General features: G+C 40.0%; 1 protein-coding gene across 1 annotated transcript; it reads left to right on the top strand.

The window, feature by feature from the left end:
• The first annotated feature begins 43,995 nt into the window (after positions 1–43,995).
• On the top strand, positions 43,996–120,565 carry LOC126179226 (phosphatidylinositol 4,5-bisphosphate 5-phosphatase A-like). The gene is made up of 9 exons (XM_049924592.1): positions 43,996–44,152; positions 44,693–44,806; positions 49,896–49,973; positions 52,630–52,777; positions 70,819–70,994; positions 81,901–82,131; positions 82,215–82,368; positions 104,949–105,086; positions 116,965–120,565. Exons 1-9 carry the CDS (start codon positions 44,139–44,141, stop codon positions 117,217–117,219), a joined length of 1,308 nt encoding a protein of 435 aa, XP_049780549.1. The 5' UTR covers positions 43,996–44,138; the 3' UTR covers positions 117,220–120,565.
• The last annotated feature ends 23,614 nt before the right edge of the window (positions 120,566–144,179 follow it).

The raw sequence follows: 144,179 nt of genomic DNA, 5'->3' as shown, positions 1-144,179 counted from the left end.
TGCAGATTGAATAACATCAGGGATAGCCTACATCCTTTCTCGCTCCCTTCTCAACGACTGCTTAATATTCAAGCTCCTCGACACTTGTAACTACTATATGGTTTCTGTACAAATTGCAAATAGCCTTACGCTCTCTATATTTTACCCCTGCCACCTTTAGAATATAAAAGAGAGTATTCCAGTCAACATTGTCAAAAGCTTTCTCTAAGTCTACAAATGCTAGAAACGTAGTTTGCCTTTCCTTAACCCATCTTCTATGAGAAGTCATAGCGTTAGTACTGCCTCGCATGTTCCTACATTTCCCCAGAATCCAAACTGATCTTCCCCAAGGTCGGCTTCTACCAGTTTTTCCATTCTTCTGTAAGGAATTTGTGTTAGTATTTTGCAACTGTAACTTATTCAACTGATAGTTCGGAAATTTTCACATCTGTCAGCAATTCTTTGGAATTGGAATTATTATATTCTTATAAAGTATGAGGGTATTTCGCCTGTTTTATACATTTTACTCACCAGTTGGAAGAGTTTTATCGTGGCTGACTCTCCCAAGGCCAGCAGTAGTTCTCACAGAACGATGTCTACTCCCAGGGCCTTGTCTTGACTTAGGTCTTTCAGTGCTCTGTCAAATTTTTTTGCGAAGTGTCATATATTCCATCTCGTCTTCATCTATGTCCTCTTCCATTATATTGCTATGAAGTACATCTCCCTTGTACAGACCCTCTATATTCTCCTCCCATCTTTCTGCTTTCCCTTCTTTGCATAGGACTGGTTTTCCATTTGAGTTCTTGATATTCGTACAGGTGTTCTCTTTCCTCCAAAGGTCTCTTTAAGTTCTGTAGGCGGCATCTATATTTTCCCCAGTGATATATTATTCTAAATCCCCTTTATTAGATACACTTAATAAATTTATCACAAAACGATGAACCAGGCTTTAGCGAGATATGTTAAACTTCCGCTATTATGCTTTCCATAATGTAGCTGCTCTCTATGTGCTTTCAACCGATTTGACAATGCAGCATTCTCTGTGAGCTGTACGACCAGAGGCTATTAGTAACTATAGTTTATTAGTAATGACTGGAGCTTTTGACATGTAATCTTTCTTCCTTATGAGCTACATATTGTGCACAAGTACTAAATTCTCGAATACTGTGGCTATAGAAAAGTTAATTTTATTTTACATTTTTCAGCATACAGGTAATTTATTTTATTCATTTTCTCAAGAATAATATCGTATTTAAGGTTTTATTTATTTTTTTACATGTTTGTGTTTAAAGTCCATTTATGACATAACAGTTCGTTCTTTTAATGTATTTCTTGAAATCCTTCCAGTGTAAAGAGTATTTCTTGAAGTTTTTTAATTGCAGCTGGATGACAACTTCTTGCCACAATATTTCGGCTGACTATCATTCATGTGAGTGTTTTGCACTGGGACTGCTAGTTCATGTCGCTAACTTGATAAAAAAATGAGTCTGCAGATGCGTACACAAAGGCAGGCGCAACATGAGCCACCTCTGTCGAGTTTCGCACCCACTTCAAAATATTGCTTCATCTAAGGCTCTGTCGGAATGTGGGCAATGGTGTTAAAATTCAGTTGTCAAAATAATAAAATTAGCTGTCGGTAGACATGTCATTAAACACAAAATGTTTTCTTTCTGAAGAAATTAAAGATATCCTACAGTGATATGATTCTGTTTGTACATTCAGGGACATATATGGATACTGTACTTTCTGCAAAGTGTGTTGCGAATAGAATTAATAACAAAGAAGTAATAAATTTAAAATTCATGCACAATGCAGCACCTTTTCACGCATCTCAGTGTTTATTACTTCATATCTCCTGAACTCTATATGGTACCAAGATATTATTCTGTAGGTGCATTTAGTGCCACATGCGGATGCTGTCTGCGAAATTTATTATGAATAAAGTTAATGGCACAGAAGTAATAAATTTAAATGTCATGTACAAAGTGGTAGTTTTTTACACATCTCATTGTTTATGACATCATATCTCCTGAAGTATGGTAAGTAGATGGTTGCCTGACAGTAAGGGATATGTGCACCAAACCTGGTTGAAACTGGTATGGTACTTCAGCAGTAGATGTGGAACACACACATACACACAAATATACATACATCCTTGTTTACAATACGTGTGGATAAAAAGGATTCAAGTCCTGCACCTTAGGCAATCCTTATGTGATTTGTGAACAGTCTAATTTTTGATTATCTTCACACACAACCTGCTTTCTGTCACTTAGATAGAACTGCAGTACATCAAGAGCATTCTCTCTTTTTCCATAGTGGAGCAATTTTTAACTAGTTTGTTGTGGAAGATTGTGTCAAGTCTTTACTCATTGTAAATAATGTTACAGAAATGTCTTACTGTCAAAGCAGTTATACAGGATTGCTTGCAGTTGCTTTAAAGTAGACAGGCCATACTGTGCATAATTAAATAAGTTATTGTCCTCCAAATGCTGAATAACTTGATTTGCATATAGTATTCGATTGCCTTAGACATTACAGGGATGTATGGGATGGTTGGTAATTGTCTGGTGATGTTGTGTTGGCCTTTTTACAAAAAGGTTTATATACAGAGATTTTGAAGCATTCTGGGTAGACACCTTCATCTAATACCTTATTTACGATATTTGTTAATGGCATCAAAACTTCTTTTCTTATTTGTTTAACTACAAAGTTTGATGTACCATAGTAATCTTGAGATCTCAAGTTTTTGAGTTTATCTATGGAATCACTGACTTATCTACTAGTTAAATTAGCCCAGCTAAAAGAATCATTTGCTTTATTGTCTATAGTTTGTAGTCTTGCATCAGATTTTCTCATATCTAACTCTAAGCCGATGGTTGAGAGGGGGTTGGCATAATGTGTGTTTCATATCTCTGGTGGGATCAGGACATCACTGGCTTTCTTTTGGCGGTGTGCCTTGTTTTAATGACCACCCATGCTGCTGCACATAATTAAGAATGCATTCAATATTTGCTTTACATTTAACTAACTTGATTTATGATCTATAATACCTTTTTATTGCTGTGCATTTTTACTTCTAAGCTGTACTGTTACATAACGTGTCAACACAGGAGCATCAGGATTCTTACATTATTTAGTTAAGATGTCTTTTAGGTTCATTAGGAGGTTTCTGCTTGCAGTGATTCTAGTAATACACAGGAAACAAAGGGTGTTATTAGGAAAGAGACATGTATTAAGCTATCAGGCAGCATCCAACTGGGAACTAGTTACATGTGGGGTTCCACAAGGTTCTATTTTAGGGCCCTTACTTTTTCTTGTGTATATCAATGAACTTTCATCAGTAACATTATCAGATGCCAAGTTCGTTTTTTTATGCTGATGATACAAACATTGCAATAAATATCAAATCAAGTGCAGTCCTAGAAAGATCAGCTAATAAAATATTTGTGGACATTAATCAATGGTTCCTAGCCAATTCTTCATTACTAAACTTTGAAAAAACACACTACAGTAGAACCCTCTAATCCGTCACCTTTGGGACCGGGACCATGGTCGGAACGAGAAAAAGGTCGGATTATCCGAAAAATCCAATATTTATTGCAAAAAATATAAAAAGACATTTAGTACAAAATTTAAACTACACTCCTGGAAATTGAAATAAGAACACCGTGAATTCATTGTCCCAGGAAGGGGACACTTTATTGACACATTCCTGGGGTCAGATACATCACATGATCACACTGACAGAACCACAGGCACATAGACACAGGCAACAGAGCATGCACAATGTCGGCACTAGTACAGTGTATATCCACCTTTCGCAGCAATGCAGGCTGCTATTCTCCCATGGAGACGATCGTAGAGATGCTGGATGTAGTCCTGTGGAACGGCTTGCCATGCCATTTCCACCTGGCGCCTCAGTTGGACCAGCGTTCGTGCTGGACGTGCAGACCGCGTGAGGCGACGCTTCATCCAGTCCCAAACATGCTCAATGGGGGACAGATCCGGAGATCTTGCTGGCCAGGGTAGTTGACTTACACCTTCTAGAGCACGTTGGGTGGCACGGGATACATGCGGACGTGCATTGTCCTGTTGGAACAGCAAGTTCCCTTGCCGGTCTAGGAATGGTAGAACGATGGGTTCGATGACGGTTTGGATGTACCGTGCACTATTCAGTGTCCCCTCGACGATCACCAGTGGTGTACGGCCAGTGTAGGAGATCGCTCCCCACACCATGATGCCGGGTGTTGGCCCTGTGTGCCTCGGTCGTATGCAGTCCTGATTGTGGCGCTCACCTGCACGGCGCCAAACACGCATACGACCATCATTGGCACCAAGGCAGAAGCGACTCTCATCGCTGAAGACGACACGTCTCCATTCGTCCCTCCATTCACGCCTGTCGCGACACCACTGGAGGCGGGCTGCACGATGTTGGGGCGTGAGCGGAAGACGGCCTAACGGTGTGCGGGACCGTAGCCCAGCTTCATGGAGACGGTTGCGAATGGTCCTCGCCGATACCCCAGGAGCAACAGTGTTCCTAATTTGCTGGGAAGTGGCGGTGCGGTCCCCTACGGCACTGCGTAGGATCCTACGGTCTTGGCGTGCATCCGTGCATCGCTGCGGTCCGGTCCCAGGTCGACGGGCATGTGCACCTTCCGCCGACCACTGGCGACAACATCGATGTACTGTGGAGACCTCACGCCCCACGTGTTGAGCAATTCGGCGGTACGTCCACCCGGCCTCCCGCATGCCCACTATACGCCCTCGCTCAAAGTCCGTCAACTGCACATACGGTTCACGTCCACGCTGTCGCGGCATGCTACCAGTGTTAAAGACTGCGATGGAGCTCCATATGCCACGGCAAACTGGCTGACACTGACGGCGGCGGTGCACAAATGCTGCGCAGCTAGCGCCATTCGACGGCCAACACCGCGGTTCCTGGTGTGTCCGCTGTGCCGTGCGTGTGATCATTGCTTGTACAGCCCTCTCGCAGTGTCCGGAGCAAGTATGGTGGGTCTGACACACCGGTGTCAATGTGTTCTTTTTTCCATTTCCAGGAGTGTATTTCAGAACTAAAAGATGTCTAAAGTAATATAAAAAGATGCTTTTTACTCAGTGTTAAACAGTATATTAACTAAAAAACGTCTACACACACTACAATATGTATTGGTTTTAAAAGGAAAAACGACAAACAAATTACAGTACTGTACTGTACATAATAACGTACAAACGATATATACTGTAAACTAAGAAATGTTTATAGCACTAAATATAAAAAAGAAATTTTTTGCAAAGAAATAAACTACTGTATGGATAAACTAAGAAATGATTATGCATTTTTTTTACAGTAAAAACGAAAACAAATTACTTGGAAAAAAAGTCAGGGATACATTTTTGACGAGTTTTTCAAGGATCAATCCAGCCTTCACTGGCAGCAAATTTACTTTCGGCTTCCAGTTTTTTGTGCAAAACTATTGCTTTTTCTTTGAGAATTGGCCCGGATATTGGAGTTCCTTTCCTTCTTTCTTGACAAAACCACATCCACAATGGGTTATCAAGCAGTTCAAGTTTAGGCTTTTTTAATGTTTTGCGATTCTTCAGAGTGTTATCACATCAACCGTAACTGTATAGGAGTCGATGTCTTTCCGATTCTTCCTCCAATCCTTAATTGTCGTAACGTCTACATTCAGTTTCTTTGCAATTTTTTTGGAGCGAATCTCCTTTGTCCAGTCTTCGTAGCACTGCTGATTTTTCATTTAGTGAAAGAGTTACGTGTTTACGTTCGAATCCAGACATGTTGAAAAACAGACAACTGTACACGCAGTGAATCTACAGTAATAAGTACGGTAGAGAACACGGAATAAATCAAACATCGAAGTTTTTTAATCCCAACAAAGGATAAAACTGCACAATAACGTACAGTATAACAATATGCACAACGATAGACACCGCAACAATGGCCTGACAGGCGTCCAGTAAGTGACAAGTCGGCACAGGCTCGCGAGCCTGAGCATGGTCGGACTAACCGAAGTGACGGACCATCCAAGGTTGGATTAGAGGGGTTCTACTGTACATGCAGTTCAGAACTTGTAAGGCGTGTTCCACGAGTATATGCCTAACATACGACAACAAGCAGATAAAAGAAGTGGACAGTGTTAAATTCTTGGGATTATGGCTTGATAATAAATTCAAATGGGAGAAGCACACCACAGAACTGCTGAAGTGTCTTAACAAATCTCTATTTACAATGCGAATTGTGTTAGACATAGGGGATATAAAAATGAAAAACCTGGCATACTATGCTTACTTTCATTCCATAATGTAATACGGGATTATTTTTGGGGGTAATTCATTAACCCAAACTATAGTTTTCCAGGCACAAAAATGTGCAGTAAGAGTTGTATGTGGTGTGAACTCAAGAACATCCTGCAGAAGCCTGCTTAGGGAACTAGGAATACTAACTACTGCTTCCCAATATATTTATTCCTTAATGAAATTTGTCATTAAAAATATATCACTTTTTCAAACCAACAACTCAATTCATAGAATCAATACTAGAAGTAAGAATAATCTTCACAGGGATTTAAAATCACTTACTCTCGTACAAAAGGGTGTGCATTATTCAGGAACACACATTTTCAATAACTTGCCAGCAGCCATAAAAAGCTTAACAACCAATGAAATTCAGTTTAAGAGAAGCCTAAAGGATTTATTGGTGGCCAACTCCATCTACTCCATTGATGAATTTCTCAGTAGAACTAACTGATTTGTGTGTATATATATATATATATATATATATATATATATATATATATATATATATATATATATATATATTGTTGTGTACATAGTTCCGCATAGTCAGCACGTACACAACTTTCCCACTAGAGCGCGCCCCGCTAAGCACAACAGCGCAGGCGCAGCACTCGTCCATCTCCGCACTACGAGATAGCGCTGCGTTAGAGATGGACCAAATTCTGCTTCCGCCGATCCGCATATTAATATGTAACGCAACCAATGAGATTGTTGCTAATGTAGAACCTTTTCTTCTCGCGGATCACACTCATGCAGTGATACATGAACGTGCAAGGTATTATAACGAGTGTACAGACCTCCAATTAGGCAGTCTGCATTAGTCTGCATTTGTCTGCACCAGTCTGTACCTGTCTGCATTAGTCTGTACCAGTCTATAGTCAAGTTTCAGTCTGTACCTAAGAAGATTATCATATTCCTATACATAGCCATGAAGAGAAATGTATAGATACTTTGTCAATTATCAGAGATATGTGAGAATAAGATTAACGTACCAAGACCAAAGGAACTTCAGATTGTCAATTGTAAACAGCATCCAGAATCAAGTTACGTAATGTCTATGCTTTTTGTTATTTCAATAAATGTGTGCGAAAATTAATCAAGTTCTGTTTAAAGTTGGTCACCGTCAATCTGCTACTCTAAGCGTGCAAGTGGCATTTCTATCGTCTGACCTAACGGCAGAAGATAAACACGCCACGATAAGACCATGAGACATATTGCTGACACTCGCCTACTGCATTAGAGCGACAAGTCAAATAATCTGATGGTGTGTGTACCAAAGGTCTTACAGTACGCACACCACACACACACACACACACACACACACACACACACATATATATATATATATATATATATATATATATATATATATATATATATATATAAGTACAATATAACTTATGCACCATTTCAGCACAGTAATGTGTTCATTGTAAATAAGTATTGTAGTAATATTGCATGTTTATTGCCTTATAAATAAAAAACTTCTTTATTTTAAATTCAGTGCATTATTGTTTGTAAAATGATTCTTTCATATAGTGTTCATTTAAAAAATGAGGATCATTCCACTTGGGAGCTTTTGAAGGTACATTAGCTTATTTGTTTCAGTTGTGAATGTTTGTCATGTATTATTGTTTTCTGACATGTTCTACATCCTGGAGAACCTTCTCACTATGGATCAATTGGAATGAAAATAAATCTAATCTAATCTAAAGGACAGATTTCGTAGGCGATTTCCATTGGCAAGACTTGGATATAGAAACTGAAGTATTAATTTAATACTAATACAGTGCAGGCAATGTATACACTATAAATGTTCATATCTGTATTTCTTAGATGAAAGTAATCTCTATGTTGAAGTGGTACATGTTGCTATAAAATGTAGCAACATGTCTCACTTTCTGATAAGAGATGTGCATGTGAAAAACGTGACTTTAATTACTAGTAGCATAAAAATATCTACTGTGCTCGTGTTTTTTGGAATTTATGTGCAGATATGAGAAAGAAAAAATGCTGGCATGGTGCAGAAAGCAACGGCATATATGTAATCAGGACTGGGCAGTGAGGGGTCACTTGCACTTTGCAGTCATACTTTTGGGGTGCTGTGGGTTCCAAAGAAGGATGGGGTCTGACGAGAATGGTCAAGCAGTAAAGGAAATGAATCTTGTTATATGGACTCTATGCCATGCTATCTTGAATGAAGTATGAACTAGTGGTTTTGTTCAAGCACTGAAGCATCATTTATGAACATGTTGTCTGGAAAGCTTTGTGTATTATCAGTTGCTGTGAGTTGAGAACTTATTTGAATATAGAATAATTATGGACATTGTGTTTTGTGATTTTGTAGCATGTTGCTTAAATGTAGAAGCTTTCTTATAGCCCACCATGGTTAATGTTCCATCATTCATCAAGACTCGCCTGCGTTTTTTCATTGGGGGTTTTCAACCTCTCACCATACATTGCCATTTTACTCACAACAGAGAAAAATAGTATGAATGGGCTCCAAATGTACACACCTATCATTTTTCAGACATCATGTGGAAGTGGACTATGTGAACTACAAGTTTTTGTGGTCTCCATTACTTATATCTATTAACTGTTTGACTGCATCATGTTGCTCCATCTTGAGCCAGCAGATTCTATTCTCATAGATACAAAGTCCATGCCAGCTGGAGATCTTCAACACCAGTCACTACATAATAATTTGACGTGCTGCTTCTTTATCGTGCATCTATTTTACCTCTGTTATCACATTCCGTGTTAGATTTTATTAAAACAAAGCTTTAACGAAGCTCACAATACACATATGCCTTTGTCATTTAGCTCTGTCTGTTTTGTGAGTCTCCGTTGACAAGTATCTCCATGCCCATTGTCTTGCATGGCGAGATTCTGTGGTTTGCAGCGACTATCTGAAGTGGAATGACGTTTTCATGGAAAAACTCTCCCGACGAGCAATTACTTCCACGCACAGGAATCCAAGTACCCATCGCCCATACCTTGCAGATACTCTACATCCACTTTTCCTCTCATTACATGCACAAAAGAAACAAAATTTCCCACACAATATGTGGCCTAGAACAAACGTAAATAGGAGGGTTGGAACTTCAATAGTGGCAACTATTTATTTACAGCTTGTACAAAATAGATACGTGTTTCAAAGTTTTACTGACTTTCAAAGTGTCACCAGCATTCTGTATCACCCGTTGCCAGCGATGTGGTTGTCTTAGGGTACCCTTAGCAGTGCCAGTTGTGTTGACAGTTCAAGCACCACAGTCTATTGCCAGACTAAGTTGTAGGAGTTCTGGAGCGAATGCCGTGAAGTGTTTCTTTCATTTCTGGAACACAACCTATGACCAGCTCAGAGACAGAAGTAATGACACTTTCTGCAGGACCTCACCATCATTTTACAGGACAATTCTCAAGCATGTACAGTGCAAACTGTTACTGATTTGTTTGACTGGTGGGACTGCTAAGTGATATACCACCTACTGCGCTCCCCTGACTTAAGCCGTCGTGAGATCAACTCGATTTCTAAACTTAAGGAAACACTTGACAGCATTCGCTTCAGAACTGCTACAAATTCGTCAGGCAATAGACCGCGCTGCTCGAACTGTCAACACAACTGGCACTGCTAAGAGTATCCTATGACTTCCACATCGTTGGCAACTGGTTATACACAATGCTGGTGACTGCTCTGGAGGTCAATAAAACTCTGAAACACGTATCTATTTTGTACGAGCTGTAAATAAATAGTTGCCACTATTGAAGTTCCAACTGTCGTATTTGCTCAAGGTCATGACTATCCTTGGTCTGGTGGGGAATAACACATCACTTTCTCCAAAGTGATGTGTTACCCTTCACGCTGAACATAACAGTTACACCTGTCTTGAGCAGTCAAAGTACAAGAACAAAGAAATTAGTCTCACAAACCAACCACAACCAGCTCCACACCTGGCTCCTATGATAGATATCATGTGATTGACGATTTATGCTTTAGCCGTGGAACCCACGAGTACTTGCCTCACCAAACTGCAAAAAACTCAGTATGATTGTAAACATACTAACGTCCATTTAATCATCACAGATGTGCAAAGATTTATCTCAGCAGTCTCTGATGATTCTCTGGAATGTGTAGTGGCTAATCTTGGCCCTTAGGCGCAGGTGGTCACTGTCTGCGTGAAACCACCGCAATATGTGGCTCCTTGAATCGCTCAGAAACCTGGAGATGTGGTTCAGTCAAAAAGGCAAAACTGCACTGAGGGAGGCTACGAGCGAGGTCGTCGACCATCACAGCACTTCATCTTCCTTCATGGGTCTTGTAAACATGATTGGCTGACATGACTGACAGTCTACTGCATTAAAGCCTGCCTGGCACTGAAAATTAAGCCAATGCGGGTTCAAATCAACCAGTTTCTCACTAATGGGGAACAGTGCCAGGTGGTGGTGGTGGTGCGTGGGGAGGGGGGGGGGGTTGCGTGCCTCAGAGTATCCCAAAACTTATGGAAGTGAGGACTGTATTTCTCCCAGAAAGCTCCACCAACAGTGGTTGAGTATGAATATGGGGATCTCAGGTTTCCTGAGTTGGGGACTATCATAAACTCTGGGCATACTTCAGCGACCATCACGAGGCTTGGTGGTGGAACGTTGTGCGTTTCAGAGAATGGGGGCCTTGGCTTTACTGCCTGGACCTCAAGGAAGGTACGCACCCTTATATAAAAAAAGTCAACTTTAAGCTTTGCTACGTTCTTATTAGGTAAATGACTGTTTAGGTGAAACAGTCTCTATCAGGCAACACTGGGGGACCTGCAGAGTCGAATCGATATGTTTCCTTAGCAGGTGTGTTATGTGCTGATGACGTGAATAGCTGTTGACTCTAAACAGTCTGTAGTGAGCAACCTCTGGGCCACCTGCCACTCCCCAGTTGTGTAAGGTTAGCTCAGGCATGCTGAGCACTGTCTGGGTTGACATATGTTTCCCTAGTAGCTTGTATGATCCTTATGAAGTGACTTCACTTCACATCTACTTCCAATGGAACAGGTGTTCCGTCAGGCAGCGAATAAATCAACACAACAAAGAGAACTTGGTTGATCAGTCTAATCAAGAAGAAGTTTCAGAGTTATAGATACAGGGCACTAGGCTGCTGTAACACTTTCATTGTGATCAAAAGAGCAGAGGGAACCTTTGAGAAATTTTCCCCTTTCTATATTCACAAGGCGTTGGAGGGTATTACTGGGTCCTTAAACAGTGTTAAACGACTTCATAATGGAACACCTATAGGTGAAACTGCGAAATCAAACAAAGTATCTTAGCTTCTGGGACTTAATGCCGTAGAAGACTACTCTGTTGTGTCTGGATGGAATGACACCCTTAACTTCTGTAAAGGCAGATTAACTGCTCCAATATAATGTAGATGGACCCTGACGAGTTACGTGAAGAATGGAAAAAATATGGATGTTAGAAAAATACAGAGCTTTATGAGGAGAGTCAACGGCACAATTGAAAAAACTGCAACATTTATTCTAACACTCACCTCTCTGGAATTATTTGAACATATTCTTTCAGGCTGTATCTGTGTGAACTTTCTGCCACTTGCTCCCAGCTCAGTGCAATGCTTCAAATGTCAAAGAATTGGTCATATCACTATGGCCTGTAATGGGAGGACTGTGTGTGGAAATTTTGGAGGTTCAACTCACAAATCAGGTGACCCTTTGTCACGTAACTAAACGTATTTAGTGTTGTATAAGTCTACAATTGCTGTGCAGTTTTGTTGTTAAATCATTCGCGATTGCTGTCATAGGATTTGTCCTTAAAATGAGTAGCCAGAAGCTGCTTTTTAAGTTCCAAATTGTCAGTTCTGAAATGTTTAATCCTATCCTTCAGATCCTACTGATGATAACCAGGTTTCTTACAGTCTCTAATACTGTTTACGAACAGGTAGTTAGTATGGACATACGCTAAACTTAATAGTTCTTACCTCTTCAGAAAGCAAAAGCACCCATAGTATAAATGAAGTGATCATAAGTTGATTCACACACAGTTAGAAAAGGTCGCAGAACTGTCACTGTAGTCACAAATATCATTCAACTGAGCCAAAAGACGCACTTTTGGTGTCTACTCCTCATATTTAAAAATGTGTTCTCTCAACCCAAATTAAATGAAGAGAGAGGCAACATAAACAGCTCCCAAACTAGACTAAAGCTATACTAAACAAAGATTAAGAAAAGAATTAATGAAAAAGTGGACTGACTGAAATGGTGCGAGAGTTGGTCTTATAAAGACTTATTTCGGAATATTATGCAATTATGGTTAGTTTATAATAGTTTATAAGTTCTATCGGCCTGAAAGTACATATTATATTAGCTATTGAGTCTGCAGTCTCTTTATCATGAGCAGCATCTATTAAAATATGCAATACTAAAAATTTATTAATTTCTTATAAGGGACTCTTGCTCATCAATATGGATGTCACTGGATTCATAAAAACCAGACTATAAAATGTATATTAACATATCTGGTCGTTTGTCTATAACTGGCATTGAAAGTTTTCTTTTGAACTAATTAAGTTTGGGTTAATGTAAACACGTTGCTGTAGAGGAGAAAGAGCTCTTTAATTTGAAACTGGCCTTTTCTTATAAATTTACCAATTAGCACACAAGATTTTCCCTATGGCTAGATAGCCAAAATTTTGTAATTGCAACAGCTTTTGACTCACATTATTTCTAATGAAAACCAATTACCACACTGCAACCAGAACAACAAACTGAATGATGTGAATAATAGTTTCGTGGGAAGGAATTTGTTTCTATAACTGATATAATCTATATAACAAGTGTTTCATACAGGAACTATAACTCTGGAATTTTGAAAAGAAAATTAGTGAAAATTTTACCTGAACCTTAATAAGTGATACAGTACTGTGCTCAGACCAGAATGGTGGGAGTCAATCTGTTTCATGGCCACCCCTTCTAGTAATTATACAGTCAAATAGCAGGCTGGATATTTCCAAGGTAAAAAGTTATAGGTAATTAAACATAGAAATTTTTGGATACCAAACAAACATTTATACTTTCTCATTCTTACTAAAATATTCACTGGAAAGCGAAAGAAACTAGCACACCTGCCTAATATCGTGTAGCCTCCCCCCCCGCCCCCCCCCCCCCCCCCACGAGCACGCACAAGCGCCGCAACATGACATAGCATGAACTCAACTAATGCCTGTAGTAGTGCTTGGAGGGAACTGACACCATGAATCCTGCAGGGCTGTCCATAAATGCGTAAGATTACGAGGGTATGGAGATCTCTTCTGCACAGCAACGCATCCCAGATATGCTCAATAATGTTCATATCTGGGGAGTTTGGTGGCCAGCGGAAGTTTTTAAACTCAGAAGAGTGTTCCTGGAGCCGCTCTCTATCAATTCTGGATGTGTAAGGTGTCGCATTGTCTTGCTGGAATTACCGAAGTCCGTCGGAATGCACAATGGACATGAATGGATGCAGGTTATCAGACAGGATGCTTATGTATGTGTCACCTGTCAGAGTCGCATCTAGATACATCAGGCATCCCATGTCACTCCAACTGCACAGGCCGGCCGGTGTGGCCGTGCAGCTCTAGGTGCTTCAGTCTGGAACTGCATGACCGCTTTGGTCACAGGTTCGAATCCTGCCTCAGGCATGGATGTGTGTGATGTCCTTAGGTTAGTTAGGTTTAAGTAGTTCTAAGTTCTAGGGGACTGATGACCACAGATGTTAAGTCCCGTAGTGCTCAGAGCCATCTGAACCATTTAGAGCCATCTGCACATGCCCCACATCATTACAGAGCCTCCACCAGCTTGAACAGTCCCATATTGTTATGGAGGGTCCATAGATTCCTGAGGTTATCTTCATAACCATACACGCCCATCCACTTGATACAAATTGAAAGGAGACTCGCCTAACCAGGCAACATGTTTCCAGTCATCAACAGTCCAATGTCAGTGTTGACGGACCCAGCTGAGACGTAAAGGTTTGTGTCGCACAGTCATCAAGGGTACACGAGTGGGCTTTAGGCTCCAAAAGTCCATACTGATGATGTTTCATTGAACGGTTCGCACACTGTCACTTGTTTATGGCCCAGCATTTATATCTGCAGCAATTTGCGGGAGGGTTCGACTTTGGTCACGTTGAACGATTCTCTTCAGTCGTCATTGATCCCGTTTTTGCAGGATCTTGTTCTGGCTCGAGCAATGTCAGAGATCTGATGTTTTACCGGATTCCTGATATTCATGGTACACTTGTGAAATGGTCGTATGGGAAAATCTCCACTTCATCACTACCTCAGATATGCTCTGTCCCATCGCTCATGTGCCAAGTTCAGACTCACTTAAATCTTGATAACCGGCCATTGTATCAGCAGTAAGCGATAAACACAGCGACATACGTTTACTGTCTTATGTAGGTGTTGCCAACCACAGTGCTGTATTCTGCCTGTTTATGTGGCTCTGTATTTGAATACACATGCCTATACCAGTTTCTTTGGCGCTTCAGTGTATTTTGTCTATTTTCTAAGAGTCCAGAGACCATGGTCATCTTATTTCAAAAAAACATCACAATCATGACTTCATTTTACAAAATTCAATGTAGCTTTAGTTTCCACATTTAAGTAATGCTTGTCTCTAATACAAAGGTTACACAATTACACTTTTTTCCTTACACCACCATTACATTTAGCATAATGCTTTTAGTCCAGTATTTACTGTGTGCACTTTGCTGCATTCACAACACTTCAAAACTCCATTCCATAGCAACAGTATCATCTCATGGCCACATGAAAAACATACAGATATCCCACATCAGTATCTTAATCTAAACTTATTAACCGTATTAATGAAATCCTGTATTAAAGGTACACATATACATATACAAATATCAAAATTACAGTTACATAATTTCTTTTGATATTAACTAGAAAGGGTGGAAACTGATTCTCTCTTTCATATTGGAATTTCAGGTTTAAGTATTATACTCACACACCATTATTCTACATCTACATCTACATTTATACTCCGCAAGCCACCCAACGGTGTGTGGCGGACGGCACTTTACGTGCCACTGTCATTACCTCCCTTTTCTGTTCCAGTCGCGTATGGTTCGCGGGAAGAACGACTGTCTGAAAGCCTTCGTGCGCGCTCGAATCTCTCTAATTTTACCTCCTCGGGAGGTATAAGTAGGGGGAAGCAATATATTCGATACCTCATCCAGAAACGCACCCTCTCGAAACCTGGCGAGCAAGCTACACTGCGATGCAGAGCGCCTCTCTTGCAGAGTCTGCCACTCGAGTTTGCTAAACATCTCCGTAACGCTATCACTGTTACCAAATAACCCTGTGACGAAACACGCCGCTCTTCTTTGGATCTTCTCTATCTCTTCCGTCAACCCGATCTGGTACGGATCCCACACTGATGAGTAATACTCAAGTATAGGTCGAACGAGTGTTTTGTAAGCCACCTCCTTTGTTGATGGACTACATTTTCTAAGGACTCTCCCAATGAATCTCAACCTGGTACCCGCCTTACCAACAATTAATTTTATATGATCATTCCACTTCAAATCGTTCCGCACGCATACTCCCAGATATTTTACAGAAGTAACTGCTACCAGTGTTTGTTCCGCTATCATGTAATCATACAATAAAGGATCCTTCTTTCTATGTATTCGCAATTCATTACATTTGTCTATGTTAAGGGTCAGTTGTCACTCCCTGCACCAAGTGCCTATCAGCTGCAGATCTTCCTGCATTTCGCTAAAATTTTCTAATGCTATAACTTCTCTGTGTACTACAGCATCATCCGCGAAAAGCCACATGGAACTTCCGACACTATCTACTAGGTCATTTATATATATTGTGAAAGGTAATGGTCCCATAACACTCCCCTGTGGCACGCCAGAGGTTACTTTAACGTCTGTAGACGTCTCTCCATTGATAACAACATTCTGTGTTCTGTTTGCTAAAAATTTTTCAATCCAGCCACACAGTTGGTCTGATATTCCGTAGGCTCTTACTTTGTTTATCAGGCGACAGTGCGGAACTGTATCGAACGCCTTCCGGAAGTCAAGGAAAATAGCATCTACCTGGGAGCCTGTATCTAATATTTTCTGGGTCTCATGAACAAATAAAGCGAGTTGGGGTCTCACACGTACGCTGTTTCCGGAATCCATGTTGATTCCTACAGAGTAAATTCTGGGTTTCCAAAAACGACATGATACTCGAGCAAAAAACATGTTCCAAAATTCTCTTTTCCAATCATTTGGAACCTTCCGCTCCTCTAGAGACTTGCGGTACACGGCTGTTAGAAGGGGGGCAAGTTCTTTCGCGTACTCTGTGAAGAATCGAATTGTTATCCCGTCAGGTCCAGTGGACTTTCCTCTGTTGAGTGATTCCAGTTGCTTTTCTATTCCTTGGACACTTATTTCGATGTCAGCCATTTTTTTCGTTTGTGCGAGGATTTAGAGAAGGAACTGCAGTGCGGTCTTCCTCTGTGAAACAGCTTTGGAAAAAGGTGTTTAGTATTTCAGTTTTACGCGTGTCATCCTCTGTTTCAATGCCATCATCAGCCCGGAGTGTCTGGATATGCTGTTTCGAGCCACTTACTGATTTAACGTAAGACCAGAACTTCCTAGGATTTTCTGTCAAGTCGGTACATAGAATTTTACTTTCGAATTCACTGAACGCTTCACGCATAGCCCACCTTACGCTAACTTTGAGTCGTTTAGCTTCTGTTTGTCTGAGAGGTTTTGGCTGCGTTTGAACTTGCAGTGAAGCTCTCTTTGCTTTCGCAGTGGTTTCCTAACTTTGTTGTTGATCCACGGTGGGTTTTTCTCGTCCCTCACAGTTTTACTCCGCACGTACCTGTCTAAAACGCATTTTATGATTGCCTTGAACTTTTTCCATAAACACTCAACATCGCCAGTGTCGGAACAGAAATTTTCTTTTTGATCTGTTAGGTAGTCTGAAATCTGCCTTCTATTACTCTTGCTAAACAGATAATCTTTCCTCCCTTTTTTATATTCCTATTAACTTCCATATTCAGAGATGCTGCAACGGCCTTATGATCACTGATTCCCTGTTCTGCACTTACGGAGTCGAAAAGTTCGGGTCTGTTTGTTATCAGTAGGTCCAAGATGTTATCTCCACGAGTCGATTCTCTGTTTAATTGCTCGAGGTAATTTTCAGATAGTGCACTCAGTATAATGTCACTCGATGCTCTGTCCCTACCACCCGTCCTAAACATCTGAGTGTCCCAGTCTATATCTGGCAAATTGAAATCTCCACCTAAGACTATAACATGCTGAGAAAATTTCTGTGAAATGTATTCCAAATTTTCTCTCAGTTGTTCTGCCACTAATGCTGCTGAGTCGGGAGGTCGGTAAAAGGAGCCAATTATTAACCTAGCTCGGTTGTTGAGTGTAACCTCCACCCATAATAATTCACAGGAACTATCCACTTCTACTTCACTACAGGATAAACTACTACTACTAACAGCGACAAACACGCCACCACCGGTCGCATGCAATCTATCCTTTCCAAACACCGCCTGTGCCTTTGTAAAAATTTCGGCAGAGTTTATCTCTGGCTTCAGCCAGCTTTCTCCACCTATAACGATTTCAGCTTCGGTGCTTTCTATCAGCGCTTGAAGTTCCGGTACTTTACCAATCCAGCTTCGACAGTTTACAATTACAATACCGATTGCTGCTTGGTCCCCGCATTTCCTGACATTGCTCCGCACCCTTTGAAGCTGTTGCCCTTTCTGTACTTGCCCGAGGCCATCTAACCTAAAAAACCGCCCAGTCCACGCCACACAACCCCTGCTACCCGTGTAGCCACTTGCTGCGTGTAGTGGACTCCTGACCTATCCAGCGGAACCCGAAACGCCACCCCCCTATGGCGCAAGTCGAGGAATCTGCAGCCCACACGGTCGCAGAACCGTCTCAGTCTCTGATTCAGATCCTCCACTCGGCTCTGTACCAAAGGTCCGCAGTCAGTCCTGTCGACGATGCTGCAGATGGTGAGCTCTGCTTTCATCCCGCTAGGAAGACTGAATAAATATCATATATTATTAACTTTCAATGAGCCCTCATATTTCATTATATTCATTCAGAGTTTTAAAGGACCTGCATTCATCCTGCTAACTTTAATTTCAAAACTTCTTTCTTTAGTACTGCGAGCTAACAGCCGAAAGATGTTTGGGCTCTCATGCTGTCCCTCTTCTTCAAAATGTCTTGACTCTAGCTCGTGCATGTGTCGCATTACATGCCCTAAATTTGACACCTGTGAACCTTTGGTTAAATTGTCTGGCTGATGGCAAGTTAGCGAAATTGTATGAAACATACAACGTTAATATAACATATAACAACAGTAGTAATAATATTGGGAGCTAAATTAACGACCCATACATAATGTAGGCCACACAGTCGCGATTTGGTCAGAATAATGTTTATTCATAGAGCAAACTAATAACGAAAGTGGTCATTTTTAGAAGTACTATTACACTCGAGCGCATATCCATTTGACACAGTTCGATGATTCACAATCTCATCGCAAATTACATGTCCGATACTCCACGTCGTTAACTACACGAAAAGTTTGAGTTCACACCAGGTGCATGGCTGCTCACTGCTCAGAGATTAAGTCCCAAGATTCCACACAGTGCGAAATGTTCTAAGTCGTTTCATTTTTTGCTATCTAAAGACAGACCGTCCACTTTCGCGTCTTCACCAGCACTGTTCCTCTGGCTGTACCCGGCGGGGTTTCCCACTTGCTGAACATCCTCACTCAACTGACTTGTGCAGTTCCCTTTCCTGAAGCCGTCCATCTGATTGGCTACAGGTTATTCTTAATTATTTTACATGTTAACTTATTTAAATAATCAAAGCTTGACTATGTTCACATTCTAAATAAAGTAACAGTAATATCCATTATATAAGGGATGTGCTGCAACTAACGAATCATCCTCAAATTGTGGGTGTATCTGATTTTCAAAATTATTTTTTTCTCACTATGTGACATTACCATAAAACGAAAAGGTTTAGAATTTTACTGTATAGATACATTTCATTTCCCATTGAGATTCTAATTCTCTGACTGGTTTATTAGTTTTGTGACAAAATTTAGTAAATCCATTTGCTTTCATCACAGTCAAAATTTTCCTGGGTGGAGTATAGCAGATGTAGTTTTAACTCTCTTGAATTTTCTTTCTACCCCCTCTAGTGGCAGGACCTCAACTTCCATGGGTAGTGATTTGAACATTCACAGAGCTATCTTCAGAAAGTAGTCTCTTGTTTTGGAAAGACGATAAGTTGGTACATTTATCTTTGTTGCATGTGTTGTGGTCATGTATCTCATGTATCATGCTGAAGGAATCTATTTTTTATTTAATATGAAGGCGGCACAAAAATATATAATGGATGTAAACAGACATTATTCCTAATTTTGTTCGTAATGGTCTGCAATGCTCCTGTCATCTCCTCGATGTAATAATTGTTATTACCTACTTTTGCAATGATAGTAAATTCTTGCAGCCTGATGAATGACTCCAAAGCTGTAGTCTACAGGTAATACAACTATGGAATAGGGCATCATGTACATTTACCAAACATTAGCCTGTAATAATGCTTTTTAATGTTCTCAGGAGGTACCACACGTGTGATGGTCTATAGCATATATGCTCAGGGAGACTGTTCTATGTGAGTTTGTGGTCTATTACAAAATCTAGCAGTTTCACAATTTCTACATTTTCCAGATATATATTTTTGCTGAATCATCATTCCATATGCTGCATTCTGTCTGCATTTACTCTCGTCTTATTTGAGGTGAATCATTCCTTCCTCTTTTTGTTACCACATCTGATTCCAGAACTGCTTGGGCTGGATCTTTCCCCTCTGTAATGAGAGTAGTGTCATCAAAAAACTGTCTTGTGTTACTATCTGTCTTTCTTTAGATCCATAGAGTAGAAATATCTCTGGAGGGAGCACTGCATACTGTTCAGATGGTTCAAATGGCTCTCAGCACTATGGGACTTAACATCTGAGGTCCTCAGTCACCTAGAACTCAGAACTACTTAGACCTAACTAACCTAAGGATATCACACACATCCATGCCCGTGGCAGGAGTCGAACCTGCGGCCATAGCAGTCGCGCGGTTCCAGAATGAAGCTCCTAGAAACGCTCAGCCAACCTGGCCAGCCACTGCATTCTGTGTATGTTGTCAACATTAAACGGCGAGTGTCACGTGATCTGTAAACGACACTGTATGTTTGTGCTGGCGTCGAGTATTACATATATTTGTTACATTTTTACCATTTGTTCATTTGTAACAGTGATGGAGAAAAGGGTATATCATTGAAATTTGTCTTAAATGATTAAATATGTCATTTTATGCTGCTAACATGATTTTCCACTTAAATTACAATATTCGTTTATAAAAACAGAAATGAATTTGAAATAATTTGAAAGCCACTAAAACGTTCCATTCAAGTCAAGTGATGCCTGTACATATCTGGCTACCTCGCTGCTCCTACTATCGTAATGCTAATTCATAGTGATGTCATGTTTTGGAATTTATGTTTCGGAAAATGGGTTACAGGTAGTGTGTAGTACCATACTGTAAAATTCCATCTATAAATACTGCTGAAAAGCTGTTTTTTAGTGTTCAAGAGAAGAAGAGGATGCTTAAAATATGGTTGCATTGTATTGGCAAATTGTCACTATGTCAACAAAAAAGTACACTAATATAATTAAAAAATGTGTTGCACTTTCAAGTTAACATTAACTTACCTCCGAGGTATGCTCCTGACTGCTACAACGAAGGATAGCATCATTCAAAGAAATTAAACTCGTAGTGAAAATCGTCGTCCTACCCAACTACACATGAGCTCAGTTGTTAGAGCTTTAGATCCTTGAATTTTAGAAGATGATGTCCATCAATAGCTGGTTTGAATCCAACCTGAAAGAAAATTTTTGCTTATATGGAAAACAAACCCACTTCCAATCGCTGTTAACGCATGTCACAATCAAAAAGATATTTTCTACTTAATGTGACTACCGACTTTTTACTCAAGTATGAACAATGTTTTTATTTTTCGTACCACCCACCTAGGATCCCTATTGTTTAAACTTTTGGAGTTTCATCATCTTGCACAAAGTCTGCTTCACATGCTAACGTTAGTTTACACTTTGCAAATATCAAAAACCTTTACATTTGAGTCACCTGCATGTTCTACATGTTTGATATCTCTCCATATAACCTCTTTGTATGAGGGCGTTTGGTGATATCTTCACTACCAGCAATGCTTTCCAAAAAGAGAATTGTCTGTTCACAAAGTAAATGCACTTATCCTCTGTTGTCCATTTCTCAAACTAAAACTAATGTGAAGCTATATATAATACATCCTACAATCGAAACAACTGCCACAATCAGTTCTTGCTATTTTCGTATTTAATGTAAAACTTTTAAAAGTATATGACCCTTCCAGGATTCGACATGTGACCTCTTTCACTGCAGTCAGATGTGCTGTCCATGGCACCACTGAATGACTGCTAGATTCCATATTTCCGCGGAGTATCTTCTACAAAGGAAATCAGCACTATGTTTTTCCAAGAATAATTTTATTGTGCTTTCGATCATAGTTCATGACAGTCGACAATCTAGTTATAATATATAGACTCATTTGAAAAAGTTCTACAATTCCTTAGTTTTGAGTGATTTTAATGATGTTTGCAGGGTCCAGGGGAAAGAATGTCTGTCGTTACACATATCACTGCTCTAAATGGGTGGAGCATATATTAATCAACTTTAGCAAGGCTTCCACTATCAGTATTCACAATTTTTTCTATTGTTACTTAAAATTTGAAATTGCGTTTTCCATCACTAAATAGGTAACTGTTTGCAGAAAAAGTACATAAAAACCTCGTAACATCTGCTGACACTCCTAGTCAGTGATGTCATCAGAGCATCAGCCAGTAACAGAGCATTTTCAATCATGTGACCAGATCTTGATATTTCATGATACTTAAGCTTTGATTACATAAAAATAACAGATATTTAGTGAGAATATTGACCATAAATGCCGTTTAAAAGTCATAATCACTCAGAATAACAACAGTCCAAACATATTTTAACATAGGAAATTAGCCCATTAGTGTAAATACTACAGGTACAAAGAGAAATACAGGACATAAGGAAAAACTGGTATTGTATGATACTTCGACATACTGATACTGTACTATCCTGTTTTGGCTGCACTTTGAATAAATGTTTTAAATCTATTTTATATATCTAAAATGTGTAGGATGACTCAGCAGCCTTTGGTCATCAGCAGCAGTCATTTCTGAGTATTCCTACACATAATGGCAGGAAACCCGCAGCTCAAAAAATGGCCTTTTCTTTTGACAGTGATGAATCTCAAAGAAAGACTGGTAAAAGTTAGGCTATTTTTGCTTTTCATACATTTCTGATATCTCAAACCTGTATAATTTATGGTCAGTTTGCTTGTTTTAAACTGATATATATACTTTTCTTAGGGTGCAATGTAACATGAAGAAACGTTTCATCAGTATATATATATATATATATATATATATATATATATATATACTGGATAGGATTTTTTACAGAATAGAGAAGAAAAACTATATATATACAATGTAACATGAAGAAACATTTCACCCATATATATATATATATGGGTGAAATGTTTCTTCATGTTACATTGTACACTAAGAAAAGTATATATATCAGATTAAAACAAGCAAACAATATATATATATATATGTGTGTGTGTGTGTGTGTGTGTGTGTGTGTGTGTGTGTGTGTTTATGTATAAGAGAGAGAGAGAGAGAGAGAATTGAAAGTAAATGGGAAGTTAAATATATACTAATAGCAATGTAATATAAATATTTATGAAGTATATGAAAGCTGGAAAGTATGATGTGCTATTCTGAGTGAAGTGTCAGCATTTATCTTGAATATATTTTGTGCACAGTCTGATACAGAACTGTTATTTTTATCACAGCACTGGCATCCTCACACCTGGGATGATTGTTGTATATTCTGCTTTGCAAGTAAGTTAATAAGAAATCAAAATACTGAATGTGAACTGTAATAATGGGAACTAATATTGCACACACACATACAATGTAATCAAAGTAAAAATTCAGCTACATTTACACATATCACTGCTCTAAATGGGTGGAGCATATATTAATCAACTTTAGCAAGGCTTCCACTATCAGTATTCACAATTTTTTCTATTGTTACTTAAAATTTGAAATTGCGTTTTCCATCACTAAATAGGTAACTGTTTGCAGAAAAAGTACATAAAAACCTCGTAACATCTGCTGACACTCCTAGTCAGTGATGTCATCAGAGCATCAGCCAGTAACAGAGCATTTTCAATCATGTGACCAGATCTTGATATTTCATGATACTTAAGCTTTGATTACATAAAAATAACAGATATTTAGTGAGAATATTGACCATAAATGCCGTTTAAAAGTCATAATCACTCAGAATAACAACAGTCCAAACATATTTTAACATAGGAAATTAGCCCATTAGTGTAAATACTACAGGTACAAAGAGAAATACAGGACATAAGGAAAAACTGGTATTGTATGATACTTCGACATACTGATACTGTACTATCCTGTTTTGGCTGCACTTTGAATAAATGTTTTAAATCTATTTTATATATCTAAAATGTGTAGGATGACTCAGCAGCCTTTGGTCATCAGCAGCAGTCATTTCTGAGTATTCCTACACATAATGGCAGGAAACCCGCAGCTCAAAAAATGGCCTTTTCTTTTGACAGTGATGAATCTCAAAGAAAGACTGGTAAAAGTTAGGCTATTTTTGCTTTTCATACATTTCTGATATCTCAAACCTGTATAATTTATGGTCAGTTTGCTTGTTTTAAACTGATATATATACTTTTCTTAGGGTGCAATGTAACATGAAGAAACGTTTCATCAGTATATATATATATATATATATATATATATATATATATATATATATATACTGGATAGGATTTTTTACAGAATAGAGAAGAAAAACTATATATATACAATGTAACATGAAGAAACATTTCACCCATATATATATATATATGGGTGAAATGTTTCTTCATGTTACATTGTACACTAAGAAAAGTATATATATCAGATTAAAACAAGCAAACAATATATATATATATATGTGTGTGTGTGTGTGTGTGTGTGTGTGTGTGTGTTTATGTGTAAGAGAGAGAGAGAGAGAGAATTGAAAGTAAATGGGAAGTTAAATATATACTAATAGCAATGTAATATAAATATTTATGAAGTATATGAAAGCTGGAAAGTATGATGTGCTATTCTGAGTGAAGTGTCAGCATTTATCTTGAATATATTTTGTGCACAGTCTGATACAGAACTGTTATTTTTATCACAGCACTGGCATCCTCACACCTGGGATGATTGTTGTATATTCTGCTTTGCAAGTAAGTTAATAAGAAATCAAAATACTGAATGTGAACTGTAATAATGGGAACTAATATTGCACACACACATACAATGTAATCAAAGTAAAAATTCAGCTACATTTTTGGAAATAACTTCGTGTTACAGCCTTTACCATTTGATTAACAGGCATAAAATATTAGTACATAAGATACCATCACACTCCCACATGTGTGTCATCGTCCACTTCCCTTCTTGCTGTTACATGTTCTACACTGCAACACATGACACAGAAGAGCTAAAATAAATGTTATGGAGGCAGCTGTATTGTATGTTCATGCAATCTTCAGTATGCTGGAGGGGTGGGGGTAAAGGGGGATGTGGGCGAGAGTAGAGTATATTATCTCATGTATGTTTTTAATATTTGGGATACATTTGGCTTTGTAGTACATTTACCCAGCGATCAGCTTTTTCTTCATTTCTGCTTGGTCTGTATTATTGTGGTACTATATGCAATAAATGTGCCACATAAAAACATCAAAGTGTTACCAGTACCCAAAATAGTACTCTAGCCTACTGAAAGAGGAAAATAAATACACCAAACCTGGAGAAAAAACGACGAAGCGGCAGGTACTAATGTACGGCAAATTCAGCTCTTTTTGGAGCACTTTCAAAGTCACTGGCTTCCTATTAAGCAGTTATGCAATACTATCAAGGCAGAACTTTATCACAATGGACTCGGCGATATGATAAAGTTCCTTATACATTAAAGAGATAAAGAAACTGGTACACCTGCCTAATACTATATAGGGCCCCCCAAGCACACAAAAGTGTCGCAACATGATGTGGCATGGACTCGACTTGTGTCTGAAGAAGCGCTGGAGGGAAATGACACCATGAATCCTGTAGGGCTGTCCATAAATCGGTAAGAGTATGAGGGGGTGGTGATCTCTTCTGAACAGCATGTTGCAAGGCATCCCAGATATGCTCAATAATGTTCATATCTGCGGATTTTGGTGGCCAGTGGAAGTGTTTCAAACAGAAGAGTGTTCCTGTAGCCACTCTGTAACAATTCTGGACTTGTGGCGTGTCGTATTGTCCTGCTGGAGTTGCCCAAGTCCGTCGGAATGCACAATGGACATGAATGGATGCAGGAGATCAGACAGGATGCTTACATATGTGTCACCTGTCACAGTCGTATTTAGACATATCAGGGGTCCCATATCACTCCTGCACACGTCCCACACCGTTACAGAGCCTCCACCAGCTTGAACAGTCACCGGCTGACATGTAGGGTCCATGGATTCACGAGGTTGTCTCCATACCACCAAACATCTATCCACTCGATACAATTTGAAACGAGTCCCGTTCGACCAGGCAACATGTTTCCAGTCATCAGTAGTCAAATGTCAGTGTTGAGAGGCCCATGTGAGACATAGAGCTTTGTGTCATGCAGTCATCAACGGTACACGCATGGGCCTTTGGCTCCCAAAGCCCATATCGATGATGTTTCATTGAATGGTTCACATGTTGACACTTTTTGAAGGTTCAGCATTGAAATTTGGAGCAAACTGTAGAAGGATTGCACTTCTGTCATGTTGAACGATTCTCTTCAGTCGTCATTCTCCCTGTTCTTGCAGGATCTTCTTCCAGCCACAACAACATCGGAGATTTGATGTTTTACCAGATTCCTGATATGCTTAGTACACTTGTGAAATGATTGTATGGGAAAATCCCCATTTCATCACTACCTCGGAGATGCTGTGTCCCATAGCTCGTGCCTTGACTGTAACACCACATTCAAACTCATTTAAATCTTGATGACCTTCCATTGTACCAGCCGTAACCAATCTAGCAACTGCACCAGTTACTTGTCATCTTATATAAGTGTTGTCGATCGCATTGTCGTATTCTGCCTGTTTACATATATCTGTATTTGAATACACATGTGTATACCCGTGTTTTTGGCACTTCAGTGTAAAACCCAAAGGTAGTGGTGGCTTTCCCAGATATCAAAAAATTAGTGCAACTGGACTGTGACACTTATTGCAAAGAAGCAAAATTGCTTCTTAATTTCTCTCTTCAAGGTTAGAGTCCAGTTTATTCCCAGTATGCAAATTGTTATGAGGTTTACGAAGAGTCTCTACCAAATCTGCAGCACCTACGAAAATAATCTGTTTGTAATAGAGATGTAATGACATTCTAAGTGTACAAGTCGCCTTACATACAAACCTACTGCTTCCAGAGATCACTTAACTACTGTGACTGTGTATGTTAGCAACACAAAATCTATTCTCCACATCCAAATGCTCACTCCAGAGATATTTCTACTCTATGGTATGTCTGTGACTTAGATCAGTAGAGGATAAATATCTCTGGAGTAAGCATTCAGATGCACACAATAGATTTTGTCTTGGAGGTAAAAAAGGAAGGGAGATGACCCCAACAGACTTATGCTGTATATTGTGTTGAAGCCAGAGTAGTGCCTCCCGCCATCTTAGATAGCCCACAACATAAGCAGACTACTGTTTACGTTACAGAGTATCAGGTCACAAGTATTCTAGAGGCAGATGCTAGCCTGAGCCAGGTGACAGAGGACACAGGGAATTTGTGAAAAGGTTTTGGGAAAGAGGGTGGGTTATTATAGTTAGTGGTGCAAGGGACAACCTATCTAAGAAAAGTAATTACAGCATTACGGGTTACCTGAATAAAATAGGAGAAGCAATCTCATATGAGTGCAGTGCCAGTTGCTACAGTTGGGAGATGGGAATATACTAGACATGGCCTACATCTGAATAAGAGAGGTAAAGATAGGGTTTCTGAGGTTTTTGCAGATAATATACTGAGGGAGGAGAGGGAGGGGGGAGGTGGGCTAATCGCCCATAGCAGGATCCCTCATACCAGAGGGACACCTTTTTTAGTTTATAATCATGCTTCAGGCGCCCTGTTTTGAAAGAAGTGAAAATAACTGAAGAGCCCCACAAGATACTTCATCATGCACAGAAAAGTAAGGTTAGCTCGTTTCATCAATATATTAGGGGATTGAGTAGTAAGGTATAAGAACTTCTTTTTTGTTTGGAAAATTTAGAGAACTCTTGAATCATTAATTACACATTCCATGTTTAGGACACAAGTAAGCCACTCAGCAAGTTGTGGGACGTTTCAAAAATTTACATAATGGTAATACATCTCTATTTAAGCAAGATTTACTCCTAGTTTAGGCTCATTTCTCAAATTAAGATCAGTGAAACTTATGAAAAGGGAACTATGATTGAAAATAGTAAATGGTCGACATATTGGAGTACATGTATGTGATACTGATACCGCACCCCTTGGAGAGTAGTGTACATGACAATATTTCTGAATGCTAAATCTATAACTGTAGGCACGTAGTGTGTTAAAAAACAATGGATCCAGTACTTCCGAGCAGTCTTTTTATCAGCGAAGCAGCATTACTGACATTGAATTGTTTGGGATACACTCTATATTCTTCCACCATTTTCATATATTCAGTAGAAACTTCTATATTTTCAACCCTCTTTACCAGCATACCATATTTTCCAAAATTTCAGTCACATTGGTTGTAGGAGTGACCCCTAACAGGGAATACATGTTCAATTTCAGTATTAAGATGTTTGGCCAGCCATGATGAAAACATAATGACAGTAATATTTTTGTTCTGTCCCCTACAAAAATCAGAAGAAAACAGTTTTCTTCACATTCACATATATTACCAACATTTTCTGGATAAAATCATACAAACATGAACACACAGACAGTGGATTTTTTCTTGCTTCAATGTCCAAGAAATAGTACCATCATTGTGGCAATGAATATTAGAAGCTGTTTGTAAAATTGTGACATTACGTTTAATTTAGGTATAGGCAAGTTCTGGGCATAATCAAATTCTAGAAAAATAATCCTATCTTCAGAGACAAATTTAATTTCTTTCATTAAATCTCCCTCTAAAAATTGATATGCTTTGGCACATACCTTATGTATATTACAGTTAACTTTACATTGGTATTCAGGACTTTTTGCCAAAAGCACATCACATTCAACACAAAAAACACACCTATCTGATGTCGGTTGCCGAAAAGAATATTGACTATGTTCCCTCCAATAACTGTGGTAAGTGCTGTACTTTATTTTAAGTGGCTTTCCTCCTAACTCATAAAAATGTTGCTTAAAGCACGTATAAAGATTATGAACAGTTAATTCAGGTTTATCAAAATACATCCTTTTGGTTCTGGCACTGCTGCAGCCAGACTCCTTATGTGGGAACTACGACCAAGGTTCTAACGTTCTTAAACAAGATGCCAAACTTTTTTCTATCTTATTGGGCCGATTATGGTGTTTACCACTTTTGTCTTCAGAAATAGCACCTAGAACATGACAGAACTACCCCAGATAATTATAACTGAATACGATTCTTGAAGTTAATATAACAGACCTTACAACAATATTTGTGAAATGGATAAGTCAGTGTTAACATAACATACCTATCTTTATTGTGTTTTGTATTGATTTCAGCCTTATTTCAGAAATCTGCAGCACAGATCCTTAAAATTTCTCGTAAACTATTTTTACAAATCTTTTTGTTTTATGGTATATGTCCAATAATAGCTCCTTTTTTGTACTTCATGATTGAGAGATGTAATTTGTTTTTCTTTTTTATATGTATCCCATCAAGATTGCATCCTGAAGTACTTTGTCACTATTATCCCAAAATACAACAAACAGTTGCTTCTGTTGATTGATTTGTAAACTCTGACAGCACCTAGAATAGATTGCAACAAATGTAGACTGTGATATAAAAATAAGCAGAACTGTATAATACTAAACTTTGTCCACTTGAAGATATGGCAGACAAAAATGAACAAATAAAACACAGACCTCTTCTTGCAACAGGATTCAACTGGCTTGAACTTCTTGGCTTGGCTGGTATTTTCTTTCCTGTATATACAGATATTTATATTTCGCCTGAATTTCGGAGCTTCTTAGCAACATTTCTTCTCAACCCTTCCGAATTGCATTGTCGTTTTAACCTTACACTGTTACTGTCATTGTCATCAACGATAATTTCTTCTTCCATAGTAACATATTCATCACTAGTGTCCATCTTCACCATGTGGCTGCAGCACGTGTGTGAACAATGAACTGAAGTCGTGGGTGCAACAAAAGCGTTGCATGCAATCTTCTTTCCAAAGAGCGTCTGCCATCTAGCGACGTCATATGGAATTAATTTCTTTAAAAATGATAGTCGAATGTTTGAAGAATGCAATATGCACTCTTACACAACATCAGCGTTAACTGTTTAACCTCTTATTGCACCCAGGTACTCAATTAATAACCCCAGTAGATGTGTCTTTAAGAATAGGTTACAGGAGATGACATTGGACATAATTTATAATGAACTAAATACTAATATAAAATGTAATATTTTCCATGATATATTCGTATCATTACTTGAAAACATCTCTCTGTGTAAGTTAATCAGAAAGGACTCTAAACAGCCATGTAAAAAACCATGACCACTAGAGCAAGTAAAATATCTTGTGAAAGGAAAAGGTAAATGTATCTTTTGGTAAGAACAAGTAGAGATTCTACAGTAGCTGCACATTACAAAAAGTACTCAAAATTACTAAGAAAGGTTATTCAAACAATCAAGGAACACGCACCTAATGTCAGAAATGAGTACTTCCACCAAGAGACCTAAGACTGTATAGAATGTAATAAAACAAGAGACAGAACAACCAGATATACAACAAGACAACATCCCTACTGAACTGAATCGAAAAGCTATAAATGATGAGTCACAGATACCAAATGCATATAATAAACAATTATTAACTATAGTAGAAAGCATAAGGACAAGTAGTTTAAGAGAAAAATCAAGGTAGTAAGTTGAAAATGTTACTTTCACAAGATTCAATCATAAGAATATATCACCAACTTCTTCTGAAATTAAGAAAATCATACATTCTCTCAGAAATAAAAGGTTATTTGGTTTTGATGGTGTTTTCAATGAAGTACTATAAATTTGTTCCTATGTAGTAAGCCTAGTCTCATCTGAGATATGTAATGCTTCTCTAGCTCAAGGAATTTTTTCAGAGAGACTGAAATATACCATTCTTAAACCCCTCTTTAAGAAAGGTGATAATAGGGGTGACAATAATTACTGACCTGTTTCACAGCTGACGTAATTTTCCAAAATTTTTGAGAATGTGATGTAGTCTAAAATAGTATCTCACTTTAGCAACAATAGTATCGTTAGCAAATCACAGTTTGGGTTTCAGAAGGGTTGCTCTACTGAGAATACCATTTACATGTACACTCACCAGATTTTACAAACATTAAATAATAAAACAGGGCCTGTTGGTATTTTCTGCAACCTCTCTAAGGCATTTGGCTGTGTGAATCACAATAAACCCCAAGATAAATTGACGTTTTATGGGATTGATGGTTTATCCAACCAATTGATAATGTTGTATCTAACCAAAATAATGCAGAAAGTTGTGCTCAGTAATTCAAGAATATGGCCCAGGTACATAATTCTGACTGGGGAGAAATCATATATGGGGTTCCTCAAGGTTCAATCTTAGGTTCGCTACTATTCTTCAAATATGTAAATAATCTTCTGTCTAGCATACAAAAAGCAAAATTAGTTCCTTTTACAGATGACACTAGTGTTGAAATCAATCCAAGCATGTGTACAGAAACAGAAGAAATGGTAAACAAAATAAAGGTATCATTGACTAGTTTTCTATGAATAGTCTCACTCTCAATTTTAAAAAGATGCAGCGTATTCGGTTCTGCACATCTAGTGGTACAACATCAAATATAAGTGTAACATATGGTGAGGAACTAATAAACAGAATGGAAACTTCAAAAGTCTTAGGGGTCCATACTGATGAGAATTTAAATTGGAAAAAAACACATTTTGGGACTCCTAAAACAGCTTAGTAAGCCACACTTCTGCTTAGCATCATTGCAAATCTTGGAGATAGGCAAATCAGTAAGTTGGTGGAGTTTGCGTATTTTCATTAAATAATGTCATATGGGATAATGCTCTACAGTAAATCATTTTTAAGAAAGAAAGTCTTTCTTGTGCAAAAACGTGATGTAAGAATAATATGTGGTGCTCATCCATGGTCATTTTGTAGACATCCGTTTGAGGAGTTGGGCATTCTGACTAATAGTTCGTAGTCTATTTATTCCCTCATTACGTTTGTTGTAAATAATCCACTATGGTTCAAAAGGAACAAGGAAGTATATAATTATCGTACCAGAAGGAAAAAGACAATCGTTACTTTAGCACAAAAAGAGGTGCATGGTCCTTCAACAAAAATTTTTGATCACTCACCCAGTGATATAAAATGTCTGACAGACAGAGAAGTAAAATTTGATCAGAAGCTGCGAAAGTTTCTCCTTGACAACTCCTTCTATTCCTTAGAAGAGTTCCTATTACAGTATTACACTAACAGGTAAAAAGTGTTGAGTAGGAATAACTAACTCACAACTGTACATATTTTTGGTAAAAAAAGAGAAAAACTATAGAAATGTTCAGAATGTAACTATATGGACAAATTAATTTGTGATGTGTGAGTGCAGAAAGACTCATTCCACATCATTACTATCTATCATGCAAAATCATCCATGGAACATGTAACTAATTGACTTGTTCGTTATTTCTGTCATGTGCACACAACAAAAATGGTTCAAATTGCTCTGAGCACTATGGGACTCAACTGCTGAGGTCATTAGTCCCCTAGAACTTAGAACTAGTTAAACCTAAGTAACCTAAGGACATCACAAACATCCATGCCTGAGGCAGGATTCGAACCTGCGACCGTATGCACACAGCAGCTGTTTTGAATAGTAAACATTACCATACTTACCTGATTAACATAGGGTCAGGAAGGCAACTTCGGACGTTTTTCTGTACTTAAATGCATATTTGTTCCAGTAATAAGACATATTTTGTCTTGTTAATGCAACTTTTTTGTTGACATTTTAAAAATAACGAAGAAAAGAAGGAAGAGATGTGCAAAGGATGTTTTCATAATCCACTTCATGCCACTATTACTGTATTTGTATCGATATCAGATGAAGCTGAACCTCCGAAACTGATGACTTTTGTTTACTGGTACTGTTTCTTGTTCATTACATTTTCAGCTTTCAATACATATGCACAACATTTCTGATGTTCATTTGCAAAAAATTACCTATGTGTTCTGTATTAGCCAATAAATGTGTGCAATGAAGAAAGAAGAAAGGCTTGCTGTCATATCTTATGCATATGAAGAAACAGAGCAGCATAGAATTGTACCTCCGTGCAGACTAGAGTTCCTGTTTTATTAGATTGTTTGTGTATTAGCTTCACAGTAGTTTACACGGCTTCTCGCTTAGATATCTTACCTATTACGTGTTGTTCAGTGTGTGATCAATAGTAGCAATTTACAGGATTAAAAAAGATACAATTTTTTAAGCATGTTCCAGCATTGTGCTATACTATATGTGATTAAGGGAATTGCCTCAAACGCTTAGACCCCGTAAAATGGATATTTTCCTTTAACATGCAAGTAAGTCATTTGTTTATTAATGATAGCCTAAACTGTGTAACTATTACTACCTTTCGAAAAGTAGTATATTTGCTTATGTTCCTAGAAAATTTCTCGCCACAAACTGTGTTAGTTTGGCAGGAATAACGAAACGTAGCACAATTGGAATGTACATCCACTTTGATCATCTGCTTGATTTTATTTCTGAATTTCATTTTGAGGTGTTCAAAGTGTATTAGACTATATCATGCATTGTGATATACCAAGTGTTACTTCTTTAGTTATCATCTGCATGATACATCATAATGATGTGGAATGAATCATCATGTACTGATATCAATTTGTTTTATAAGTATACTTCCATGCTGATCATTTATTAGTTGTTTTGTACTTTAATCAGAGATGTACATACATTAGTTATAAGTCCTATGCATCATTATTTGCATATTACAATAATAGACAGTCTTCTGCAGAATAGAAGGAGTTTTCAAAGAGAAAAGTTTTCCATTTAGTTTCAAATTTTACATTGCTACATGTCGGGTGTTTTATATCAACGGGTAAGTGCTCAAGACTTTTGGTTGCAGCATTGTGAACCACTGTTTGTGTTATAGACAACCTTATTGTGGTGTAATGAATGTCATTCTTTCCCTCTGAGATTGTAATTATATACATCTTTGTCCTGCTGATGGGCAGTAGATTCTTTAAAATAGACTTCCATGAAGAAATAATTTTACTCTGAAATGGATAGATTGCTACTCACGCCGAGCAACAGGGAAACAAGACAAAAACAATGTCCACATAACTTTTCAGCCAAAGCCTTCTTCGGAAAGGAAGTAAAGCACACATGCACATCCATACAATCATACACACAAACTCACACACACATGACCACCATCCCTGGCTGTTCGAGCTAGAATCTTTCTTAAAGAGGGTGGAAATGTGAACAATGAATAATTATTGCCAGGCGGAATTTAGAGCATGACAAGCTGCCACAACAATCAGTGGGGTTATGTAGTTGTGTGTTGCGCGGGGAAAAGAGCATTGATATAGTGTGTCTTGAATATCTGACCATTTGTGATTTGGAAGGGAATGAAAAACACAGGAAAGGGGAGAAAGAGTGGACATTGAGTAAAATAAACCAAATCTAAAGTCAAATGAAAGAAATAAAACTAATACAATAAAGATAAGCAATGCAACCATATTATTCATATATACAAAAAAGGCTCCACTTTTATTTTATTTTATTTATTTGTTTATTGTTCCATGGGACCAAATTAAGGAGAAGTCTCCATGGTCATGGAACGAATCAATACATGAAATTATAACACGATATTAGAAACAGATAGAATGAAATATAAAAAAAAACATATTCAGGTGACAAGTCGTAAATTTAAATAAAGAAAATCAACAATGTAACACTGGAATTTGCTTAATTTTTTAGCTCTTCCAGGAGCTCCTCGACAGAATAGAAGGAGTGAGCTATGAGGAAACTCTTCAGTTTAGACTTAAAAGTGTTTGGGGTACTGCTAAGATTTTTGAGTTCTTGTGGTAGCTTATTGAAAATGGATGCAGCAGAATACTGCACTCCTTTCTGCACAAGAGTCAAGGAAGTGCTTTCCACATGCAGATTGGATTTCTGCCTAGTATTAACCGAGTGAAAGCTGCTAACTTTTGGGAATAGGCTAATATTGCTAACAACAAACGACATTAAAGAAAATATATACTGTGAGGGCAATGTCAGAATTCCCAGACTATTGAATAGTGGTCGACAAGAGGTTCTCGAACTTAGACCACATATAGCTCGAACAGCCCGTTTTTAGCCAAAAATACCCTTTTTGAATTAGAAGAATTACCCCAAAAAATAATACCATACGACATAAGCGTATGGAAATATGTGAAGTAGACTACTTTTCGTGTTGAAGTGTCACTTATTTCAGATACTGTTCTAATGGTAAATAAAGCAGCATTTAGTTTCTGAACAAGATCCTGAACATGGGCTTTCCACAACAGCTTACTATCTATCCGAACTCCTAGGAACTTGAACTGTTCTGTCTCGCTTATAATATGCCCATTCTGTCTGATCAAAATATCGGTTCTTGTTGAATTGTGTGTTAGAAACTGTAAAAACTGAGTCTTACTGTGATTTAGCATCAAATTATTTTCCACAAGCCACGAACTTATTTCATGAACTACGTTATTTGATACTGTTTCAATATTACACACAAGATCCTTCACTATCAAGCTGGTGTCATCAGCAAACAGAAATATTTTTGAATCACCTGTAATACTAGAAGGCATATCATTTATATAAATAAGAAACAGCACTGGCCCCAGCACCGACCCTTGGGGAACGCCCCACTTAATAGTGCCCCATTGGGACTGAACATCACTACCACTCTCAATATTGCGGAGAATTACCTTCTGATTTCTGTTCTTAAGGTAAGAGGCGAACCAATTGTAAGCTACTCCCCTTACTCCATAATGGTCCAACTTCTGCAGTAACATTTTGTGGTCAACACAGTCAAAAGCCTTCGTTAAATCAAAGAAAACACCTAGCGTTCGCAACCTTTTATTTAATCCGTCCAAAACCTCACAGAGAAAAGAGAATATAGCATTTTCAGTTGTTAAACCATTTCTAAAACCAAAGTGAACATTTGACAGCAAATGACTTACAAATGAAATGTGATTCCTTTAAATTTTAGATAATGTTCAGATCCATTAGTACACCCATAAATAAACCTAGTTGGCGTCTTTGATGAAACAACTACATCTTCACACAATCTAAGCACCCAACAATGCCGAGACTGGGCATTGAGAGGTATGGATGCGGTAAACGTAATGCTTTGGGCTACTTAAGATTGCAGATGCCACCTTCAAATCTGTGATGTATTGATGACTCCCTTCTTTTTTTACCTCCATGGATTTGTGTTGTCAGTACTTTAGTCATGTGATCTCGGGATGCAGTACGTTTCTCCGTAAAGTGCCTTGTACATTTAGAATGTCATTATGTCTCTATTATAAACAGATTCTTTTCATAGAGCCGACTGGCGTGGCCGTGCGATTCTGGGCGCTACAGTCTGGAGCCGAGCGACCGCTACAATCGCAGGTTCGAATCCTGCCTCGGACATGGATGTGTGTGATGTCCTTAGGTTAGTTAGGTTTAATTAGTTCTAAGTTCTAGGCGACTGATGACCTCAGAAGTTAAGTTGCATAGTGCTCAGAGCCATTTGAACCATTTTTCATAGGTGCTGCGTATTTGTTATAGAAACTTTGCATTTGGTACCTGGACTAAACCGGACTCTTTATCTTTGAAGAAGACATGAAGAGGCAATTTTGCTTCTTTGCAACAAGTCTCACAGTCCAGATGCACTCATTTTTTGATATCTATGACAGCCAGCACTAGCTTTTGGATTTTATATGGAACATTATCATGTTACTACGTCCATTGTGGTAAAGTTTTGCTATGATAGCGTTGGAAAACTGCTTAATAACAAGCCAGTAATTTTGGAAGTGCTTCAAAAAGTGCTGAATTTGCCGTACTATTTATTTTCCTCTTTTCTGTAGGCTAAAGCACAATTTTTCTTCATGGTAACACTTTGATCTGTTTATATGACACATTTATTGCATATACTCCCACAATATTACAGACCAAGTAGAAATGGAGAAAAACGATCGCTGGTTAAATCTAGTAGAGAGCCAAATATATTCCAAATATTGAAAATATATATGACATATTGCACTCTACGCTTGCTCCCTGCCACCACCCCACTTCCCTCCAGCATACTGAAGATTGCATGAACGTACAATACAGTTCCCTCCATAACATTCATTTAAGCTCCTCAGTCCCATCTGTCGAGGTGTAGAAGATATAACAGCATGAAAGAAGTGGACAACGACACACATGTAGGAGTCTGAGGATATCTTTGGTACTAATATTTTATGCCTGTTAATCGGATGGTAAGGACTGTAACTTGAATGTATTTCCAAAAAGGCAGCTGAATTTTAGTTTGATTACAGTATATGTGTGTGTTTGATTTTTGTTCCCCATTATTGTGGTTCACATTCAGTATGTTGATTTCTTATTGACTTACTTGTAAAACAGAATATACAACCATCAACCATGATGTGGAGATGCCATTGTGGTGATAAAAATAACTAATGCATACTGTACCAGACCTGCATAGAAAGTATATTTAAGATAAATGCTGAAATTTCACTCAGTACTGCATGTCATATTTCAAAGCTTTCACATATTTCATAAATTTTCATTTCACATTTAACCTTTTGGTTACTCTTTCAAGTCTCTGTCTCTCTGTCTCTCTCTCTCTCTCTCTCTCTCTCTCTCTCTCTCTCTCTCTCTCTCTCACACACACACACACACACACACACACACACATATAGGGTGGTCCATTGATAGCGACTGGGCCAAATATCTCACCAAATAAGCATCAAACGAAAAAACTATACAGAACGAAACTCGTCTGGCTTGAGGGGGGAAACCAGATGGCGCTATGGTTGACCCACTAGATGGCGCTGCCATACGTCAAACGGATATCAACCGCGTTTTTTTTAAATAGGAAACCCCATTTTTATTACATATTCGTGTAGTACATGAAGAAATATGAATGTTTTATTTGGACCACTTTTTTCGCTTTGTGATAGATGGCGCTGTTATAGTCACAAACGTATAAGTATGTGGTATCACGTAACAGTCCGCCAATGCTGACGGTATTTGCTTCTTGATACATTACCCATGTTAAAATGGACCGTTTACCAATTGCAGAAAAGGTCGATATCATGTTGATGTACGGCTATTGTGATCAAAATGCCCAACGTGCACGTGCTATGTATGCTGCTCGGTATCCTGGACGACATCATCCAAGTGTCCGGACCGTTCGCCGGATAGATACGTTATTTAAGGAAACAGGAAGTGTTTAGCCACATGTGAAACGCCAACCACGACCTGCAACAAATGATGGTGCCCAGATAGGTGTTTTAACTGGTGTCGCGGCTAATCCACACATCAGTAGCAGACAAACTGCGCGAGAATCGGGAATCTCAAAAGCGTCGGTATTGAGAATGCTACATCAACATCGATTACACCCATACCATATTTATATGCACCAGGAATTGCATGGCGACGACTTTGAACGTCGTGTACAGTTCTGCCACTGGGCACAAGAGAAATTATGGGATGATAATAGATGTTTTGCACGTGTTCTATTTAGCGATGAAGCGTCATTCACCAACAGTGAATAATATGCACTATTGGGCAATGAAAAATCCGCAATGGCTGCGACAAGTGGAACTTCAGCGACCTTGGCGGGTTAATGTATGGTGCGGCATTATAGGAGGAAGGATTATTGGCCCCCATTTTAACGATGGCAATCTAAATGGTGCAATGTATGCTGATATCCTACACAATGTTCTACTGATGTTACTACAAGATGTTTGACTGCATGACAGAATGGCGATGTACTTCCAACATGATGGATGTCCGGCACATAGCGGTATTGAATAGCATATTTCATGACAGGTGGATTGGTTGTCGAAGCACCATACCATGGCCCGCACGTTCACTGGATCTGACGTCCCCGGATTTCTTTCTGTGGGGAAAGTTGAAGGATAATTGCCACTGTGATCCACCGACAACGCCTAACAACATGTGACAGCGCATTGTCAATGCATGTGCGAACATTATAGAAGGCGAACTACACGCTGTTGAGAGGAATGTCATTACACATATTGCAAATGCATTGAGGTTGACGGACATCATTTTGAGCATTTATTGCATTGATGTGGTATTTACAGGTAACCACGCTGTAATAGCATGCGTTCTCAGAAATGAGAAGTTCACAAAGGTACATGTATCACATTGGAACAACCGAAACAAAAAGTTCAAACATACTTACGTTCTGTATTTTAATTTAAAAAAAACCTACCTGTACCAACTGTTCGTCTAAAATTGTTAGCCATATTTTTGTGACTATTACAGCGTGATCTATCACAAAGCGAAAAAAGTCGTCCAGCTAAAACATTCATATTTCTTTATGTACTACACGAATATGTAATAAAAAAATAGGGGCTCCTATTTAAAAAAACGCAGCTGATATCCGTTTGACATGTAGCAGCGCCATCTAGCAGGCCAACCATAGCTCCATCTGGTTTCCCCCATCAAGCTAGGCAGGTTTCGTTCTTTGTAGTTTTTTCGTTTGACGCTTATTTCGTGAGATATTTGGCCCAGTCACGATCAATGGACCACCCTGTATATATATATACCCTTCTGAATCTGCTTAGTGTATTCATCTCTTGGTCTCCCCCTACGATTTTTACCCTCCACGCTGCCCTCCAATACTAAATTGGTGATCCCTTGATGCCTCAGAACATGTCCTACCACCCAATCCCTTCTTCTGGTCAAGTTGTGCCACAAACTTCTCTTCTCCCCAATCCTATTCAATACTCATTAGTTATGTGATCTACCCATCTAATCTTCAGCATTCTTCTGTAGCACCACATTTCGAAAGCTTCTATTCTCTTCTTGTCCAAACTATTTACTGTCCATGTTTCACTTCCATACGTGGCTACACTCCATACAAATACTTTCAGAAATGACTTCCTGACACTTAAATCTATACTCGATGTTAACAAATTTCTCTTCTTCAGAAACGCTTTCCTTGCCATTGCCACTCTACATTTTATATCCTCTCTACTTCGACCATCATCAGTTATTTTGCTCCCCAAATAGCAAAACTCCTTCACTACTTTAAGTGTCTCATTTCTTAATCTAATTCCCTCAGCATCACCCGACTTAATTCGACTACATTCCATTATCCTCGTTTTGCTTTTGTTGATGTTCATCTTATATACTCCCTTCAAGACACCATCCATTCCGTTCAACTGCTCTTCCAAGTCCTTTGCTGTCTCTGACAGAATTACAATGTCATCGGCGAAATTCAACGTTTTTATTTCTTCTGTGAATTTTTGTTTTGTTTCCTTTACTGCTTGCTCAATATACAGATTGAATAATATCGGGGAGAGGCTACAACCCTGTCTTACTCCCTTCCCAACCGCTGCTTCCCTTTCATGTCCCTCGACTCTTATAACTGCCATCTGGTTTCTGTACAAATTGTAAATAGCCTTTCGCTCCCTGTATTTTACCCCTGCCACCTTTAGAATTTGAAACAGAGTATTCCAGTCAACATTGTCAAAAGCTTTCTCTAAGTCTACAAATGCTAGAAACGTAGGTTTGCCTTTCCTTAATCTTTCTTCTAAGATAAGTCGTAAGGTCAGTATTGCCTCACGTGTTCCAGTATTTCTATGGAATCCAAACTGATCTTCCCCGAGGTCGGCTTCTACTAGTTTTTCCATTCGTCTGTAAAGAATTCGTGTTAGTATTTTGCAACTGTGGCTTATTAAACTGATTGTTCGGTAATTTTCACATCTGTCAACACCTGCTTTCTTTGGGATTGGAATTATTATATTCTTCTTGAAGTCTGAGGGTATTTCACCTGTTTCATACATCTTGCTCACCAGATGGTAGAGTTTTGTCAGGACTGGCTCTCCCAAGGCCGTCAGTAGTTCCAATGGAATGTTGTCTACTCCGGGGGCCTTGTTTCGACTCAGGTCTTTCAGTGCTCTGTCAAACTCTTCACGCAGTATCGTATCTCCCATTTCATCTTCATTTACATCCTCTTCCATTTCCATAATATTGTCCTCAAGTACATCGCCCTTGTATAGACCCTCTATATACTCCTTCCACCTTTCTACTTTCCCTTCTTTGCTTAGAACTGGGTTTCCATCTGAGCTCTTGATATTCATACAAATGGTTCTCTTATCTCCAAAGGTCTCTTTAATTTTCCTGTAGGCAGTACCTATCTTACCCCTAGTGAGATAAGCCTCTACATCCTTACATTTGTCTTCTAGCCAACTCTGCTTAGACATTTTGCACTTCCTGTCGATCTCATTTTTGAGACGTTTGTATTCCTTTTTGCCTGCTTCATTTACTGCATTTTTATATTTTCTCCTTTCATCAATTAAATTCAATATTTCTTCTGTTACCCAAGGATTTCTACTAGCCCTCGTCTTTTTACCTACTTGATCCTCTGCTGCCTTCACTACTTCATCCCTCAAAGCTACCCATTCCTCTTCTACTGCATTTCTTTCCCCCATTCTTGTCAATTGTTCCCTTATGCTCTCCCTGAAACTCTGTACAACCTCTGGTTCTTTCAGTTTATCCAGGTCCCATCTCCTTAAAATTCCCACTTTTTTGCAGTTTCTTCAGTTTTAATCTACAGGTCATAACCAATAGATTGTGGTCACAGTCCACATCTGCCCCTGGAAATGTCTTACAATTTAAAATCTGGTTCCTCGGTCTTACCATTATATAATTTATCTGAAACCTTTTAGTATCTCCAGGGTTCTTCCATGTATACAACCTTCTTTCATGATTCTTGAACCAAGTGTTAGCTATGATTAAGTTATGCTCTGTGCAAAATTCTACCAGGCGGCTTCCTCTTTCATTTCTTAGCCCCAATCCATATTCACCTACTACATTTCCTTCTCTCCCTTTTCCTACACTCGAATTCCAGTCACCCATGACTATTAAATTTTCGTCTCCATTCACTATCTGAATAATTTCTTTTATTTCATCATACATTTCTTCAATTTCTTCGTCATCTGCAGAGCTAGTTGGCATATAAACTTGTACTACTGTAGTAGGTGTGGGCTTCGTATCTATCTTGGCTACAATAATGCATTCACTATGCTGTTTGTAGTAGCTTACCCGCATTCCTATTTTCCTATTCATTATTAAACCTACTCCTGCATTACCCCTATTTGACTTTGTGTTATAACCCTGTATTCACCTGAGCAGCAGTCTTGTTCCTCCTGCCACCGAACTTCACTAATTCCCACTATATCTAACATTAACCTATCCATTTCCCTTTTTAAATTTTCTAACCGACCGGCCCGATTAAGGGATCTGACATTCCACGCTCCGATCCGTAGAACGCCAGTTTTCTTTCTTCTGATAACGACATCCTCTCGGGTAGTCCCCGCCCGGAGATCCGAATGGGGGACTATTTTACCTCTGGAATATTTTACCCAAGAGGACGCCATCATCATTTAACCATACAGTAAAGCTGCATGCCCTCGGGAAAAATTACGGCCGTAGTTTCCCCTTGCTTTCAGCCGTTCGCAGTACCAGCACAGCAAGGCTGTTTTGGTTATTGTTACAAGGCCAGATCAGTCAATCATCCAGACTGTTGCCCTTGCAACTACTGAAAAGGCTGCTGCCCCTCTTCAGGAACCACACGTTTGTCTGGCCTCTCAACAGATACCCCTCCATTGTGGTTGTACCTACGGTACGGCTATCTGTATCGCTGAGGCACGCAAGGCTCCCCACCAACGGCAAGGTCGATGGTTCATGGGGATATATATATATATATATATATATATATATATATATATATATATATATAAAAGTTTAAAACAGACAAACTTTCCCTAAATTATGCAGTTGTGAGCTATCAAAAATGTATGATAAGGAAAAAGCCTAACATTTAAGAGTCTTTCTTAAATTCACCACTGTCAAAAGAAAGGCCTTTTTTGAGCTGGTGGTGTAAGAATACCAAGAAATGACTTCTGCAGATGACCAAAAACTTCGCTCAGTAATCCTACACATTTTGCAAACATAACAATAGACTTCAAACATTTATTCAAAACGCAACCAAAACATCACAGCGCGGTATCAGTTCATCAAAGTATTCATATAACACCAACTCTTTCTCGTTTCATGAATTACTCTCTGTACCTGTAGCATGTGCAGTAATTCTCCATTGCTGTTACGAATAAACAGATGGTAAAAACGCAGCAAATACGCGTAATATTAGGTGTTTCGAACGCAGACGCAAGCACAAACAGCGTCGTCCCGAAATCACGTGACTCTTTCCATTTGATGTTGACAACATGTCCAGAGATACTTCAACTCTATGCTTAGATCACTTACAGAAATGAAAAAATGAATAGTGGCTATGTCGATACCTTGTGGTATCGCTTCCTATGATGTTTCTCCTTGAACTGAAACAGTCTGCCATCTGCTTTCTAAAAAGCACTGAAAAGTAACTGTAACAGCGCCTTCCACACCATAGTATTTTAATTTTTTGAGTAAGGTCGTATGGGGAATGCCGTGAAATGCTCTCTCTTTTCAGTGCTACCTTTATATTTTTTAGTAAGTCCAGTGCTGCAGTAGTTGTGAATTCTCGCTTTCAAAAACTAATTTGTGCACCATGGAAGAGATTGCTTCCCTCGAACCCATGCAAAAGCCGATTTTTCACATTATATTTCATCGCTTTAGTTAAGACCGATATGACTGAGTGAGGGCTGCGAAAATAGGCTAACTACCGATGCTAACAGACGACGACACAGTTTTGCCCATCTTTCCGAGAAACCTTGACGGTGACGTCCCGCTCCGATCCCTCGCTTTCCGCGCCGTTGACGGATTGTGTGGATGCCGCCATTCCGTCAAGTGTGAATCGGCTTTCACATCGACAAACTGAAAAATATCGATAGCTACTTCGACTACGCTGAATCATACGATAGTTTTGGCGAGTTCTTAGATCGATTTTCAAGTGTTGGACTTGTTTAATGCTTTTTTCGCGGAGAAACCCGTGTGCGGGTATGTGGAGGGGCAGGGATTGCAGACGTAAAGGAAGCTGAGGGGAATCTGTCAGTGAACAACATTCCGTCAGTTGTGAGTAAGGCACGTAATGTGGTGGTATTCCGATTTTAGGTGAAAGAACCCAAATAAATATGGATAAATTGAGGTAAATATGATTCAGAAAGTTCGGTTAGCAAGCCTTATTGCTTTTAAGTGCGAATGATCTCCAGACAGTACTACATTATGCACAATAATAATTCACATCGAATACTAAAAAAAATCAATAAAGTAATCATAGATTGGGTGTCATTTTTTGCCTTGTCAAATGAAAATTACTGGACGTAAGTTCGACTGTTGCTTCGTTTGTTTATCTGGAGTGGTCACGTCAAGTTTGAACACATCTAACGCATGTGTGTAAGACAGATACGGACCAATTGGAGCCCAATCCAACAAGCAAAAGCATGTCATATTGTATTTTTCCGTCGCTTAGGTCCTATGAAAAACTATTGAAATGCGAACCCTTCCTTTCGGCTGCTAAGCTGGCTTTATTATTGGGTAAAAGTTAATTATTGGCGAAATACAATCATCACAAGTTTTATTTTAATGTGTTCATATATCCCATGGTGTTCTGCTCCGGATTTGAATTTTGGGATGATGGTTAGTGAGCATTTTCTCCTGAGGTTTTTACTCCTGTCATGTGTTTCAGGTTATACATGGTAACATGGAATGTGGCCACCCGACAACCAGAAGAAGATGTGGAAGAGATGTTGGGAATCGATAAAATGACTGATGACTTGTTGCCAGATTTGTATGCTATAGGGTATGTTGCCTTCAGTTCTCCCATAATTCATTACTTTTGCATATAATATCCAAATACACAGTTGTTTTTCTTGTCTTGTCAGTATGCAACCTAGGTTTGTAAAGAGCCTAGCATTTGTGTGTTTATCTGTTGTTGTTGACTCAAGACTATTTGGACTCTCAGTTATTCAGAAAATTTTGCAGAGACATGACGTATTGACACTTTCCTTGCTTTCAGCTATCATTATTATTATTCTCTAAAAATGATTAGGCCTATCAAGTTTTGTTGTGACCATACACGCCAATGAATCTGTTAGCCCATGAATATATGAAGTAAAAGGACAATATGGAAACATTATAGAAGTTCTTCTGCCATAGAATTGAGAGTATTTGAGCTGGGATTGCAGGTGACCAAATTTTGGTCATAAGTCTCTTCCTCAATAGTTGTCTGTCACATCGTATGCCTGTTGCTCCAGAGCACATAAATCAGGAAATTCTGGGTCCAGATTGTTTGCTGTGAATTTTCAAGATAAAAAAATAATAATGTGTAGTAGTATCCATGTGTGAATTCTGTCATTGATTTCAGTGAACATTATTGAACCTATTCATGTGTGATTTCATTTTAGACTGCATGAAATATTGATGCATTTGCTTCCTGTGTGTCAGTTTCAGCTTTATTAATACTTGCACCAAGTAAAGTGTAACTCCCAGTTACCGCTACTTGTGTTGTGGCTGTCATGTAGGACAGAAGTGACATTAGTCTGTATGAAGTGCTCCTCACCGCATGGCAGCTGATTTACAGGGCTGGGAAATGTGGAGACTTCACTGTATTTCAACATTTTTAATGAATTGTGTAAGCTGTTTTCCTTCATTCTGATGCAGACTAGATATACATTATGTTTTTTGGAGTTTTACTTACTTTCTTTTTCTTATGGTGTTGATCTGGCTATTCCCTAGGTTCTGCTTTCTTTTCTTGGAGTATTCATTCATCACCTTCCGGCTGAAGTAATCTTTGGTCCACTTCTTGGTTTCATGTTCATTTTCCAAATTTTTTTTCTGTCCTTGCAGGTGATTGTGGAAGGACACCTTAAATAGCACCTACTGCATGCAGTTTTAAAGTTCATCTGCACATAGTACCTGCATAGAATATTATACGCACTTCAAAGCCAATGCAGTAGCTAATCCGATTTGATGTGATCGTTAGCTGCTATTTTGGTTGAGCTCCCAGGCAACACAGGGACAACACTGTTGATGCCTGAGCTGCTGTCAACCCATGTGTACCAAGGAGCCTGTCTTCCGGAGCACCAGGAGTCCTGGCAACAGAAGTAATGTCAAATGGACTTTACTGTGGCCAGATTGTGCCTTTGTGGAGAGCCTTTGATTGGAATATGTGGTGCCACAACAGATATGTCACACATAAATCATTAAATTACAGCAAACTAGTGGCCGTTCTATTACCTTTATCTGATCAGACAGGTATAGAAATTTCATTGTGGACAGTTATAACCCCACTTCTTTCCTTACCCTGGATTTCCATAGGAAGAGGCACAAGCCAGATGTCTGGGAATGCAACAATTTCTCCATTACTAAGTATGACCAAACTGTTGGACACTTGTATTGTGATGAAGCCATTATTTCTTGTAAAACACTTAAAGAGGTTGGAAAAAGTGTGATAGATAGCCATTACTTAAAGGCTCATCTAATACAGTCTACAACTCTTCAGCCCTGTGAATGTCTGGGCAACATATCAGTGACTAGTGTCACATACAAAAATGTGTAGCAAAGGAATCATCAGCTACAGAGATCTTATGCTCAGGCGAGGCGCTATGGCTAATCTCAAACAACGAGGCGTGCATTTTATCTGCCGTGTCGAAAAGGGTCCCAAGGATGATACAACAGGTATAGGTGCCTTTAAAGGGAATGCCCTCCCAGAAAAAGTTAGTCATGATGTACAGGTGTACGTCCCACCATCCATCACCCAAGAGGCACGTCCGATGCCTACGCTTCAGGCATATGTCATCTCACTACATGGCAGACCCAAAATTTGGGAGTTGCAGACAATCACTCCACAACGGTAGTCGTTGTTAACAATCACATTTGAGTGTCAATTGCATGGAACAGTATCCTTCATATTCACCAGTTTGCCTGATCTACAAGAAAGAAAAGAAAATACAGGAATATAAATATATTAACCGCTGTCATATAATGAGATATGAAAGATATATGAACACCTACAGGTGGCCAGTTATGTGAGTCACATCCATCACTCCCACTACCTCAGTTTCTTTCAAATCAGTCTTTCACTGCTCTCCTCTCTTGTGGTTCCCTGTGCCATCATCTTCGGGAACCACGTCCCACACCCATTTGGAGGAGCAGCTTCCTCCTCCTGCATCTACTGTTGACAGAGGTCTCTGTCTCTCTGGAAACCCGTGGACCATAGACCTGACATGAGCCAGTGACTGAAGGAACAATTGTTTGACAGTCCCTGAGGTATTCACTCCCTGTCCATCCCCACTCTCATCACAGATAGGCCCTCGCAAGGATCTCAGCCACCTAAGCCTGTGAAGGAGAACAAGAAGAATCGGGACAAGGCTAATCTGATGATCCTGAAGGTGCCAGATCCTCACATGCTGTTGGGTTCTGAATTAATGCTCATTGATGTGGTTTCATCCGTGTCAGGGACAGGTTGTGATCCTGGGGTGTGACTGCTCCTCCTGGCCCTTCACAAGGGCTGGACACCTGTAATGTGATAATTCAGTGGAACTGTAATTGGTGTTACTGTCACCTGCTGGAAGTACTCCACCTGACTTCCTTCTCTTCTGCAATTTGCTTTGCTCTATAAGAAACATACTTCACTGATGACTATTCCTCTATGCTCCAGGTGCAGTGTAGTGCATTGTCAGAACTGTACTGGCGCTGAGAGGGCATCTGGAGGGGTCTGTCCATTGGTTCGCACAGATGTCATTTAAATGTGCCTTCCTCTTAATACCATATTGTAAGCAACAGCAGTGCAAGTGCAAATGACCTCAACAGTAACCATTTGCAATCTTTATTTACCTCCAGGCAGGCCACTTATTTGCACTGAGTTGAACACTAATCCAACTGCTCACCCACTCCCCTTTTCTAGAAAATCAGTATGCACCATCCCCTTTGGGGGAGTACCACTTAGCCTGTTACAGGCCTTCTAGTTGAGCAGCTTCTTACCGACTATGACCTTTATCCTCAGTGATGGTTCTCCTACCCATTTTATTGCCTCCATGCACCTTTTTCAGTCATTGACCCGACGACCATCTCTTTCCCAAATCTCATGGCTTCAATAGATAGGTCACTACGTGACAATATTTGTGATAGTGGCCACTTTCCAGTGATCCTGTTGCTTCCTTGGCACTGCAAGGTGGACAGACAATCATGTTAGGTGCTTTGAAGAGCAAACTGTCAGTTGTCTGCCTCTTGGTGTTACCTTCACCTCATCTGTTACGTTGCATCAATGAAGTTCTGCAAGACGTCTCATACATGATGCTATGCTGCTGTAACTACTATTCCCCTTTCTACTTGTCCTCTCTTTTGCCGGATGGTGCCATGGTGGACCAAAGACATTGCAGTAGCTGTTTGTGACCACTGAAGAGCACTGTATTGTTTCAAATAATCTTCAGAAATCAGCCTTACCACATTTAAGTGACTTCATGCTATGGCTCGCTACCTTAGTAAATGTAGCACGAAGGAACTCGGGGAGTGCGACATCATCGCTGGGAACATGTATCGTGTCTTCTCTACATATTTCTGTGTGGTGAAACTTCATGGTGTTTATCTGTATAAATATACATCAACTGCTTCATACAGTCTTTAAGTTGCTGCATGATCACAAGCAGTCAGCACGAGAACATCATGGTGTGGATTTTTCAATGGCACCACCACCCCAAACAAATTTTGTCATTTGGGAAAACAAAAAGTAGCTAATGTAAAGTTTATTTTAACATGAACTAACCATCTGAAGATGAACCTTTCAGTTCAAAACCTGCAACAGCACTATTTAAGTAAATAAATAGCATTGTAAAAAATGACTGGATGTTGTCATCTTCTGTGTAAAAGTCAATCTATATTTTGTATACAGCCATGGTCACAGAATATCAGCTTTCAACAATAATAGCATAAAGCATAAATAGGTTTGTTTACACCTTACAAAATTGTAGAATTGTTGAGTGTCATAGACATGCACACAAACAAGACTGCAACAAACTTTACTAGCTTTATAGAGCTATGATATGAGAACACAGAGCTATGACTGCAGTTCATAAGGGAGACTGAAATGAGAGGTTCTGGTGGGTGGAGTGAGCATGGGAAGAAAAGAGGCAGGAGAGAGGGTTGGGGAATGGTGTTTCACACCTTAGGAGTAGTATGATGAGGGGGAGAATCTCAGATGTAGATGAAAGCTGACTGACTTTCTTTACAGATATATGCAACCATACCATACCAAACTTCAGTATTTTATCTCTATTTTCAGATAGCATTGCAAAATTTGTAAGTGTTGACCTTTTTAACACTATGATGGTGCAAGAGACATTTGCTAACAGTTTGAAGATAAATTATTTTTTTAAAAAATTGTCATCCAGTTAGTATAGATTGGTGGTTGTATAATGTAAAGTATAAAGATTGTAAACAACATTATTTAACATCTTTAAGTAAACTCACCAAAGTAGCAAAGAAATGTACTGTGGAAGTCTACACAATTATATGGAGTGGTGTCAGTTTCAAATAGCATCAATTCACACGAAAACCTAACATCTACTCATTATTCACCATGGAGAATGAAGAAAAAAAACCTGCTGCACTGTATCATAACTTAGCGATAATTTGACTCTGTAAAACTATAAAAAGTAGTCTTTATTTAGTATTATCTCCAGAATGGAGAGGTAATGAGAATCCATATAGTGTAAATTTCTATTAAAAATCATTTTGATTATGTGTGATACTTTCCTTCCGGCACAGTCCACATCTGAAAGTATTTGTTCAGTGTCCACTGGCCTCATTACTGTTCACATTTGGTAATGTTATTTTTGATTCTCTTAAATTTCAGTTTTGAACATATAATTCCTAAATTTATTGTGTTGCAGTCTTCAAGAAGTTAAGTCGCAGCCTCAGAACATTCTGATGGATGCCATATTTGATGATCCCTGGACCAATGTTTTCAAGTAAGTTAGCTTTGCTTGTGTAGACTTGACAGCCTTTCTCAAAATTTTTTGTTCCCTGTTTTACCACCAGAGAGAGTGAATTTCCAAAGACAATGAAACACTTGCTCTTTTTTATTTCTGACTAAGAAGCCAAATACAAATTTTTATAGATTTAGCTTTGAAAATGCTTTCATAATGAAATAATTTCGTGAAAGTGGTGATCCCCAATTATGCTTCCTTAGGGAGTTGAATTTCCAAAAACATTAAAACCTGTTTTTATAACTGAGAAGTCAGATTCAGATTTTTATAGATGTAGCTTCAAGAATACTTTACTTTCAGAAAATCTTTCACACACTACTTTTCTCTATAAGCAGTTGAATTTTCAAAAATACTGTAACAGTTTGTTGTTGTTTTATTTGTGACTGAGAAACCAAATACCAATATTCGTAGTTCTAGCTTCAAGATTGCCTCAATGATATATTTTCAGAAAACTTTTCATCCCCTAAGGAGTGAAACTTCGACTAATCTATTCTTAAATGATGTGTAAAATGTAAGATCCACACCCTCACCAAATTTCATGATTCTACACTTAGCGATTTTTGGTGGGTGGCAGTGGGTCAGTCAGTCAGTCATTCAGTCAGTGAGGACATTGCCTTTTATGTAGACAGTTAAAAACACACTATATGCTGATATTTTTTTTAAAATGGAGGCACATTGTGCATTAAACATGTAGCAGCAATCAAACATTAATCAGCATTTTTCTGTCTGCCTAATAATACCTTGTTGCTTTTATTCACAGTGTAACGTGTGCACCTATGTCTCATCTGAATAACTTGCTTGGTATTTAATTCCAGTGCTTCCATTGAATGTAATATACTGTCTTCACAACTAAGTCTTGTCCATTGTGCAAGACCATTTACTTATTCTGGCATCTTTTAAAGCCAAGTTACATGGGGAAATTAATATTTTGGAGAACTATTTTGCTAATGTTGAAGTTCACTTTGTGCCACAAAATTAGTCCAGTTTTACTGTTCATAAAAAATAATAAACAGGACTGTGATTAAAGTTATCAGGGGAATGCTTATTGTGGACATTTGGTGACTTGATCTTCAAGATAACAACATTAACCATCATGTCCCTCCTGTCATAATTTGCAGACCATTGAGTTGACTTAAATTCCCTAGAAGTCTGTTTTGTTGCCTTCTTTGTTACTGTCGCTCCTTGCCACCAATAAATTTAATGAGAATAGAAAGCCAATGTGCTTGTCTGCCAAGATCATTTCCACAGTTGTCATTCCATATGTACGAGGTAATTACCATCGCTGGTACATGGTTGTATCCTGTCATGGGACCAAGTTGCTGGCACTACTTGATATACTTGCACAAAATCTAGGAAGCTCATAGATAAATTTTTGAACAACCATCATAGATAGTATTAAGGCCTAATTATCAATGAAACAAGCTGTTCCTTTAGTACTGGCAGTAGCAGAACAACTGTTTAGCTGAATGTTTTCCTTGTTGTCAAATCAGATGGATCTTTGAGGAGCTGTTGGCTTTATCTATCCAAGTAAAGGATTACAGGAGAAAAAAGACAAGCCTTGGTACTCGTGTTTATGTATTGTTCCATCCCATTTGTCAGCAGCAGAATCCAGCCTGAGATAAAATAATGATAAATGTCATGTTAAAGTAGGAGAAAATTGTCGCAGTGATGAGCAAATTCAAATGAACGTGTGGTTTTTAATTTCTGCATGTCTCTGGAAGGCTACTTACTATTAGAACAAAAGTGCTATTAGGAGAAGATAGTCCTGGAGCACTTCTTTGGGGAGAGGGGAGCAGTAGGAAAGGGCTTACATGTATCAGAAATGACAGATATTAAGGGCAAATCCATAATTTGTGGAAAACATGAAGATGAATATTGGAATAGACTTTTGAGGGAAGAAGAATTAAACAAAGCTACGGGTGAATTAAGGAAGGTGAAAAAGCAACAGGTGGCAGGATAAAAGAAGAGTTTGTTGAACCGAGAAAAGGACAATAAATGCTTTAATTTATTTATATACTGTATTTATAATTATCACTATTGCTTGTCTTACTTTCGTCAGCAAATTTCACTCTTAACCAATGTTTTGTTAGTATTTTATTCTTCTGATATTACTGCGGACCTTCTATGAATTCGATGCTTGAGTGATACTCTCTTATTTTTTCTTTCCTGTTTTAATTTATCCCATATGTTGTATTTTTCAGCTATAGCCTCACCATAGAGGAATGAATTAGTTAGTAACTAAAACACTGTGTCATGTGACTGTGAAATTGATATTGAGAAGTGTACAAAATATCTCTTGCCCCCCTCTCCCTCCCCTCCCCTCCATTTTTTCGCTATTAATATTTCAGTCATGACACTGATAACTGATATTCACCAGTTATCATAAGTCAGTCCTCACCCAGTTGTTACTATTTTCATTACCCTATTCTTTATTCTTTTATAAAACTATGAAATAAATCAAATATAAAAATAATGCTGAATTTTGTGACTTATGGTTCATATCTGCAATGTATGCACAGTTATTGACTAATTACTTATACTTCAGACAATTTGAAAAACTGTGCCTTTTGGAATAATTATGAAAGAGTAATGTTAAGTATCATTAATGTTGTTATTGTATTTTTTATTTTATTTTTAGAGATGTATTAACAAAACGTGACTACATAAAGGTGAAGACCATAAGACTCCAAGGAATTCTTCTAAGTTTGTTTTGCCTTAGAAAACATTTGCTGCATGTGAGAGATATGGAGACACAGTACACAAAAACTGGTTTAGGAGGTATCTGGGTAAGAGCCATTTTCTCTTCTTTCGTTTGTTGAGGCATATTTAAAATGGGAGAATTAGTTTGTCAATGATTCTAGTACTAAAATGTTTGACATTATTCACGACTTCATTTGGTGCACCTTTGTCTTTTAATTTAGTAAACTATAATTTCATTGTTAACTCACTCTTGTACATACCTGTTAATTTCTGAAATAAGAACTTTGATCATCCTTTAGTATATAATTTTTGCAGAAATAGTGTCCACACTTGAAAGATGATACATTAATATCCCATCATCAGCATACTGGGCTTGCTACTTATTGATTTCCTGAGATTAGACTACTTTGAATAACTAGGTTAGTTTTGTCTGCAGCTACCAGCCTGTGGCCAAACGGCACTTCTGTGCAGTAGTTGCATTACTGTTTGTAATGTATTTTTGTATCATAATGGAACAGCTGGTGTGTTATAGATAATGGAAGGAGTAAAGTTAACAACTCACCAGATAGTTGAAGTACAGAGCCATCAGTAGGCACATAAGCAAGACAGAACATTGCTACGTTTGGGACAACTCTTTCTTCATGTGTAGGATACTTCTGTGCTTTGGCCAAGGGAGCCATGCCAAATAATGTGCCCCAGGCAGATACAGCTATGAACTTTATTTACACTCAAATGGAATACAATAAAACAAGTCATTCAGACTTGACTACACAGTACTTGGTTCCAATCCACTGGTAGGCATTGAAGTTGTGCTAGGAAACTACTTACGAGGATGGCAAAGGAGCAGCTGTATCAGTGATAAGCAGTAGGGTTTGAGGATGATCCAGGAGAGATGTACCAGTGAGGTGGAAGCTCATAGCCAGCCAAATGTGGATGTGGCTGTTGTGGAGAAATAGCTCCCTCAGATGTAGTGGTGAGGTGGCTGGCAGAAGAGGGTGCAAGGTTAGTTGCACACAGACAAGCCACAGGTGTGACTGATGTTAAGCCCAGCATGGAGAACGTCGACTAGATGTAGAGGGATGGCTCGGGTGTGCCTCGAAGTGAGGGTGTCAGCAGCCAGTATGAAGAAATTGAATGAGGATTGGATTGAGGACTCAAGGAGAAACAGTGCTGATCTACAGAAGATCAGATTGAGGGACCAGTGTTTGTAGTTTGCATGATGCCCCAGAGCGACACCTGGCAAGGACTGGCTCTGATGGGCTGGGTGGTGTTCTTTATAGCTGCTCAGCAGAAGAATACTTCCACGATGATCAGCTATTATGTGATTGCAGTGCAAATTGCAGCACCTCTTGTGGGACAACAAACATGATGTGCTTGTATTTGTGGTCATATTGTTTACCCTGCATGTCTGTGGTGGTGTTGGCAGCAGCCCACAATAAATTCCTGTATTGCATACCAGTGGAACCCAGGGAGGGTACTACAGGTACACATGGAAACTGCATCGCTACATTTTCCTGTCTTATTACACTGTGCGAACACTGCAGCTCTACCAGGAATTGGCGGTTGTGTTGGGTGGTATGATTGAGATGAAAAAGGTGACACACTGAAACATCATCACATTTGTTTTATGCATGTTTTTAAAATGTTGGGATTTTATCAGATGTTTGATCCTGTGTAGTGCTATCACAGTTCGTCACAAGATGATTGATGCCTCTCTATTAAAGCACATAGTTTTTCTGCTTACAGCCAGACTGATTGAGGAAGAATAATTAGATTGTGCAGATACAGCTGTCCAAGTGCTTGACAGGTCTTCATGCGTTATATGAAACCTTGTAAGTTTCTTCATATGTATTCCTTGTACATGCGCACTAAATATATTAGAAAGTTACAGTGTAACAGAAATTGCTGTAAAATCATGAAGGATAGTGATACAAAAGTGTCTTGAATTAAATGGCCACACTTCACCTAATGAAAATAACTGCATGTGGTGTTCTTAAAGGTTCCCTGTTAAGTTCTGTATGAATATTAACAATCTTCCATCAGATACTGCAAAAGGTCAAGTTTGTTTCATTTGCTGCAAGTATTGTGATACATGGCAAAGGAAATATCAGTTTTGAATGAGCTGCTAACGAAATTTTCATTGAATAGCTGATATACTGTCATTCAACTAAGAAAAGTTTATCACGTATACTTCATACTTATAGCCCAAGTCTAAAAGGAAACACCTTACACCTACTATACCATATATTAATAAATTATTAGAAAAAAATTAGATGGACTGGAAAGACTTAAAACAGTGTGAAAACTGCCTCTTATGCAGCTGTTAAGGTTAAAGCACTATTACTTATTTCAGAGAAAATGTTTATAGTGGCTTGAAGGATATTGAGGTGCAAAATCTAATTAATTTTGTGGATAAATCTTTTCATCAGCTGACTTAAAGAAATAAGGATGCACTGTTGAAAAGAGAGTTGAGCATTCACAGTACGCACCTGAAAAGTATTTATGGAATATCAATCCTCTTATGGATAATAATGGAGAAGAACACATTGTTAGCTATTGTTCTTCTGTGGAGCTTAATTTTTACCTGTCATCCAACTGAATATAGATTCAAGAGGTGAGAAATTCAAATAGTTGAAAGATACCCTTCGTTGAAATGGGCCCTCCTCCCTTTTTGTAAGGTGAATTGAATATCATCCTGAAAAAGCCTTGTAAAATACAAAAGTGAGATTATCCTACTTGTTCTTACCCACTCTTGATGCCAATAATTTGCTCCGTCTTATCTCTTTTCACTACCAGGCCATATTCCATGGTTAAATAAAATAACTAATTTTTCATGATTGTTGGACTTGATTATTCATAGCCAATTGCTGATGACAATAATATCTTTAGTTCACATGCAAACATTTTATTTAAAGAAATATTTATAATTTAAAACTGAACCACACACACATTAAAATTAAAGCCTGCTAAAATTCTTGGTTTTAAGATTTATATAGCAATTTTGAAAGCTCTCATTCTCCTCTTTCAAACAAACATTTTACTTTGTCCAAAAGCTTAATATTTCAAAATTTATGTATCCAGAATTTCCAATCTTAAAATGTAATTCTTTCCAAAAATGTATGCTTTTACAAAAATATAATACTAGTTTATTAATTATGCCAATTAAAAAATTCCATTTTCTAGAAAGATCTTGATGAACTTAAGGGATCGCATTGCATATTAAAACTTCTTCCTCATAGACACCAATTATTCTGCCATTCTCCAATTATAAACACGTTTACTTCATTTCCTACTATAGATCCATATCTTTCACTTTTTCCACCTTTGTCTAAAACATAATAATCCAAACAATGGAAAGTCCTGACCGGAATAACAAAAGTAGGGAAATGATAAATAGCTACTCATCACACACAGGGGGGATTTGGTCACAGACACAATGTATAAAAGACTGGTGATGTATTAAACTTTGGCCAAAGTAGAAAAAAACACACACACACAACCATGTATGAGTTGGTTGTGCTTGTGTGAATGTGCATATGTTTTGTATTTCAGAAGGATTTTGTGCCAAAGCTTAATATTTTAGCAGTATTTTTCATTGTGCCTGTCTGCAACTCGGTGCCTCGTGTATGTGGTGAGAGACAATTTATCCTTTCAGTAGGTTTAATAGTTCTGTTCAGGGTGTAATTAAAGTCCAGGGACACTTTCAGTTATTTATTGCACAAGAACTAAACATTTTACAGATGTCATACATACTGCCGTTTGAAGAGAAACTCTGAAAGTTTTTTTTACAAACATTCAATATGCAAACCATGAGTGACCCGGCAGACGTCAGTATGGTAATCAAATTCTTGCCATACCAGTCCCAGCATGGCATCGTCAACTGTGGCAGTCACTTCCCGTATTCTGTCCCAGAGCTCTGCTGCATCACATGGTAGAGGCAGTACATACACCAGATCTTTAATGTGTCCCCACAGAAAAGTCACATGGAGTGAAATCTGTTGATCGGGGAAGCCATTTCATGAAACAGCTGTCCGTTTCTGTTGCATGGCGGATCCTTCGATACGGCAGCACTGTGTGGTCAGGTACCCACTAATATCACAATGAAAATGGGGTTGACCCTGCTGACTTGCTGAAAGATGAATGGAGAGTCCAATTGCATTTGAGGCATCAGCCATTGCTGCAACGTGTCCAAATAGGAATATCCAGTGACAGGGCTCTGAGCGAAGAAGAATGACCCCTACAGTTTTCGATGTGACAAGGCTCAAAAAACATTTACCTTTGAGAAATCACGCTCAAATTCAATGCATTCATGTGGATGCTTTGTACCCCAGATTCGAGAATTATGCTGGTTCACTTTCCCATTAGTGTGAAAACTGGCTTTGTCGCTAAAAAGCGGTCAACAATGCCATCCACCTCCTCGTTCAATTGTTGCAACTGCGAACAAAACTCAAAACATTTGTCATCGTCACCATTGAGCTTCTGCACTAGCTCCAATTTTAATGGTTTCATAGACAGCTTCTGTCGCAGGACTTCCCACACTGTCACTGGAGCCACTTCGAGTTCATGGGATGCACGACGATTTTTTTGGATTCCTTATGAATGTCTTTCGTATGCGCTCCACATTCCCTTCACTCAGTCTGGGACGTCTGCTTCTCTTTTCCAGGCACAAGCAACCCGTCGTAACGGATTTGTTGTGCCATTGGTAAATGGCCTTCCTTGTTGGTAGCTTCTTACCATAGTTGGCTCTAAACATCCATTGAACAGCTGTAGTACATTTGTTTTTGTCAAACTCCGACACACTGAAAGCTCCCTCTGAACCTGAATTAGCCGTGTTTGCGACTAGTGCTGACTATCAGCAAATTACCAGACTGTGCTGTGGTGGTACTCGTGGAAAAAAAAGACTTCCAGGGTTTCTCTTCAAAATGGCATATGTATGATACCTGTATAATGTTTGGTTCTTGTGCAATAAATAATTGAATGTGTTCTCGTACTTTATGTACACCCTGTATTTTACCTTTCTGTAATACACACATCTATAACTAGGTGTCATGCACACAGTAGCAGTCAGGGCCAAGAAGTGAACTCAGACTTCCTTGTTCAGTATTTCATCATGTAAATTTCAGTCAGTCAGTGTTTGGTGATGAACCTGTGAAGCAATATGTTGGTCACTCAACACTTGGTAGTCATAAGGAATATAACTGTAGTGAGTCTGTACAGTATTATCAATTCTGCATTTAGCAAGCATAATGTAATGTTCTAAGTCAGTGTTACCACTTCTGAAACTTCTGTTAATTGGTGTAGCTTAATGATCTGTTTTACAATATTGGTATTTAAGACTTATCAAGATAATTGATCATCAGTACTGAATATAGTGTTTATAAATTTGAAGAGAATGGAAAGAAAGTCTTACAGTGGCATGTACATCTATTTAACAAATGTTTATTACATCAGATAATCATAGGAGTAAGGTCAAAGAATACGCAGGAGGCTTGTGTTTGAGTCATCAGCCTTCTGAATGATTTGATGCAAGCCACCACGAATTCCTCTCCTGTGCCAGCCTCTTCATCTGAGTAGCACTTGCAACCTGTCAACTATCTGCTTGATGTATTCCAGTCTCTGTGTTCCTCTACAATTTTTGCCCTCTACAGCTCCCTCTAGTACCTTGGAGGAAATTCTCTGATGTCATAGTAGATGTCTTATCCTGTCCCTTCTCATTGCAGTGTTTTCCACATATTCCTTTCCTCTCCGATTCTGTGTAGAACCCCCCTCATTCCTTACCCTATCAGCCCACTAATTTTCAACATTCATCTGTAGCACATCTCAGCTGCTTCGATTCTCTTCTGTTTCGGTTTTCACACATCCCATGTTTCACTACCATTCAATGCAGTGCTCCAGACATACATTCTCAGAAATGTCTTCCTCAAATTAAGGTCTATGTTTGATACTAGTAGACTTCTTTTGGCCAGGAATACCCTTTTTGCCAGTGCTAGTCTGCTTTTGATGTCCACCTTGCTCCATCCGTCACTGATTATTTTGCAGTCTAGGTAGCAGAATTCCTGAACTTCGGCTACTTCATAACCATTAGTCCTGATGTAAAGTTTCTCACTGTTCTCATTCCTGCTACTTCTCATTACCTTTGTCTTTCTTTGATTTACTCTCAATCCATATTCTGTATTCTTTAGACTGTTCATTCCATTCAGGAGATCATGTAATTCTTCTTCACTTTCACTTAGGATAGCAATGTCATCAGTCAGTTGTACCATTGATATCCTTTCACCTTAAAATTTAATTCCACTCCTGAAACTTTCTTTTATTTTCATCATTGCTTCTTTGATGTACAGATTGAACAGTAGGACCAAAAGAGTACATCCTTGTCTTACACACTTTTTAATCCAAGCACTTCAATCTTGGTCATCCACTCTTATTATTCTTCCTTGGCTCTTGTGCCTTGTGCCCTATTTTTCTCATAATTTTGAACATCTTGCACCAGTTTACATTGTCGAATGCTTTTTCCAGGTCAACAAATCTATGAACGTGTCTTGATTTTTCTTTAGTCTTGCTTCCATTATCAACCGCAACATCAGAATTGCCTCTCTGGTGCCTTTACCATGCCTAAAGCCGAACTGGTCATCTAACACATCCTCAATCTTCTTTTCCATTCATCTGTATATTATTCTTATCAGCTGCTTAGATGCGTGAGCTGATAAACTGATATTGTGATAATTCTTGCAGCTGTCAGCTCTTGCAGTCTTCTGAATTGTGTGTATGATATTTTTTCCGGAAGTTAGATGGTATGTCACCAGTCTCATACATCCTACACATCAGCCTAAATAGTCATTTTGTTGCCACTTCCTCCGACTTTAGAAATACTGATGGAATGTTATCTATTTTTTTCTGCCTTATTTGTTCTTAAGTGCTCCAAAGCTCTCTTAAATTCTGATTGTAATACTGGACCCCCTATCTCCTCTAAATCGACTTCCTTCAATCACATCAGACAGATCTTCCCCACATAGAGGCCTTCAGTGTACTGTTTCCATACATCCTCTGCATGTAACAGTGGAATTCCTGTTGCACTCTTAATGTTGCAACCCTTGCTTTTAATTTCACCATAAGTTGTTTTCACTTGCCTGTATGCTGAATCAGTGCTTCCGACAATCATTTCTTTTTTGGTTCCTTCACATTTTTTGTTGCAGCCATTTCGTTTAAGCTTTATTTCATTCCTCAGTGACTTGTATTTCTGTATTCCTGAATTTCCCTGAACATTTTTGTACTTCCTTCTTTCATCGCCCAACTAAAGTATTTCTTCTGTTACCCATGATTTCTTCCCAGTTACCTTCTTGATATCCATGTTTTTCTTTCCAACTTCTGTGATTGCTCTTTTTAGAGATGTCTATTCCTCTTCAACCCCCCACGGGGCCCACAGTCTTTTTGTGGGTACGTGTGTGACACGCACGGGGCCCCGAGCTATTGCAGTCTCCTTTCCTTTCCCTATCCTTACTCCTTTGTCCCTGTCCACTCTTTTCCCTCTTAGTGGACTTCTTTATGTTGGCCTGGCTATCCTCCTAGCTTTGTTTAGGTCTGTGCTATTGTTTAGTTTGCTGTTTCCATCTCCTTTTTGGTCCCTTTGGAGTTTGACCTCCATTCCCAAAATTTTCCGTTCAGTGTGAACCATTTGGGGATCAACTCCCTACCTAGCTTCCATGGTGCAGGTTCCTCTCCACCTCTCCCCCCCCCCCCCTTTCCCTTTGCACCCTGCCCCCCCTCCTGCTAGGTCACCAGCATGGTAGCCAGTCTGTGTGGTGGGGCTGTTAAGTACCCACTTGGCTGAGCCCCCTGAAACCACAGTACCTGAGCTGTTAATGCCTCGTGTATGACCAGGAGTCAGTGCTCATCACTTTGGGGCACCAGAACTCCTGGCAATGGCTGCTGTGCCAGACGGCCCTTGCTGTGTCTGGGTGGCACCCACGGGGCAAGCCCCTGATTGGAGTGGGTGGTACCAGGGCGGACGCCTTTCACATGAAGTGTCAAAAGCTTCAACATCCTGGCCATTCTGTAGCTGTCTCTAAGAGTAGTAGCAGACATGACTTCCTCCTTCTGATCCTTCTGCCTTCCCCTCCCTGGCCACCCCCTGGGAGGAGGGTCAGGCTCGCCAACTTGGGTTGAAACCTTTCCCTCGGTACCTGGTTTGTACCAGGACGGATGGCGTAAGTTTTGCCATGACCAAGCCTTTGTTTTTCGTGGAGACGATTGAAGATAAGTATGGCGAAGTGGAATAGATGAGTAAAATGTGGTCCGGTGCTTTGCTCTTAAAGACATATTCATCTGCCCAACTGACGCCCTGCGTGCTTGTGACAGCCTCGGTGACATCCCAGTCTCCGTCACGCCCCATCAATCTTTGATCTCGGTACAGGGCATTATTTTCCACTGAGATCTTCTTCTCCAAACTGATGAGGAGCTCCGTGCTCACCTTGAGTGGCGAGGGGTTCGTTTTATCCGCCATGTGTAGCGAGGCCCTCCAAACAATCACACCACTACAGGTGCCTTCGAGGGGGATGTCCTCCCAGAGAAGGTCGAGGTAATGGTGTATCGGTGTGATGTAAAACCTTATATTTCACCACTGATGAGATGCTTCAAATGCTACTATTTGGACACACGTCTTTCTACTGTACCACTGATCCCCCTCCGTGGTGACTGTGGGTGCCTCCTCCATGAGGTGGTCCTCCACCAGTGTGTGTAAATTGTCATGGACATCATTCTCCACACTCGCCTGTATGCCCAATGTTTGTGAAAGAAAGGAGGATTCAAGAGTACAAAACCTTAGATCGGCTCACCTACACTGAGGCTCGTCAAAAGTATGACCGGCTCCATCCCATATCTATGTCTTCTACTTTTGCTTCTGTTATGTCCATTCCCCCTCCTCTTCCCAGCTCCACTCCATTCGCCCCATGCCTTCAGCCTCCTCCTCCCTCTCCTACTCCCCCTCCCCCTTCCCGTCAGTACTAATACCCATCACTTCGGGTGCTGCTGCCCCTCCCCTGCCAGAGAAGTGTTTCCCTCCATCGGCAGCCGCCATTACTGGAGCTCTCTTTTCCTGGTACCCCCATGAAAGGCGATCTACTGCTCCACATGTCCGCCATGTGTAGCGAGGCCCTCCAAACAATCACACCACTACAGGTGCCTTCGAGGGGGATGTCCTCCCAGAGAAGGTCGAGGTAATGGTGTATCGGTGTGATGTAAAACCTTATATTTCACCACTGATGAGGTGCTTCAAATGCTACTATTTGGACACACGTCTTTCTACTGTACCACTGATCCCCCTCCGTGGTGACTGTGGGTGCCTCCTCCATGAGGTGGTCCCCCACCAGTGTGTGTAAATTGTCATGGACATCATTCTCCACACTCGCCTGTATGCCCAATGTTTGTGAAAGAAAGGAGGATTCAAGAGTACAAAACCTTAGATCGGCTCACCTACACTGAGGCTCGTCAAAAGTATGACCGGCTCCATCCCATATCTATGTCTTCTACATTTGCTTCTGTTATGTCCATTCCCCCTCCTCTTCCCAGCTCCACTCCATTCGCCCCATGCCTTCGGCCTCCTCCTCCCTCTCCTACTCCCCCTCCCCCTTCCCGTCAGTACTAATACCCACCACTTCGGGTGCTGCTGCCCCTCCCCTGCCAGAGAAGTGTTTCCCTCCATCGGCAGCCGCCATTACTGGAGCTCCCTTTTCCTGGTACCCCCATGAAAGGCGATCTACTGCTCCACATCGGCAGCGCGATCCACGGCCAGTGGGTGCCAAGATTGCCCGGTGTAATTCCGTGCCCGCCCTCGCTGAAGTCTGCCCTTCTCTTCCTTCCCAATAGAAGAAGCAGAAATGCAAGAACAAGGGCATGGCCCCTCTGGTACCCCCTGAGGTGCAGCCTTCCCCTCCTCCAGTCAATGAACCAACAGTGTCCGACCCCACCTACATGGATATTACCCCATACTTATTGGTGACAGATGGCAACTCCGGTCCCTTCTCTTCCCCTTTGGACTCTGGCTTGAGAATCCTCCAGTGGAATTGTAATGGGTATTTGCATCACCTTCCAGAGCTGCAGCCCCTTCTTTCCTTCTACTCTTCCGCTTGTATTGCTCTCCAGGAGACCCATTGTGTCAATTATTACTCACCTGCCCTTCGTGGGTTCCGCGCTTTCTGTCAGAACCGAATTGGCCCTTTGTGGGCTTCTGGCAGTGTTTGCACCTGGAAGCCATTGCTGTCAGTGTCCATCTGGCCACTCCAATGACAATCTGTAATCTCTACCTCCCACCTGACAGGTCGCCCACATCTCAATCCCTCACTGCCCTTCAACAACAACTCCCTTCTCCCTTCCTGCTATTAGGGGACTTTAATGCCCACAACCCTCTTTGGGGTAGTCATACCACTACTTCCCTGGGCAGGAGAGTTGAAGCTGTTCTGGCAGGGCTTGACCTCTGTTTACTAAACACACGTGCTCCCACACACTTAAGTGTGGCGCACGGCACTTTCTCTACCATTGACCTCTCCATCTACAGTCCCGGCCTTCTTACCTCCATTCAGTGGGGAGTCCACGATGACTTATGTGCCAGCGACCATTATCGGATTGTTTTAACCTTCCTTCAGTGTGTCTCACTCTGTCACTCTCCCAGGTGGGCCATACCTAAGGCTGAATGGGGTGCCTTCTCCTCTGCACCCCCTGTATTGCCCCATGACAGTGTTGATGAATCTACTCAGACTTTGACTACTGCCAACCTTTCAGCAATCCCTTCTTCCTCAGGTTCCCCATGCTGGAAGATGGTCCCTTGGTGGACTCCGGAAATTGCTGCAGCCATAAAAGACCGCCGCCGTGCTCTTCAAAACTTCAAGCAGCATCCTTCTATTGTTCTTCTTCAGGTCTTTAAACGACTCTTCATCCGGGCCCCGCTACCTAATCAAATTTCAGAAACGGATTTACTGGGAACGATATGTAGCTGCCATAGGACCACATACCCCCTCTTCACAAGTCTGGGCGAAACGTTGGCAAATTTTTGGCCACTGTCCTCCCACCGGGGTTGCAGGAATTTCTGTGCATGGTGTTGTCCTTACCGATCCGGACTTTGCAGCAGAGAATTTCGCCCAAGACTTTGCTCAAGCTTCAGCATCGGCTCAGTATCCACCCATGTTCCTTCTCCTGAAAGAGTGCTCAGAACGACTGCCTTTGTCTTCTGTTTGTCGCTGCTTGGAGCCATATAATGCTCCATTCAGCGAGTGGGAATTTGCCAGCGACCTCACCCTTTGTCTTAACACGGCTCCTGGACCAGATCGGATACATAACCAAATGCTCCAACACTTATTGGTGGCTGGCCACCATTGTATACTGACACTCTTCAACTGTCTGTGGAGTGAGGGAGTCTTTCCTACCCAGTGGCAGGAAAGCATTGTTGTTCCAGTGTTGAAGCCAAGGAAGCCGCCTCTTCAAATGGATAGCTACCATCCAATCAGCCTTACTAACACCCTCTGCAAGCTCCTTGAACACATGGTGACTCGGCAGCTGTTTTGGATCCTTGAATCCCATGACCTTTTGTCATCAACTCAAACTGGTTTTTGCTGTGGCCACTCTACTGAGGATAACTTGGTGCACCTGGAGTCTGCTATCCAGTCAGCTTTTGCCCATCGGCAACACCTCCTTGCAGTCTTCTTTGATCAGCATAAAGCCTATGACACAACATCCTCACCACCCTTCACGAATGGGGCCTTTGTGGTGCTCTGCTTATTTTTGTCCATAACTTCCTTTCTTGTCGCTCTTTTCGGGTCTAAGTTGGCTGCTCCTACAGCACTCCCCACATCAGCAAGAAAATGGGGTTCCACAGGGTTCCGTGCTGAGCGTCCCTCTCTTTCTCATAGCCATTAATGGTCTGGTGACAGCTGTTGGGCCGACAGTCCCCCTCTGTGTATGCTGACGATTTTTGTATCTACCTCGCTTCCTCCATAATGAGCGCTACAGAATGCCATCTACAGGGGGCAATCTGCCGGGCGCACTCATGGGCTCTCTCCCATGGCTTTCAGATTTTGGCGGCCAAGACATGACATGCATTTCTGCCGTCGCCGTACAGTCCATCCCCATGCGAAACTGTTCCTCGATGGCCAGCCCCTCAAGGTAGTCGACACCCATCGCTTCTTGGGTCTGGTCTTCGATGCCCTGTTGACATGGCTCCCTCATCTTCGCCAGCTGAAGAGGACGTGCTGGTCCCATCTCAGTGTTCTCAGGTGTCTGTGCAATACCGCCTGGGGTGCAGACCGCTCTATTCTCCTGTGATTGTATCAAGCATTGTCCAATCTCGTTTAGACTATGGAAGTCCTGTCTATGGTTCTGCGTCGCCTACAACGCTGCGGTTCCTGGACCCCATTCACCACTGTGGGGTCCAACTTGCGACTGGTGCCTTCCGGACTAGCCCCGTACTTAGCCTTCTCGCAAAGGCAGGGATTCCACCACTGCGAATTTTGCGCCAACAACAGCTGATATCTTATGCGCTCCACATTCGCTGCAACCCAAAGCACCGTAATTATGGTCTCCTTTATCCAGGCATGGAGATCACCCTGCCGCAGAGGCGGCCACGATGTGGGCTTACCATGGCTGTCTGCATTCAGTCGCTCTTTTCTGAACTCCAGCAATTCCCTTTACCGCTTCTCTTCTCTGCTCATGCACGTTCCCTTCCTTGGAGCATCTCTCGGACACAGCTCTGTCTTGATCTCTCGGGTTATTCAAAGGATTCTGTCCCTCCGATGGCTCTTCACCACCAATTCTATTGTCTCCTCATTTCATTCCAGGGTTCAGAAGTGATTTATACTGATGGCTCCATGGTTGCTGGCCGCACTAGTTTTGCTTACACCTATGAGCGACGCACAGAACTTCGTTCCTTGCCTGATGGATGTAGTGTTTTTACTGCAGAATTGGTAGCCATCTTGTGTGAACAGGACCATATCTGCTCCTGCTCAGGACTATCCTTCACTATCTGTAGTGACTCATTGAGCGGTTTGCACGCTATCAGCCAGTGCTTCCCTCGCCACCCGTTGGTCATTGCTATCCAGGACTCCATTTCTCTCCTTGCTCAGCGTGGATGCTCGGTGGTCTTCATTTGCACCCAGGCCATGTTGGGATTGCTGGCAATGAACTTGCCGTTCGACTGGCTAAGTTAGATACTACCAGGCCATCTCTTGCTATTGGCATTCCGGGAATAGACCTTCGCTCAGCATTACGTCGTCAGGTTTTGGGCCTTTGGGATGCAGAATGGCACACTCTTTCTTCGCCGAACAAGTTCAGGGCGATTAAGGATTCTACAACTGTGTGGCAGTCCTCCTCCTGGGCCTCTCATAAGGCCTCGTGTCATCCTATGCCAGCTCCGCATTAGCCATACTTGGATGACTCAAAGTTATCTCCTCCGTTGTGAGGACCCCACTCTCTATCGTCGTGGATCGATGTTGACTGTGGCTCACATCTTATTGAACTGCCCCAACTTAGCGACCCTGCGACGCACTTTTAGCTTTCCAGACTCGCTACCCCGGGTGTTAGCTGACAATGCCTCAGTGACGGATCTCGTTTTACGTTTTATTCGTGATGGGGGTTTTTATCGTTTTATTTAAGGGAGGGACCTTCCACCTTATCGGTGAGTGGAGGGGATGGCAGGCCCTCTTGCTCCCCCCTTCGCCCCAACTGGATTGGCTTCAACTGGGTTTGGTGGTTCACCCCAGCCCCCTGCCTTCCCACTCCTTTCCTTATGGAGTCTGTTATGTCTTGAGCATCTCTCTTGTCTCCTGTGCTTCTTCCTTCACACCTCTGTCATTAGTCACTTTCTTTCCCTCCCTCTCCTGTCAATAGTTTATAATTTTATGGATGTTGTGGTTCCCTCTTTTAATGTGGGATTTTATCGGTTTTAGTTAATCTAAGGTCGGAGGTACTGATGACTGCGTAGTTTGGTCCCTTCCGCACCCAACCAACCAACCAACATCCATTCTTCTTCAATTGTACTGCTTATTGAGCTAATCCTTATTGCCGTATCTAAAGCCTTAGAGATCTTCAAGCATATCTTGTCACTCCTTTATACGAGGTGTACATGAAGTTCGGGAACACTATGCGTTATTTCTTGTACAAGAACCAAACATTATACAGATATCATTCATATGTCATTTTGAAGAGAAACCCTGAAAGTTTTTTCATGTATACCACCACAGCCTAGTTTGGCAATTTGCCAATAGTTTGTGCTAGTCACAAACATGGCGAGTTCAGGTGTGGAATGAGCTTTCTGTGTGTTGGAGTTTGGCAAAAACAAGTGTGCTACAGCTGTTCAGTGGATGTTTAGAATGAAGTACAGTAAGAAGGCACCAACAAGGAAGGCCATTTACCTCTGGCACAACAAATTCCTTAAAACAGGTTGCTTGAGTCCGACAAAGAGAAGCCGATGTCCCAATGTGAGTGAAGTGAATGTGGAGCACGTACGAGAGACTAGCACGGACTATTGGCAAATTTCCAAACTACGCTGTGGTGGTATACATAGGGGGGGGGGGGGGGGGGGAGATTCTTCCAGGGTTTCTCTTCAAAATGACATATGTATGATATCTGCACAAAGTTTGGTTCTTGTGCAATAAATAATTGAAAGTGTTCCTGGACTTTGTGTACACCCTGCACTTCGGTATCCCACTTCTTGCATATTGATTCTTCCTGACTAATGTCTTAAACTTCAGCCCATTCTTCATCACTTCTACATTCCGATCTGAGTCTAGTCTATATCTGCTCCTGAGCACGCCTTACAATCCATTATCTGATTTTGGAATCTCTGTCTGACCATGATGTAAGCAAACTGAAATCTTTCCAGATCACCCAGCCTTTTCCAAGTATACCACCTCCTCTTGTGATTCTTAAACGGAGTATTCACTATTACTAACTGAAATTTATTACAGAACTCAGTTGGTCTCTCTCCTCTCTCATTCCTTGTCCCACGTCCATATTCTTCTGTAATCTTGTCGTCTACTCCTTCCCCTACAACTGCATTCCAGTACCCCATGACTATTAGATTTTCATCTCCCATTGTGTATTGTATGACCCTTTCAATATCCTCATATATTTTCTCTTATCTCACCTTCAGCTTGCAACATCGGCATATATACGTGTACTATCATTGTTGGTGTTGGTTTCCTGTCGATTCTGATAAGAATAACCCTGATCACTGAACTGTTCACAGTAACACATTCTCTGCACAACCTTCCTATTCATCACGAATCGTACTCCAGTTACATCATTTTCTGCTGCCGTAGATCTTGCCCTCTACTCATCTGACCAGAAATCTTTGTCTTCTTTCCATTTCACCTCACTGACCCCAACTATATCTAGACTGAGCCTTTCCGTTACCCCTTTCAAATTTTCTAGCTTCCCTACCACGTTCAAGTTTCTGGAATTCCATGGCCCAACTCGTAGAACATTATTCTTCTGGTGGTTATTCAATCATTTTCTCATCATCACCTTCCCCTTGGCATCCCCTGCCAGAGATAGGAATGGGGACTATTCCAGAATCTTTTGCCAATGGAGAGATGTTCATGACACTTTTTCAATTACAGGCCACATGTCCTGTGCATAAATGTTGTGTCTCTTTAACGCAGTGGTTCTTATTGCCTTCTGCATCCTCTTGCCGTTGATCATTGCTGATTATTCTGTTTTTAGGGTCAGTTTCCCACCCTGAGGACAAGAGTGTGCCCTGAACCTCCCTCCACTTGTTTGTCCTCTTTGACAAGGCCATTGGCAGAATGAGGGTGTCTTCTTATGCCGGAAGTCTTTGGCCACCAATGCTGATTATTAATTAAAATTTAAGCGTTGGCAGGTTTCAGACACGGGACCAAGGACGTTTTAATTAGTAATATATAAGGAATGGGGTAGATTCAAGGGAACATTAGTAAGTTCGGCGGAAGCAATATGTGGGTGGATAAGCAACAAAAAGAGATAGAAAGAAACACCCTGGTGGAATGATAAAACAAAGGATATAGTACAGAAGAAGAATAGAGTCCATAGGGTATAGTTCCAGAAGAGGACAGGAGGGACAAGAGAAGAGTATCAACCAAGAAAGAAAGAAGCAGAAAGAGTGGTGGTGGAGGAGAGAAGAAAGTGGATGGAACAGTGGACCAGAATGGAGGAGGAGGATAGTGAAGGTTGAAGAAAGGTGTTATATGAGATAATTAAAAGTAAGAGGAAGAACAGTACTACAGATTATGCCCGACTGGTGAACAAAAGTGGCTAAGATGAAGAGAATAGGGAGGAACTCAAGAACATGTGGAAGGAGTATTTTGGAGAATTCCTGAGTGCGAGTGGAGACCTGGATGAGGAGAAACAAGCTGAGGAGAAAAAAGAGGAGGAACAGCAAATAGAAAAAGACCTTACATGGGGAGAAGTGGGAGAGGCATTGGGTAAGATGAAGGGAGGGAAGTCACCAAGGTTGGATGAGTTAAGTGTAGAGATGGTGAGAACAGCAGGAGAGGTGCTATAACGAGTAATGAAAATTGTGTGGAGACAGATGATGATCCCAGAAGACTGGAAGAAGGGAATAATTGCCCAGATCTTTAAGAAGAGAAATAGAAGAGAGTGCAATAACAATCAGGAGGATAACATTGATGAGTCATTGTGCAAAGATTTTTGAAAGAAATTTGGAAGCAAGAATTCAGGCAAAATTAGGAGAGGGGGGGGGGGGATGAGATAAGAACAACGTGGCTTCAGAACATGTGGATCTAATTTTTGCAGTAAAACAACTGATGATTTGGAGGATAAGGAGGAGGAAGTACTAGAGCAGTTGGATGTATGGGAATGAACAGTACAAGATTATGGGATGAAATTTAATATAAGTAAGAGTGAGATGATTGTCACAACGAGAACAAAGGAGAGAGGAACAACTGCAATAACGATTGGTGGGGAATAATTGAGGAGAGTGGAGAGTTTCAAGTACCTAGGAAGCCTTATACAGGAAGATGGAAAAAAGACGGAGAAATAACTGAGTGGGGGAGAAAAGCAGAAGCATTTGGGAAGAGTTTCAGAAGCCTGATACGGAGTAAGGATATACCCCAAATCAGTAAAAAGGTTATATACCGGTCATACTACATGCATCCAAGACCTGCACTGTGAAAGGAAGAGAGAAAAGCAAAGTACAAGGTAGTGAGATGAAATTCTTGAGGAACAGTATTGGAGTGACAAAGATAGACAGGTTAAGAAATGAGAGGATCAGAGAGTTAATGAAGTTGGAACCATTACTGGAGGAGATAGAGATATCGAGGCTGAGATGGTATGGACATGTTAAACGAATGGAGGAGAAGAGGATACCCAGGAGGATACAAGAGATGAAACTGGAAGGAAAGAGGCCAAGAGGAAGACAAAGAGACAGATGGCTGAAAGGAGTGGAGGAAAGCATCCAGAAGAAAGGAGAAGACTAGAAGATGGAGGCAAGACAGAAGACGATGGAGAGGCTTATGTTCCAAACAGACCTGGCCACAGGCTGGAAACTGTCCATGATGATGATGATGATGATGATGATGATGATGAATCAGACACTACCTCTAGATCACAGTTGATACTTGAGACTTAAGAGGCATAAAAATAGGTCAGTAAAACTACAGCCTATTTAAAGAATTAGCTCTTCTACATACTGCTTCTCTCTCTACTCGCACAAAGTGAGTGCTTTATAACACTTGATTTGCTCTGAAGCACTGCTATATGACCAGTATAATTAAATGTTACAAACTCGTTTCATTTGGAAATTCCTGGCCATACTAGTCTAATAATTATTCTACAAAATTCGTATGTTAACATGTTTGGTAACTGCAGCATTAATTTGTAAATGAAAAATAAGTTATATTTATTTTTACTGGTTTAGTAATCATGAAGCCTGCTTCATGTATGGTCTGTGGTTCCGTATTAAATTGGGGTCTGTCAATTCTTGTATTAAACGTTTTTGTTTGTTTAACAAATTTCATGCCCATTAGGGACTCCTCACTGATTGTGTGAAAAGACAGTATATGTAATATAATGTAATTGTAGTTTCTATTTTGCAGTGTACCTCAATTGCTAATGTAGATACTACTCCCTGAATGTGGTTTATTTTTAGGGCAACAAAGGAGCTGTTAGCATCAGATTAAATATATATGGCTGTTCCTTGTGCATAGTGAACTGTCATTTAACTCCGCATGACCCCTACCTGCAAGAAAGGGTTGCTGACTATAACACAATAATTAGGAAACAGGTCTTCAAAAAGAGAGAGACAAGTCACATACTTTATCATGAGTAAGTATTCATATTTATATATGTATTTGTTAGTTGCAGAAAATACACACAATCAGTTAATTAGAATCACAAACTTCTTAATAACAATAAAACTTTCACAATCTTCTGTTTGCTTAAAATCAGAATTGAAGTCAATTAAAACCAGTAGTTAAGCACAGGATGCAAAATAAGTGAAGAGGTAAATGTTAAAACACTAGTTTCACATAAAATATGAATTATGGACATTGTTAATTTGGGAGCCAATAATTTGTATTATAAATATTGATAAAGACATAATTTACATAAATTGCTTCTATGTCATATCCTTACTTATCGGAAATTAATGAGGTAACTGGAACTGTAGTTGGGAACAAAAGATACTTCTCAGTAGATGTATTTACGAAACTATTGGTGCAGTTTGGAGGGGGGGGGGGCAGATTCATTTAACTTTAATACCTAGACCCTATTGAAGGAGCTGTTCAACACAGTAGTGTCAGTGTCGTAGAGCTCAACATCCAGGAAGGAGCCTTGAAGTTTGGAAAATAAGACTAATTTCAGTTTAATAACTATAAGATGGATATATATTTCTCTAGGAGTTCATCCCACAAAATATCATTGATCAATGTGTTTATAGCCACAGTGATTCCAAATGATAAAGAATGACATATAAAGGGGCAGCCTGTTTCTCATTGCTTTTTCCTAATTTGTGATTGTGGCCCCCAGACATTAAGAAAATTATTGGCTTGACTGAAGTTGACGAGTGAGGTAGTGTGTAAAACATTTTTTTATGTGTGACTTTTTACATCATCAGATTTGAATTTTCCCAGCCTGCACAAGGTTGCATGAACATAGTAATGAAAATTTCCTCTCCTGCATGTCTTCTCAACCCACCATTCTTCAATGCTCCCTCCAGAATACTTTATGATCTCATCTTCCAGCCTCCAATGGGGTGTTTCAGAATTTCTTTTCATGAATTAATTCTCCCTCTTCCTCCTTGACCCCCTATTTACTATATTTACTACAGGTTATTTATTTTATTCTTTAAACTTGCCTTTTCCTTTTCTTCTTCTGTGTTTATCTTCATTTCCCCACCACCTTGTTCTATCACCTTTGATTTGAATGTGGCACTGTCATTGATCTGTACCTAACCTGTTCGTCAAATTGCAGCTGTCTCAGCATGCCAGCTGAAGATACTTCTGTTTGGTAACTACATGGTGCTCATGAAGTGTCAGTAGAATACAAAAGGAAATACTTCAATTCTAGTTGCCTGAGACTGCAGCCGTGTGTGTGTGTGTGTGTGTGTGTGTGTGTGTGTGTGTGTGTGTCTTGCTATATGGTGAGTAGCAACTTCCCTTGTCATAACAGTGTTACATTTCATTCTGGATTTTCCATTGTTTGATACTTTCTAATTCTGCATCTACATGTGCTTACTACATCAGATGTTCCAGATTTGTAGAAAACAACGAAATGAACCGTTTCAACATTAATTCCGCTGCCTCATTTCAAAACTAGTGTGAGCTTGATACAGACAAGCTGATCAGAAACATTGTTCTGCTTTATTTTGCATGTGTTACTCATACATTCTGTTGTGCAAAGTAACACCATGAGGATGAAATTGAAATCAATTAATGAAGCACTATGTTATCTAAACTTTTAAATACATATAATTAATACAAAATGTCACATTGTTTGCTTAGGCATGTTACTACTGATAATAAAAATTACAAATTACCTAAACAGGTACTCACCAAGTACAGCCTGATATTAAAATGTGCAAGGACACTTACTTCTCAATTTAAAGTGAAATACATTCCACATACTTGCCATATGAAGTGGCACATTGCAAGACGGTATTTATATTGTCACCCACTGCGAAAGTGACTTTGGATTTCCCTCCATAGGACAGTACTTTCAGGAGTAATACGTGCACTTTAATGTGATTTGTTTTGACAAGATCAAAGACAATGGATTTCTGTAATAACATTGGAAATATTTGTGAGTTTCTTGCAGGATAGACCCAGTAGAGGTAGAAACCTCACAAAATACTTTGGGAGCACTAAATTTTCTGTTACTTTTCACAGGAACAAATCTATGATTTATAGATGCCCATCTTATTGCTTGGATGAGGGATTTCAGTTGATGATATATTTGAGAAAAAGTTCCACCACAGCAGTATCTTGAGAATGTCTTTGTCCTACAACATGACTAGTTTCAGCAGCACATTACTGCCGTCCTCGGGCCCCACCACTGCCAAAAGAGTATTTGATTTCATTGGCACATTTACTCTGGGATCTTTGTTACTATCACACTTGGGCTAGCTTTCATCAGGTGTCTATACTTGACACTGTGTTGACTGGAGACAACACAGTATCAAGTATAGACTCCTGATGAAAAGCTAGCCCACGTGTGCTAGTAACAAGGATCCCACAGTAAATGCACCAAGGAAATGAAATACTCCTTTGGCAGTGGTGGAGCCTGACGATGGTGGTAACGTGCCTCCGAAACTAGTCGTGTGAGAGAATAAAGACTTTCTCAAGATACAGCTGTGATGGTACTTTTTCTCATATAAAGTGAAATTATGAGATATTGTAAAATTTGTAACTTAGTTGAAGGAAGGAATTATTTGGGTCATGTGGGTGTTTGTAATGAAGTACTGCAATATTGTTCTGTTAAGTTTCGGGTGTGCAGCCCCAAGAAATCTCCTTCTTCTTATATTTCGGCTGTATACCATCCAGCCATCTTCAGAGTGAGTCACAAGACTGCCGCTCCAGTGCTCGCTTCGTCCCTTTATACTCGTGTACCGCGTGACTGCGCATGCGGCCACAGGTGCAAATGTGCCAGAGATGTTGGTTGGCGGCAGAGACATTCATAATGCGCGAGTTGTATCTATGACTCCGCAGTCAATCTGTGTTGGCATATCGGTTTATCATTGTGAGCTGCACTGACGACGATGTCTTTGTGAGTTTATTACAGCAAGTGCCGGATTCCATGATTTATCAAGATTGAAACCACTATCTCTATTAATTAAATTCGTCGTCAAGCGAATTTCAACTACCTCCTTCACTATCGAGTCCCAAAAGGATGATGTAGTTGCCAAAATTTCGACGTTGTCATACAACATACTGTGACCATTATCAATACAGTGCTCTGCCACTGCCGACTTGTTTAGTTGTAAAAGTCATGTGTGCCTCCAGTGTTCTGTACATCTTTCTTGGACAGTACGAGTTGTTTGTCCGATGTAAGAAGGGGCACACTCACATGGAATTTTGTAAACTCCAGATTTTCGGAGCAGCAAATCATCTTTGACGGAGCCCACGAGTGCAGCTGTCTTGGGTGGAGGACGAAAAATCACTTTTGCTTTGTGTCTGCCGAGAATCTGTCCTGTTTTTGATGAGAGGCTACCCACATATGGCAGGAAGGCCATTGATTTAAAGGTTTCTTCATCTTATTCTGCTTTCTTTGTGGCCTCTTTCGGTTTCATTTTCAGTGCCCTCTGTATTTGTTGTGGAGAGTACCCATTGTCTTCAAACACTCTTTGTAAGTGGGAAAGTTCATCTTGCAGACTGCTTTCGTCAGAAATAATATGTGCTCTGTGGGTCGAAGTTCAGAGAACACTCATTGGCTGGGCAGGATGGTGGCAGCTATTTGCACGTAAATACAGATCGGTGTGAGTCTGCTTCCTATACACTTCATGTCCCAAAGTGCCATCCTCTCTGTGCCAAACCAAAACATCCAAGAATGGAAGGCATCTCTCCTTTTCAATTTCCATTGTGAACTTTATTTGATCGTGGAGGGAGTTCAGATGTCTTAAGAAGTCTTGCAAGTTGTCTTCTCCATGGGGCCAAACTACAAAGGTGTCATCAACATACCTCCAGAATACTGTGGGTTTAAAGTCAGCAGATTCAAGCGCTTTCTCCTCGAAGTCCTCCATAAATAAATTGGCCACCAGAGGGGATAAGGGACTACCCATGGTGACTTTGTCCGTCTGTTCAAAAGATTCGTTGTTAAATAAGAAATATGTGGAGGTCAGAACATGTTTAAATAAAGCTGAAATCTCTTTGTCAAAACTTCTTTCAATAAGTTGTAGAGATTCTGGAAGGGGAACCTTTGTAAATAAAGCCACCACATCAAAACTAACTAATATATCACACGGGTTCGTTTTCAATGATTTCAGTTTACTAATGAAGTCAGCAGAGTTTCTTATGTGGTGAGTACATTTTCCCACTAGAGGCCTTAACAATGATGCCAGATGTTTGGCAACATCATAGGTCGGAGAGCCTGTGTTACTCACTATGGGGTGTAGAGGAACAGCTTTCTTGTGGACCTTTGGTAGTCCATAAAGTCTAAAGTCTATTCACCGAGTGCTGGGACGAAACATAAACAGTGTCACGTGAGCGACTACGCTCGTTTCCAGAGAAAGCATTCGGTGTTCACATGATACGTAGGGGTGTGGAAAATCCTTGGTGCACGCTTTGCAGCTGGCAGCATTCGGCTGGCTGCCGAGCTGTCACAGCGGACCGTGAGAAACCTGGGCAACATTGTACGAAATAAATTTAACAATAATGTTAAAATAATGTTAAACTGAGTTCATTCAGTTGAAGCAGATTTATTTTCATTCAGGTTGTCAGCAAAACGCTCCATTCAAACACAATTAATTGTTAATTTTAATAACAATACCAGTAATAATAATGATAAAGAACGAAACAAGGTTCACTCTGTCGAATTTGAACTGTTTTCATTGAGGTTTATAACAAACCACTCTTCTCTCTCCTCTATAATGCAGTCTAATTTCCACATTTGAGTTTCCACTTTTTTCTAAGACATTGAGGACGCACTTGTTCCAATTCTCTGCAGTCGCTGTTCTTACTGCTTCTTCTTGCAGTACTTTAACTTCCGGCATTTTTTATGTTTTGTTTTTCGCTGCATCATAGCTTTTGATTCTGGCCCACACTAACTCAATGGCGTTTAATACACAGTGGTACGGAGGAATTCTGAGAACAGTTTTCCCTGCATTCTTTGCCATTTCATCTATTGCGTATTCGTTGTGCGCTGTTCTGTGATTTTTAACTATATCTAATAAGTCTTTCTTCAACACACCGTCTTCGAAATTGATGTTTTTAGATTTTAGCCACTCTGATATTTCGTGCTAAATGTAATTTTCATTGGGAACTTTTTCTTTTCTCCAAGAATGGCGCGTTATCAAGAACAATAACTAAATTTTCCTGCAGCCGAGGAAGAACATCTTGAAACCACTTCTCGAAGGTTTCGGCGCACATCTCCTCATGATAGTCTCCACTTTTCTTGGATTCGAAAGTCCACAAACGTCCTTCAATGAACCCTGCTTTCCTGCCAATGCGTGCGATAATCAGACGTTTTCCTTTACCTGGTGGGCCCTTGCTTCCGGCGGATAATCCGGACAGAAACACTTGTTTTGAGGAATTTATAGTGTCATCTACCCAGACGTAACTTTGGGTATGTCCTGCGTTCACCCACGTCTCGTCCAAATAGTAAATGGGTCTGCCTTCATCTCTCAACCATTTAATGGTTCAAAGATAACGTCGCGTCCATAAAATGATGTCATCCCTGCCTATTAGCATGCTATAGTGCCCACGCCAGACATAATTGAAATTCATTTCTCTCAATAACTTATAAAATGTAGTTCTCCGAAAATTGCTCAGATCTGGATCTTCGTTCACGACTGTAAGCACTTTGTCAATTGTTGGCAATTCGTTAAAAAAAAAAAATTATGTACTTTCCTTCGTATCGCATTTCTATCGAAGTCATCAACACTTTCAGAAAGTTTATGTCATAATTTTCCTTTCTTGGGAGAAACCAAAGAGTGTGAGGCCTTGTACTCACTTATCACAAGATTCACTGAAGAACGTCCAACACCTGTAGCTGCAGTTGTTTTCGAAACAGTCACTCATCGACTGCTCTGGATGTAACAGTTCCATTTTATACACATTAAGCACCATGTGCTTCTCAGAAGAACTTAATGATTTCTTCTTTGCTCGCTTCTTCGGTGGACTCAGAACTGACACGTCGATCTCTCTCACTGAATCCATGGATAACATAATGAGGACAGCCGTATGTGATGCTAATGAAATCAGTGAATATATAAAATAAGAAATCATGCGATGTTGTTGGATGTGCACATAAACAGTGAATGCTGTGTGACTACAAACACACATACTTACTCTAATAATCAACAACTTGTCTTTCAAGTGTCTTTACAGATGAACTTAAGATATCCTGAAATCGCCGCTGTAAAACACCCACTAACGAGCTCACACTTGCAACTGAGACGGTCACACTGACTGAGCGCCGCACCTGCGAACCGCACAATGCATCGCTCATAAAGGACAAACGCTTGCACCCATCGCATTCGAACATACTACAAAATTAAATTCAAATCTTTCTGAAACTTAACTCGCTTACACCCCCACAAAAAATGTAAAGGGAAAAAGTTTGTCGCTTACTATATTTCGGATGATGATTTGGTAAAAGTTCTGCGTCAGACGTGAGATTTTAATTTATTACTTCACTATTACTCACTCTATTGGGCAGAAAATTTGCAGACGTCATCAACATATAGTACTGAAGGCAATTATAAAATTATTTTGCTGTGCGACACACAGTTTAGGAGATATGGCGTGATAAATATAGAGTAATGCTAAAAAACCAACTTTTCCTGAAAGCTTAAATATTTCTCTTTTTCAGTGACAATAAATTTTAATGTAATGTAAAAAAATGTGTCGGAAGGTAGTTCTTGGATCACTTTATCATGTTCAGGTGCCAAATTATAAAAAACACGACTTTCATTTTTTAATTTCTGACGCCCCTGCCTTTTACAGCCCTCGACGGCAGCGCTGTGGTCACGCGTCTTGCCGTGTTTATGGTATGTCTCTTGTTTCGGTGAATGGAGTATAGGAGGCACTGGACCACTTGGTTTCAATCTGCATACAACTTCTGGTGGAAAGGGAGAATCGTTCAGAAGTGAAACAGTTTTCTTCGCCACTCGATTAGTGGGATCCCTGCTGATCTTCTGGTACATGCTGTCACTCAATAAATTGTAAATTTTATCATGGTATTCGTCCCGAGACAATAAAACAGTAGCATTACCTTTATCTGCTGGGAGTACCACCGTCTGAGTATCCAGGCAAAGCTTGCGTAGAGCAGCCCTCTCTGCCACAGATATACTGCTCCTTTGTGGGCGAGCCTTCATAATTGCACGGCATGTTTCACATCTTATTTCCTCTGCTGAATCGAAGGGAAGTGGTCGAACAGCTTCTTCAATGGCGCTGATAAACGACGGCAATGGCAGAACCTGTGGCGTGGCTGCAAAATTCAGTCCCTTACTCAAAACCGTCATCGTAGCATCATCCAAATCTCTACCTGTCATATTAATAACAGGGCGTCGAATAACAGTTTCTCGCTGCGATGTCGTCTTCAGTCGACTAAATTTTGCAGTCTGTCGGCATGTGGCCACCTCACGAATCCAGTCTGATTTGGCCCAAGTTGTACCATATTATCCAGATTTGACAGTCTCTGTTTGGAAATCTTTTGCCAAACTACAATAAGGTAGGTGATGATAATCTGCAGGTGCACTGAAGTTCTACACTCCAAGATAAGAGTTCTACATTCAGCTAGTATAGGGGACACTTGTCATAGTGCTTTTTTTATGTACCGTCTTGACCATGTACTCTCTGAGTATTTTTCAATCATCTTTGCTTCCCTCCCCTTTCGAGACGCTCCTAACTTTGATTCAAAGTGACTGACTCCCACTCTCATTGTCTCCTCAAACTATTTCTTCTTTCCTACTCTGAAGCCTGTGGGTCTGAATGTTAATGCGCGTTAACACTGAGTTCGCAACATTGTTCGTGCCTAGTAATGGACTACCGATCTTCGCAACATGTTTGCAACACAAAATCAGTGTTTCACAGCTGCGTCGGTAGAGATCAAAGAAACATTGTTCGTAGCCTTCTACCACTAAATTCCGCTATGCAGCGCTAGTGTTCGTTTGCTCCAAGTGAATGTTTTGGTGTTTGTTTTGCTGGAGTGTAGTGGTGCGTTTAGTTTATGTCTCTTCATTTTTATTTGAAATGTCACGAGACAAAATTTTCCAATTGATATCGCTCTGAGGCAGAGGAGTGCCTGTGGAATGTACGTTGTGCAGGTTACAAAAATACTAAAATCAAACATGATTCATTACAAAAAGTTGCTGCGGTGCTTGGCACCAGCAGCAGTGACTTGGACAAAAAAATTTAAATCTCTCTTGTCTCAGTACCGAAGAGAGAAAAGAAAAATAGAGGAAAGTAAACAATCTGGATGTGGTACTGACACACTCTACAAAACAAAGTAGTTTGGATTTAAATATCTATGTTTCGTGGATGATATCCAGGAACCAAAGGAGACCCAGGATGATTAATTTTATTCTCTTGTACAACAATTTTAACTGTAATTATTTTGCCATGGAACGGCTCCTTGTAAGCTTACAAAGTAGTTGGCAAATTTGTCACGAATTTCCTTGAATGTCTGAGAAGTTCTCCGTGGTATATTTGGGAGTGCAGTAATAGAGGATGCATTAGCATCTCATCTCCATGCACCTGGAATGACTTCACTTGTTTGTCGAAAATAGAATCGAAGCTTCCAGGTGGGCTGTATTAACTTCTTGACTCTGAATTTCTTCTTAAAAAATTGTGCAGACACACTGCTGTCATTGTGATGGTTTGTAATAGCATCAGTTTGCCGAAGACACGAAACACTGAAGCCATAATACCAAATCTGTTTTCCACACTCATCTTTTCCCCTGACAATCTGTAGTTACAGAGCCTCTGTTGTGCCTACCTGGATACGGCTTCACGTTGTTTTCCTGTAATGGAAAAGCATCATCTGTCGTGAATACATATGGTAGTGGCTTTGTCTATCCAGATAAACACTTGGGACATGGCAAGTTCAGTTTGTTTTTATGAAGTAGCTCTCTTATGGAGGCATTTTTGAAAACACCTCCATCAGAAATCCTCCCTTGGCAGCCAACGTCAGCATATAAAAAGTTGTGGTTGGCGTCAACTGTAGCAAGCAACACAATGCTAAACGATCTTTTATTGTTATAAAACTCCCTCCCATTAGCAACAGGGCACTATAGAACAATGTGCTTCCCATTAATTGCTCCCATGCAATGAGGGAAGTGGAGTGCCTGGAGAAACACACTTTCTTTTGAACACCATTCGTCTTCAGTAGCTGGCATCTGAAACAAGTAAATTTGGCTTCAGGTTTTGCAAGAGCTATCTCAACATGCAGCAGCTGAAACAGAGGAACCTGCAGAGAAAGGTGAAGAGGACAGCACACCACCTCCACAAAAACGGGCCAAGAGGGGGGGGGGGGGGGGGGGGGGGGGTGGAAGAAGCGACCCCATACTTAATGCAGCAGAGATGTTGCATAATATTATGCAGCTGAAACATCAACGCCGATGACGGACAGGACTCAGCAACAGATTTCGGAAAATTTGTTGTCACTAAGTTGAAAGAGCTTCAACCCTATGAAAGGGCAGTGGCTACAAAACGAATAAGTGATGTGCTGTACGAGAAAGCAGCAGCTTACAGTAATAAACATAGACGCAGCAGGATCATCAGCATCAACTTCAACTGCAGATTCCCCTGTCACATTCATTGGCAGCATATCTGATTTGGATTGTGAAGAAATTATCTTCATGGAATGATGCAAATATGTAAATGCAAAGAAAAAAATAAATATCTAATCAATTAAATACGTCGCAACCTGCCAAGAATAGTGACACAACTCAAAAATGCAATATTTGAGAAAATACTTTTCAAGAATTATACGAAACTTATAGTGAAGTGTACAAGCTTCTTTTACATTTCAAGTAAGTATTTAAAGGCAGTACCTTCTGTTATATTATATACAAAAGTAATACTGTAATTGTATCCATATTTTTCAGTGACGTAAACTTCGAGTTGTCACTTTTCTTGCTGCAGTATGTGTTTCAGTGCTGTTAACATAGCTTAATTTCCTTTACATGATCCTTCAACCAAAGCTTCATAAACTTCCGGAACTATTTGAGGTATGGCTGGCTTTGAAATGTGAAATAAATATGCAAGGCTTTGATAGGAGTCTCCTGATGCCAGAAAACGAAGAGTAACAGCAAGTCTTTGGTTCACAGGGATTGCTTTTCTGAAATTTGTGTCTTTGTTTGAAACAACTGGTCGTATAATATTCACCAACATTTCAAAATCTGACCATGACATCTAGTGAAGTTACAAAAGCCAGAACCATCTTCCAAATTCAGCTCACATAGCATGTCATTCCCGCCACGTCTTCTATTGTATGTTTTGGCTCACCGACAATGACTACGTTGTTTTCTTCATCTATTCATTTCGTTAAGTATTATTAATGCAGCACCAAATGTCATTAATTCTTCCTCTTCATTTGACATACATATCTCTTGATGTGAATACACAAAGTAACCTATCAGTTCACCGCAGCAGACTATGTGAATACGTAGAAATGTTGATCGCTAGTGTAAACGGGAGCGCGAACAACGAACACTGTTGCCAGCATGTTGAGGAACAAGTTTCACACAATGTTCTGAACAAAAACATGTTCTGAGCTTAGTGTAAATGCGCCTTTAGAAGTACTTTCATTGTTTACTTTTGTGTGTGTTTGCTGGTTGTCTTATAGTGGTGCCTCCTGAAAATGAGTACTAGCCAATCCACATGTCTTGCTATGAATGTGATGAATTTCTCAATGGAGTTTTTCTTTTACAATTACATAATCACTAGGTTTGAATTCATGGGAAATTTTCTGCTGAATAGTTAAACAAATGCTTACTATCCATAAAAAGAAATATTATATTAAAACCATTTTTATCACTTTTTGATGCAATTTACAAATGTATTTTTTGTTACAGTTATGTATTTTGGATTGGTGACTTGAATTTTCGCTTAGAAGAAAATCCAGCTTTGACAGCAGAGAAAATTGACTCACTTGTGAGGAAAGGTGATCTCAAAACCCTTTTACAGAAAGATCAACTCCATCAAGTAATGAACAGTGGGGATGCTTTCAGTGAGTTGACAGAAACATTGCCAACATTCCCTCCCACATACAAATTTCAGTTTTACTCTTCAGACTATGATTTGAAGTGGGTATACCATTTGTTCTCTCTTGGAAAATAGAACTATATAGTTTAGATTTCCCATAACTTGTGTTCTGTTCGTATTACAGGAGACGACCATCTTGGACAGACAGAATTTTGTATAATGTGAATGAAAATGCTTATGAAAACATGACACTTGAAGTGGAACAGCTCTCCTATAATAGCTTTCCACAATATATTCAGAGTGATCACAAGCCTGTTATGGCAGATTTTGTTGTAAAGGTAAGTAATAAAAGATGTTTGGCAGTTGTGTTGTTCATAAAAATATGTTGCAGATGTCATTTTCTTAAAGATGTCTATTAATTTTGAATGTAGTTCTGTTGGCAATGCTGTGTGGAAAACTGAAAAGAGGATTTCATTTATGTAATAGACGAACTAGTCACTGAATCGAACAAATGCTATGAGCTTTCAAAGTCTTTCACTGTTAGTTGCAGATATTTTACTGAATGTCACATCCTTGTAGCTCTGTATTCTGTAATGAACAATGATATTTTGTTCTCCCTTTGTTGACCAGTGCTACAGAAATTGCATTTGATGCATTCATAAAACATTTGACAAAACTGTGTGATGAAATACTGTTCGATGTTTAAAAAGACAAATCGGAAAGATTAGAAGGAAAGCTGTATGGGCAAACAGTGAGCCGGCATATAAAGGCTGATGTGTTTCCATAGTGAAAAAGGTTAATGGGATTCAGGATGCTGCCAAAAATTGTGAAAGGCACGTGCATGTTCATGTGGATGGGCAAAAGTCTTGAGTGCAACAAGCTTTTTTGTGCTCAGGTTAATTTGGATCCAAGCAAATCTCTTGGACTATTGTCTCAACTTACGCACAGTGACACCCCTTCAAATGAAAAGCTGATCTCTGTTTTACATATTACTCTTACACTATAATCTATTTACAAAGTGTTCTACAAAAGTATAACTTTGTTAGGCCATGGAAAGAAATCAGTATTAACATAAATCCTTCAAGGCTTTTCTAAATAAATTTCTTTCAGCCACCTAACCTTTATGTCGTAGCCCCCCTTAGCCCACTTGCACATACCTCCTTTGCTCATAATCCTTACTCACATGAGACAGATCATTACAAAACTGGTGGTAATCCATCCTGAGCCCGGGAAATCCAGTCCACTCCCACTGGCAATTCATACATAATCAAGCGAAAGGATAAAATGTGCAAACGTGCATGATCAGTTCATGTAAATATTTAATTCTTTATTTTGTACTGGTGTGTCCAGGTACAATCTGTCTGAAAAATTGACCACAAGCAAGCATCTGCACCTTGAACATGTTGAATGTGAGCAATAAGACACACAAATTTGTTGAACGTGTTATGTGATGAGAAAGTGTCTCTAAATATGATTGGAATTCTACTGTTTATTTTACCTTTTGATGAAAGAAATTGTTGAGTTGTGGTACATGGTTCATTTATTAAGCACTGTGTACTGGTCACACAAAACAATACTTGAGATCAAGTCCAACTGGCACAGGAACCTTGGGAAGTCTGTCTGTCACAGTGGTCATCATATAGATAACAGCTAGATCACAGGGTCTGAGCACTGGCCGAGAACAACACGCAAGTGGCACACTTGTTGGCACCTTCATCTGAGTCAGAAGTTGATTGGTGCCATGTGATCCAGTGTAGCACTGGGAGATGTCTTCCTTCTTTTATCCCACTCCCTGTGTAAATGTGGTGATTTATATGTCACTTAGATTTATGTGGGCTTGGAACCACAGAAACTCAGTTGCATGGATTACAGCAAAAGTTTTGATGCTTGTGGTTTAAAATTTTGTGTGTTGTCAGAATTCCTCTCTAAAATCTGAAGTTATAGTTATATTGCAGAATGTCTACCTTAAGGCAGATGATGATTATGAGCTATCACTTGCTGACAAGTATGAATGTCTTCTTCGAAACTCATTTTCTGTGGGATTTTAAGTGACTGTAGAGGCCTGATGGAGCTAAGATTTTTCCACATTGTTGACACACATTTGTTGTGGTGGGGACTGGCTGCATAGTGTTGCTTATTGTCAGGAGCTCCCATTTTTTCCTAGCATTGCGCATGTCAGATTCTGTTTTCTGCCTCAGTTGCTCAAAATGCTGATTTCCTTCCCAAACTTTACAATTATCCCAGTTACCAGTTTCAGTTTGACAGCTTTTCATATTGTCCTTTTATCTTTGTATCATTTCTGTTGTTTTCCAATTTGTCTTTGACCATGCTTTGGCTGGCATACATACCGTATTTACTCGAATCTCAGCCTCACTCGAATCTAAGCCGCACCTGAAAAATGAGACTTGCAATCAAGGAAAAAAAGTTTTCCCGAATCTAAGCCGCACCTGAAATTTGAGACTCGAAATTCAAGGGGAGAGAAAAGTTTTAGGCCGCACCTCCAAATCGAAACAAAGTTGGTCCATTGTAATATGAGACACAATTTAGCTCGAATGAATGACGATACAGCTATAGTAGTTTGGTCCGAGTCGTAAGCTTAGCAGTTAAGCTTTACCAGGTAGCCATTGCTTTGCGTCAGGCCCTCCGTCCTTATTTATACGGTTACCCTTCCTTTTTCACGTGCTTCGTATGGTTTGAATGGATTGCTTATTTTTCTTTGATCTGATAAGTGCTATTCTCTTTGTTATAGGTGTTTACGTCACTTTAAGCTGAAAATGCATTACTGTACTGTGTCATGCATTGTTTGTCGCATTCTGATAATGAGTGTTTACGGCCTGTCGCCGCTCGCGGCATGGCTTGCTTTTGCGCATGCTACAGTTGCTTACAATAAAAACGAGAGAGAGAGAGAGAGAGAGAGAGAGAGAGAGAGAGAGAGAGAGAGAGAGAGGAATCGTCTCATTAGGGAAACAATGGCAAGAGACTGCTATTTGTTGTTACTTACACTGCTGCCTTCTTTGATAATGATCAACAAGAACCAAATAATAGACTGCATATGATAGAAGATGTTCAGAATGAGAGCTTAGCGAAAATTTTTCTCCGTTTGAAAATCTTTGCAGACGCCTCTTTAGTACATTACATTCTGCACAGAAATTGGAGTCATCTTAAATTTAAAATCTAGCCAATTGCCGTGCTTCATTTCTGACTGTATCACCATTAGGCATAAGAATTATACGAGTTTCATGACATGATATGTATATTCTTTCGCATTTGCTGTTGTCTCACTCTAGTTTCGTAGTTTATTAGGCAGACAGGATTTAAATGAGATAGCAGCAAACACGAAAGAATACATGGCAAAATGTTTATATTCGTATTATTCTTATGGTGAAGAGAATACTGCATGTGATTCACAATTCACAGAAGTTCCTATTAGCGACCATCTCTTCTCACAGGTAGGAAAAAAATGCAGAACGTAGAGTTGGCCATATTGACAAACATCCCAAACAGTCTTGCCAGTCAGATTTTCGTAGTACATTGACATTCTGCGACATTCGAAGATGAACAATATGGAATTTGTATTTATTTCGTTGGATAATGTATGAAAATGCAGTGGTTGAAACTCGGGGCAGAGAAAAAAAGCTCGTCTTCCACTGTGTGTTTATATATATATATATATATATATATATATATATATATATATATATATATATATATATATATATATATATATACGGTAATTTGTTTTGGTAGATGGGATTCAGGTGTTCAAATGATGATGTGGCCCATCCAATGGAGTTGATGCTTAATGATCACGGCTTCAATGCTAGTAGAGTTTTCTTCTTCCAGATCACTGATTTTAGTTCACCAGTCTTGTCATTTCACCCTTAAGATCCTTCTCAAGCATTGCTGATGGTACTTTTCCAGATATCATATGTGCTGTCTGTAAGTAGTCCATGCTTCGCACCCATATGTAAGAGATGGTGTAAAAGTTGGGTGATATACCTAGAGCTAATGACGACCAGAAGCTGTACTCCCATATTTGAGGTGAAGGATTTCAGTATCAATATTTGCGTTTGCCGAAAGGTGGCTGCCAGGGTATGGGAAGTGTTCTTCATTCTGCAGGACTTTGTCTTGGACTGTGATTTTTTGGTGTATGGCGGTATAGTTAGGTGCCGGTGGATGTAGGATCTGCATCTTATGGATGTTAAGGCTTAGTCCAATACTTAAGTTTGCTTCATCAATACATTTTGGTTGCTTGTGGATCTTCTGAGTTTGCAAAAATGACATTATCATCTGCATATTGAATTTCAATGGTGGTTGTAGTGGATACTTTTGTCTGCGCACGTAGTCTATGGAGATTGAACAAATCCCCAGCAGTCCTGTATTCTATTTTCTATACACTTTGGCAGTTTCCCAGTGACAAGATGAGCCAGATAAACCTCACTCAAACTATTTTGACCAAGTTAATTGTTTGTTGAGATAATAACTTAATGTGCCACTGCATATTCTGCAGCCAAGCTCACATTAGCCCGCAACACGTAAAAAACTATTGTCAGGTATGGACATAGAGCTTCAAAGTTTGATTCTTATAAGACAGTGTCTATAACACAGACGAGAATATATAGTTACCTTAAAAAATGTCTTTGGGGGTAAATAGACAGTTTAATACTGAAGTCTATTGTTAACACATTCACATAAAAATTTTTGAAATAAAATTTTCACAGTTGAGACCTCATTGTTTTGTCAGTTGCAATCGAGGTATTGTAGGCTCAAGCTCACAGTTTCAGCTCAGTGTGTAAAGCAGCTCCAGAAGAATATGACCCTCCCAAGCTATATCCATAAGGGACAATCAAGCAAAGTAGAAAGCTCAGTTAATCATCAAGGAAGGGTGGAGACATTTTCCAGGGAAAATAACTGACAAGAATATCAGTCCTTAAATAATTGAGCATTTCTGTGTCCAGAAGGTAAAGTATATTTTCTTATGCCCCTTGACATATCTGCTCGTCAGAGGATATGAGGGTCAACACCGATCGTGTTTAGTCACACCATCTGGTCCTTGATTGTAATTGGTAAAGCAATTAGGTCTAAACTGTCTTTTCTCAGTTTTACACCCCACATACTCCGGTATATTATGAAGAATTAAGAATAGATATACTTTTTTATTTTTAAATCAGCGTGTTTTACAGTAAGAGTATTATTGGCTGATCCAAATTTTAGTTCTATTTTTCTCAGTAGTTCCACTGATCTGAGGTAATCCATGTTGATCTTGACAGTACTCTTGTCTAGCTATTCCATGGAGATCTTGTGAGAATTATACCAGCTGGCAATGCAAAAAAGTCTGAACTTCCTATACAGAGACACATATGCACACATTTGTAGCAAAATATTTTCACTGGCTGAAATTTGGCAGCCACATCACCACTTTCTTTTTTCTTCCGTGAACATATCTTTAGGTTATGACAGTATTCATTTTCTGAAGCTAAATCTGTGAAAGTCTGCCACAAAATAAAATTAGACTTTCATAAACGTAAAAGTTTTTGCATAGAACATGTATTCTTTGAAATCTGTCAAACAGTCATGTGGCAAAGTGCAAGCCTGTTCTTACCTCCACTAGGCTTTTTGTCAGCAAGTTGCTTTCTTCCTAATTTTGTTTTGAGCTGCCTCAGTCTTGACCCCATTCTCTTCTGAACATGACCAATATATTCCAACTTTTTTTTATTTTGATTTTGTTACCATAGGGTTTCAATTCAATTGTTTTGAAATTTTTTGAAGTCACCAACACCTAGGAAATTGACATATCCTGCATTGTACCATAAGAACGACTTTTCAAAAATTTTCTTTGTCTGTTCAACTTCCATATCACGACTGCTTCCACTATAATTAGCTTGACAGCTTTCAGAATGTTATTTCTAATTTCACAAGGGCATCTGCAATATTTTGAGAAAATTACATCAGTTGCTTTTGCAATGTCTCCACTAGTGGCTGTTACCACACCGAGTGACTGATGCCTTCTCTCTTGCCAGGAACCATGTAAGCCTACAGTAAGGTCCATTATGTCGACACTGTTAGTGACATGAACAGCTTCTTCAACTGCTTTCTGCATAGTTTCTTGTGCAATATCTTCCACTACAGACTTAATGTTTTGTTGGAAGTACTAAATTTTGTGGAAGGCTTTGGTAAGTTCATAAGACCACACATCATTTCTTCTGTGGTTGCACCTTTTCCAATAGAGAGAAGGGCATAAACCAGTCTCAGATTAAGTTCAAATAACTTTCCTGATTCTCTTTGCATAGAGTGACAAATAAAAAATGATACTTTGTAATTACAAGATAGGATTATTTCACATGCAAGGCCAATGTATGACTTGACTTGAAGCTCAATGTCTCCCTGATTATAATTCTTACACCTGATATAATTTTTAAAAATATCTGACAGTACACTTATGTCAAGTATTTCATTTACGTTGTTTTGATCTGTTTCCTGAGACATTTTATTGTAGCTGTCTTCATTTGTAGTCAGTTTCCTCTTGGATGCATTGCACTGGGAAGAAGCTTCACTATCTGCTTCAGACCTAACCTCTGGATTTGCAAAAATGTTCTTCCAAACATGGTTCTTCCGTTTGTCTTTCCGCTTTCTATTACTCACTTGTGGCATTTTTGGTAAAAAAATGATATTCAAACAAGAATGCACCCACTCTGTCTACCTACTCAACACACTTCAGAACAACACATTAAAAATTGTGCTCAAAAACCACACAACAACAAACTTTGATGTACAACTGTCATATTTTCTGCCAGAGCTGCCAACCTCTGCACAGAATCCACACAATGCAAAAGTCCTAGCCCTATCTCTGAAGAAAATAGAGGGAAGTTAAAAACGTGTAAAAACTCTTTCTCTGACACACACACACACACACACACACACACACACACACACACACACACACACACACACACACAAAAAAAAACCTTGTCAAATGGGTCGGGAAACACCCACAAAGAGCAGTGCAGGCCCCTTTTATTATTTATTTATTTTGAAATACTTACCGTATTTGCTCGAATCTAAGCCGCACTTTTTTTCCAGTTTTTGTAATCCAAAAAACCGCCTGCGGCTTAGAATCGAGTGCAAAGCAAGCGGAAGTTCTGAAAAATGTTGGTAGGTGCCGCCACAACTAACTTCTGCCGTCGAATATATGTAGCGCTACAAAAGCATGCGTTGTGGGCACAAAGATAAATACTGGCGCCAAAACCTTTTTTTTTTCTCTGCCCCGAGTTTCGACCACTGCATTTTCATACAATGTCCAACGAAATAAATACAAATTCTGTATTGTTCATCTTCGAATGTAGCAGAATTTCAATGTACTACGAAAATCCGACTGGCAAGACTGTTAGGGATGTTTGTCAATATGGCCAACTCTACGTTCAGAGTTTTTTCCTACCCGTGAGAAGAGATGGTTGCTAATAGGAACCTGATGAAATGTGAATCACATGCAGTATTCTCTTCACCATAAGAATAATACGAAAATAAACATTTTGCCATGTATTCTTTCGTGTTTGCTGCTCTCATTTAAATCCTGTCTGCCTAATAAACTACGAAACTAGAGTGAAACAACAGCAAACGCAGAAGAATATACGTATCGTGTCATGTTTATATTCGTATTATTCTTATGCCTAATAGTGATATAGTCAGAAATGAAGCATGGCAACTGACTAGATTTTAAATGTAAGATGACTAATTTCTGTGCAGAATTTGATGTGCTAAAGAAGCGGCCGCAAAGATTTTCAAACGGAGAAAAATTTGCGCCTAACTCTCGTTCAGAACATGTTCTATCATACGCAGTCTATTATTTGGTTCTTGTTGATCATTATCAAAGAAAGCAGCAGTGTAAGTAACAACAAACTGCAGTCTCTTGCCATTGTTTCGCTAATGAGACGATTCCTCTTTTTTTTTTTTTTTTAAAAGCGGTGGTAGCGCGCACAAAAGCAAGTCATGCCGCGAGCGGCAACAGGCCGTACACACGCACTATCAGAATACGACAAACAATGCATGACACAGTACATGAATGCATTTTCAGCTTAGAGTGACGTAAACACCTATAACAAAGAAAACGGCACTCAGATCAAAGCAAAATAAGCAATCGATTCAAACCAGACGAAGCACGTGAAAAAGGAAGGGTACCCGTATAAATACGGACGGAGCGCCTGACGCATAGCAATGGCTACCTGGTAAAGCTGAACTGCTAACTTACGACTCGAACCAAACTACTGTAGCTGTATCGTCTTTCATTCGACCTAAATTGTATCTCGTATTACAATGGACCAACTTTGTTTCGATTTGGAGGTGCGGCCTAAAACTTTTCTCTCCCCTTGAATTTCGAGTCTCAAATTTCAGGTTCGGGTTAGATTCGGGAAATATTTTTTTCCTTTATTTCGAGTCTCATTTTTCAGGTGCGGCTTATATTCGAGTACGGCTTAGATTCGAGTAAATACGGTATAATTAAGTTAGGTGTATGTCTTGAAACAAGTTAATCAGAAAACTTAGTAAAATTTATTTTTCATATTTTTCACGTTCTGGGTGCCCTTAAAAATGATCTCAGGAATCCATTTTAAGACTTTGTTTTATAGTGTTTTATCCCGGATGCCATAGAACTGTTGTTTTTCTTTCAAATGTCAACAGCAAAGACAATTTTTAGGAAGATTCACTAATTGGTGTGCATTTCAGCTATTCATCTTTGAACAGTGTGCTGCAAACTTTGATGTCACATCAGCATATGTTTCTTGTATCAAAAGTTTTGCTGTACACATTCAGACCCCCCACTCCCTCAAAAACAAAAGTTACTATTTTTGTTATTTTTCAGTGCATCACTGGCATTGTTAATCTTCACCATTGCTCGAATACCTCTCAAGGATTCAGCATTCATTTCCTGAGTATGGGTTTGGCAACCTCAGGGTTCCTGAGCTACCAGTCCCCTGTCACTGTAAGCTCTGGGCATGCATCAGCAACCACCATGCTGCACAGTGGGAAACTTTCTGTATCACAGGGAGTGGGGATCTTGGCTTGACAGCCCGGTTTGTAGGGATGGTAACAACCTCTGTAAAAGAAAACCCTGAATCTCAAGGTGTTCTATACGCTGATGGGATGCATGGCTGTTGATGAGGAAGGGTCATTAGCTGCAACCTCTGGGGAACCTGCTGCACCTTAGCTGTATAAGGCTTACCTAGGCATGCAGGGCTCTGTCTAGGTGGACTTCTATTTCCGTAGATGCTCAAGGGACCATCATGGATGCTTTGAAATCTTCTCATCCTCCTCCCAGTGGGAAAGGTGGACTGCTGGTAGGTACTAACACCCAGTCAAACAAGAGGGCCCAAGCAGCCAGTCTTCCATGCTTGAGGATTACACATACTCTTTCAGTATCGAGTAACAGAACATATGCTGGTGGCCAGAATGTGTTTCTTATAATTAAACAGAAAGATCGGAGTTTCAAGAAAGTTTCAGCTTTTTACCTCCGAAAAGGTTTAGAGGGAATCGCTGGAAATTTAAAATCTGTCAAGCTCTTGCTAAACGGGACCCTGTTGGTAAAAACATCCAATTCCCAAGAAGTGAAGAACATCCAGAAAGCTCAGTGCCTCAGGTTGTATGCAATAGAAAGTGAACTGCACAACACCTTGAACTATAGCAATGGTGTTGTGACTTGCAGGGATATGCTTGAGATTCTCTGAGAAGAACTGAAAGCTGAGAGGACTGAGGAATACATCGTTGAGGTGTAGAACATAATGAAACTGGTGGATGGTGATCTCATGAAAATTGACTCCTTTGTACTAACTTTCAGCTGCACGAAACTTCCAGATCATGTTAATACACACAATTGTAGGTTGTAAGGGAGCAGCCACTTCTGAAAAATGTGGTAAGGCCACCTATGAAGATGTTGGTTGTTCATCTTCTTCAGGATGTGTAAACTAGTCATGGGATCACCCTGTCTTGGTGTAGGGACTGTAGTGTCTTCCTTGAAGAAAGGATGATAAGAAGTCAAAACAAATGTCTCTTGTATGGTGAGGCCAAAAAGATCTAGAAGACCTGAAGTTTGCTACCTTCTTTGCATCTGCTCTTAAACAACCAGTTCAGAAGACTGATGCTGCTACCCAAATGGAGGTTGCTAGTGTCAGCACTAGTATCTGCTTTTGCCAGTGCCCTTATGTTGCTGCCGTTTCTTCAAAGCCTATACATCAGCCAAATCTGTTGTTGCTAAAGTTGCGGAGCTACCTACTCCTCCAAGGGTTCAGTCTGGACCACTGTCCAGTGGTGCCACTATCATTGCCACAGTTGTGGCTCCGAAGACTCCCCAGGGCAAAAAGTCAAGGACCAAGGGTTCACCACTGACAGTCAGGAAGTAAACAGTCCAATGATGTCAATGTCATTACTATCTGACATCTCTCTTGACTCTTCAGTAAAGCTAATGCACCTTGGTGTTGCACTGGGGCAGTCATTTCACCCCAAGACTGAGCCCCCACCCATTACGGGCTCTCCTCTCAGGCAGAAAACAGGGTGAAAGTGCAACTCCTGTGATAGATGGCTCACATTTTACAGTGGAATGTTAATGGGTTCAGGACACATGTGAAGGAACTGGACTGCTAGTGTAGGAACACCCCCTGGGTCTGTGTTCACAAGAATCACATTTTAAAGCCACTGACACTCATGTGCTAAGAGGCCATATTCTTCATCGAAAGGATGACCTGCCTGGGGACAGATCCAAGGGAGGGATTGCCATGTTTGTCAATAACATGCATCACTTCTCTGCTCTCACCCTGGCTACTGACTTGCAAGCAGCTGCTTTTGAAATTCATTAGTGTTGGAGGATCACTGTTTGCTCGCTGCATCTACCTTCGCGAGACGCAATGGTAGATACAGGCTCTCATAGGTGTTGTGGAACAATTCCAACAACCATTTTTGCTACTGGGAGACTCAATGTCTACCATGTGTTGTGGGGCTCAACCTCTACTTGGCCTCAGGGCCAGCTTTTGGAGAGCCTCATGATGTCTAACAAGCGGTACATCCTCAACACAGGTACTAGCACACATTTCTGTACTGCTACTGGGTCATTCTCAGCCATCGACCCCTTTTTCTGTTCTCTAGCCCCCGCAGACTGTTTAGTGGGACATCATTGACAACCTTCATTTCAGTTACACTTCCCACTCCGCATTCACCTACTGGATGCATCATTACCTGATGAAAAGCCACCAAAATGGATGGTCAGCAGGGCCAACTGGATGCAGTTCAGCCAGCTGGTTGTGTTTGAACATCATGACAGTGCCTAGGAATGAGTGAACCACATCACACAAGTGATCCACCGTGCTGCTGACTTATCCATCCCAAAGTCCTTAGGGCATCTTAGGAGGTGACCTGTACCTCAGTGGACAGAGTAGTGCTGTTCATCCACCTGGGACAGGTGTGCAGCACTTCAGCAATTTAAATGCTGCACTACAGCAGACAACCTCCTAACCTTTAGAGTCGTGAGAGTCAAGGCTCAATGCATAATTAAGAAGAACTAGTAAAGGTCATGGCAAGTGTTTGTGAAGTCTATCAACCATTCCACTTGTTCTACAAAATTGTGGGTAGCCATTGGAAGGAATTCCAGTAAAAACAGTCATTTACCAATAGCAGCAATGCTGAAACAGGAGTGTCCCAGACAATGACCAGAGACATCACTGACACTGGCAGAGCATTTTACAAAAGCCACTGCCAATTCCAGCCAGGATCCGGTGTTTTGCTGCTACCGTGCGACTGTAGAGTGGGGCAAGTTGCATTTCAGATCCCACCATTCTGAGTCCTAATCCCATGTCTTCATGTGGGAGCTGGAATCAGCCCCGTATGAGATTCGTGACACTGCAACTTGTTACAACCAAATCTGGGACTGCTGCTTTGACACTTGCCAGTAGTGTCAAAGGAAGACCTTCTCGATTGTTTCAATCTTATATGGCAAACAGGTCACTTCCCCAACTAGTGGAGAGAGGCAATTTTGATACCTCTTGCCAAACCATGAAAGAATCTCTCATGACTCAGTAGTTATCGGAGTATTGCCTGAATGAGCTGTGTAGGAAACATCATGGAGCGAATGATTAACCATTGTCTGGTCTGCTTGTTAGATACCAAGCAACTCCTTAGTCTCTCTGTGTGAATTCTGGAGATTTCCATCCATCGTCGACAGCCAGACCCTGCTAGAGCCAGCTGTTTAGCAGGCTCTCCTATGTAAATATAGCTATATTGACATATTCTTAAATACCAGAAGATATACAATACTACTTGGAGACACAGTAGTCTTGCACAATTGTGTCAGTGGGGCTTTCGTAGCCATTTACTCTTCTTCATATGGTCTTTCCTGTCTCAGCAGGTTTTTAGGACTCAAGTTGCTGATACACTGTCAGATTGTTTCCATCAGGAGATAACACTTAAAACACTGCCCTAAAGGACAACATCAGGAGAATGTTGTCCTTTAGGGCAGTGTTTTAAGTGTTATCCTCTTTATCATAGCCATAAACAGCATATTTTCTATGGTAAGGCATTGTCCTTATTTGTGGATGATTTTGCTGTTTTGTGTTCCTTCTCTATGGTTACAACAGTGAACCATCAGTTACAACATAGTTCTGAGATTAGAGGAGTGGGCTGCAAAGATGGGTTTTCAGTTTTCTGCAGATACGTGTGTGTGTGTGTGTGTGTGTGTGTGTGTGTTCATTTTAATTATTCTTTTTGTTTGTTTAATTTATTTGCCTTGCATGTAAAGGACACCATCCGACATTTTAACAACTCAGTGGGGTTCCTCAGCATAATCTTTGACTCCAAACTATCGTGGTTGCCACAGCTGAGAGACCTGAAAGCCGAAATTCTGAATGCACTGAGCATCATGAAATGCCTTAGCCACAGGTCATGGGGAGCAGAAATGGCGCATCTGCTCCAGTTGTATAGTGCTTCCATGTATTTGTGGCTAGACTATGGGTGCACAGTATATGGATTGGTGAGGCCTTCTTATTTGGAGATCATTGATGCTGTCCACCATGAGGAGATTAGGCTGGCCACAGGTGCTTACAGGACTGGCCCCATACCCAGTCTCTGTGCTGAGGCTGGTGAACCGGCACTTAAAATTTGATGGCAACTTCTCAAGGTGCATCAGGCATTTAAGTTCCTTATAGCTCCAAATTTATCGGCATACCACACTGTTGCATTTCCACCTCTGGAATACCTTTTCTCCCATTGTTCATGAGCAACAAGGGCATTTGGGATCCGCATTTGGCATGTGCTGGAGTCACTTGGAGTGGCACAAGTAGTACAACCTCAAATCCAGGGTTTTAATCGTCTGCTACCTGGTTACGCAGATGTGCAAACTATTTGCTCTAGTGCAGTACAGGAGAGATTGCACTCCTGCTTATGTTATTATTATTATTATTATTATTATTATTATTACATGCATATGAACCCTGTCAGATCACGCATTACATTTATGATGAAGGTTTCGCTCACGTACAGCGCTTCAGGTTTATTCACTGTATTATAATGTTTGATCTTTGTATGAATGGACATACATTTCTTGTTGTAGATTTCATGCTTTCTCCCATATGCTCGTTTGACTTTCTGTGCTTCCTTTTCCAACTCTGTTGGTTCTATAATCTCACTGAGGTATTTGAAGTGTGGAACTTGTTTGATCTGCCCATATTTTGTGTTCGGTTCCTAAATGTCGAATTTAGTGCAAATGAACTTGGTTTTCTTGAATGAAATTTGTAGTCCAGTTTTCTCAGCGCATTCCTTGAGGACTCCAATCTGTTTGATCGCTGTATTTCCGCAGGCTGCTAGTATTGCTAGGTCATCTGCAAAAGCTAAACAACTGACCTTGATGTCCTCATTCTGTTGTCCAAGTTGAATGGGTTTCCAGTGGTTGTGGGTTTTAAATTCTTTCTCCCAATCTTGGATGACTTTATCCTGAACAAGGTTGAAGAGCAGTGATGACAATCCATCACCTTGTCGCACACCGGTCTTTATGTCAAAGGGCTCTGACAATTCACCCATGAATTTCACTTTTCACTTTGTGCCTGTGAATGTTTCCTTGATGAGTCTTAATGTCTTTCGATCAAGTCCTTGTTCTTCTAAGATGTTAAAGAGGTACTGTTGATCCACCGAATCATATGCCTTCTTGAAGTCGACGAACATACAGATGGCCAGAGAGCTTTGGGTTGCTCTCTATTTCAATAGCATCTTCAAATTGAATATTTGTTAAACACAAGCCCCGGTCAGAAACTGGCTTGATAGTCACCAGTTTTGTTTTGACGCTGTTCTTGTGTTCTTTGAAGAAGACACGCAGATAGAATTTTGTAGGTGACTTCAAGGAGAGAAATCTCTCTGCAGTTATTGGAATCTGTTCTGTCATCTTTCTTGTGTAACAGATGGATGAGTGCACAGTTCCATTCTTCCGGTACCTTTTCCGCTTTCAATATGTCTATGATGATTTGTGTGAGCTCCTCAAGTGTATTTGGGCCTGTGTTCTTCAATAGTTCTGCAACTATACCATCTTCTCCAGATGCCCTATTATTCTTGAGGCTGAAGATGTGTTTATGGATTTCTTCTTTGGTAGGTGATGAAGATTCTGGGTTTACTTGTGCGGGAGTCTCTTTGGGCCATCTTGATGTGGGCTCCTGGCAATTGAGTTGTTCTAAGAAATATCGAGCCAATTCTCTACAATTACCTTGGTTGGTCAGTGCGAGTTTGCCGTCTGGTTTTCGTAAACGTAAGTTCTGAGGGATGTGTCCTCGAATCCTCCCTGCGAACGTTCTGTAAAAGACTCAAGTCTTGTGAACTCGGAAGTCTTTTTGTATCGAGTCCAACTGGTCCTTCATGTGCCTCCTCTTTCTTTGTCTGATAATTTTTTAGGCTTTCTTTCTGGTCTGAAGATAATGTTGTTAGAGTCTCCAGTGACTTTTTAGTTATATTTCTGGAAAGCACTCTTTCGTTCTTCCAGTGCTTCTTCACATGCGGAGTCCCACCATGGGTGTTTCGTATTCTTCTTCAGTGGTCCTGCCTCTTTGGCTATCTAGTCCATAGCTCGTGGTCTCGCAGTCGCGTTCTCGCTTCCTGAGCACGGGGTTCTGAGTTTGATTCCCGGCAGGGTCAGAGATTTTCACCTGCCTCGAGATGACTGGGTGTTTGTGTTGTCATCATCATCATCATCATCATCATCATCATCTTGAAAGTGGCGAGATTGAGTTGAGCAAAGGTTTGGAATTTGTACGGGTGCTGATAACCGTGCAGTTGAGCGCCCCACAAACCCATCATCATCATCATCATCATCATCTTTGGCTATCTTGATTATCTTGTTACGGAATTGATGCCAGGTGCTTGCATTTTCCTTTTCCCATTCTTCTTTTATGTTACTTTCTTTGATCTTTTTGGTGTCGAATTTTTGAGGATGAGTTTTCTTGTGGTGTATGCTTTTCAGAGTGAATTTCACTTTCATCCATACTAGATAGTGGTCAGAGTCACTGTTGGCTCCTCTTCGGACTTGCATGTCATGAATTTCCTTCTGTGAAGGGTGTGTGATGGCCACGTGGATGTTCTGATATTCTCTGAGAGACTGTATAGGAGATCTCCAAGTCTTCTGTTTTTGAGGATGTTTCCTCAGCGAGGTGGCCATTATTTTCAAATTGTTCTGTTGACACACTTCAATGAGTCTCATGCCATTCTTGTTGGTGAATTTATGGGCCGGGATTTTACTTGTGGTCTTTTGGTATTCCTTTTCTCTGCCAATCTGGGCATTGAAGTTGCCTAGTAATATCTTTGTGGCTTCTTTGGGGCCTAATGCCATAATCTTCTTGAGTTTGGAATAAAACTGCTCTACCTTCTGCAGATCTCTCTTATTTTCAATGTTCTTGGGTGCATGTATGTTAATTAGTGTGTATTTTTTGTTTGCAGATTGTATGCGCATTGTCATTAGTCTATTATTTATGGGAGTGACTTCTTTAATTGAATCAACTATGCTCTTGTGAATGACAAATGCCATACCTAGGAGTGGGGTGCCATCTCTTCCTATTTGTTTGTCTTTTTTACTTTTGAAGATATGGTACTTACCATAGTCTAGTGAGTTTTCATCTGTAAGGTGTGTTTCCTGAAGAGAGATTGCACTCCTTCTTATGTTTTCAATATGATATTTTCTGACATTTTATATGAGCACCACAATTACATGGGTCTGAACAGAGGAGGGGGGGGGGGGGGGGGGAGAGCGAGCTGGTGGTTGGGTTGCTCTGTTGTTTTCCCAGACTGTGTCCTCAAGGTCCAACTGCCTCAAGACTTTACTGTGTTTGATGCAGAATTATATGTGATCTTGTGGATACTGGAGCAGATGAGATGGTCTCCCAGTTTTAAATTTCTTGTGTGCTCCTATTCTCTGAGTGCCCTTCGCTCTCCGCAACATTTTTACACAGCAGGTAAAGTAATCCACAGGTAATCCAGGATGCCCTCCTCCAACGACGAAGACTGGGGAAGGGGGTGTCATTTTGTTGGGTACCAGGGCACAAGGGTACTGTGGGGAACGAAAGGGCAGATTTAGCAGTCAAGAGGGCATGTTGTGATCCTCAGTTGTTTCAGTGTGCCATCTCTCTGCATGCTACAGCCTCACTGAGATCGTAAGTCTTGCATCAGTGGGAGGATAAATGGATGGAAGTGATGGACAGTAAGCTCCATCTAGTAAAGCCCACAACGCAGCCATGGACCTCCATGTGGATGGGACGAGGTCTTCCATACTCATCTTTGCATAGGCCACAGCCCTATAACACATGGCTTCTTGCCCTGGAGAGGGGCCCTCAATGTGCACCACAATTTTATCGGACTGTGTTTCATTTTCCGACCAGTGGGCCACGGTTAGCAGGAATTAAATGTTGAGCACTTGAGTTTATAATCTAAACACACATAAAAAAAGAATCACTTTACAGATTTTCCAGGGCTGATTTGTTTTACATACTTTATAATAAGTACTTCAAATTTGGATTAGGGTTGTATTATTTCTTTTGTGTCATGACCGAGAGAGGCATGCCGAGTTACGTGCCACAGGCAGCAAGAATAAATGGACTTTATTTACTCTCAGTAATGGAATACAACAAAGCAGTCATTCGCACTTGAGTCAACACTACTTGGTTCCAATACACTGATAGTCATTGATGTGGCACTAGTAGAGTCCTGACAAGACATCTGATGTTACTTTATGTGATACAACAGTATTCGTATTTTGTTGTTATAAGGGAAAGGTTAATTTTCCGCCGTAAACACAGAAATTTATTTTTCAATGTACTGTATCAAGTACTTACTTTGAATAACCAAAAATGAAAGAGAAATCAAAGAATTATTTCAATAATATTCATGGCTACAATGCAGCATTTGCTATGGTCAGCTCTGAGGCAAGAACTTTCAGAGACAGTTTTACATGCAATATATCACTTTTTAAGATAAATGACTTTATCATTGGTCACCTCCAATGACTTCTGTGTGTGTGTGTGTGTGTGTGTGTGTGTGTGTGTGTGTGTGGTCATTCACCATGTCATGTACAGTTACATTTTTATGAGATCAACATATTAGGTCAAATTTCAGGTACAGGCAATACTAGAAGAAATTAGTGTATCTCTTGGGATCCACTATTAGGTAGCACAGATGTGTACTGAGGGCACCATCACAGAAGGTACAGGATAAATAGTGCAATCACAACATAAGCACAATGTGTTTGTTGTCAACCACGTATCTTGCAGCCACCACGGTAACACAAATAGTCAGCTTTGCCGCTGTTAGTGCTGGCATCACGAGCACCGACTCCTCTTCTGCACTTCACGTGTCCACCAATTGCTGGAGGAGTATTCTTCTACCGGGCAGCTATAAAGAATGCCAACTGGAGCCAGTTTGCATGGGGAATCACTCCAGGCCAAGCATCAGCCACAATCACCAGTCCCTCGATTAGAGCTCCTAGGTCCCAGTGCATTCCTTCTCGCGGAGTCGCGTCCAAGTCTTCACTCCATGCCTCTCAAGTTCTCAATAGTGGCTATCAGTATGTCACACTGAGCTACATTCCAAGTCTTCACTCTGCATCTTGTCTGAGTTTCTCCACGCTGGGCTCGACAGCAGCCACACCTGTGGCCTGTCAGTGTGGAACGCAGCCCATTCAATGGAACTCATCTGTTCACAGTATTAAAAGTCATTTTTGCAGCAGAAAAAAAAAACACAAAGTTCTTTAAATTGTCACAGGAAATGCATTAACAAATGACAAATACAGCAAAACTATGGGAGGTGGGCCCCCCCATGAACCATAGACCTTGCCGTTGGTGGGGAGGCTTGCGTGCCTCAGCGATACAGATAGCCGTACCGTAGGTACAACCACAACGGAGGGGTATCTGTTGAGAGGCCAGACAAACGTGTGGTTCCTGAAGAGGGGCAGCAGCCTTTTCAGTAGTTGCAGGGGCAACAGTCTGGATGATTGACTGATCTGGCCTTGTAACAATAACCAAAACGGCCTTGCTGTGCTGGTACTGCGAATGGCTGAAAGCAAGGGGAAACTACGGCCGTAATTTTTCCCGAGGGCATGCAGCTTTACTGTATGATTAAATGATGATGGCGTCTTCTTGGGTAAAATATTCTGGAGGTAAAATAGTCCCCCATTCGGATCTCCGGGCGGGGACTACTCAAGAGGATGTCGTTATCAGGAGAAAGAAAACTGGCGTTCTACGGATCGGAGCGTGGAATGTCAGATCCCTTAATCGGGCAGGTAGGTTAGAAAATTTAAAAAGGGAAATGGATAGGTTAAAGTTAGATATAGTGGGAATTAGTGAAGTTCGGTGGCAGGAGGAACAAGACTTCTGGTCAGGTGACTACAGGGTTATAAACACAAAGTCAAATAGGGGTAATGCAGGAGTAGGTTTAATAATGAATAGGAAAATAGGAATGCGGGTAAGCTACTACAAACAGCATAGTGAACGCATTATTGTGGCCAAGATAGATACGAAGCCCACACCTACTACAGTAGTACAAGTTTATATGCCAACTAGCTCTGCAGATGACGAAGAAATTGAAGAAATGTATGATGAAATAAAAGAAATTATTCAGATAGTGAATGGAGACGAAAATTTAATAGTCATGGGTGACTGGAATTCGAGTGTAGGAAAAGGAAGAGAAGGAAACGTAGTAGGTGAATATGGATTGGGGCTAAGAAGTGAAAGAGGAAGCCGCCTGGTAGAATTTTGCACAGAGCACAACTTAATCATAGCTAACACTTGGTTTAAGAATCATGATAGAAGGTTGTATACATGGAAGAACCCTGGAGATACTAAAAGGTATCAGATAGATTATATAATGGTAAGACAGAGATTTAGGAACCAGGTTTTAAATTGTAAGACATTTCCAGGGGCAGATGTGGACTCTGACCACAATCTATTGGTTATGACCTGTAGATTAAAACTGAAGAAACTGCAAAAAGGTGGGAATTTAAGGAGATGGGACCTGGATAAACTGAAAGAACCAGAGGTTGTACAGAGTTTCAGAGAGAGCATTAGGGAACAATTGACAGCAGTGGGGGAAAGAAGTACAGTAGAAGAAGAATGGGTAGCTTTGAGGGATGAAGTAGTGAAGGCAGCAGAGGATCAAGTAGGTAAAAAGACGAGGGCTAGTAGAAATCCTTGGGTAACAGAAGAAATATTGAATTTAATTGATGAAAGGAGAAAATATAAAAATGCAGTAAATGAAGCAGGCAAAAAGGAATACAAACGTCTCAAAAATGAGATCGACAGGAAGTGCAGAATGGCTAAGCAGGGATGGCTAGAGGACAAATGTAAGGATGTAGAGGCTTATCTCACTAGGGGTAAGATAGATACTGCCTACAGGAAAATTAAAGAGACCTTTGGAGATAAGAGAACCACTTGTATGAATATCAAGAGCTCAGATGGAAACCCAGTTCTAAGCAAAGAAGGGAAAGCAGAAAGGTGGAAGGAGTATATAGAGGGTCTATACAAGGGTGATGTACTTGAGGACAATATTATGGAAATGGAAGAGGATGTAGATGAAGACGAAATGGGAGATACGATACTGCGTGAAGAGTTTGACAGAGCACTGAAAGACCTGAGTCGAAACAAGGCCCCCGGAGTAGACAACATTCCATTGGAACTACTGACGGCCTCGGGAGAGCCAGTCCTGACAAAACTCTACCATCTGGTGAGCAAGATGTATGAAACAGGCGAAATACCCTCAGACTTCAAGAAGAATATAATAATTCCAATCCCAAAGAAAGCAGGTGTTGACAAATGTGAAAATTACCGAACAATCAGTTTAATAAGCCACAGCTGCAAAATACTAACACGAATTCTTTACAGACGAATGGAAAAACTAGTAGAAGCCGACCTCGGGGAAGATCAGTTTGGATTCCGTAGAAATACTGGAACACGTGAGGCAATACTGACCTTACGACTTATCTTAGAAGAAAGATTAAGGAAAGGCAAACCTACGTTTCTAGCATTTGTAGACTTAGAGAAAGCTTTTGACAATGTTGACTGGAATACTCTCTTTCAAATTCTAAAGGTGGCAGGGGTAAAATAAAGGGAGCGAAAGGCTATTTACAATTTGTACAGAAACCAGATGGCAGTTATAAGAGTCGAGGGGCATGAGAGGGAAGCAGCGGTTGGGAAGGGAGTGAGACAGGGTTGCAACCTCTCCCCAATGTTATTCAATCTGTATATTGAGCAAGCAGTAAAGGAAACAAAAGAAAAATTCGGAGTAGGTATTAAAATCCATGGAGAAGAAATAAAAACTTTGAGGTTCGCCGATGACATTGTAATTCTGTCAGAGACAGCAAAGGACTTGGAAGAGCAGTTGAACGGAATGGATGGTGTCTTGAAGGGAGGATATAAGATGAACATCAACAAAAGAAAAACGAGGATAATGGAATGTAGTCGAATTAAGTCGGGTGATGCTGAGGGTATTAGATTAGGAAATGAGACACTTGAAGTAGTAAAGGAGTTTTGCTATTTGGGGAGCAAAATCACTGATGATGGTCGAAGTAGAGAGGATATAAAATGTAGACTGGCAATGGCAAGGAAAGCGTTTCTGAAGAAGAGAAATTTGTTAACATCGAGTATAGATTTAAGTGTCAGGAAGTCATTTCTGAAAGTATTTGTATGGAGTGTAGCCATGTATGGAAGTGAAACATGGACGGTAAATAGTTTGGACAAGAAGAGAATAGAAGCTTTTGAAATGTGGTGCTACAGAAGAATGCTGAAGATAAGATGGGTAGATCACGTAACTAATGAGGAGGTATTGAATAGGATTGGGGAGAAGAGAAGTTTGTGGCACAACTTGACTAGAAGAAGGGATCGGTTGATAGGACATGTTTTGAGGCATCAAGGGATCACAAATTTAGCATTGGAGGGCAGTGTGGAGGGTAAAAATCGTAGAGGGAGACCAAGAGATGAATACACTAAGCAGATTCAGAAGGATGTAGGTTGCAGTAGATACTGGGAGATGAAGAAGCTTGCACAGGATAGAGTAGCATGGAGAGCTGCATCAAACCAGTCTCAGGACTGAAGACCACAACAACAACATGGGAGGTGGCAACTGTTTACTCCCACCCTCAGCATCTGCACTGCTAGATCACCATGTGTGAAAGGAACAAACACAGCTGACTCGGCGCAACCAGTCCCGTGGACTAGCAGGTTATGCAGTCAAATTGGCAGCATGTAAAGCCTTATGGGGGCTTTGTCTACAGTCAAGAATGTGACTTACCCGTGTGACCAAATTGCCAGCGACCAAAATGCAAGCATATTTTGGCTGGGTAGGAGCATGTTAGGGAGAAATGTAATTGGTATGTTTCCACTCTTGGACAGTATTGGCAAAAAGGTAATGATTTTTAATTTCCAATTTTCCAATCTTATTTTACCCAACCGGACAGCTGTGCATTTTAAAGTGTTGCTTCCGGGACAAAGAAGTGCAACAGCCATGTATCATATTTGCCTGGTGGATTAAAAAGGAGGGTTGGTACGCTGGCCACATTGGATCTGTTTCCACATATCCCCTGACGTGAATACTGGGCGTTCACCCAAGTCCTGCCTCATTTACATGATTTGTAAATGTTTAGCTACCTTTTTGCTCACATTCACACTATGCACAAACAGTTGGGGGCACACACAATTCTGTCCTGGGGGGTAACTGAGTAGCAATGGGAAACACATCAGACCATCCCCTTAAATGAAGCATGCCAAAACCCTTAATAACCGCACTGACCCTGCATTGGTGTGGGACAGAAGCACAAGAAAAAGAGTAATGTACAGTCCTCTTTTCTTTATGTATGGTCACTAAAAACGTCACTGCTGGCAGATAGTTCCAGTTCATTACCAAAATAATTATTTCCAGAATAGTTAAGAGAATTGTATACAAGTTCAGATTTATTTATTAATTGATTATTGCCACATTGACATTGTATCAGCATGTTTACTCTGTGTTAATGTGTGTTAGAATGTTTGCCACAGTAGCTTGACTGTTGGGCACCTTCTGATTATCTCAGGCCATCTAGACCCTAGTTACTGCAGCCACATAATTATTTTCTGTTATTTCTGTTGTGGGTTATTGTAGCTCTCTGCATATTTCAGTTATACTTCCATCCACTATGTAATAAATGTTTTCTATTAAATTATTGTGGCATAGGAGGTACCATTGAAGCAGTTGACAATTGAAATAGAGGGATGTAGAAATATTTCTGTAATGCCTTGCATAATTGGAAAAACTTTGATTATATGAATGGAATTTTATTTGTTGATAGTATACCTTATCTAGTTTTTATAGATAATGTGCAAATCAGTAATTGATGAAATCAAGAATTAACCTTAATTGTTCTTGGAATAAGTACAATGTAATTATTTTGTTGCAGGTCTTCAGCGATCATGAAGATAGCTTTGTGACATTTGAAGAAATTGGTGTCTGGTGTACGTCACGTGATAATTCTGCTACGTACTTAGTTCCTTCTGGTGTAGAACCAGCATTTTGGGACTGGATTGGAGTGTATAAGGTGAAATATTATTTTGTGTAATTAGTAACTTTAAATAGCTATCACTTGTCTTAAATACAGAAAAAGTGCTGTATTAAGTGCCATGTGACATTACAGGCTCTAAGCCTTATATTAGTTGGATGCTGGAAGAGTAGTTAGCAGTTGAAACAAGCAGTTTTTCCTGGGAGAGAAGAATTAGCTGTTACGTGTGGGCTTGGGCATTGTTATTGCATAGTGTCTTCTTGAGGTCTGAACAATTTCACTCTCATGTTTTGAGAGCCAAGAGTTTTGAAATCAAATTTGAAGTGCCAGATAAATGATTGTTTTAACTTAGAAACTTGTGTTCATCTATTTCATTTACTAGCTGTGGCTGCATGTAATTATTGGCTTCTATTATGTTATAGACAATGGAAGATAGCCAATGAGATTTTTGACCTTAATGAGAAAATTCATACTAACCCCTAGACAGCAGGGTTCTTCCAGTAAGAAGTTGTGATCCAACTCCTACTAAAACATTGTAACCCCACTTGGTTTAACATTACTAATTTCTCTTTTATGTTTGGAAATGCAAACATTGAAGCTTAGGCTTTTTTATATTCATTGAAAAAACAAACTACTGTGTAACCATTCACATTTATTATATTTTTGACCCATTTCAGAGGTTTTTTACTTGTTTATCATCAGGTGGATTTATACATTAATTAATAATGCATGGCTGTATTGTATGTACCACTTTCGGGTAACTTGACACTTTCTGGCAGCAGAAGACAAAAGAAACTATTTCAGTACAACGCTCAAAATTAGATGGATGTATTGATTGTTCAGGTGTTCTTGTTGCAGCATCTTATCTCCCATCTCATCTTCACCTAATTCCTCTCCTTTTTCTATAACACTGCCTTTAAGTTCATTTTCCATGTGTAGCCCCTCCCAGCTTTCCCTTCTTTGCTTAATACTGGTTTTCCATCTAAGCTTTTGATATTCATATAGCTACTTCTTTCTTCAAAAGGCCTCTTTTATTTTACTCTATGTATTACTGATTTTTCCCCTAGTTATACATGCTTCTATATACTTTCATTTGTCATCTAGTCATTCCTGCTTAGCCATTTTGCACTTTTTGTCAATCCCATTTTATAAGCAATGGAAAGTCCAGGATGGAATAATGACAGTATTACGAAAAGGATACATTACAATTCACCTTACAGAGGAGAGTTTGGGTTGCAGACAAGCACAATGAAAAAACTTCTATAAATTTAAGCTTTCATCCAAAAGGCCTTGTTCAGAATTCGTAAAGACAACACAATCACATGAGCTCAACTCACACACACGATGACTGTCTCCAGCTTCTGAGGTCATACAACAGACTGCAGCAGAGCCTTGTAAGAGATATTCTGTACAGATGGTAGGTGTGATGTGGAGTCTGGGGTAGCGCCCGAAGGGAAGGGTTAGCATGGTTGGGGTAGGGGAAGGTGTATTGCTGCTTTTGAGAGCCTGCAGGGACATGATGGAGACAGGGAAGGACTGGTACGTGCACTCAGGAGGTTTGTTAGGAGACGGGGCGGGGGGGGAGGGGGGGGGGCGTACTGGTGGGTGTGATGGTGGCAGAGAAGGCTGTGTAGTGCTGGAGTGGGAGCAGGGAGAGGTGGCTAGGTGAAGGACAGAAACTACGAAAGGTCGAATGCTGGGGGTTATGGGAACATAGGATATACAAGGGGTACCCAAAAGAAATTGAATTTCTTTTTGGTGGCATAGCTTTTGTAGTACTGCATTTTGCTTCCAGGAGTGCATAGAGTGAACATTCCAGAGTCAGTAAGCGAAGTGGCACTGCTGAAGGTCAAGACTAGTTTCGCCAGAGTTTATAGTGACAACTGCTCTGTGTGATTGTCGTTTTCGCAATGGCTGCTTTCTGTGAACAGCATGCGGCAGTGTAATTCTGCTTTTTGCTTGGAAAAAGTGGAACAGAAACTCCTGAAATGTTAAAAACAGCATACGAGGACTGCGTTATGGAGGAAACTGAAGTGTTTGAGTGATTTTCCAATTTTAAAAACGGTGAAATGTTAATTGATGACGAACCTCATTCTGGTGCCCTTCCATGGCCCAAACCTGTGAAAGTGTTGAAAACCTTCATGCAATCACCAATGAAGATTGATGACGGACCATTGAAGAAATTGTGGAGCTTTCAGCAGTGATCTGGAGTTCAGTGTAGTGAGTTGTGATAGAAGATTTGGGAATGAAAAGAGTGGTTGCCAAATTTGTGCCAAGACTGCTGACAGAATAAAAACTAGGTCACATGGAAGCATGCTGTGCTTTGAAAGAGGAGTCCCAAAGTGATCCAAACAAAAATTATCATATGTTGATGAAACTTGGTGCCATGCTTACGATCCTGAATGAAAGGAACAGTCAAGTCAGCAGTAGACTTAAGTTTGCTTCACCCAAGAAAGCTCTTCAGGTGAAATCAAACATTGAAAGAATGCTGATTTGTTTTTCTCAATGTGCTGATTTGTTTTTCTCAATGTGAGGAGTTGTCCATTCAGAATTTATTCCGCAAGGTCAGAGAATTAACAAGACTTTCTGTTTGGAAGTTTTGAAAATATTGCACAACAGAGTGCAGTGGAAACGGCTTGGTTTGTGGCAGTTGGATGATGGGTTTTTCCAGCATAATGCCTTTGCTCGCACAGGCCCATCTGTACCACAGTTCTCGACTGAAAATAGTATGACCCTTGTTCCTCAACCCCATTATTACCCATCTTTACCCCATGTCACTTCTTTTTGTTTACCAGAATGAAGAGACATGAAAGAAAGCATTTTGCTTATGTTGCTGAGGTTAAGAAAAAAACAATGGAGGCACTATTGAGTATCATTAAAGATGAGTTTAAATAATGTTTTGAAAAGTGAAATAAGAGATTAGACACGTGTACAAATGCAAGTGGAGAATACTGTGAAGAGGTTGAAGGTTTATGCTTATAATGTGACTACCTAAGTTTAAAAAAATTGGTTTGGTTTCTTTTGGGTACCTCCTCATATTGCAGGGAGAGTTTCTCCTTGTGCAGTTCAGACAAGCTAGTGTTGGTAGGAAGCATCCAGATTGTGTAAGCTGTCAAGAAGTCATTGAAGTGAAGGACGTTGTATTGGTCAGCATCTGCAGCAGCTCTGTGCTCCATCTATCTCTTGGCCACAGCATGTCAGTGGACAGATATGTTGTTGGTTGAATTAAATCTTCTCAGTTTTCAAGCCATGTCAGTTCGAATAAAAATCTCAACTTTTAGATTACTGTTGGGAGCTGAAGACTTTTATTTGAATTCACACGGCATGAAAACTGAGATTATTTTATTCAGACATGTCACTACAAGAGACTCGGAGGACACAGATTTTTAGTTGTCATGCCCATACAGAACCCACCTTAGTTTGTAGATCATATGACTGCTTTCAGAGGTAGATCTATGTTTGATGGAATAGAAGGTGCCTTTGACAAGACTGCTATAGGTGTTGGTGGAAGGATGTTTTGAGACGTCGTTCAACCAGGTTTGTTGCAGCGATATGAGCCATTGGGGAAAGGTGGTGGGAGCAGTGATGGACAAGGATATTGTGTATGTTCAGTGGGTGGCAGAATACCACTGTGGGATGGACGGACAGGATAGTAGGTAGGATCTTCCTCATTTCAGGGCATGATGAGAGGTAGTTGAAACCCTGACAGAGAAAGTGATTCAGTTGCTCCAGTCCCAAGTGGTACTGAGCCACAAGGCAATTGCTCCTTTGTGGCCAGACGGTGGGTATGTTGGAGATAATAGGTGACTAGAAGGACAAGGCACAGGAGATGTTTTTTCTGCTGGAGGTTAGGTCACTAATTCTAGTTCGTGAAAGCCTCAGTCAGACCTTCAGTATATTTGGAAATGGACTGCTCATCACTACAGATATGATAACTGGTGGTTAGGCTGTATGGAAGCAGCTGGAATGGGTTGCAGCTGTCGAAGTATAGATATTGCTGGTGGTTCGTAGGTTTTATATGGACAGAGGTACTGATGTAGCCCTCCTTGACATAGAGGTCAACATCAAGTAAGGTGTCTTGTTGGGGGCACAAGGTGTTGGTGTTCTGGATGGATGTGGATAGGTTGTCCTCATTGTCGGTGCAGATCACAAACATCTGAACCAGGTGAGGTGGTTTCAAATTCTGGATGGTTAGGAAGGATTCCTCAAGAAGACTCATGAATAAGTGCCTCACCTGGTTTAGTTTCATTGATGACATCTTAGTGATTTGGACCATGGTTGAGGACACCCTATCCACGTTCATCTAGAATCCCAACACCTCCTACCCCATTCACTTTACCCGGTTTTCCTCAACCCAACAAACCACATTACTCAATGTTGACCTTTACCTCAAGGATGGCTACATCTGCACCTTCATCCATATCAAAATCACCAAACACCAGCAATTTCTCTACTTTGACAGCTGCCATTGATTCCATCCCAAGAAGTCCCGTACCTATAGCCTAGCCACCTGTTGTTGTCGATCTGTTGTGATGAGCAGTTCCTCTCCAATTATACCAAGGATCTACTGAAATTATCCTCCCAACATTGTACAGAAACATGTCTCTCGTGCCTTGTTTCTCTGCTTACCCAACACCTCCCATATACCTAAAATCCAGCCACAAAGGAGCACTTCCATCATGACGCAGTACCATCCAGGACTGGAGCCACTGAATCACATTTTCCACCAGGATTAAAACTACCTCTTATTGTGCTCTGAAATGAGAATTGTTCTACCCACTAACCTTCCCATGCCTTACACAGAGGTCTTCCACCACCCACTAAACCTATGCAATACCCTTGTCCATAAATTTTCCATCCTTGCTCCCAACCCCTAGCCTCATGGCTCATATCCCTTCAATAGTCCTAGATGCAAGATCTGTCCCATACATCCTCCCACCACCACCTACTCCATTGCACTCACAGGCATCTCTTATCCTGCCAATGGCAGGATTACCTGTAAAAGCAGGCATGTGATCTACAAACTAAGTTGCAACCACTGTGCTGCTTTCTTGTGGGCGTGACAACCAACAAGCAATCTGTCCACCATCAAACTGTGGCTAAGAGACAACTGGACCACCCAATTGCTGAACATGCTGCACAGCGACTTCTTCACAGCCTATGCCATATGGATCCTTCCTACCAACACCAGCTTTTCAGAATTGCTCTGCTAGGACCTCTCACTGTGGTATATCCTACATTTCTGTAAACCCCCTCCCTGGCCTCAACCTTCACTAGTCCCTGTTCTTCACCTACCTATCACCTTTCCTGCTCCCACTCCAGAGCTACATGGACTTCTATTCCACCCACCCACTACCAGACTACACAGCCCTCTATTCCACCAAAGCATCCACCAGTCATTTTCCCTTCCTCTATTTCTCTTTTTTCCCCACCCCCTCCTCCTTCAAACCTCCCAACTGGACCTACAAGCCCTCCGTTTATTACCATGTTGACTTTTACACCCAAAACACATTACATTATTCTCGAACTCGAAAGAACAGAAAAGAAAGAAATGCTGCATCAAGCAAAAAGCATGTCTATGTATTAAAGGTTTATTTTACCTGTAGTACTCCTTAGCATCAGGTGCTTCTATATTTGAGCGATGAGCAGAACATTTGGAGATTCTGGGTGCCTGGACTGGGATGTCCAAAAGTTTTCTTCTTGGAAAATTTCTTCATATTTCGTTTCTCCGTATCGTTCTAGTGTTGTTATTACAGTTTCTACCGTCTCACAGCAAAGGTTGAGATCTAATGCAACAGCCTGAAGTTGCCATGAAAACGAAACAGTAATTTCAAATACAGTGGTGGCTACTGTCAAAGTTAAGACAGTCATATCATTGAATAGAAGCCAGAAGACTTGCACTTTCCAGTGACGGAGAAGTTCTGTCCATTTCTTCAAGGAACTGTACAATAGTCAAAGAGCTCTTTGAATTAAAGGAGTGCATCATGCCTTTCGAACCAGCTTGTGTCACTAAGACTTTGTTTCTTAACTATTTTTGCCTCTGGGTGTTTTTCAAGGATAGCTCGCTTGATAAGTATCAACCTTTTTGCTGACTCTCGCACAAAATTGGTAACACAACTTACAAATTGCATCATATTGTGAATACTAGGCAATCTGCAGGCCCTCACAATAGCTAGGTTTAGTTTATGTGCTGCACAAAACGTATAAGTCACTAGTGGTTGGAGCTGCTTTATTCAGGATTGTATGCCACTGAACTTTCCAGACATGTTGGCACTTCCATCATAACCTTGACCTCTCAAATTCTTAACTTGTAGGCTGGCTTGATTTAATTCTTGAATGATTCGATCACTTAATGCAGCACCAGTCATATCAGTTGCAGATAGAAAGCATATGAAGTCCTTGTTCTGTACCACTGGCATCCGTTGTTCCATCACCAAGGAAAGCATAATATTTTACCTCTTTGTCATTGCCGAGTACCTTTTTCATAATGACACAATGGCAACAATCAATCAGCTGATTCTAAGTTGTTTTGCTCAGATACGTAGCATTTTTTTTGGGACAGTCTCTAAATGTTTCTGGAGGGATGAATCACCTGAATCAATGCGAAATTTTAAAAGTGCTCAAAATTTTCCTTGGCTGATTTCATCACTCAGTGTACCATCATCTCGGTGGCCTCTTAACAGTATGTTTTCTCGATCACATAATATGATCGTCTTTACTGTAGGAATCAGCTTGTTTGATTTAATAATTTTCAGTTTCTCAGTTTTGATTAAATTATTTACAGCTTTTTCAGGGTTTTCATATGAACTTTTAAAATGTGTGCTTTTTAAAACTGCCATTTTGTGATAATCTGTGGTGGAATGGTTTCTGAAGCTTTTTATTGCTTTTTTGTATTTGCAAAGTGGACGAGTGACTTAAGATCTTAGAGCCACAGAATGCTTTCCCCCATTATCTGCACAAAAAAATAGTATGCAAGGCAAATAATATGCACTGTTCTGTTGTTGGCTATAGACTAGCCAAGAGCACTTCTTTAGCCTGTAAGAACGAAACTTTCTTTTCTGTCCACCCTCTGCTGCTCCGAATATGCATAATTATGACATTGTTCTGAAGACTCCATCAGATGTTTATACTTTCCCTCATCACTGAGTACTTTTCCTACCACATAAAAAATATCAAAAGGGTTTTCAGGGCAAGTAGTCAATGTACTAGCCACTTCCACTGACACTGGTTCTGGCTCTGTAACAACAGCAAACAAAAACTACAACTTGTACACGAATCAGAAAATCGTATATAAGCAAATCAACAACTTACCAACAACTAAAATAACTCATCAGAACTATCTTTTCTTTTATTATGGGACAAACTTGAAATCGGCTAGTCCCTGTAAAAGTTACATACAAACTAACCTACTCGACCAAAATGTATGAAACAGCTGATTTTTTTGTGAATTTGAAGTTCATTCCACAGTAAAAGTTGTTTGTATTGATGAGTAGTTCAACCCATTAAAAGATTATTTACCGATTTTAGGTGAATAACTCAGTATTAAAGTGTGAAATTCATGGCAACATCAGCATGTGTGCGAAGAAAGCTAGTTTAAAAAGAATTCAAAACCGAACAAACCTGATGATTGATATTACATCACATCATTTACACTAAATATTACTTCATGCTGTCCTCTGAAGGACATGCAGAGAGGATTGAGTGCTCAGTGAAATGAGATTTCCCACTGAAATAACTTATTCAAACCAATATAAACCACTACATTTTTTTGTGCCTTTAACAAAACCATTAGATTGTTATTTTGTGAGCACTGAGTATGTTCAGTAACCAAAAGTATGAGACAATTCAATTTATCCCTTTGTTTAAAGCTAGAACAATATTATGAAATGTGGCACAGCGAACTTACCTATGAGAAAATGAAGAGCTCGGGATTATCAACGTTGTCCTCGACATAAGGTTCAACACCAGAGGCAGAGGTAGTAGCAGATAAATTACGTTCAGATGCTTTACATGTCATTAACAGTTCCTATCAGGTCGTAACATCTTCAGGTGTAAGTGGTGTCACATCAATTAGCACATGGAGACAACCCAATGTTCGTAGTCGGAGAATCGAACCCCATGAAGACGGGAACTGCTCAACGAATAAAAATCAGTGAAACAGTGGGGCAAATAGGGCAGGGGATGTGGCAACTGCAGTCAGTAGTCATAAGGGTAAAGCACCAGTGGATTCTCTGACTACGAACATTGGGAGCATCTCCACGTGCTAATTTGTGGCACCACTTACACCCAAATATGCTGCTTTAATGCAGCGAAACTGGTTCGGTCAATAAACTGTCAGTTAACAGCTGTCTGCGGTTTCATTCAGTTTCAAGTCACCATGAATTTCAGTGGCTGTGGCTGCCCATGTTACAAAGTTGTAAATTCCTATTTGCGTCAGCACTTCTGTTGGTGGTTCATTATTATGGCAATATTGTTTCTTCCTTCAGGTTCCTGCTTGAATAAACAAATCTGAATTCATGATTTCAGATTTCATTTTATTTTTCGCTTTAGTTTTAATAATGTTCATCTGACCAAAAATTCTTTCCACTTCCGCATTTGCATTTCTGTATTGAAGCATTTCACAGCAGAAATTAAAGTCTGTTTTTGACCATTTGATAAGAGCTAAATTTGGTCATTGAAAACCAGTTTTTGTTAATGTGCCAGGATCAATATTACACGATTCGAAGGAGAGCAATCAATGACGTTTTAACAACATGAAGAGCTTTGGGCACTGAAAGAAGTGAAATTCTCCTCAAAATTTCTTGTTGTCTGGAAGCCTCTTAGCTCAGGATTAGGTTGACAAGACACATCTAGAGGTCATGGAGTAGTTAATTAGTTAATTTGGTAATGGAGAGTAGTCTGGATGGTAAAAATGTAGAGGGCCCCCAGTGCTTGGCTATGATTACCAGATTCAAGTGGGTGTAGGTTCCATTAGTTACACAAAGATGAAAAGACTTGCATTGTATACAAAGGTGTGGGAAGTTGCATAAAACCAGTGTTCTGACCGAAGACTGCAACAACTATGCTAAATACAGCATGCCATGTGTTTGATAAATGCAGATCACCACTAAACTTGGCGTAACAATATTGGAAAGCAACAGGTTCAAATTTCAGTCCAACTATTGTAATAGGATAGACTTTTCCCAAGGTTTCACATAACCACTATATATAGCTATGAACACATTCACAGAGCTCAAGAAGTGAGTTCTTTCAATAAATAAATTGTCTACTAAATCTACAGTTGTTTTGGTGACCACAGAAATTTTTTTGGAGGGAATTGGGAGGTGCTCAGTTACTGCTGTAATGAAAAGCAAGAATTTATTAAGAGACTAGGAATAGGTAGTCAGTCAACAAGTGGTTTTTCATGAAAATTATTGTCATTGGCAGCCAGGATCCTGCTCTGACATAGTTGAATAACAGTGTTAAGTCATCCAGAATTCAGTTACTCTGCTGGAAAAGCTTTAAACTGATCTGTGTTTTGAAGTGGGACACATAACGAATCCTCCTCAATGTTTTTCATTTAATTTTGAAGCTGTAACTGTTTTCCTTCTCATAGAAATGATCAATTTTGGCTCACTTGTAGTAGTAGTAGTGGTGGTGGTAGTAGTAGTAGTAGTAGTAGTAGTAGTAGTACAACACTCACCAAGTGTGTAGGGAAGATTTCAGAACAGGTGCGTCAACTGATGCATGCTCCAGATTTGAGAAGTAATTGGGATAATAATTGACAATATTGAATTTTTGATGTTAGGTAAGTGGAATCAAATATATTTAGGTATGAAACCCGTAAGGAGTGGTCCTTATTTGAGGCTTACTGAGCCACACAACAGTTCATATGGGATAAGATTTGCATAAGTGACAATAAGTGTAGGATATTTTCCCCAATTCGTGCAAATAGAAGAAGAAGAAGAAGAAGAAGAAGAAGAAGAAATAACAAGGTAGCAGCAAACTGGAGGGCATCCAAAGAATATCTTTGCATTCTTTTGGACAGTTAACAGTTGTACAAAATTTCTGAAATAATGACGTTCTTGCCATTGACTGTAATTATTGTTTGTTACATTATTGGCCAGTTTTGGCCATTATGTAATTGTCAAGTGGTGCTTGATGTGCGTGAAGATGAGCCACCGCGATGTACAGCCACCAGCATATGGCAGACAAACATTAAACATATAATAAGTTGTCATGCACAAAATTAGTATAAAAACTGGTTAATTTAGCAGCAGAAACAACACTTCCCAGGCGGGTTACATATAGCAAATTAAAAATAAATGTATAAAGTGCTATTTGGGGAATGAACTATCTACGTAAAATATAGCAGGAGAGTGCTAGCTGAATGTAATGATTGTGGAGTAAAGGAAACCACTCACTGAATAGCAAAAGCTTTGAGTTGTTGACATAAACACTCAAAACCGGGAGAAAACTTGCTATCTTGCAGAACAAATAACTTGTCAAGTTACAGTAAATGTGTACATGCACCCCCCCCCCCCCCCCCGCCCCCCGTGCCCCCCCTCCCCCCAAGAAAACACACACACACACACACACACACACACACACACACACACACACATCAGGTTTGTGGTGGTACACCTCACTTTCCCACCAGTTCCTGTAATAAGTGGAACCCGAAGAAGGTGTTGACATACAGTGTGGCCTTAAAAGCACCCAGCTCTATCCTACATACAGATGTGAACATCAATTAATCCTAGCTTACCTTGGGGATGTAGGTGTAGAGGAAGGGCTGGACCACAATTATAACAGTGGGAGAGTCTGAAATTTTACTCATTTCAATTAAAGTAGTCTGCACTTAAAATCTACAAACAGGAAAATGAATATTAAGAACTGAAATGGAAGGAAAAGATGCATTAGCATTCAGTATCAGATTTCATACATTATCAAGCATCAGTTAAAAATGTCACTAAATGTTATCAAAGAAGCCATTATAAGGTTGAGACAAGTGTGAGAGAGGTCTTCCAGTCAGGTTGATCATTTGTGTCTCACAAATAATAAACATCATTCTCAATTTTCAAAGGTGTCACAGCTCTTAAATGTGCTTGAGGCCTTAGAGCCAGACTGTTGCCAATGTGACACCTACCACAGGGTCCTCTGAGATGGACACTGCCTATTTGTGCACTTCATGTTGACTGCTTCAGGACATTGACAAAAATGAGGCTGAGTGACCCTGCTAACTGCTGTTTAAAAACTTTTCCTAGCAGAAAACAGGCACTATTTTCTATAGCAACTCTAAATGGTCCTTCCTTCAAAAGGCTATTTTCATTTTACAAGTGAACACTCTGGTTCTGTTAGGTTACCATTAACTGAGTGGTCCTAGCTGCAATTACATCTAAGGAAGGTATCACTGCACTCCTGGCATCCTTCTTCAAACCGAGGAGCCCCTCTAATGGTCACTCCCATCTTGGTAATCACCAATGATTACAGCTTGAAAGACATTTCATTAAAATTAACTTGTATCAAAATTACTGCTTTATAGAGGGAATGATGATATGTAGTTTCCATCTCAAATGTTTTATCGCAGGTTGTGAGAATAGTCTGGGGGGTTTAGAGAACAAGAGAAAATGAACATATCTTAATCATAAGTGTACATCTTTTGATGTGTCTGATATTCTGCAAATTATTGGACAGCAAGTTTGCTTATAGATAGTTGTGCACCTCTGGTGCACTGTGATACATATAAAAGTTTGTTATAGTAAGCTAATTGGTATTTACTGACAACTTTTTTCTTTTTTAATGATGCAAATTTTACCATTGTTTCCAGGTATGCCATGAATGTTTTTCCATATAGGAGCTTATTTTCTTAAGTAATTTTGTATTTAAAAAATGTTTTTGATTTTCTCAATTGCTGATTTAAAACTGAACTTTCTAGGATGGTTTTACAAGCCTCGATGACTACATCTGTTACTCATATGCTCCTAGAATGACTGTAGCTGTGAGATCTGACGATGGTTCCCAGGTGAAGAAAATAACATTCCCAGTCTGCACTTTAAGGACAACAGGTCTTCATCGTCTTGTATATTTTGGAAGTAATTCAGGAAGTATTCTAGGAATGAGCCAAGTGTTTGAAATCAAGAGTACTGATTCAAGCCACTTGCATAATGGATTTGATAATGATGAGACCTGAATGTGTTGTTTGTAGTATAAAATGCGTTATTTATTTGTCTGTCAGCTATGAACTTAAGTTTTGACAGTACATGCAATGGCTGGAGTCGTTGCTGGTCGTTCGTATTGAATGTACAGTGTGTGAGAGCTTTAAATAGTTACTCTCTTTGTGATGCAATATTTTTGTGTAAAAAAAAATGCTATTTCATCTGTTGAAGCACATTGGAGGCTGATACAGAATGCTATTTTATACTTCAGCTTAAATGAAGCTTCTTATATTGATAGTTCCGTTAACACAGTGGGTTTGTGTTTGTAGTGTTTAAAACTCACTTGAATTGGATAGCACCTGTTTTGGCATATTAGCCATGGCTCCTAGTAACTGATAATGCAGTGTTGTTGCTTACAAAATCTTACAATACACTGTTAGGTTTCAAATTATTGCTCATTGTTCTAAGATACAAAAGATAAACTTTCGATATGTACTTACAGTATGTAAAATAATTAGTTATTTTCATGCGTGTTTGGCTGTTTCTGCTGGCCATCTTAAAACAATTAACCTAAATAGGAAATTTAAATGTCTTGAGACATTGGCAGTCCATAATCGTTCCTATAGTAAGCTAACACATATTGCCAGTACTTTACGTATTTTTTTTGGAACAGTACATATCACTATTTTAACCTTTTTGTGGCAGTATTTTGTGCAGAGCCTCTAGAAGAAAGTGTTTGTGGTGGGAAATTAATTGTATGTGAAACAGATGTGGTGCATTTACTTTATATTTTGTATAGTCTAATTCTTAAAACAAAGTATAAGTGTTAACATGTACTTTCAGTATTTTGATATCACACTATCTGAATTTGCTGTTAGTCATTCCTATGCATTCAACATAAGCTTCCATGTAATCACAATAGATAATATGTTGTTGATTTAAGAAATTATACGGTACAGTACCTGATTTCTTTAACTGAAAGAAAGATTTTATTTTGGGGTGTAAATTATATCACTGCTTTTTGCAAGGATCACAAATGTAAGCATCATTCATTACTTTCCCAGTGTTCATTGCAGGTCCTTTGGTCTCCCTTAGTTTCAGAACTGTAGGGGTAGTCCTTGCACACCAGTTAATTCTTAATTCAAATTTTGTGATACTGTAAACTCTGTGTGTTGGATTATACTTCTGATTATCATTAAAAGTCCAAAAAAGAGTTTTGTTCAGTCTGTTTTCTTTTTTATAGTGAAAAAATTTATAGTTTGCAGCTTTTGTCATGTCATAAGCCTGTGGTTTATTTATGTTTTTATTTTTTCCATCTCCTTGGAAAGTGCAGTAATTTGTTACAGTATAAATATAGAGTTATTCTTATGGACATTATCAGTGTAAAGAAAGACAGAGGAGAATATGTTATGGAGGATTTGCCAGTCTTTCATAAGCAGCTTTAACAGAGCTCCAAAGAGATGTTTTTATTAAAGAAATATGTTGTTGGTTTTTCTTTTCTTTTACTCTGTAACTTTGGTGATATTTGTCACTTTTTCCTGTACGAATTGCATTTAATTATATGTCTTTAAAGTGATTAAGCATGTATGCAAATGTTTCATGTGGAATCTGCTTAAAGTTCCTTTACAGCAATGACAAGTACAGTTCTTTAGAGCGATTTACCTACCAGCTTTACTATAAATTTTAATCTGATATGTATTTGTCAGAAACAGTTGCCAACATTGAATTAGCATAGATATTAAACATAAGAATGTGACATTAGTTACCAGTACATCTTTCCCATTCCCTGTAGATTTCTTGTTTGCTTCAGATTTTTTTTAAAATTGATAGATTTGCAGCAGATAACTAGACACTAACAGATGTGCCGCCTCCTGTTCAAGGAGACCTGTAAGCATAATGGATATTCCGGTATTGAAACATTAAACTAAGTATAAGGATAGATAGCTATTTGCCTGCAGTTAAATGATTGTGGCACATATGCTTTTGTGAAAGGACAGAAAATCATACAACCTTTAAAGTCTGAGCTCTTTTCTTTGTATTAGGTAAAGCTAATACAATTTTCAGAGTCTTCAAGTGTACCTATGCCTTCACATATTTGCTGGTGAGTGTTACCTATTTTATTTTTAATCCTTTTTATCCTCATTTTTTATTTTTTGGCTGAGTTAATAAAGTTGGTTTAGTAGCATTTTACGGCACAATTGTTGACTTATTCAATAACAGTTACAGTTAATTATCAGAAAGAGTAAGGTAGTGTTTGTACGTATATGTTGGTTTCAGTAAGGTAAAGATGTGAATTTTAGGCATTTTGTGATCGTGTTTTGTCTGTGTGTGTAAAGTTATTTCATCATTTGTTATCTGTAATACATGAGTATTGTGATGAAGAAAATTATATGAATCCTGAAAGATTGTTCTTAATTTTTGGAAGCTATTGTGCTTACAGGTCTTAAGTTGCGTTTTGGAATAACCCAGAACCAACTAATGGCTGTACTTTTCTCATAACTATGGGTTTTTATTCTTTCAGTTTAATTAAGCACAAAGTCTGAGAGGAATAATATAAAGAAGGCAACCTCTGTTTTTTAAAACTGTTTCATTGCATGTGATAGAGATGCTTCCGCATTACTAATGCTTAATATCATTTCAACTGCTTGTGACAACTTCGTTCATTTTCTAGTTAGACACTTTAAGGTCTTTTAGCCTCCTTTTAATTATGTTAAATGGACAACACTAATTATGTTATATTTAATTGTGCAATTGTTGTTCATTGTGATAAGATCTCATTAAATTGCTTTTTGTGTTCTGCATAATCTTTCTAATATGCTATAAACATTTTCTTAATGGAATATGCTTGTCATTGTTGGTAAAGAAGTTCCAGTTGGTAAGCATTGCAGGTCAATGCTATAGGAAATATTTTGTAATGTACAAATCGTTTTAACGACTGTAAAACTGTTACTTCTTAGTGGCTTCCATTAAAGATCACTGCTTTTTGTTTGTTCAATAGACTTCATTAGCTATGAGTTATGTAGGTATCTGTATTATTATTTCAGAAAACAAATAACTTTGTTTAGCTTTCTCACAATGTTTTGTTTAAATTTTGTAAATAGGTATAGGTTTTCATACTTTTCATATGTGAATGGAAAATTATGGACGCATATAAAAGTGCTAGGAGGAAAAGCAATAAATAACAATATAAAAAATTGATCCCTATAGTGGACATGACCATTAACAAAGTGGTTGGTTGATGTAGCTCATCTGTTTAAGTTAGGTTTACAAGAACCCAACTTACTCTCCCTCCCCCCTCCTGCTCCTCACTTCCCCTACCAACATCAGTGCAGTTACATAGTTACAGATCTTTATTTCTCATCCTCCCCCCCCCCCTCCTCCTCCTCACAGAAAAGGCTAATTTTCTCATCCTTGTTTCAATCTGTGTGATGTGATCTCCCTCATCTGTTTTTATGTCTATATATACCTTTGCACTTCCTTTCATTTGCTCATTAATTCCATTAATTTTCTTTTTTGAGCTCTGTTATCTCATCCTCCTATCTTTTGTATCCTTCTCACTCTTGTGATTATTCACTTCACCATGTCTTGTAACTACATTTAATTTCTTTCCTGCAATAAAATTACACATAACTTTCTCACTGCTTCTCATTTATGTGTAATCTTCAGATGATTGCTTTGCTGGCCAGGACTATTTGTATATATTGTTGTGTGTGGTTTCCTTGTTATTGTTTTCTGTCCCACCACGGTAATGATTTTGTTTTAAATTCTTATTTGACATATTTCAATTTTTTTTGCAGTTGATTTGTTTTTCCTTCTTTATTTCTGTTTCGTGGCCTTATATCTCACCTTCCAGGGTGCAAAACCAGGAAGACAGCTTATTTTGGCTTTGGAAGTGAATATCTGTATCTGATGATTTCAAACACTTGTGAAATACTGGGTGTTATGTAACCAGCTTCTATCTTGGTTCAGTGTTCATTTATTTGCATTCATTAGGTTTTTGCCCCATTTGCACCCTCAGCCCATTGATGACTTGTTGGCTCAGCTCAGAGATCCAAAATTGCAGTTGTCGAAATGTTATTTTACAGCTTTAATGAATAGTGAGTGCATTGTACTCACAAAAAATCTTAAGTTTCACAGAGTTTCATATTTGCCTTTAAATTGTGGATGAGCTAGTCCTTAGCCCAATGGGAGATAACTACTTACCACTGTACTGTAACCTATTAAGATGTAAACACACTTGAAATGATTTACTGCACACTGCCTTGGTATGTAGGTGCCTATGGCACCCACAAATATATTCTTTGAGCAGGTAAATTTGTTGGTGTAATGCATTCCCCTGTACTTGGGTATCAATTTGATGAAAGACATAATTATTCTGGCAGTCTATACACTGGTGATTAATGCAGACTGCATTAATTTGTGAGAAAAAGGAAGTGATAAAACTTTGCATTTTTAATTTCATTTTTCAGGAGATACTTCAGGATTTATTAGCATATTGAAGTCCTTTCTGTAAGCAGTCACAATCACTAACTGCCTTAGTTTTGCAATGTAAAAATTGTGTAACTGTTATATAAGATTGATTTTTGTATGGGGCCAATATCCATTTGTACTTAGTTGTATATACATGTCAGTGTATGTTTCCATGATTATTGTAGATGGGTTGTACTGCTGAAGGGTTGAAAATGGAGACCTTTCATCTTCTAGCTTTTTAATTAGTTTATTGTTTTGTGTGTACAATAATAAGTGCCTTAAATTTTAAATATATTTGCCAATAATTTAAAATATTGTATCATAGTAAAATATATTTCTCAAAAAAATCTTTGTTGATTGTTCTTTGTTAAAATTTGAAAATATCTTTACATAAAATAGGGCAATCAGTTGAAAAAGTAAAATGCAATTAATGGAAGAGGAAAAGAAAGGCTTACAGAAATCTGGTTATTTATCTAGAGCACATTTCAGCACAATTTCTAGCAATCGCTGGAAAATTGTGGAAGTGTTGTTAATATATTGTCCAACAGTTACTCATTATTCTCTACCACTCCAAAGTGATAGACTGAACTTCTACATCTGTACTCGACAAGCCACCTCGTGGTGTGTGTTGAAGGGTACTTCAGTAATCACAACTTTTTCTCTTTCCCTGTTCCATTTGCAACTTGTCTTTGGGAAGACCAGATACCGGTAAGCCTGTATTACATCCATGAATTTCTAAGTTTTCCATCACACTCATTATGCAACAGTTGTGTGGGTGGAAGTAATATACTGCCTGATGGCGAGAAGTGGCTGCTCTCATGGTTGTAACAGTAAACCTCAGTGAGATGTCTAAGGCCTCTCGTGCAGCATATACCAGTTTGATGAGCATCACCACTCTGTGTTACTAATCGAATCTTGAGTGAATTTACTGCTCTTCTTTGGATCTCCCCTATTACCCTACCCAGTATAGACCACATTAGTCCAATCAACAAAATAAAATAGGGGGAGGGAGGAAGGGAAGGATTTGTGTAGTCAAATTTTTGTACAGTGGTAGGAGGAAATTTCATGTTCATTATGCTAAAAATCCCAAGTGGTGTGTGTGTGTGTGTGTGTGTGTGTGTGTGTGTGTGTGTGTGTGTGTGTGTGTGTAAAGGTCACTTTTCTATGTTTTTCTTGAATAACTTGAAAATTACAGCTTGTAATGAAAATGTTCCCCAGTACTAAATTAAAATATATTAAATTTGCTACAAGAAGATTCTATAATTCTTTCTTTAGTACTTATAGTTTCCACATTGCAGGGAATGGAAAATTGCACATTTTTAAAAATATTAATGGTATAAAATTAACATTTATTGTTGAATGAAGTGAGTTTAGAACAAGTTTTAAATGCTTCTACCACATATAAGTGCAGTAGAGTCTTATTTAGGGATAAATTGTCTTCCACGGGTGTAGCTGGGTGGAGGAGTGATGTGGAGTGTACAAGTGCCAGGAAAGGTAGGTCACCAAATAGTGGTTGTGCACTCCCCTCCTTCATAGGTCTTCAAACTGAAGAGGGAGCAGGTTATTGTGCACTCATCTAACCCCACTACATCACAAGATGCAAATGCAGTGTGATTCACAAAGTTATATCAACCCTCCACAGGAAACATCGTGGATCACAGCGTATAGATGTGCCTGGGGGTGTTTATTTTCCACCAGCTACATTAATACTACATGGAATGCAGATTTGAGTTACTAATAATACTTATGCATGTGGGCAAGATCCGTATAAATCTCTGCACACTGTTCTACTATGCTAGAGGAGAAACTGATGTTTAGTCATGCTGTACATCAGCTGTAGTATTCTTCTGGGAAAAGCAACTTTCCCACCAAAAGCACTGCTCCCTTTTCAGTTTACAGACTGACTATACCTTCTCAGTATTTCCTGTCCCCTTAAGTGAGTAGATGAAATAACTTTGCTGAGCACATGATTATATAATGAAGTTATTTTCAGTTTATTAAGTGAGTATTTATTTGCAATTTTTAAATGAGCTTTTATATAAAATACTTTCCTGTAAACAATGGCTGAGAGGTGTTTAATTTGCATGATGATGTCAGTGATTTATGTAGTGTTGGTGCAGAAGGGACTGGCTTGACAAGTGACACGTTAGCACTGTCTGTTGTTGACAGTGTATTGTAAAGCCATCTACTCTCTGCAGACCACTTTGAAGTGCGTGGCAGAGGATACATCCCATTGTACCAGTTATTTGGGTTTCTTCTCATTCCATTCATGTACTGAGCACAGGAAGAATAATTGTTTAAATGCCTCTGTGTGTGCTGCAATTAATCTAATCTTGTTCTCACAATCACTACATGAGCAATAACTAATGGGCTGTACTATATTCCTAGAATCATCATTTAAAGCTGGTTCTTGAAACTTTATAAGTAGGTTTTCCCAGGATAGTTTATCTTAAAGAGTGTACCAGTTTCTTCAGCATCTCTGTGACATTCTCCCATAGGTTGAACAAACCTGTGACCATTTATGCTGCCCTTCTCTGTATACATTCAATATCCCCTATGTTTTATTTGGTGAGCAATAGTTCAGAATGGGTTGCACGAGTGGTTTTTAAGCAATCTCCTTAGTAGACTGAGTGCATTTTCCCAGTATTCTACCAATAAACAAGTGAACCTATGTGATCATTCCATTTCATATCTCCACACACAGTTACACCCAGCTATTTTTAGGAGGTGGCCAATTCAGGCTGCCGCTCATTGCTATTACAATCATAGGATACTACTTTTTTTTTATTATTTTGTGAAGTGCTCAATTTTACATTTATGAACATTTAAAGCAAGTTGCCAATCTTTGCATCACTTTGAAATCTTATCGAGATCTGACTGTCTGTTTATATAGCTTCTTTCAGACAGTACTTCATTATAGATAACAGCATCAGCAGCAAAAAGCATGAGGTTACTGTTAATATTGTCTACAAGGTGGTTAATACACACCATGAACATCAAGGGTCCCAACAGACTTCCCAGGAACAAACCAAAGATACTTCTGCATCTGACAATGACTCTCCATCCAAGGTAACATGCTGTGCCCTCCCTACCAAAGCATCCTCAATTCGATCAGACATTTCCCTTGATACACTGTATGATCATACTTACGACAATAAGTGTAGATGTGTTACTGAGTCAAATGCTACTCAGAAATCAGTATTGCGTCTTCCTGAATGCCTTGATCTAAAGCCATCAGTATGACATGTGAGAAAAGTGCAAGTTGGGTTTCGCATGATCGATATTTTCAGAATCAGTGCTGGTTGGCATGGAGCATGTCATTCTGTTCAAGATACCTGTGTATGGTTGATTGAACTTGGAATGTGCTCTAAGATTCTGCAAGGTATCAATGTCAAGGATATTGGATGGTTAGTTTTGTGGATCACTACTACCCTTCATGTAATTGTGTGTGATCTGTGCTTTCTTCAAACTACGAATTTTTGTTCAAGGGATCTATGATAGACATAGTTAGAAGAGGATCTCTCCACCACAAATTCATTATAGATTCTGACAGGGATTTCATTGGGCCTAGGAGCTTTGTTCAATTTTAACAATTTTAGCTGTTCTCAATACCACTTGATGGTAAATTAATGAATGATTAGAAAGTTACTGCACTTTTTCCACCATTAATTGTATTACTATCAGACTACATATATCTCTTACATTCTTGAACTGCTGGCACTTGTACGGGCTACACTGAGTGGAGCCACTTACTGCACATCCACAGTTTATCTTACAAACTGAGTGTGAATATCTGTGAGGGAATGGAACTGATCATGTAAAAGTTCTGATCCACCCCTTTCTCAGAGGACTACAATAATTGTAGTAATAAAAAAATAAACAAACTTTGCAAATTACTGACCTTGCATATGTTTCCATAAGAAATACATATTAGTATGAGCATGTGCAGGTAGAATAATCAAAGTTCATTGTTCATATTTAACTTTGTGTTCGGTGAAATTGTTGTTCGGCTGTTCATCTAGATGGTAGATTCTGATTTCTGCAAGACATGGTCAGGTTGTTACTTGAACATATGTACATTGAAATAAAATTATTATACAGAGTACTTTTTCACATCAACTTTTAAGTAACCACCAGATTCTTCAATGTGTGACAGACAGAGTACTTGTTGACAGTATAATAAAATCATTTGCAAATAGAGTTTACAGTGCAACAGCTCATACCAGCTTTCAACTTGCTACTCCATAACTGATAGCTCCAACTACTATCAGCAATAACAAAAACATATGAAGTTTACATACAAATGTGTATCATATGTAAGTTGATATAATAGATGTTTCTTAACTGAAGAGTGAGTCACTTAATATTTCATAAAGAAAAGCATTTTTCTGTAACTTTTTTTACAATAAGTATGAAAAACAGTAAGTATGATTAGAATACTGAATTGCAATATACTTAACTTTTTATTTATGATGTGTGATGTTCTTCGATACTTTGCAAAAAAAAAAAAAAAAAAAAAAAAAAAAAAAAAAAAAAAAAGTGTATTGAGCAGTTGCATTCCTATGTTGAGAAGTTGCATTCCCTTAACAACAGCTAACACCAACAGAAAAATACAAAATTACTGAATTTGCAAACATTAATGACAGTAAGATAATTGGGGTAGTGAACAATCTGTAAATATGCAGTTCTTCGAAGGACAACAGAGAAAGAGATTCTTGTAGCAACTTTCAACAACAATAATGTATCCATGACCCAGCGCACATGCCACCACGAAGGCACTGTCCAACTTGCTGCCTGCTTGCCAGGATACTGCCAGTGCTTAACTGGCAAATGCTACAGAGCATTGTCCACTTACCCAGTATGTAAAGTAACAGTTGGAAGCAGCAGGGATTTTAAATTAACAATGTAGTCCACCACAGCCAAAGGCAAAAGACAATCTAGTGGGAAGTGCCATATGGCACACAGTTTACAGATGGATTATACCAACCCATCATTTCCAGTCCAGTTCTCTTATGTGTGTAGACAAATTCACTGAATTGTTCTGTTTATAGTACAGTTACTTTCAGTTTATTAGTGAGTATTTATTTGCAGTTGTTAAATGAGCTATTATGTAAAAAAAAAGAAAAAGAAAACATCTTGAAAGCTGTAGCTTTCACCTTTCTATCACACTGAAGAGCCTCTCCCAAGTGTGTGTTAATTTGTCTCCACTATCACTGGCTGGAATATTTTTCACAGCTTGAGGGGTATGAAATGCACCTCCCCAGCCTCAACCATCCCAACATCTAAAGAAGCATGGGGACTTGTTCCCTCTGCATTATTACTAGGACACTTAAATGCCATGGAACTTCAGATATTTCAATATAAGTCAAGCAATGTATTAGAGAATTTGTGCTTTTCTGCTGCCGTTAGTGGTTAAGGGAAATCAAGCAGTAACTAAGAATTTATCACCCTTACTGATATGCTGTTGTGCTTGGTATACTTTTCCTTGAGGGGAATTCATTTGACATTGGTTAAGCTATGGTTAGTGTTGCTCTAGTTGTACTTTAGGTGTTTTTTGTTTTAAGTGCTATGTTGTGATATTTTACTGTGTAAAAGCCTGTCAGTGTTAGTAGTATTCATGAGGATCAGATTTAGTTCCCATATGTATATTCGTTGAAGGGCTTTGGCTTTGGTTGCAAATATTTCCTTAAATTGCGTGTTAGTAAATAGTAATAAGGTGACATTGCCTTGTGGTTATATTGCAGTGCAACCAGAATGGAGTGGGCTTCATTCGCCAAATTTTTCTAATATGTTGATAGGTGTTGGTCATATTTATTGTTTTATCACTAAGTTTGAGTAACTGTTTGTGCTTCAGTGGGTTTCCAGATTAGGTTGTCTGGGAGTCATTGGTTTTTAAAGTTGTTAATTTGGGAAGTCACTGAATATTCAACTGGAGGTGAAGTCTGTTGTAGTATTGGTGTTATTTTTTTTTTTCTCTCCTTTTAACCTGTCAGTGGTTGTTATTTGCATTTTGTGTGTAGGGGCTTTAATACAATTCTGAAAGTAATGCTTGATATATCTTACATCAGTTAAAGTGGCTTTCTTGTTGTATATAGTTGTTGGTCTCCATATGAAGTTATACTTAATCGTACGTGAAGTTGACTAGCGTTACATTTCTAAGTAAGCTGTGAAACATGTATAACCTTAAGCCGTGCAGGGCAGTAATTGGTGTGTTGGTTAACTGCCCTCATTGATTGTTGGTTCTGGTCCCTGACTTTGGTGTTGCAATTAGAGGTAATTTAAGTATCGCAAAAGAAATAAACCACAGCCCTCCACTCTAGTATTGCTTGTGGAACCAAGCAGGGAATTAAACTGAAAAGTGAGCAGCACTCTTGGTGGAGGATGCTGCCTTTCTCGAAAGAAAACTACAGCTACTATACAGGGCACAAAGACTAGATGCTCAGTGTAGTACAGTGTGCAGAGATGACGTCCATATGTGTTCACTGCATTTATATTATTGTTAACTCCTATCAGTATTCCTTGTAGCGGTAATGCATTTTTTTGGAAAATAAAGATCCCTTGGCATGTCTATCCACTGTACCATCAGTGATTCGTAAGACACACTGTGGAGGGTCAATATAATTTTGTGAAACACCTTGTATTTACTTCAGACAATGGAAAATCCAGGATGAAATGTAGAAATATTATGAGAAGGAAAGTTGCTGCTCACCATATAGTGGAGATGCTGAGTCGCAGATAGGCACCACAAAAAGACTCTCATAATTATAGCTTTCGGCCATTGAAGCCTTCATCAACAATAAACACGCACATTCACATGCACACGCTCAAGCAAACACAACTCAGTGTCTTTTGTGTGTGTGTGTGTGTGTGTGTGTGTGTGTGTGTGTGCGTGTGTGTGTTTTGTCAACGAAGGCTTTAATGTTCAAAAGCTTTAATAGTGAGAGTCTCTTTGTTGTGTCTATCTGCAACTCAGGATCTCCACTATATGGTGAGTAGCAACTTTCATTATCATAATATTCTTGTATCTACTTCGCGTGACATAGTGGAGGAGAGGAGGTGGGAAATTAGCTGCTCGCTCTTCAGTGTTCAGATCGTTGAAGGAGAGAAGGGCATGACCCTAACCTAGCAACCTGCTTTCCATCACACTTCTACCCTCCCTGTTACACTTGGTTACACCTTCAGAACACAATTTGTCCCTTAGTATGCTTCTCCTGCACCTAGATGTGGTATACACATTTAATATTTGTTTCATAACCTACTTCATTCAACAATAAACATTGTTATACAATTAATACACTTATTTTTAATAACCTTGGATTTTTCCATCCCCTGCAACATGGAAACCATTAGTCATAGAGGGGGAAAAAAACTATTGGGACCTTTTTGCAGGACATTTAATATGGTTTAATTTTGTACTGGGAAAGCCATGGTTTTAGAATTGTTGAAAAGGAAAAAAGAACAAGAAGAAACAGTCCTTCAAACACCTCTCTACCTCCAAACTCACATTCCACCAGTTGGGATTTTTAGTATGTTGTTAATGGCACTCCCTCCTATCTGTGTACCAATCTTCATTGACTAGGCTACAGACTAGTGAGCAGTACTCAAGAACTGGTCAAACAAGAGTCTGCAAGTTGCTACAATTGTGACTGAATTAGATTTCCTTAGAATTTTAGCTTTGCATGCACTTTCCCAACATAAAGTGTTGTAATTTCGCTTTAGGACATGCCAGATGCATATTCCTAAATATTTAATGCTGGGATCACAGTGGCATCAACATTGAGGAGTTCCTCCACCTACAGATACCAACCAAAGACAGACACAAGTATGTGCATGGTCTTGGTATAGCCAATATCAGCCGAACAGTACAGCCTTCACATGACATCTGGTGAAATTCAAATCAATTTGTTTTTCTTCCCACAAGCAAAACATGGACTGTGAGAAATTTTTAAGTGTGGTAGTAGAAAGTTTGTGGCTTCCTGAGGATGAAACATATAACAGGGATATCTCAGAATATATGGTCTGAAATTGCTTCTTTATTGGAAATCACAAGTTTCAAACAACTTAAAAATCTAATGATAATTAATTGAAAATTATCTTGTATTACATTATATATGTTCTCATGCTGTCTAGCCATTTTAGCCTCACATCTGCATTTCATGCTGAATGTAGGTGCATTTACAAATTATTGTTACTGCTTACTGGTGTTTTTATGGCAGTGGAGTGGCAGTTCTGTTACGAGATGGTTTGCAAATGATCAACTTACTGAAACCAGCACTGCCCACTGCAATGCAGTACCGCTGCAATGTGCTGCATTGTTTACTAGATAAGTGCGGCAATTCGTGGAAACAATTCATTGTAACCCAAAGACTAATTCCACCGATTTGCTTGTTCCTGCCTAAGCGCCAAGTTGTATTGTGACATATCTTGAGAACAGGAATGGTGTCTGCCTTTCTCCAGTTTGATTCCTCCAGCAAAGTATGATAATACTGTTAGAAGAAGAGCAAGTTCATTTTCATAATATATGTAAAATTGTACAGATCAGGGCCAGTTCCTTTCGTCTGTAGGGCAACTTTAGTTGATTTTGTATTCAGAAATGACTTATCTCAGTATGCCATTTAGCCATTTGTGTAATGATTGAAAGAAAGAACTGTACTATGGCTTTTTGCAATGGAACACTTTCAAAAGATCAAATTCAGTAATTTTGCTTTCTCCCAGGCATTGTCCATTTTTAAAGCCAGTTTTATAATTGAGTGACTGAGTAGATAATTTTGACTAGTTTACTGACTTAATTATAACCAAAAGGAAAAGTTTGTGTATTCTGGTTACCACAATGAGCTCTCCTCCTCTCCCTCCCCAAAAAAAGGTAAAAAAAATTTAAAATTGGAAATGAACTTGCATCTTGGGTGTGCACCAGTTCTGCATATGGAGGTGGCTGGTGGGATGGGAAGGTAGAGGGGGAGAATATAAAGGCGACATCGAGCAAGTATCACTCAGTCATTAGAAACACCTGAGGATGGCAAGAAATCAGCTTTGCCAAAATAACGTGCCTTTTGGGTGAAGCCACCTGTCCCTGTCCAAATACCTGAGAACTATTCAAGAAGTTGCATCTTGCCCTGCCACACACATATGAATCAATTTGGTATTGGTTTGAAGAAAGTAATGTACATAGAAAAATATGAAGTGTACCCAGAGCCATTTGTTATGAAATCTTAAAATTATTTCACCATTTGCTGCTGTTCAACTGTGCATTAAACTGAGATGAGCCAGCATTATAAAAGCTTCCAATAGCATTGTATCATTAGCAATGTATTTTCTTACGTTAACAGCCAATATAAAAAGCTACTAAAATATGAATACAAAAGTAGTTAGCATGTATTTAAATGTTCCCTGCCAGAGAGCAAAATAAAATAGAAAAATCTCATACAAATTATGCTCTTTGTGTTATAAACTGTGGGTAGTAGAGTCACATTTCAAAGTGGTAGAATCAGTACGTGAACACAATTTCAGTATGGCACGCACACACACACACACACACACACACACACACACACACACACACACACACACACCACTTTCCACTCCCTTGGTCGAATCGTCTCCTCCTCATTCTCATCTCCCAACCAGCCAGAATGCAACATCATGTGGGTTGTAACTACAATCGAGGGAGGGGGGCAGTGCAAGGGATAGGGATAGGGGTAGTAGTACGGGTGGGGAGAGAGACAAACACTCTCTGGTGGACTGTACAGGGACTAGACTGCCAACAGGTGCAACATCAGGAGGTTGTGGGGCAGGGAGGTGGGGAGAAAAGGTACAAAAATGGGAGGAGCATGGAAAGTCGGGCAGATGCGATGGCAGAGGGCTGCAAATAATCAGGTTGGGAGATTGGAATGGGGAGGAGATGATAGGACCGAGGGAGTGGAAAGTGTTGGGTGGAGGGTGTGGGAGCAGTATGTTACACAGGTTGTGGCAGGGATAGTTATGGGAGGAGAGAATGTTTTGTAACGATAACTTCCATCTGCAGAGTTCAGAAAAACTGGTGGTCAAGGGTAGGATCCAGATGGCTGGGGTAGTGAAGCAGCCATTGAAGTCAAGGGTGTTGTGTTCAGCTGCATGGGTAATCTACATTGCTCTTGGCCTCAGTTTGGTGGTGATCATTCATCCTGGTGGACAGCTGGTCGGTAGTCATACCAATATAAAAAGCTGTGCAATGATTGCAGCAGAGCTGGTAAATGACATGTCTGCTTTCGTAGGTAGGCTGGCCCTAATGGGGTAGAATAAACCTGTGACGAACTGGAATAGGAAGTGCTGGGTGGGTGGATTGGGCGGGTTTTGTACCTGGGTCTTCCACAGGGATAAGATCCTTATGGGTTGGAGTTAGGATTAGGTGTGGCATAGGAATGGGCTAGGATGTTGAGGAGGTCAGTTGGGTGATGGAACACTACTTTTTAGGAGTGGTGGGAAGTGTCTCAGGTAGGATGTCCCTCATTTCATGGCACGATGATAGGTAATTAAAGCCCTGGTGAAGGATGTTCAGTTGTTTCAGACCAGGGTGTTACTGGGTGACGAAAGGAACACTGCTTTGTGGCTGGGTTCTGGGTGTGGTGGGAGGTTTGGGGGCAGGCGAGGGAGGGTAAATGGCACGAGATCTGTTTGCGGACTAGGTCTGGGGGATAGTGCCTGTCTGTGAAGGCCGTGGTGAGACCATCAGCAAACTGAGCAAGGGAGTTTTGTCACTGCAGATATGCCTTCCCCGGGTAGCCAGGCTATATGGGAGGGATTTTTTGGTGTGAAGGGATGACAGCTGTCAAAATGCAGGTACTGTTGGTGGGTTTAATGTGGACAGAGATGTTGATGGAACCATCACAGAGGAGGTCACATCTAGGAAGGTGGCATGCTGGGTTGAGAAGGAATGTGAAGTGGATGGGAGAGAGAACGTTGAGGTTGTGAAGGAACGAAGATAGGGTGTCGATCATGAAGCTACCATCAATGAACCTGAACCAGACTAGGGCTTTGGTATTTTGGGAGGCTAGGAAGATCTCCTCTAGATGGCCCATGAAAAGGATGATATAGGAGGACGCCACACAGGTGCCTATGAGTTTGCCTTGGATTTGTTCGTACGAGGTGGAATCCAAGATTTTCGGGACTGTTGCTGCCATCTGCAAAGTAGTAGTAGATCTTTGCACCGCTAGGTGGCGAGAGCTGCATATTTGAAGAGTCAGTGTACGGAGTGTCATTCAGCTGGGAGGAAGTGTTGTGTGTCCATTTCTGGAATACTCTGTCTTTGGTGTGTGCCGATTTTATGATGGATCCATGAACAGAACAGCACGTGTGTTTCAAATTTTTTGCAAATCTCGGGAAAAGTGCTGCTACAGAGACCCTTGCAAGATTCAACAAGTGTTTGGGGGACAGAGAATGAGCCATACACGTGTTTGAGTGGCATGCTTGGTTCAGGACCGGCCGTACAGACGTCAAAGATGATGCTCACACTGGAACACCTGTTAGCCACACAACGCCAGGCATTGTTGCCAAACTTCAACAATTGGTTTGTGTGGATCGATGTCGAACCATTCGAGGCCTTGCCGATGAAGTGGGTATTGGTTATGAGACATGTCAACAAATGCTGACTGATGAATTGGACATGCATCTTGTCACCGCAAAATTTGTGCCAAGGATCTTGTCCAATCTTGACTGCCGATAAGAAGGCACAGTGTGGTGAAGTGTGCACAGACCTTCGTCAGACCGCATCTGATGATCCAACCTTTTTGTCACGAGTTATCACCAACAACAAGAGCTGGATTTATGGTTTTGACCCAGAGACAAAGCAACAATTGTCCCAGTGGAAGAGGCCATGATCTCCAAGGCCCAAAAAAAACAAGACAGTTGAAAAGCAAGGTGAAAAGCATGATCATCATTTTCTTTGATACCAAGGGAATTGTGTACAAAGAATTCATCCCACCCAGCCAAACACTGAATTCCGCTTACTACTGTGACTTTTGCTACAGCTCCATGAAAACGTGCGGCGATGACGGCCCAAACTTTGGCGTCTAGGGAACTGGCTGCTGGATCACGACAACGCGTCCTGTCACACATCCTTGCTCACAAGGACCTTTTTGGCAAAAAATAACATGGCGGTTGTACCCCAGCCACTGTACTCACCAGATTTGGCACCTTGCGACTTGGCGCTATTCCCAGAACTGAAACTCAAAGTTGAAAGGCCATCAGTCTGACACTTCCCTTAAAATGAGAAGTAGTAATTGTGGGTTGGGATAGTGTTAGTAAGGAATGTGAGGAATGAGGTAGTGAGTTTGGAGTGTGAAGGACATTGGAAAAGGTTCAGTTGCAGTAAGATCATGGACATGGGGATGTTGGTGTATGGGGAGGTGTTAACAACAGTGACTACTACTCTGCAATCCCTACTCCATACATCACATGTTTGAAACTGAATCTCTTATTCTCCAGCACCTGAAGGAGCATTCCAGACACCACGTCGACAAATTATCCAACCTAATGTCATCCTACTACCAATTTGGGACACCACCAACCCCAATCATACCCACGGTGTTCCTCCTCGTCCACCCCTCATAGCAGCTGAATCTTGCCTAGCTGACCTTTTCAACTTGCCACACACCCCAAAAACTCCTTATCAATGGTTCACCAAATCTAGAGCAAAACATTCTCATAACAGTGTTGTTAACCTTTCACCAAAACCCTCAGCTCCATAGAACTTTGTCCTATCCAAAGACCTCGCATTTAGCCCTACACACAAAGTTAACCATGCTGGACTTCTCAGAGGCCTACTCTCCTCCTCCCAATCCCTGCAATGGAAGCACTTCCTTGACACCAATTCCTCCAACCAAAACCACCCTAATTCCAACATTGAAGCCTGGCTCTTCCAGTTCGTACCACCATCCAAACATGATTTCCTCCAAACTAACCAACTGCCGGTCACCTTTCAGGAATTCCTTACCTCCAACTTAGCGTCACCATCCTTCCCCAGGTCCCTTCCTCAGAACGTCAATCTTTCAGTAGAAGAAAGAACAGCTGTACACACCTCAAAACAAATCCTGACCTCATCATTCTACCTGCAGGCAAAGGGTCCACCACTATTGTTATGAATCACAATGACTATCTGTCAGAAGGGCTCCATCAATTATCTGAATTGTCTACCTATAAACTTTGCTAGAGTGGACCCATATCAGAGGCCCAACACAAACTCAAATCCCTGCTTCTACGACACCACCACTTCCTTCACCGACTCTCCGTCATCCCCACCCTTTACTTCCTGGATCCCTACTCATCACTGGTGATGCCACTTCCCCATACACCAATATCCTCCATGTCCATGGTCTTACTGCTACTGAACACTACCTTTTCCAACGCACATCAGACTCCAAACCCACTACCTCATTCCTCATTCACTTTACTAACTTCATGCTAACCCACAACCATTTCTCATTTGAAGGGAAGGTATATATGAACAAATCTGCAGCATAATCATGGGCACTCATATGACACCCTCCTTTACCATCCTTCAGCATCCAAAAACACCAAACCCCTAGTCTGGTTCAGGTTCATTGATGATATCTTCATGATCTGACACCCTATCTTCATTCCTTCACAATCTCAACATCTCTCCCATCCACTTCACATGATCCTTCTCCATCCAGTGTGCCACCTTCCTAGATGTTGACATTCTCCTCTGTGATGGCTCCATCCACACCTCTGTCCACATTAAACCAACCAACAGTACCTGCATTTTGACAGCTGTCACCCCTTTCACACCAAAAACTCCCTCCCATATAGTCTGGCTACCCAGGGACGGCATATCTACAGCGACAAAAACTCTCTTGCTCAGTATGCTGAGGGTTTCACCAAGGCCTTCACAGACAGGCACAATCCCTCAGACCTAACATTCACATCATGTAGGAAGATTGCCCAATTTTCAGCCATTCTGCGCATCCCCCTCTACTAGCCACCGGCAGCAAATAATATTCATTCTCTTTCCAAGCGGCTAACAGCGAGTTACAGCACAAGAGTGAGAATCTTGCTTCTACATGCTGCACTGTCGCCGTTCTTTGTGACAACCAAATTATTCTTTCCACTGTCAATTTTTTTTTTTTTTTTTTCCTTGCAGCAGTATAGCCGTGAATGTGTATTTGTAAATTTTTAAGTGCAATTAAAAAGAAAGTCTGGTGACTCCAATAAATGTGAAGTGCTTACAAGCAAGTGAGGGGGATTATTTACCACATTTATAACTTTTTCAAATGTGTATTTGAAAGCAGATCTCCTACTGCTGACATTTGAAGACACAAGAATGGACTCCAGAACCATGTGTTGTTGCCAAGAGAAATGTAAAGATAATTGTAAATGAAAGTGTCAGAGCTGTAGGAACCATAGAAAAAAATGGTTTTGTGTCACCTGGAAACCATTGAAATGCAAGGAACCTTTAACACAAATGGATGGTTTTAACAATGATGTCTTAAAGTGCTGCGAGTGACTGATGAATACCCAACATAACAAAAACATGTTACAGTTACGCAGAAGAAAATTGGCTTCAATGATAAGCGCTTCGACAAAATGTACAGACTTGACTTCTTTGCACATGAATGGGGTCATGCAGTTTTGCATTTACCCACATGTCACTGTTGTAGTATGGGCACAGTCTGTGCAGCAAGCTGAAAAGCTTCAGAAAAAAGAATTTGACAGGGAAGTGATGATGAATATAAACCTTGAACCTAACATCATAAATTTACAATCAGATTGTTCAGAAACAGACTCGAATAGAAGTGATGATGGTATTACTGTTGTAATTGTGACCAGGACAGTCGTGGGGTAGCAGTGACAGAAAGCGCGGCGGGACCTGCGGAGAGGCCCATGAACGGGAGAGGACGGACACGACCAACGAAGGACAGAACGAATACAAGATCGAACAACGGAGTCACCAGGAAACAGACATGTCCACTCATACACAGAGTAAGGAAAGAAGCTGTCTAGTGTGAAGCAAGGTGTAAACCGACGTACGCAAGATTAGACTGGCTGGATGAGCGAGAGGTGCTTAAGTACGCTATCGGGGACGTCACTATCGGCTGCTGGGACCACGTGTTCCGCTGTGGCGCCCTCACACTAAAAGCGGGCCAGGAGGCGCGCATCGCCACAGCTTACGGCACAATGGTGCATAGACCTCTATGGGTCTTCGACGTCAATGACGTCTGACGCGGATTCAAATTCCGCTGCAGGCGGTACCAGAATTATGATGTAGACTTTGGAACAAAGTAATAATATTTCTTAGTTTTAAAGAGTTGTGGTTTAAAAGTATGTTTGTCAACTTATCAGTTGCATAAGTAATAATAAGAACTTCCTAACCTTTCAGATTAGGACTTTGTATCCATTGAATTATACAGACTACCATGTTCGACATATTGCCCAAACAAGCTTCTCCCACCATATTGTATGCTCTAATAACACATGAGAATGTAGCTAGATAAATTCATCAGAAGTCCAATATTTCTACATGCAAACTCCTGTCATTTTCAAGGCACGGACTTGATAAGGCCCTAAAATGACAGTAACTGTTGCTCGTTGAGATATTGTTTGCTTGTTCAATGGATTATAAATGCGGTCTCTAACTGTAATGTCAAACAAGTTAGTTTACACTCGTAATGCCCATTAACAGCAAAAAATATAACAACTTACTGACAATTTTGCAATAGTCTTTTTACATTAGTCTTTTCTACTACTAATTCTTTTTTACGCACAGTGATTACACTTAAGTATAGTCAAACACATTCACATACACACCTTACAAATTTTTAAAATTTCTGTTGAGTAGAAACAGTTGTAGAGGAAATGTAATGATATTGGTTTGTGCTTGAAGTTCATTTTGTTGTGTACTAAATTTTTACTTATAATACAGTTCATATAGCAGTAAATGGTAATTATTGCAGGCTGTTTCAATGATCTTGTTGTTAGACAATTGCCATTTTGAGAAAAATTGTACTTCACAACTTCACAAAGCTGTGTCAGCTGGTCCCGCCTTCTGACGTCACGCACAGTAAATCTGTGAAGCGGTGGATGCAACGTCACCAAGATGTGAATTAATATCTCTCTCATGATGACTGATCAAAATTGGTAGTGGAGAAGTGGCTATCACTGGCAATTCTGGCCATGATGTTGCCTTTGTAAGCATTGAATGGTGTCCTGAATGAGTGAAGCAAAGTGATGTGGGTGGGGGATAAGTCGTCATGTGTGGGCAATGGAACAGGAAACATCATCATCATGCCATCGTAGAGCTGGATGGAGAGGTCCTCAATGCAAAGTGCAAAGATGTCGACAGGGAGCACAGTAGCACGGGACAAGAGGGGGAGGGAGAGAAGGCGAAGAGCACTCGCATATCCTAACTACACCATCTGAAGGAGATGCGTCACTTGAAAAGACAGTGTCGTAATACACAATTGGGAGAGAGGTTGGGTGTCACACTGGGTGGAGTTGTCATTGTCACACAAGGAATTGGTGTTGTCACATCTCACTTCCACATCAGTAGTGGTAGCTGAGGAGGACCCAGCATCCAATCAGGTCTTACTCTGTTGATGGAAACCGTTTGGCATTTCCCATCAAGTAAGATGTCCGTGCTGTTACTCACATGGCTGAGTATTCTTTGTGGTCCTGAGTATGACAGCTGAAGTGCTGCCCAAACTGCATAATCACTTAACATGATGAATCTGCATTGAATTAGTTCATTATGTATGTGCATTATGTAAGATTACGGCAAGGAGCTTGTCTTGGGGGTGGGAGTGCCGAGACTTCCATGAACTCAGCCAGTAGCACTAGGAGCTCGCCATAAAGGATGTCTGCAAGAGAAGCATTCAAATCATCTTTATGGCCAGAACAAATGCCAAGTAAGTCATGGCATGGCTCCTGACAAGGACTCACTCGTGGCATATTAGAGCAGTTTTCAGTCTGTGGAGCAAACATTCTGCAGGCTTGTTGCTCTGCAGATGGTACGCAGTTGTGTGGAACTAGTCAACACTGCACAAGACACACAATTTAGTGAAGAGTGAGGACTCAAACTGTTGTGCCTGGTCGGTAGTAATAGATGGGGGACACCTGAGGCGTGCAGTCTGTGATGTTTAGAAGAGATAAGGCCTCAACCCATCTGGTCACTGGTTCAGTGGCTGAAAGAATATACCTATACACCTCGGATTGGGGAAGGGACTCCCACTATGTTGAGTTGCACATGTCTAAGGTGTCCTTTCAAGATGTCAAACTTGCCCAGTGGTGGTTGCGTGTCACATCCGACCATGCTTCAATCAGACAGAATGCAAGCATTTGACCATGTGTGGCAGTCATTTCTCATGCCGGGCCAAATGAGATGCTCTGGGATGAGGTGTATTGTAGCCTTGAGCCTGGCTGTGTGAGGTTGTGGATAACTGAGAAAACTGTCTTTCAGAGAGAGACAAGTATAATAAAGATGAGGTTGCCTGTAGACATATCACATAAAATAGGGAGTGACGTGCTGGGAAGGCAGTCCAGAGGATAAGTGATAATGATCACTCTGGAAATGTAATCTGCATCCATTTTGTCTGCCACCCAGATATACCAAATATCAGTAGTATATCGCTAATCAGGTCCTGTGCTGTACTGCAAACAGCATTGGGAAGTGACTTGCGATCTGTAAAAATAGTAATCGCATGTCCTTCAATGTCATCATGGAAGTATCTCATGGCTTCATAAACTGCGAGTAACTCAGTCGAATGTTGATCACTTGCATTGGGGAGCCTTGAGTTCCCTTGAGGAGAACCAGAGTTGGTTCACCAACAATGTGCTGCAGAACAGTGCTGATCAAAAAGTTACTTGGGTCAGCTGTGACAAAGATATGTGCATCTGGGACTGGATGCATGAGTGTGGCAACATCAGAAAGTGCAGTATTGAGTGAGTTGAATACTTGAATCATTTCATTGGACCACAGTACCTTTCCTTTCCCAAGATGTTTGTCCCAGCCAAAGCGTCTGTGAGTGGGGCCTGGATGGACATGGCAAATGCATGTGGTAGAAACTTACTATATCAAGAAAATGGTGCAAATTGTGGTAAGTCATGGGTAGGGGGAACCACAAATGAAATTGGCATTATTAGAAATCAAATGGATGCCGTCAGTGGTGATAGGTGTGACCGAGAAATGTTACACTTGCATAGACCAATTGCGATTAGTCATAGTTAATTTCTACTGTGTTGGCACTTAGGGTAGCCTGATTGGACAATACACTGGGAAACAAAATGTCTGTAAACTTAGCATGTGGATGCTGAGGCCCCAGTGGAGGTGTGTTGACTGCAGCAGTTGAGTTGGTGATGTGTGTCGGCAGTGAGCCAATCAGGCAGCGGAGTTTGTGGTGAGTGTAGGACAGTTTCTGTAACTCAGTCAATCAGATGTTTCAGCCTAGTGTTGTGAGTGTGTAGGAGCATTGATCTTGGAGTGTTCTTTCATAAGCTTGACCAGTAAGGAATTGGAGCAATCAGTGTAGAGCACTCGAAGAGGGCAAGCAGAAGTGGGTTACTATTTTGTGAAGAGCTAGGGGCTGAAGGGCCAAAAGAACCCGGGATGCAAGCGCTAATAGCATGGTGCACTAAAGGTACCATTTGTAGACCCGGAGATAGGGCAAAATGCTTGAGGAAATCGATCCTGAGTACTGGTTCATCAATGTAAACTATGTGGAATGTCCAAGTAAACTCCATCTCAGGAATAAGTTGGATCCAAAGTTTGGCTACACTGTGAACATCTATGTGCAATCTGTTGGCAGCACATAAAGAGAATTTCACTGAAAGGGTGTGCAGGGGCACGCAAGCAGAGGGGGGGGGGGGGGGGGGGGTGATGCTGGCATCTGCCACTGTCTCAATGAGAAAGTGAAGATCAGTGATGAGATCCAAGATGTCAAGCCATCCACTAGATGTGGTAGCAGTGTTTGCTGACTGCTGCTTGTGACGGTGCTGTGTTGAGTCACTGCGATCTGTGGCACCTAGACCGACCCACATGGAGAGTTCAGATAGGCATAGAGTGGCCAGCAGTTTTTCACTGCATTGCCAAACATGACATAATATCAGCAGAATGAGTACGCAGGGTAGGGAGCGAGGCAAATGTCACCCACACCAATTTTGGCGTGCATTCAGGCAACGTTGGCAGAAGACATCAGCAGTTCAGGATTAGGCACAGGTAGTGCCAGGTGTCAGCCACTAGGTGGATGTACTATGACATGTCATGCCTGCTCATGCACACCCCTGCCATCAACGTGTATTGAAGCAGGTGGGAGGAATGTGTAAAAATGCAAAATAACAAAAACTCCAGTTATTTTTGAATCCCACCTAGTATTTTCCAATGAGTCTGCTGAATGCGAGAGAAGCTGGAGTTGCAGTTCTTGCAGAAGTTTCACTAGCTCAATGTCCTTAAAGCAATGTCAGGCATGACTTCTAGACCCACTTGTGATCATAGATGGCACTGAAGGTGCTAGGGTGATCTTGAACCAAGATGTCTTTTGTGAGTAGTATGGTGGACTGCTTTAGCTGCCAGACATGACAGGCACTCGATGATGACAGACTTCATCATGGCATATTTATGGTGTGATGAAGGTCATAGAAGTAAGTCACTGATGAGACTGATGGAACTGTGGCAATGGCTGACAAGGCAGATGAATTGGGAGATGTCATTGAGAATGCTGTGTATGTCAGGTAGATTGTCCATCAGTGCGAACCATGTTTTGGAGTGGTCCTTCTGTGATTGATGTAGCTTTGGGAACCTGCCTGCTAGAATATGCTGCAGAGGTGAAGGTTGAGCTGACATACATTGAGACATGAGCAGCAATGTAGAAGCATGCAGTGATCTATCCACGATGGCAGGTGAGTGAGTTGGATTGAAAGTGCCATGTGGAGCAGTAGGCTGACATGCTGTGCTGCCCAAAGTCACTGTGGGGAGGAGGGGAGTGGGGGGAGAGGAGGGAGCACGCGGTGGTTACAGGTGATGAATAACTGATACAATTAGTGTCGGCTGTGCTCATGTCATAGATGTTAGAGCATGAGACTGCTCAGCCTATGGCTCAGGTTCGATCTTTACCACCATCTCACATCCACTTTCTGTAATGCTGTCTTGTTTAGTTTTAGAAGACCAAAAGAAGAACACATTTGCAACACTGTCTCTGGTGGGTTGCATTCATTTGTGCATACAATGGACTGATTGGCTAACTTCCATGCTAATTAATTCAGAAACAACATGATGTATCAAATCTTTTCTTAATAATTCCTCAGCAAACTGTTACAAGCTTTTTAGACTGATTAGGACTGCCCTATATAGACATTGGAGTAAGAGGAGATCGTCAACTACAAAGAGAGTCTGAGTAACAGCATTTAGAATATTCTGTGGTAAAAGAGTGCAAATATGTTTGCGTCCCAAAATTTTTGGTGAAGGTAGAATAAAGACAGAGGTAGCTGGTTCCCTGCTTTTCTGAGTTTTATGACGATATTTATCCTTTATGTGCTCTGACAGGAGCATTTTGCTGGTACTATTTACTGCTACAGACAAAGAAGCAAAGACACTTGTCTACACCCTTTAACACGTTAATATGAAGGCCATTGGGCCTTGCAGATCTGGAGGATTTTAAAGAGCTAGTAATTTTGATTATTAATCTGTGGGCATTAAATATGTAGTACATATAGATACATGGTGTGTGTGTGTGTGTGTGTGTGTGTGTGTGTGTGTGTGTGTGTGTGTGTTGTCTGATGAAGGCCTTTTTTGCCCGAAAGCTTGCTGGTGTGACAGTCTTTTTGTTGTGCCTATTTGTGACTCAGATCTCCACTACATGGTGATCAGCATCTATGCTTCTCATAATATTGCCATGATGCAAAATGTAAGCAACATAAACAGTAAAATTACAATGAAGCAAGGAGAATTGAGAGCAGCGAAAAAAGGCAAGGGAAAGTGTAAAAATGAGAAAGTAGGACGGGGAAAATTTTACTGTGCATTATATATGATACATTTGTCAAATTGTGAACCATTGCCAGAAACATTTTTTATACTAAAATTTTATTTCACTTTAAATTTATTTGTCCTGTTCACAATAGAAAGAACCAGTTAGATACCTGGTTTTAGTCGTTGGATGACCATCTTCAGATCTATGAAGAAGTGGAGGCAAACAGTTATCATTTAAAGAATTCACATTGGTAAAAGCTGAAGGTATAGAAAATTAAAATTTCTCATGCTTGCTGAAGCCATCTGCGTCAAAATAAAGAACTCCAATCTAAAACCTTGACAATCAGGTGAAGCCTAAATGACAACCTGTTTGCACATTCTATCAGATCACAGTTTACCTAAAATGTGGTTATCTACTCTACACAACATTCCTGCTGTCAAAATTTCCTGGATAAAACATTTATTTTCTTTAGCTGCATTGTCCCAGAAAATAATCCCATAGGACACATGGGCAGAAAATGTAGCACTATGATCTTCAAGCCATGGTGATAATTTACAAGATGATTACTTTATCTATGTGTAGCCTACATTTACCTTCTTGTCTGGCTGGACTACCTGTAATTTTACATATAGTGTTTCAAATATCAAATAACTGTTAATGTCTAGCTTTTGTAAAATTTAGACTGAACTATTACTTGCAAACCAATTGTAAGCCTGTTGAGCTATCACCTGGGCTGTGTGTGATATGGTACGTCTGGACTCTTTAAATGCCATGATACTCTTGGAAGAGATTGTTTGTCATTGCACATCAGCAGTACCATTAATGGAAAAGTCCCAGAATTAGTCTAGCTTATTAAAGATAATAATGTGCACACAGTATTAGGAAGCTCAGTAAAACTGCAACTGAGTAGCAGCAAAATCAGAAATTCAAAATGAACAATGGAAAATTAAGGTAGGAATATCAGCTAAGTGGGAAAAGACAGATTGCTACTTACTGTAAGAAGACATGTTAAGTTGCAGACAGGTAAAATTAAAAGACACTTACATAAAGCTTTTGACCACAGCCTTCATCAGCAAAAGAAAGACACACACCATTCATATACACAAGCACACCTCATGTACATATGACCACCAACTCCAGTATCTCAAGCTGGCCTGAGATGCTGGAGTTGGCGGTCATATGTGCATGGGTAGGATTGCTTGTGTGTATGAGTGGTACGTCTCTCTCTCTCTCTCTCTCTCTCTCTCTCTCTCTCTCTCTCTCTCTCTCTCTCTATGTCAACGTCTTGTAGTTTTGCCTGTCTGCCATTTAACCTTTCTTCTTTACAGTAAGTAGCAATCTGTCTTTTCCTGCACTGTTGATAAATTCATATTGGATAGGTTGGACACTATTGATGGCACATATTTACTGCCGTAATTTCTGGTGAAGTTATTACAGATTCCAAATGTGAAATAACTCAGGTGAAGATAAGCATTAAAGATGGGTAAAATTTGATAGATGCATCTATAGGCTATATGCCTTAGGTGCTGTAGTGGCAAAATTCTTCAGAGAAAACTTAGGCTATATTGTGAGTAAGT

Source organism: Schistocerca cancellata, chromosome 1 (genome assembly GCF_023864275.1).
Source record: "Schistocerca cancellata isolate TAMUIC-IGC-003103 chromosome 1, iqSchCanc2.1, whole genome shotgun sequence".
NCBI classification, from domain to species: Eukaryota; Metazoa; Arthropoda; class Insecta; order Orthoptera; family Acrididae; genus Schistocerca; species Schistocerca cancellata.
This window is presented reverse-complemented; position numbering and strand designations above follow the sequence as displayed.

Excerpts from the sequence above, each read along its gene's own strand:
- LOC126179226 (XM_049924592.1), top strand. Across the intron at positions 82,132-82,214 it reads TCTTCAGACTATGATTTGAA|GAGACGACCATCTTGGACAG; the intron begins GTGGGTATACCA and ends TTCGTATTACAG. Across the intron at positions 105,087-116,964 it reads ACTGGATTGGAGTGTATAAG|GATGGTTTTACAAGCCTCGA; the intron begins GTGAAATATTAT and ends TGAACTTTCTAG.